This window comes from Microcaecilia unicolor, chromosome 2, assembly GCF_901765095.1.
Source record: "Microcaecilia unicolor chromosome 2, aMicUni1.1, whole genome shotgun sequence".
Taxonomy (NCBI): Eukaryota; Metazoa; Chordata; class Amphibia; order Gymnophiona; family Siphonopidae; genus Microcaecilia; species Microcaecilia unicolor.
Genome location: NC_044032.1, coordinates 459,936,927 through 460,058,822, shown reverse-complemented (window position 1 = coordinate 460,058,822; position 121,896 = coordinate 459,936,927). Strand labels below are relative to the sequence as shown.

General features: G+C 43.5%; 3 protein-coding genes across 4 annotated transcripts; 1 reads left to right on the top strand and 2 right to left on the bottom strand.

The window, feature by feature from the left end:
- Nucleotides 1-5,600: 5,600 nt before the first annotated feature.
- On the bottom strand, nt 5,601-6,437 carry LOC115462137 (protein NYNRIN-like). Its single transcript, XM_030192175.1, has 2 exons — nt 5,781-6,437; nt 5,601-5,715 (listed from the first exon to the last, which is right to left on the bottom strand). The coding sequence occupies exons 1-2, from the start codon at nt 6,435-6,437 to the stop codon at nt 5,677-5,679; spliced, it is 696 nt and encodes a 231-aa protein (XP_030048035.1). The 3' UTR covers nt 5,601-5,676.
- A 7,182-nt stretch (nt 6,438-13,619) lies between these two features.
- On the top strand, nt 13,620-60,207 carry TEX261 (testis expressed 261). The gene is made up of 6 exons (XM_030190975.1): nt 13,620-13,787; nt 29,450-29,529; nt 36,403-36,556; nt 40,009-40,076; nt 54,200-54,302; nt 59,601-60,207. Exons 1-6 carry the CDS (start codon nt 13,718-13,720, stop codon nt 59,714-59,716), a joined length of 591 nt encoding a protein of 196 aa, XP_030046835.1. The 5' UTR covers nt 13,620-13,717; the 3' UTR covers nt 59,717-60,207.
- Nucleotides 60,208-70,352: 10,145 nt separating this feature from the next.
- On the bottom strand, nt 70,353-114,232 carry ANKRD53 (ankyrin repeat domain 53). 2 transcript variants are annotated; one of them, XM_030190971.1, is made up of 6 exons: nt 114,060-114,232; nt 108,571-108,715; nt 100,370-100,569; nt 96,056-96,220; nt 92,842-92,962; nt 70,353-71,837 (listed from the first exon to the last, which is right to left on the bottom strand). In XM_030190971.1, the coding sequence occupies exons 2-6, from the start codon at nt 108,703-108,705 to the stop codon at nt 71,052-71,054; spliced, it is 1,407 nt and encodes a 468-aa protein (XP_030046831.1). In that variant the 5' UTR covers nt 108,706-108,715; nt 114,060-114,232; the 3' UTR covers nt 70,353-71,051. The 2 variants fall into 2 exon arrangements, with proteins under 2 accessions (XP_030046831.1, XP_030046832.1); XM_030190972.1 differs by having other exon boundaries at nt 114,064-114,076.
- Nucleotides 114,233-121,896: the final 7,664 nt, after the last annotated feature.

Below are 121,896 nucleotides of genomic sequence, written 5' to 3'. Positions count from 1 at the left end.
ACGCGAGTCTTGCACCTTCCCCCACTCGCGCCCATCCGCGTCGTCGCTCCTTTTTAAAGCCCTGAGGCGTTCTCCCTCTGAGTCCGACACAGGCGATTCACACAGCCTGCCTTCTGCCAGCGTCGGGGCGGCCTCTCCCTCAGACGCGTCTCACCTCTCTGCAAGACAGGAAGTTGCATTGAGGAGGCGGAATGCGTCTGAGGAGAGGCTCCGATGCTGGCAGAAGGCAGGCTGTGTGAATCGCCAGTGTCGGAGATGGAGGGAGAATGCCTCAGGACTTTAAAAATGACGATCACCGGTAGTGTAGCTAAAAGGTTGCTTGCTTCCGGTGAGGTCACAATCGTTTGAAGTCAGTAGCCCTTGGTCAAGGTAAGGAGGTTGGATTCCTGCTTGCCCTTGATCACCAACTTAAATTAGATTTCTGGTCCTAAGTTTCCAGCAACCTTATGTTTGACTGCCTAGATGTATTGTTCTGTTAATTATTTGCATGGTGGTATTAGCTGGCTTTAAAACAAACACATTAGTAGCACTGATTATGCAGAACCTCTGTGCAAACTCCAGGCAGCTCAGTGCTTCGTCTTCCTCTGATACATTTCACTGCACGGACTTCAGCTTTCTCTTTTGAGTGCCCTGTTGATAGCACATATCACCAAGCATTGGTTTCACAATTAACAAAGTAATTGACAGGATCAGTTCAGCTGCTTTTTCTTTCGACTGCCCAGCTCAGGGTAGGAGCCAGCTTTGTGGGTGTTTGAGCAAAGTCCTCGATTGTCTCCAGGAACAGAAAATTTCCAATCATTTAAAAAAGTTGGCTTCTATATGAAATCTTCCCTGTTTGTCATCTGGTTTCAAAATCAAAGCAGAATGATTGAACATTTGGGGCCTGACAGTAGCAGTTAACTTTCTTTGTACTTTCTGGAGCACCAGCTGTTTAAATGGCACCTCTGAATATACATGTAGGTGATTACTGTGTCAGCATGTACCCTTTATATATTTTTATTTATTTATTGCATTTGTATCCCACATTTTCCCACCATTTTGCAGGCTCAATGTGGCTTACAATACATATATGTGTAAATAGCTACATTTATACATGTATATTGCATACACACTTTTGAATGTCAACAGTATTCATGTACAAGACAGTTAGCTCCTCCCCAGTGCTGCCTTCGATCTTATCTAGGTAATGTGAGAGGTGTGCCACCCTCATACCAGGCAGGCAAGTTACCAAATGATCCTCATGTCCACTAGCCACCCAGCTATATGTGCTCCAATCAGGGCCGGTGTTAGGGATGTGCAAACAGGGCAATTGCCTTGGGCCCCCCACGTCACTGGGGGTCCCAAACCTGCCTAAAATTGAAAGAGGGACAATCTACAAGGTAGCTTTATGTCTCCGCTCCCTAGCATCTGCCCTGGGGCCCCATCTTGTCTAGCACCGGCCCCGGCTCCAGTGGAAGGAACACAGAAACTCAATAAGAATCCAGAAGCTCCTTATAGGTATACAAAAAGCAGCTCACAGTTACAAACAGAAGTTATTCTGGTTGATAAGAAACTTGAAGAATAGCAAAGTGAGCTAAAATGCATATTTTGCATGTAGTTGCCATCTTGGGAAACGACAGTAAAATGAGGGACTTGAGCATGTGGGAATAATGGAAGAAGAGAAGAAGAAACTCTGATAAGAACTTAGAAGCAGAAAAAAAATAGTAGGGACTATACCCAAAGCAGACTGCAAAGTAATTCGAACTGAATGAGTGTAACAGAATCTTCGGCTAAGTAAATCAGGAGACAAGAGGCAAATGGTTCTGAAAACAAGGCAGCCTTATTGCTAGCAATGAACAGTACTGAGTTCAGTCTCAGGATACTGCGTCACGAGCGTCATCTGACACTCGTTCTTATACAGATTACTGGTCATGCGCATAAAACGCATCATACGTCACACATACACATGCGCAATACATTAGTAGTTCTGTAGTTCTCACAGAGAAAAGATACGTCAGATTCATAGCTTTCATAGAAATTGTTACTTTGCAAGAAATGTAACTTATTGCAGTGTTCCAGCACATTTACACAATACAGCCTCTATGCCTGAATCACAAGACTGCGCTGGCAGAGCCAGCTGCCTTCCCTACAATCCTAAATTGCTGACTACTACAACTTGTTATCTAGCTGCTGGTTAACAAATACATACTACTAGTAAAAGTCTAAGCTGCACAGGTTTAGGTCTTAGTCTAGGCTCATTATATGTAAGCTGAGGTTTTGGTACAAGGCAAAGGTGCAAGTGTGAATGCAAAGTCCAAATAGAAAATCCTGTTAGTACAAAAGTCCACAAAAGTCCAGACAAAGTAAACAGTGTGTAATGCTGTTTATCCAATACGTCTGCATCCTGTCTCAATCAGTTATCTATCTAGCTACCAGGAGCTGACAGTTGATGGTTAAGGCACAGTACAAGAAGATGCAAATGTTCAGTAAACACCCAAGTATAAAGTATGCCACAAAGAAGGCAAAGTCCATAAGTTGTGTACAAAGAGCTTGAGGTTGTCCTGCCAGTCTAGTGATGGCTGCAGGCCGTGTACAGTGTTCGCTTGTCCACTCCTACAATTCCCCCCTTTTGATACTTGAACATCCGTTCTGGTGGAGAGTATCACCTTCATGAGCCCTAAAAGGGAAGAGAGAAACAGGGACAGTTAGCAAGAGGAGGCAATAAGAGAGCCCTAAGCCCTTGCGCAGCCGGTGGTTGCTTCGCCGGGGTCGAGACGGAGGGTCCCTAATGGATTCCCCCCCCTTTGTAGCCGGACTTGTGCTGTCACAAGGGTGCCGGCCCATCGATCGATCGCCTCGGGAGAAGAAACTTCAGCTTCATCAACATCGGATTGCGGTATGGGGGAATACATCTGGAGGGCCATGATGTGGGCGGCTGCACGCCGATCGGCAATGGTTTCCATAGTGGAACGGAGACATCTAAAAACAAAGGGAAGAGACAAGGGTATTAATAAACAGGACAACAAAAACAGGCCCCCCATGACAAAGAGGCCCTTGAGGCTCCCAGAGGTAGGTAGCCAATCGGTTAGGGAAGAAGTCCAATCCCAGGCACTGTTCCAGGTTTGGACAGGGACGTGGGCCAGCTTCACCATTCGGTCAGTGATATCCTTGATGACGTGACTCTGGTCATCGATCTGCAGGCAGCAGTTGCTGAGGTTGAATTTGCCACACAGCCCGCCCTCCTGGGCCAACAGGTAATCAAGGGCAAGGCGGTTTTGGTACACCACGGTTATCAGCTTGGTGTTCTGTCGTGCCAAGACGTTGAGCGCCAGGGCTGAGTCATTCGTGAGTATTTCAAGCACCGCCTGCAGGCGGATGATGAGGTTCAGCATATAGATAGGGGTACGGTACCCATACGTGCCATCCTCCGCCCAGGTGGCCGGGCCATAGTAATGAATTATGCGTTCTGGCGGCCACTCGTTGTCCTTCCAATCCCCTATCCGGACTTTGGTGTTGCGGGTGGACCGTCTCCGTCTGTTTCTGGGCCCCTGTTCCATGTAGAGGGGAATACCAAGCGTCTCGCCCACCCGAAGGGGCAGGAGGAAGAAACTGGGTCGGACTGTGCCCAGGAGGCAGGTGCCAAACCAGCGGGCCGGGAGCTGTTCGTAGGCCCTGCGGCCGCATATGTAATAGTAGCCTTCCGGGGCTATCCATTTAAGGGAGGCGTTACCCCCGTGTGTCCACGTCGCGTTCAGAGTGGGTTCAGTCCAAATGGGCATCGATATGGCCAGGTTGTCAGTTTGCCACCAGGTGGTCCGGCTGCCATTATACTGGATGACTCCCGTGCAGGCCGAGTCACCAACGGGGACAGAGTATCGTTTTGAGGGGGCTCGGCTGACACACAGAGTGCCTATAATGTTTGTTCTCAGTGCCCATTCATAAGGGCGCGGACGTTGGGGAAAGGTGATATTAGTGGTGTTCAGGGCATCCCACATATGCTGGTGGACTTCCTTCGCTTCCCAGGGCCATTGCTCACCCATGTCGGTGCCACCGCAGACAAAACAGTTAGTAACCCCAAGGGAGAGGGCAATGTTCTCGGCCAGATTAAGGAACATGTTCTGGGCTTCAGGGGAAACAGGAAACTTAGTAGCTGCTTCCTCTGCGCGAGCGATTTCATCGAATACCTCCTGGAATCCAACGATTGTGGTCTGATAGTGCGTGGGAGGCTTTTTCTTCGAGGCTCTGGCAGATGGTGATATAAGTAAGCGGATCCGTCCCGGCCCCGTCAATGCCAAGACCCCAGGTTTGTTGCCAGGGGGTTCCGGGTCCTCTGAGGGGCCAATCCAGGAGCACAGTGTTGCCGGGACCCCGACGGAATTCACCCAGACCGGCACATCCGGGATATCCGCCTCCCGTGTAGGCGCACACTCGCTCCCATCCCGAGGCCCGGGTGTCTGCCCCACATGGTATCCACGCCCAAGGGGAACCATACCTCCAATCTAAAGTTAGGGGACAAACATACTTGTGGTTGTCGGCATAGGCCTTTCGCCAGCTTTGGCTTCCGCACTTATGAGACCAGGAATGCTTGTCCATGGCAGCACAAACGTCAAAGGTAAGGGTGGCCATAGTTTGTATACCGGCAACAAGGACACGGGTGGAGTTAACGTAGTATAGGATGCCACCTCCCTGGACCCCGGTAGACGACGTGATGATCCGCCCTCAATATGCTTGGCCCGGATACTGAGGAAGACCCACTCTCAGGGTGACATTATAGTATCTGGGGGCTGAGGGAGAATGGCAGACAGTGTGGTTCTTGTTCTCCAGGCATCTGTGGAACTGCTGGGGACCATCCGGGGTAGTAATGACGCATGAAGCAAGGGGATGACAATCCTTCTCCGGGGGCTGAGGCTGGTGAATGAGGGTGGTAACTAGGTTATACCCTTCAGCCGTTAGGTGACGCACCAGGCGCAAACACTCGGTACAGTTCAGACTAAGGACAGCCGGCTCCACCGGGACTGGGCAGAGGTGGAGGATGAAGAGTAGTTTGAACATCATGGTTGATGGATGAGGTATCCGAGCTGTTGCAATAGGAAGATGACGAGGCTTAAGATGACAGCTCCAATAAACAGTGAACCAAAGGCGCAGAAGGTCCAAGGGCTAAGCTGCTGACTAGGCATGGACCTGGTTCACTTCCTCTTCAGGGTTAATCGCAGTGGAGCGTCTGGGTGGCTGTGAGCTGTCCAAGCTGTGGGTGAGCCGTCGGTAGGTGCAGCTGGCTTCAGCCTGGTCCAATGTATCCACACGGGGCTTCCTGCAATTTTAACAGCGGTTGGGGTGGTTAGGAGAACAAGGGAGGGCCCCTTCCATTTGGGCTTCAAGCAGTCAGATTCGTCCCATTCTTTCACCCATACTTCATCTCTCACCCGAAATTGGTGTGTAGGGCTGGTAAGGACTAGGGGACCTACACTCTCAGTGTACTGTTGGATGTCCTGCACTACCTCGCGTAAGGCCCTTAGCTGTTTTACTAGGGAACTCTCACCCTGTATCTGCAAGGAGTTGGGGAAGGAAGGCAGAGGTGGTGGCCTAGCGTACATCATCTCATAAGGGGTAAGACCTGTAGCTTTTGGTGTGCACCTAAGATGCAGCAACGCTAGTGGGAGCAGGTCGGGCCATTTGGCTTTAGCTTCTTGGCATAGTTTAGCAAGCTGGTTCTTCAGGGATCGGTTGGCTCTCTCCACTACCCCGCTGCTCTGGGGTCTCCAGGCACAATGTAGCTTCCAATCGAGGCCCAGTCTAGTACTAAGTTGTTGGGTCACTTCACTGGCAAATGCAGGCCCATTATCAGAGTTGATCTGTTTAGGGAGCCCGTATCGAGGCAAGATGTGGTGAATGAGTAAGGAAGTAACTTCTTTAGCCATCTCTGTCCTAGTGGGTACGGCTTCAATCCATCCGATATACGTACACACCGCTAAGAGGACAGCTTTGTAGCCCCAGGCCGGGGGCATGTGCGTGAAGTCAATCTGGCAGACGTGGAATGGGCTGGTGCCCCGAAGGATGTGACCAGGAGCAGGACCTGGTCCTGTCCGTGGATTGTTCCGGGCACAAGTTGTGCATTGGCTGGAAGCATTCTTGGTCCAGAGGGATAGTTTGTTGACATAGTAGGTCTTCTCGAGCAGGCGTCCCAAGGCGTCTCTGCCCAGGTGGGTGCGGTTGTGGGCTTCCCTGACCACCGTCCAGGCCAGGGCTTCGGGTATCCATATTCGGCCATCCTGTAGTATCCACCATCCATTGCGCGATTCCAGGCCCTCCTGCTGGGCCCACTCTGTTTCTTGTTGGCCATAGATGGGGGCTTCTGTGGGGAGATGGACGAAAAGCACGGGGTCAGAGGAATGAGGGAGCTGACTTGCCCTTTTTGCTGCATCATCCGCCCGCTGATTTCCCCGGGCGACGGGGTCCATCCGGCCTGTGTGAGCCCTGCAATGTATCACAGCTACTTTCTTTGGTTTCCATACAGCCTCGAGTAGTTGGCAGATCTCAGTGGCATTTGTGAGCCCTTTCCCCTCAGCTGTTAAGAAGCCTCTTTCTTTGTACAAGGCCCCGTGTACCTGGAGGGTAAGGAAGGCATACTTGGAGTCAGTGTAAATATTCACAATTTTTCCTTCTGCCCAGAGGAGAGCCCTGATGAGGGCGATCAAATCGGCTTTCTGAGCTGATGTTCCGGGTGGCAGGGCCATAGCCTCGATCACATGATCCTCAGATACGACGGCATATCCAGCTTTCCGGATTCCTTCGATCACTTGGCTACTTCCGTCCGTGAACAAAGTGATTCCCCCCTGCCAGGGCTGATCTTTCAGGTCAGGTCTGCTGGAATGTACAGTGGCCATTACCTCTGCACAGTCATGGAATGGGGGTTCCGGGGCTGGGAGAAGGGTAGCAGGGTTGAGGTTGGTGGTGTCCTGGATTTGCACCTCCGGGTTCTCGCACAGTAGGGCTTGGTACTTGACTAGTTGGGAGTTAGTAATCCATCGGGGCCCATGACTCTCGAGCAGGCCGCGGATGGTATGGGCGTAGTCACAAGGAGCGTCTGGCCAAAGGTGAGCTTGTTGGCCTCGTGTATCAACGAGCATGCAGCCGCAATTCTTCGGAGACACCCCGGCCAACCTCTTGCCACATTGTCCATGCCCTTGGAAAGGTATGCTACAGGGCGTTGCCAGGTGCCAACCATTTGGGTGAGGACCCCAAGTGCCAATCCCTTCTTCTCGTCGACGAACAAGTGGAACGGTTTAGTCACATCTGGCAATCCGAGCGCTGGTGGGGCCACGAGGGCCTCTTTGAGGTCCTGGAGAGCCTTCAGTTTGTGTTTCTCCCACTGGAGGGTCTGGCCCTCGAGTTCAGGTCCCTTCAGCTTGGTGTACAAATCCTGGGTCAAAACAGTGAAGTTAATGATCCAGATCCGGCAGTATCCAGCTGCTCCTAGTAACGCACTCAATTCTTTCTTATTTGCAGGAATGGGTTGGTTGCGAATAGCTTGGGTACGGGGTGTACCGAGCCTTCGGGTTCCTTCTCGGAGGCAAAACCCCAGATACTCGACTTCGATCTCACATATCTGGGCCTTTTTTTGGCTGGCTCGGTACCCTTGAGCTTCCAAGGTTTTCAAGAGGTGTAGGGTAGCTTCTGCACAATCCGTGTATGTTTCCCGGGCTACCAACAGGTCGTCCACGTACTGGACGACCGGCCCATACTCGTCCTGGTAGATCTTCAAGTCTTGGGCAAGTTGGTCACCGAAGAGGGTAGGTGAATTCTTGAATCCCTGGGGGAGCCGGGTCCATGTGAATTGCTGCTTACTCCCAGTCTGTAAGTCTTCCCACGTGAAGGCAAACAACTGCTGGCTATCGGCAGCAAGAGGGATGGAGAAGAAAGCATCCTTCAGATCTATGACACTATACCACTTGGTTTGGGCTGGCACTTGGGCTAGAATGGAGTATGGGTTAGGTACGAGGGCAACTATGTCAGCCACCTGGTTGTTAACCTTCCTCAGGTCCTGGACGGGTCTGTACTCTGATGTTCCTGGCTTCATAACGGGCAGCAGTGGGGTGTTCCAAGCAGATCTGGCCGGTTTAAGGACCCCTTGTTGAAGGAGTTTCTGTAGATGCGTTTGCATACTGTGTCGGGCTGCATAGGGGATGTGGTACTGTCCTTGGTTGACAATCTGGGCATTTGGTTTGAGTTCGACCCAGATGGGGATGGCGTTGATAGCAAGTCCGCCGGGGTTCACTTCTGCCCACACGCCGGGCACCCCAGTCATGAGGGTTCTTCTGTGCCATGAGAAAGGGGTATCCTGGCAATAGCGGCAGTCATCAGGGCCTGCGAATAAGGGGACGTGCAGTCTCCATTCTTCTTGTACAGGACAGATAAGTGTTACTGGTCGGTTTTCAAACTGGGCTTCTACTTCTCCCGTAGCCTTGAATCTTAAGGTGGCCTGGAGCTTGCACAGTAGGTCCCGCCCAATCAGGGGGACTGGACATTCGGGGATATGTATGAACTGATGAGACACCATCGTCCCTCCGATTTGGACATGGCGTTCCTTTAGGAGCGGGGCAGTGAGGGATTTTCCAGAGGCCCCCACAATCGGTATGGTTTCTTTCGTGGGAGGGGCTATGGCAGTGGTGATGACTGATCGTTGGGCCCCAGTGTCTAGTAGGGCCTTCATTAGTTGTGTCCCCACTCGGATTTCCACCAGAGGGTCAGTGGGGACTCTGCCCTCCCGGTCACTTCATGCGGGATAGCCCCGGGCCGCGTCGAGGGCCATTTGCCATTCCTGTTGTTCAATGTGTCCCCGGCCGTGGCCTCGCTGTCCTTGCCTGGGGCCTCGTGGGCGGTCGTCGTCCACCCCCTCTCGATTCTGGTCTCGTGGCTTCTCCGGGCAGTCCGCCCACCAGTGCCCTTCTTGTCGACAGTTGGCACACTGGTTCCTTCCTATGGGGGACCGCGTTCCTCTACCCCTTCGGCCCCTTCCTCTGCCGCGCGGTCTTGATCCCAGGCGCTCTTCCAACACCGCGGCCAGTACATCTGCATTCTCACGCATCCGTCTGCTTGCCTCTTTTCGAGCTTCGGATTTCTCTTCCTGATCGCGGTATCCGAACACGCGATCGGCTATGGCCTTCAGTTGGCTTATACTCATCCCCTCAAATCCTTCAGTCTTCTGGAGTTTCTTTCTTATGTCCGGTGCTGACTGACTGACAAAGCTCATGACCACTGTGGGGACATTTTTTGGATCTTCGGGATTTATTGGGCTGTGTCTCCTAAACGCTTCCATCAGGCGTTCTAGGAAATCCCCTGGACTCTCATGCTTTTGTTGAACCACGTTGTGAATTTTTCCCATATTAGTAATCTTCTGCTTGCCTTTTTTCAGGGCCGCCAGATAGGCCTGCTGGTATTGACGGGTGCGGGTTTGACCATCCTCCGTCCGATAGTCCCAATCAGGACGTGCGGTGAGCACCTCCCTTCTTAAGCGGTCTTCTATCTGCGCGTCGTCCGGGTGGGCTCTCCGGACCGCCTCCTCCATATTCTGTTGTAGCAGGCGGCGTTCCTCAGTAGTCAGGATGTGGGCACTCAACTGCCTGAGATCACCCCAGGTTGGGTTATAGCTGTATATTATGCCCTCCACCAGTTCTACAAGTTGTTCGGGTTTATGGTCGTAGGAAGGCCCATGCACTTTCCAGTTATACAAGTCGGCACTAGAGAATGGGACGTGACTGTAGACTCGATGGGCTGGCCTCCCGGGGTCGGAGTGTATGTTATTGATTGTCGAATCGGAAACAGGTCGGTGACATCCGCCCTCTTGCTTGGGGGGAGGGTGCCTATCGGGCTCGACTGGGGAAATCGGGTTATCGGTTTAGTGACCCTCTGGCTCTTCCTGGAGGTTCCGGGGCCCGTTGATTCGGGAGTACTTGCCCGGGAAGTTTCTTCCGCGTCTGACTCTGGGCCGGAGGCCTCGGCGTTATTCTGGCCCTCTGTCAAGTTCGCGAGATTGGGATATATGGGGCTGTAAGGGGGGGCGCCACCTCCTCCTCGTAGGCCTCTACCGTGCTAAGTATAGGGGCCGTCGGAGGAACCTTTTCGGGATTCTGGGGGCCCTGAACTTTCCCTCGGATTTCTTTCGGAGGTTTTGGTCTTTGAAGGGTACTGGAAGTACTGGTAGTACGGGGCGTGGCCTCCGTGTTGGTAGTACAGGGCGTGGCTTCAGTGATGGGGGTGTTCCCTACGGCCTTCACGACGGCAACAGTTGCCGGGTAGTTGAGAATATTGGGCGTGGTATGGGCTTTCAGCTTGGTCTTGCGACCCTTCCTCTGACTTATCACCATAAGGGCGGTCTTTTCCACCTTGTGCTGGGCCCAGACCAGCGGGTTCCGGACTACATCAAGCCACCCCTCCACATATGGGATATCCTCGGGACAGCCTGGATTTCCCTCAACTATAACCATATTCATGACTGCCGCCACTTTTTCATATTCGAATGACCCTTCCGGTGGCCAATCGACAAATCTCCCTAACCCGGGCCACATAAACTGACATCACTGTATCATCCCAGCTTTACTGCATTGTTCCTGGTCGAACACTTCGCTAAAGTGTTCCGTCATTAAGTCTAACACAGTAGACCCACCCCCGCCCATCCTAACCTGAGTGCCAAAGGATAGGAGACAAACAAAGGGGGAAAGGGATGGTGGAGGAGTAAGGGGTCTCGTTCCACCGGACACAAAAGGGTCAACAGCCGGCCTGACCGGAATGCGGTCGCCCGATCCGAAACTGCAGGCCCACTCACTCAACTTTCATACGCCACAAGAAACCCTCCCGTTCGGTTCCTTCGCAGAGCCTAGTGGGTTTCGGGACCTAGTCCGTATTAGCCACTGGCCAAGAGGGTGATCAAGCCTCTTCTTCGACCCTTTACCGGGCCGGTCACTACCCAGAGTATACTCGCCTGTCCGCCGTCTTCGGATGTGGCCTGTTGGCGCAGTTCCCTCCGGAGTTCAAGAGGAAAGAAAAAAAAAAAAAGAAAAGGTGCCTCGCCGGAACCACATGGCCCCACCGCCAGTCAGCCGGCGTCTATCAGCCCTCCTTTGGGAGATAGACGCTGAAATCAGCGGTGGCCACTTACCACAGTCTCGGAGGGGGGCAGATTACCCGACCCGACCGCAGCGGGGGAGGGGAAAGAATATAATCCGTTTCCCTCTATGTACTCCTGGCTGGCTCGCCAGAAAATGTAACAGAATCTTCGGCTAAGTAAATCAGGAGACAAGAGGCAAATGGTTCCGAAAACGAGGCAGCTTTATTGCTAGCAATGAACAGTACTGAGTTCAGTCTCAGGATACTGCGTCACGAGCGTCATCTGACACTCGTTCTTATACAGATTACTGGTCATGCGCATAAAATGCATCATACGTCACACATACACAAGCGCAGTACAGGCACATGCGCAATACATTAGTAGTTCTGTAGTTCTCACAGAGAAAAGATACGTCAGTTTCATAGCTTTCATAGAAATTGTTACTTTGCAAGAAATGTAACTTATTGCAGTGTTCCAGCACATTTACACAATACAGCCTCTATGCCTGAATCACAAGACTGCGCTGGCAGAGACAGCTGCCTTCCCTACAATCCTAAATTGCTGACTACTACAACTTGTTATCTAGCTGCTGGTTAACAAATACATACTAGTAAAAGTCTAAGCTGCACAGGTTTAGGTCTTAGTCTAGGCTCATTATATGTAAGCTGAGGTTTTGGTACAAGGCAAAGGTGCAAGTGTGAATGCAAAGTCCAAATAGAAAATCCTGTTAGTACAAAAGTCCACAAAAGTCCAGACAAAGTAAACAGTGTGTAATGCTGTTTATCCAATACGTCTGCATCCTGTCTCAATCAGTTATCTATCTAGCTATCAGGAGCTGACAGTTGATGGTTAAGGCACAGTACAAGAAGATGCAAATGTTCAGTAAACACCCAAGTATAAAGTATGCCACAAAGAAGGCAAAGTCCATAAGTTGTGTACAAAGAGCTTGAGGTTGTCCTGCCAGTCTAGTGATGGCTGCAGGCCGTGTACAGTGTTCGCTTGTCCACTCCTACATGAGGATGCCTGCATCTTATCTCTGGCACACTGTGCTGGCTCTCCTCTGACCATCACACTGTGAAATGAAAGCTGATATATTCTAAGCAGAGCAGAATAACTTATTGGGGATGGCTACTTGGGGTTGGGGATCTCTGTGTTGCCTCTCTGGTTTGATGAGTTACAGAGTAATAGGGGAATTTGAAAGTACTGAATCTTTTCTTAATATTTTTCCTTTATTCTCCTTTGTTATGAGAATTGGAACTACTAATTGTAGTGGACTTGAACTGAATAATTTCTGGGGGGGGGATTTGATGATAGCATTGTGCTCATTATTTCAATCAGTTTTTCTGTACGTTTAGCTTCATTTGTCTTTATTTGAAATTTCATAAATAAATTTTCTAAAAATTGAATAATCTTATCAATGGGGTGGAGCTAGGGTGGGGGTGGGGCTAGGATGGGGCCCCACCAACTTGGTCTGCATAGGGCCCCACACTTGCTAAGACCGGCCCTGAAAGGGAGCAGGGAACCAGCAGAGCCGACACCCCCCCCAGCGGCGTGCACCTGGGGAGGACCGCTCCACCGCCCCCCCCCCCCTTCCTACATCACTGATCTGAAGTAGCATTGAAGTGAGAATGATTAGATATTTTGACACCCACCATACAGGACTTAACAAAGATCTGGGTTTTCTAGCCCATTATAAACCATAGTGCTTTGTCACCCTATTATCACCATGTATAGGTATCATCTTTATTTTCCATGTTTTATTTTATTCTAATTCTATTGATTACCTTTAAAAGTGGACTAAAACAGTTACCACATCTCTCTACTCATGTTGGTTCTGTAAATCATCAGTTGGAACCTTAACTCATCTTATCTTTGAATGCCGAAATCTTACTATATTTTGGTGGACATCTGGAAAGAACTTTCACAAATCTTCAAACTTAACGAAGCAATATCTTTAAAACACCTAGTATGGAAATCATCAGCCTTAGTAACTGATCTTACAGATGAAGACAAAGCTTTGACTTTTTTTAAATCCAATTGTACAGTGGTTATCAATCACTGGAAGGACAACACTAATCTTACCGTGTACATTTGGTGAAATTGGGTTATTCTTTTTAAGAAATATGAACAAGCCTATTTGTTTAATATGCGTCCCTCTTCCAAAAAAATTACGAAATTGGAAGTCCTTTAAGTTTGAAGCCAATTTGAAATATTCTGCTTCTTGTACTTAATACTAGTAACACGTGGCTATTTTTTGCACTGTTTACATTACTATGTTTTTACAACTTTATGTTATATTATTGCATATCTTACTTGATGTTTGTTTTAGTACATATTTAAAACAATAAAAATATTAAAAAAAAAAAAGGCCAACAATTTCCCGTAGCCGGGCTTCAAACCTAGCCCAATTAGGCGCAAAAACCCGCCCCCAACGGCAGTACTGCTTTTTTTTGGTGCGTTGGCAACTTCTTCCCTGCCACCGTCGGGCCTGAGGGGGCGCTGTAACCAAAGAGTGGGCAGGCAGGGAAAGAATCAGCGCCCCTCTCTCACGCTCTGTGTGTATTCCCTGACTGGGGCTGGCTGCTTCCTGTGGACGCCGAGCAGCCCCGGCCCGCGGTGCGGCTGGGTGTCAGGATGTGGTTCATTTACCTGCTTAGCTGGCTCTCTCTGCTCATCCAGGTTGCTTTCGTCACCTTGGCGATCGGTGAGTTCGTGAGGTGAAGAGCAAGTTTTGCCGGGTTAGGCCGGAAATTCCGGCAGTGTTGTAGAGCGCGAGTCTGTATACGTACGTGTGCGCACGATTCATGCATACGTTTCCCTTCAGTTTGTATGGAAGCTATTCCACGTCTGTAGGTAGGATTTGCGTGGTCCGCTCATGGTCTCCCCCGCAGCTTTGGGGGAAAAGAAGAGGCGATGGCTGAAAGGCAACTGAAACTAGTGGCTTGGCAGGGCCCGGCTCCTGAGTGTATCTGGACTTTGCTTCTTCTGGGTCTGCATCTTGTTGCGTTGTCGGCGGGTCTTGTGACCTGAGAACCAGGGGAACTGGGCTCGATTCGCACTTCAGCTCTTTGGTGGCTCTGAGCAAGTCACTTAACCCTAGGTATATACTATGTAAACCGCTTTGATTTGAAACCACAGAAAGGCGGTACTTCAAATCCCATCACCTTGGTGTTTCAGCAAAATTTACGTGCTCAAAGGCATTACGAGCAAGTGCTTTTCTTAGCATAGTGTGTGGTCCCCCCCCCCCCCCCCCCCCCGGGTACTTTAAATATGAGAGCGTGTTTTAAAATGCTTTTAAAAGAAAGGTCGAGCTGTTGGAGGCTTCAGCTAGGAAGATCCACTAACTCCTTGAGCTAAAAGCTCTGATGCTTTAGCAGTGCGATGCCTGCTGGTGGTTGTTTCTTTGAGACCAGCAAGGCAGTGCCCTGATTTCCTTGATAGTAGCGGATAAGGAGTCAGTGCCTTCAGAAACTTTAAACTGTATGTTCTCCGAAACGCAAGACAAAAATGGAAGAACTAAATGTTTTTATTTCTACTCCCTGAATCATTTCGGATTGTTTGCTGGTGATGCTGCTGTTCGAACAGGAAATGACAAGGTGTCATACTGTGAGGCGCATTTTCAAAGCACTTAGCCTCCCAAAGTTCCATAGAAACCTATGGAACTTAGCCTCCCAAAGTGCTTTGAAAATATGCCTCACAGTGTGTTAAAGTCCCATGTTAGGTTTGAACTGGAACCTAAAGCCTTGGAAGCATACTGGGCAGTGCGAGACTTCTTTATTTCTACTATACAGATAAACAGCTTTCACCTCCTGATTCTAGTATCATTTTTTGAACCTGTTTTTTTTTATGGTTTCTAGTAACCAAACTTTGATTTATAGTGAATGCTGTCAAATAAGCAAGCAGCATTGCTCAGGGGTTGTCAAATAAGCGAGCAGCATTGCTCAGGGGTTTGCTTGTTTTGAGCACATCACACTATTTGTTTGGATTTAGCCCACACCTTTTCATTGATAGCTAGTGAGTAGCACTTACCTGGAGTAGATATTTGGTATATGGTTTTGGCAGTAGTAGGCACTTCTGAAAATCTAGTGTCCTTTTTATTTATCTGCTGTCTCATTTTTACCCTTAAGGAAAGGTCATTTAGGAGTAGGTCAAAACAGCTCCATCCCTGTTTCCAGCCTAACAAATAAAGTATGCATTGTTCAGACCATATAACCATTCAGCACAGGATAAGATGAATATTAATCTCCCACCCTTTTAGAACAAGTCTGTTGTAAAAATAGAACAGAGTATAGGCTTGGTTCCTAGCCCTGCTTTAAAAAGTTAAAAATGGTTTGGAGGAAAGAGAAGGTTAGTACAGTAAAGTCTTGATTATCCAACATAAATGGGACTGATAGGGAAAACAATGTAACCTCTCAAACATTGCGTAAATAAAGGCTGTGAAAGCAGGGTCCCAGATGACAACGGTGCTGTTTTGCTGTAAAAAGCAAGATTTCTAGTCTGAAACTTCCATCTGTGATATGCCAGAAAATGGAAAGAGACATGATGACATCACCAGGAGGGGGGGGGGGAACTCTATCAGATTACTGAAAGTCGGATAATCGAGACTGCTGTATCTGGGCAAGAGGGTCAGAAGTGAGATGGGCATGAGACTTGCAGAAGGGGAATGGAAGCAACATACGGGTGATGCTGAACTCTATACTAAGAGGTCCTTTTACTAAAGCTTAGCGTGCATTAAACGCTGCACGCCCTATTTTATACCTGTGGGTCACATGGCACTTATCGCACGCTTGTCTGTTAGTTTGTGCTAAGCTTTTAGTAAACAGGCCCCCTAAGAAACGTAAAGATTGAAATATATACTAGAGGAGCAGATACGGTGGGTAAATACGGTAAAGATATTTAAGTATGTCCAACATGCCAATGTGCTAGAAGCAAACCTTTTTACAGTGGAAAGGAAATTATTCAAAGAGGAGGCAGAAGGAGGAGCAACAAAAATGAGTACATTTGTATAGACAGTATGTGGTGGAGCAGTGGTTCAGCCTCCCAGGATTTTCCCTGCTTTTTAACAAGAAAATGTGGGACAAGAATAAGGGATCCTTAGCTATGAAGATAAAACCAAATCAGTTGATAATAGGCAGCTTAGTTGGGCCTTCTGTTCGTTATGTGCTGTCATATTCTATGCTTCTGTTTATGGTATATCTTGCTACATGGCAGTTGGTGATCAGTGCCTGCCCTGTCCTTGGTCTCTTTGTGTTGGAGTTATTTGGTAGTGTGAGCAGGCATCATGGTTCTTAGCATGCAAATGGCAAGCCAAGTAAAAAGGAACCACCAGTAAATAGTCACTGAGAAGAATTTGATCACTTTCTTCTCCAAACACGACTCAGTAACTTAGATATATCAGGGAGTGCCTTAAAATGGTTTTGTTCTTATAGAGCCTGTATAGTCAACTGGTAGAACTTTCTTTCCAAAAGCTATTCATTAACATTTGGAGTCCCACAGGGCTCCATCTTAGCTCCAATCCTGTTCAGTGTATGTTTGGCATCTCACACATTCTCTGGACTTAACTCCCTATGTATATGTTTACCTGCCTAGACCTAACTCCCTAGGTGCATGTTTACCTGCCTAGACCTAACTAACCTATCAGAAATACCAGCCCTCAATATCCAGCTAGATTAAATAGCATCTTGGCTATCTAGCAATAGAATGATTCTGAATCCCACAAAATGAAGGCACTCACGGTTTCGAAATCAGGTTCTTCTACACTTACTGCATCTCTGCTTATTCAAGGCAACCCTATACCTTTGATCTACTACTACTACTTATCACTTCTATAGTGCTACAAGGCATATGCAGCGCTGTACACCATACATGAAAAGACAGTTCCTGCTCAAAGAGCTCACAATCTAAATAGGACAGGCAAACAGGCAGAACAACTAAGAGGTAAGGGAATTAAAGAGGTGGAGATAAAAGGGTACAGGGCAAGTGAGTAGTGGTTAGGAGTCAAAAGCAGCGTTAAAGAGGTGGGCTTTTAGCCCGGATTTGAAACCGGCCAAAGACGGGGCTAGACGTACAGGCTCGGGAAGTCTATTCCAGGCGTGAGGTGCAGCGAGATAAAAGGAGCGGAATCTGGAATTAGCAGTAGAGGAGAAGGGGACAGACGAGAGATTTATCCACAGAACGGGGTACCCGAGGGGGGCATAGGGAGAGACAAGAATGAAGAGGTGCTGGGGAGCCCCACACTAAAAATACTAGCTTCCAGGTACAAATCTCATTGTCGATTCAGTGTTGTTTCTATAAACTAAGACAAATTAGGTCTATGAGATCTCATTTGACATCTTCAGTTGATCGAAAATGTTTCCATTAAATCTATCAGGGGTGCTAGGAAATGCAGTCATAGTAACATAGTAACATAGTAGATGACGGCAGAAAAAGACCTGCACGGTCCATCTAGTCTGCCCACGATAAACTCATATGTGTATACCTTACCCTGATTTGTACCTGTCTTTTCCAGGGCACAGCCGTATAAATCTGTGCAGCAGTATTTCCCATCTCCCAACCACCAGTCCCTCCTCCCATCACCGGCTCCGGCACAGACCCCGTATAAAAAGTCTGCCCTCCCCCATCCTAGCCTCTCAACCACCAACCCCTCTTCCCCCTGCCTCCCAATTTCAGTTAAGCTTCTGTGGATCCATTCCTTCTGCACAGGATTCCTTTATGCCTGTCCCACGCATGCTTGAATTCCGTTACCGTTTTCATCTCCACCACTTCTTCATGAGGCACTTTGGCTACCACTCACACCACATATCCTAATTTTCAAACCTTACACTCTATTCTTCCTCTTTTCCTATCATGTCTGCTACTCCCCTACTCCTCTCAATGAACTATTTCAGATCAAGTCAGCAACACCTACTTAGTATACCTACGTTCAGAAAATAAGATAAATCACATTAGAAAAAAAAATCTTTAGTGTAGTACGCCCTAGCCTCTGGAGTGCGCTCCCCAGTCACATAAGATTGCAAGATTCTTTAATCAAATTTAAAACAGATATAATGACCTTCCTGTTCGAAGATGCATTCTTATTAGCCAGTCATTCCCTTGCTAGGTCAGGAGCCACATCGTAGGTGCGGTGGAACGTCCTGGATAGCATTATTGTAATACTGCTAGGAATTTTTTTTGAAAAGGATAGAAAATAAGACACAGTATTGGTGCGATCACACCTTGAGTATTGTGTGCAATTCTGATTTCTGTATCTTAAAAAAGATATAGCAGAATTAGAAAAGGGTCAAAGAAGAGTGACAAAAATGTTTAAGGGGATGGAATTCCTCTCATATGAGAAAAGGCTTAAGAGGTTAGGATTCTTCAGTTTAGAAAAGAGATGGCTGAGGGGGCATATGATAGAGGTCTACAAAATACTGAGTGCAACAGAACGGGTTAATGTAAATCAATTTTTTACTCTTTCAAAAAAGTACAAAGACTAGGGAACAAAAGGAAGTAGTTACATGGTACTTTTAAAACAAACGGGGAAATAGTTTAAGCTCTGGAACTCATTGCCAGAGAATTACTACTTATTTCTATAGCACTACTAGATGTATGCAGTGCTATACAGTTGAACATGAAGAGACAGTCCTTGCGCGACAGAGCTTACAATCTAATCAGGACAGACAGGACAAATAAGGGAATCAGTAAGGTGGGAAAGAAAACAGACTTGGGTACTGTACAAGTGAATAGGGGTTAAGAGTTAAAAGCAGCATGAAAAAGGTGGGCTTTTAACTAAATTTGAAGACGGCCAGAGATGGAGCTTGACGTACTGGCTCAGGAAGTCTGTTCCAGGCATATGGTGCAGCAAGATAAAAGGAACAGAGTATGGTGTTAGCAGTGGAGGAGAAGGGTACAGATAAGAGAGATTTACCTAATGAACGGAGTTCATGGGGAGGAGTGTAGGGAGAGGTACTGAGGAGCTGCAGAGTGAATGCACTTGTAAGTCGATAAGAGGAGTTTGAACTGCATGTGGAAACGGATAGGGAACCAATGAAGTGACTTGAGGGGGCTAATATGAGCATAGTGACACTGGCGGAATATAAGTTGTGCAGTAGAATTGAAGGGGAGAGAGGTGGCTTAGTGGGAGCCCTGTGAAGGGGAGAGGGCTTAGTGGGAGCCCTGTGAGAAGCAAGTTGCAATAGCCTAAGCGAGAGATAAGAGTGTGAATAAGGGTTTTAATAGTGTGCTCAGAAAGGAAAGGACAAATTTTGGTGGTGAAAGAAACAACAGGTTTTAGTACTCTGTTGAATATGTACAGAGAAAGAGAGAGAAGAGTCAAAGATGACCCCAAGGTTGGTTTAGGGGGAAAGATAAGAAGCTCAGTCTTGGTCATGTGTAGTTTCAGATGGCGGTGGGACATCCAGGCAGCAATGTCAGACAGGCAGGCTGATACTTGGGCCTGGATTTCTGCTGAAATTTTATGGTGTGGAGAGGTAGATCTGGGAGTCATCAGCATAAAGGTGATACTGAAAACCAGAGCATCAAGGGAAGAAGTATAGATGGAGAAAAGAAGAGGTCCCAAGACAGAGCCCTGAGGTACACCAACTGATAGACGTGGAGGAGGATCCACCAGAGTATACACTAAAAGTGTTATGGGAGAGATGAGAAGAAAGCCAGGGAAAAACAGAGCCCTGAAATCTAAGTGTGGGCAGCATATCAAGGAGTAGGCGGTGATCAACAGTGTCAAAAGCAGCAGATAGATCGAGAAGGATAAGGATAGATTAGACACCTTTGGATCTGGCTATGAACAGGTCATTGGAGACTTCAGTAAGCACTGTTTCACTTGTTTGAAGAGGGTGAAAGTCAGATTGAAGTGGATCAAGAATAGTTTGAGATGAAAGAAAGTCAAGACAACGGCGGTGAACAGTACGTTCAAGTGTCTTGGATAAGAAAGGGAGGAGGGAGATGGGGTGATAGTTGGAAGGACAGGTAGGGTCCAGTGAAGGTTGTTTGAGGAGTGGTGTAACTACGGCATGTTCAAAGGCATCAGAAATTGCAATGGAAAGTGAAAGATTGAGGATAATGACAGAAGAGAGAGATTGCTGAGTAGATGGGTGGGAATAGGATCAGAGGAACAGGTAGTTTCGAGGAAGAAAGAAAATGTGTAGTTTCCTCCTCAGTGATTTCAGAAAAGGAGGCAGGGGTTGAAGGAGGGTTAAGAGAATGAACTGAGGGAAGGAGAGGTGGAGGTGACTTAGTCGAGAATTCAAGTTTAAAATTGTGAACCTTATCATGAAAGTACTCAGCCAGAGTGTAGGGAGAAAGTGAATGGGGAGTTGGAGGTGAAGCCACTTTGAGTTCAGTGTGTCAAAAAGATGTTGAGGGTTTGAGCCAAGAGAGTTTGTCATCTGGATGTAGTAGTCCTATTTGGCAAGTGAAAGAACAGACTGGAAGGAGGTCAGCAAGAATTTGAAATGTATGATGCCAGCATGGGATTTCAGCCAAAGGCGTTCAGCAGATCAGGCACAGGAACATAGGTAGCGGATGTGGCATCTGTGTTTAAAAGTGGTTTTGCAAAGTTCCTGGAGGAAAAGTCCATAATCTGCTATTGAGATAGACATGAGGAAAGCCGCTGCATGAATCTTTGCTACTGGTTGGGATTCTTTCAGGTACTTGTGACCTGAATTGGCCACTGCTGGAAGCAGGATACTGGACTAGATGGACTATTTGTCAGACCCAATATGGCTATTCTTATGTTCTAACACTATCACTTTTCTGCCCTAATGGAATTCTTTTCAATGAATCTATATCATAAATTTTATATGTATCCACTCAGACAGACCCCAATGGGTGATGTAACAAATAATAAAGAAACTCAACTTGAAACTTGAAGAATTTCTTGTTAGAATTTCTTATACCTTTCCAGTAGTGGCTCAAGGTGAGTTAGATGCAGTCATATTTCCCTGTCCCCAGAGGGTGTACAGTTTGTATCTGAGGCAGTAGGGGGTTAAATGATTTACCTAAAGTCACATGGAATGGCAGGACAATTTGAACTGTGGCTTCACTATTTCTCAGCCTGCTGCTTTAGCTGCTAGTGGACCTCCTGTACTGACTATTATTTTTTAAGTTCTATGATATGTTGCATTGTTTCATGTGCCCAAGGGCTCTTTGAGAGAGACAAGCTGCTTAGAGCAGATGTGCTAAACAATGTGGAGCAGATGCTGTAGAAGGGAGGGGGAAAAAACAGTTGTGCTTGCCAGCCAGTAACCATCGTGAATATTCAGACTTCCATAAAGTTGTGGATCAGGCTGAGAAATCTTTGGATTATATAGATAAGTTAAATTATGGGACACATTTTCAATGATGGAAAAAAATTGTTAACTTTGTAACAGCAGGAGATAAATGTCTTGTCTATAAAAGAAAGAGACAGAATATGTATATGGCCTTTAACTGCAGTGTACCTGAAATTGTGTACTAACCTTCTCAATAAATTGAGATTCCTTAATATCTATTGAAATGTTTTCTGGTGACATGGTCTCAGTATTTATGTTCAGTACCTTGCAGTCATACTCTTGCACATTTTCACATTCTGTTGTAGAAGAGCATATTGTGTAGATCAATGAAACCAACTCCCGCTTGAATGCATTTTTAAAAATTATTTCCAGTTTTATAATCGCATCATTCAGAAGTGAGAAGAAATAGCAACAATATCTAGGAAATAAGAGATATTGGAAAGAAAAATGTACTGATTCGTCCACAATAAGGGTGGGGCATTACTACTGAAAAATAATCCCAAGGAAATCAAATCATAACACTTCCAAAAAAACTAATTCTGGTGTCATCCTACAGATTTTTTTTTAAGTCATTTATTTATGCATTTTGCAAAATTATACAAAACCAGGTTTAAACTTTGCTTTTCTCCTAAATACAACATTCTAACAAGCATACACAGTCTCATTTTCTGATTCTATAACCATAATATGTCTTCTGGTATTTCACTTAATATCCCCCCTTCCCTTCCCCTAACCGAATATGTGGCATTAGGATTCCACAGAGGTTGCCCTCCAGGCTGTGTAGGATTCCCAGGTCTTTTGGTACTGAGCCATACGTCCTGTCCTCATGGCTGTGAGTTTAGACATTAATTGAATGTACTCCAATTTTTCTAACACGGCTGACATGTCTGGCAATCTCGGCTTCCTCCATGCTGCTGCTAATACTAATTTGCCCACCACAAATGTTTGTGTGGCAAATTGATGTATATGCCGTGATACCTTGGGCGGCCGAAGATGCAGCAAACAGTATTCCATTTTCTGTTGATATTGTATAGCAGTCACTGAGCTGATAAAGTCTATGATGCTTGCCCAGTATCTTTGTGCATATACACATGACCACAAAACATGAGACATATCACCATCATCCCCACAGTCTCGCCAACAGCTTGCCGAGCTTAATTTGAACATTTTAGCCAAGCTGCTGCGTGTATAATACCAGCTATATAATATTTTATGTCCATTCTCCACCATCTTGCTGGACACCGATACCCGGAGCAGGGACTTAAACATCTGTGCCCATTGTGGGGGGTCATATGTTATTCCTATTGCTAGCTCCTTTTTTGTGTATAATGTTCTACTGGACACTCCCTTGCCAACAGAGCTCCATAGATTCTAGTGATGCACCCTCGACCACCCCCTCCCGTCATCCCCTTTTCCAGTTGTGTTTCTGTTAACTCAAGTTCCTCTTCCGCTATTTGTTTAAGAAAGGTTTGCACCCTATGGTAGTGAAAAGCCTGTAGCGGGGAAAGCCCATATTCCTTTTTATTTTATTTTATTTTATTTTATTATTTTCAAATTAAATTGACAAGCAGTTTATTACATTGTCTTGAAACTCAGCATCATAATGTTATATAAAGTAAATGGATACAAATCAAGTAAAAAAAAACCCAAAAGAAAATATTCCCACCTATTTACCGTCAGTATCCACTAAACTATTAGTCCATAGCATTCAAGTAATTTGCTTCCTTAGACCACATGTGATAAGGGGGGGACAGGCAAAAATAATAGAGAAGTTAATTATATTCAATTTTTTAACGAAGAACAGATGCAAATCCCAATCTCATATTTTATCAAGCTTTTTAGAATCTAAGAAGACTCTCAACTGGTCAGCCGTGAAAAAAACATACTTTGTTGAACCTAACCAAACTATACATTTACATGGATAGGCCAGTAGAAAAGATCCTCCCAAGTCCAAAGTTTTTTGTTTCAGTTCCAGAAAAGACTTTCTTCTCTGTTGAGTGGATTTAGTTACATCTTGAAACATCCAAACCTTGGCACCCGCAAATAAAGTAGCAGAGTTCCGAAAGTAGAGACGTAAAATTGCATTAAGATCTTGCTCAAAGGTAAATGAAATTAATAAAGTCCTTCGCTCCGTATTAATATCCAAAGTTTGTTCTAATATTTCAGATATATTCGCCAAATCCAAACTTTTCTCTCCTAGACCACCTGGTTCACTCAAATCCTTTCCTTTCTTTTGGGGTAAATAAAAAATTTTGTTTATAGGGGGAAAACCTTCCTGGGGTAACTTCAATATCTCAAAAGAGTATCTTTTAAACATGTCCAAAGGTGATATCCCTGGGAGTCTTGGGAAATTCAAAACCCTTAAATTTAGGCGCCTGTTGTAATTCTCAAGTTGTTCTAATTTGTTATGGACATACAATTTGTCTTTTACAACAGTTGCCTTAAACTCAATAAGTTGTTCTGATTTTTGCTGCAGATCTTTAACTTTATCTGAGAGTTCAACTTGGATCTTCTCTACTGAATCTTGAAGTTCCCCAACTTTAGTGGTTAAAATTGTAACCTCACCTCGAGACTCCTGTAAAGAAGCCTCCATTTTCTTCAATACCTGCCAGATAGTCTCCAGATTCACCTCCGCTGCTCTTCCTACGTTCCCCCCCAATACTGGGGAGGCTTGTTCCAGGAGCTTCTGTTGCTGCTCGAGGTCCCGCTCAGGGTTCTTGCTTCTCACACTTCCGGTGGAGCTCGAATCTCCCTCTCTTGCTGCAAACGCTGCTGGATGCGGAGGTATTTTCGAAGCTGGGGGAGGGGATAATGATGTTTCATTGGCCCGTAGAGAGTCCTCTTCTCCCGGACTCTCTAGCGCGGGTCCCGTCCCTCTCATTCCGAGTTGGGATCCAACGGTTAGGTAACGCTCGAGAGTCGATTGGAGTGGGGTCGAAGATGAGGCAGGCGGGATTCCCATCCTCGTCGCGCCTTTCCTCTTTGTGTGCGGCATTTGTTTAGCGATAGCAGAAGAAAAAGAAAAAAAGAAGCAAAATGTCCACAAAGAGGCTCCGGAGATCTAAGAGCGTTTCCCCAAACCGCGGGTTGCATTCGCCATCTTAACACGCCCCCCCATATTCCTGACATAACTCCTGGTATGTAGAGGTCGTGTCTTCATTACACATTTGTCCCAATTCACATAACCCCATTTCTTCCCAATCCTTATATATGCTATCGTATCTTCACAGGCCAAATTGGGGGGCAAATCTAAGGTAAGTATGTTGAAAGTAAGTGCGCTCTGGAAAGAACTGCTCCCTGATCTTGCTCCAAACTGCTAAAGGCCATTGTAGGAGAGAGGGGCTTCCTTTAATTAACTCCTTAAGTGTGCGTTTAGGCAACCATGGAATTGCTCTAAGTGGATACGGGCTTAGCCAATGTTGTTCTATGCCAACCCATATCTTCTCTGTGCTCTGGTACCAATTTGCCAATAGTCTGAGGTGTGCCGCGCAGTAATAATCATAAAATGAGGGGACTCCCATACCCCCTTTATCTCGAGGTTGATACATCGTATCGCGCCTTACCCTGGGTGGTCTTTTTCTCCAGATAAAAGAGAAGACTTTGCCTTGTAAGCCCCGAAAGAAGCTATCTGGTATCTCTATTGGTAATGCCATAAACAGAGCAGTTTCGGAAGTATGACCATCTTAATAGCATTAATTCTGCCTACCCATGATAATGTCAATCCCTCCCATCTTTCTATTTCCTGAAATAGTTCTCGCACCTTCCGAGGGAAATTATGTTCAAATAGGTCTTCTACCCGGTGAGGTATATTTATCCCCAGATACCTAATATATTTATTAGCCCATTTATAGGGGAATCGTTTTTTCAAAAGGGTTAAGGTAGAGTTTGGTATGTTTATGTCGAGTGCTTCAGATTTGTCAAAGTTAATTTTAAAGCCCGACAACTCGCCATATTTTTGTATCTCTTCTCCCACCACCGGTAGGGCTACCTGAGGGTCCTTTAAAGTAAGCAAAATGTCATCGGCAAAGAGGAGTATCTTAGTTTCTATGCCCCCTCCCCGAAGGCCCCTAATCTCCCCATTCCCTCGGATTCTAATAGCCAATGGTTCCATCACCAGAGCGAACAGTAAGGGCGACAATGCGCACCCCTGTCTGGTGCCTCTGTGTAAGGGAAACGGGCGCGTCAGCGTCCCGTTGATGCGTACTGCTGCTGATGGGGTCTGGTAGATAAGATGTAACCACTCCGTGAACTTCCCTTCTATGCCCATCTTTTCGAGCACACCAAAAAGAAAAGGCCAGCTGACTCTGTCGAAGGCCTTTTCTGCGTCTAAAGATAGTATACATAGTTGGGAGTTAAGTATGTGGGCCCATTGGATCACCTGTAGTGTTCTCCGGATATTATCGAACGTCTGACGGGTATGGACAAAGCCTGCCTGATCTTCATGTATAAGCTGTGGGAGAATTTTCTGGAGTCGTGTGGCCATGATCTTTGTAAATATTTTATAGTCCACCCCTAATAAAGAAATAGGTCGATATGAACTGCATAGTTGGGGGTCTTTGCCTGGTTTAGGCAAGACCGTAATCGTGGCCATATTCCATGTAGAGGGCAAGCTCGTGTTTTTATCTAGTGAGTTAAACACTTGTAGTAGCCATGGAGCGAGTAGCTTTACGTAAATTTTATAGAATTTGGGAGTGAACCCGTCTGGTCCTGGGGCCTTGTCCGGGGATAATGCTCGAATCGTCTGCTCCACCTCCTCTAATGTGATGGGTATGCCCAAGGTTTGCACGGCCTGTTCCGGTAACTTCAGGAGGTCTATACCCGCCAAGTATTCCCTTATTTCCTCTTCTCCGACTCCCTCCTCTGCCCTATATAAGTTTTGATAGTATCTTCTGAATGCCAATTCTAGGAACTCTGGCTCCGAGTGTACCCCTCCCCCGGCATCTCTAAGTCCCCCTATCATATTCCTATTGGTATGTTGTGCTAATTTGTGGGCCAGTAGCCTGCTTGGTTTGTCGCCAAATTCAAAATGTGTTTGGCGTACTCGCTGTAATTTTTCCACTATTTCGGCTAGTTCAAGCTCCTGCAGCTGAGTACGTAGTTCATATGCCTGTCCCCTTAATTTTAACGGGTTTTGGGCTGTCCCCTCATCCTACAGATTTTTCAGTCTGTTTTCATAGACACTTCACTGTAATCACTACGTACATTTTTATGCTTTCAAGGATTACACTATTTCGTTTACACTATTTTTTGTTTTATCTAAGATGAGGTATTTTCTCCAAGTTACAATGGTCACACATCCTCAGCTGTGACCCCTGAAAAATGCATAACAGCCGAAACATGGACCATGTTGGGTCCAGGTGATTTAGGTGACTTTATAAGGAGAATAAACTTGTTGGAAGATATTTGACTTCTGTTCGTTCTTTGGGACATTCCTGCACCCTGTTTGCTGCTTGTTACATTCAAAGGTTTTATACTTTTCTTTATAAGAGCTATATGGGGGTCAGAAAATTAAATATGATTTACCCTCAAAAAGAACAGAATTACAGGGAAAATTTAACAAAAGGCTCGCACCAAGCGCATTTGTCTTCTGTGTTGCCCTTGATAAGTCAGGAAATACAGGAATTATAGATCCCAAAACTACTGTTGCATATACTTAAAGAATAAACCCAATACAAAGTTACGGTCCATTTCCAATGCAAATGTCTCTACCAAAGTCATTCTCTGGGTTATTTCTTCAATCGAAGACTTCAAAAATTGTTCAAATCCAGTGTCTTAAAATCATCATTCCAGTCTTCCTGATCACCTTTCCCTGGTACAGATATATAATAAGCTCTTACAATAGAAGGCATAGTTAGTTAGTAAATTGTAATACTACTTCCCTCAGATATTTCCTCAACATATCCATCGGTATAAAACTAGTCTTAACCTTGATGGACAATTGATTTAATTGCATGGAATGAGCAGCAATTCCTTGAGTTTTCTCCATTAACTTTATCCACAAGTTATAGTTATTAAAGAATAGTTACCAGCCTGGATGAAATACCACAGAGACGCCAAAGTCACAACTGCACATCTTGCAAATCTCCACAAACCAGGAGGAAGTTTTTCCAGACGTTCACTCACTTCTCCCTCAGAGTGTCCACCAAATGGTACAACCAAAGGTTTAGGAGAGGACTTTGCAGTGGGAGATCCCTGTGACTCAAGTAACAGCACTTCACCCACTCCGGAGGCCGAACTCAGTGCTCCTCCAATGTAGGTTCCACATCCAGGTTGGGGGGGGAGCCATCCTCAACTCAGGGCTGAAAGAAACCACGTTAATGCTAAACTCCCAAGCATCACCGTTGGAAGTAGGATGCATTCTGGAATTAGCAACAGGGGCTCGAAACCCCTCCAAAGGTGTTTGCCACAAAGCAGGGGGACTGTCCAGTTGTAGAGAGATACACCCTGGATTTACCCCTTCTTTCCCCCCTTATTCTCATGAGGTAAGAGTGCGATTTCAGCAGAAAAACTAAGAGGAGTTCAGAGTCTCTGATAAATGCCATCATGGCCACTCCCCCCTCTCACTTAAATGCATTTCGAATTGTATTTTTAGCAGAATGTGTAAAATATACAAAGGTGTGTGGAGACTTTTTCAAGGCAGTGTGGGGGTCGAAGCAGAAAGGCTAGCCTCATTACTGTGGGTTGTGTGTGATTGTTAATGGTCGATCAATGCAGGGAGGGATTGAATGCAGGTGTTAACTTGTGCCAAAGATATGGCCACAAGTTGCATTAAAATATATAGTAATGAGGCCATTAAATATTCCGGGTGATGCACAGAAGGAAATTGGGTGTGTCCTGGGCAGTGTAAAAAGGTTAGCGGAGAAGATTTAATTCCAGTTTTGACATCATCTGCAACCAGGGGGAGTACTTGCAAGTTTAAAAGGCTGATGGGGGTGGTAAAAGGGCTTGTGCACATGTTGGAACAAAAATAAGTGTTGGCACACATTTGCACCTGTTCTGTGCATAAATATCGTCTTTGCAAAATAATTTTATGCAGTACATTTTTGCATGGTTAATGTGCTCAGAAGGACGGATGCTGATGTGTGCTGACACGTTTTTGTTCCAGTGTGCTTACAAGAAACCAATCTTACCTGTAAAACCTTTGCGTGCATGCGTGCAAATCAGGGGGAGCCTGCCAGACGCAATTTCTGTGTGGATAAAAATTTGCATACACTTAGCTTGCTGCATGACATGGTATTATGCTAGCGGTAGAAGCAGACATCTGCATGTGGCTTTCTTTATCGGCGTTTATATAAATACTGAAATCAAGATGTTGCATACTTATATTGCTTTGAGTCATCCTGTGTTTATGTTCCATTCATCTGCCATATAACTTATGGATCAGAAGAAAACGAGATGTGACTTTGGATTAAATATCCACTTTTTTAAATTATTCTGGGCTCTATATGCCAATACTGGTGTCATGCTCAAAATACTTTTAACTTATCACCAGTGTTCATACTTTCCCTACTCTAAAATTAATTATATTTTTAATTGTATGGTGCTCAGTGTAAATAAAGTGCAAGCCACATGAGGTGCAATCAACTTTTACTGAACTAAGTAACGTTGGTGATATTTTCCTCCTGTGCATCTGTGATTAAAAAAAAAAAACCCTCTCTCTACCAACTTGCTTCTCTTATAATATTGCATGTTATTTACACCAAAGTTACTTACCAACAGACACCACCACCCCTATGGACATTTGAGCTAAGTGATTATATAAACATTTTTTCTGGAGTATAAAGGTAGACTAAAGAAGAGTGGTACAAGTTCATCTTAAAATTACTGGTACATAGAAAACATCTGTAAGAAAATCATAGGAATCAAAATTGATACTCTGGCAAGAGATAGGAGGCAGGGGGTTGGTACAATGATGGACTACACAGTGCAGTAAAAGGTGATTGCACCTCTTGTGACATGCACTTTATTTACACTGAGCACCATAAAAATTTAAAAATAAAATTAACTTTAAAGATTAGGGAAAGTATGAACACTGTTGATAGGTTAGTAGTATTTTGGATTAAATATGCCTTTAACCTTTTTTTTTTTTTCCTGTTAGCGGCTGGTTTGTACTACTTGGCAGAATTAATAGAAGAATATACAGTAGCAACCCGAAGGATAATCAAATATATGATAGGGGTAAGTCCTTTTGGTGTCCCTGAAAGACTTTGAAAAGAAGTTTACATATAATGCATGGCATTGCAAATCCTAGGTGTCAGGTTGCCATGATGCCTAGAAACTGGACCCTGGTGCCTAGGATTTTGTGTCCTCTAGCCTTGACTTTTTCCCCCACAGTTCTGTACTGTTCCATTGGGCACTCAGTGAATATGAAGGTGCAGGATGAGTTTGTTGATCTCATGGTTTCAAATATCTTGAGACTTCAGACAGCAAGAGCTCCTGTACTGTACATCTTAGATTTACTGAGAGCTTTGCAGCAGTGTGGTGCAGATGCAGGAACGGTCCTTTTTTTGCCATCACTGCACAATTGGCTTAGGTACAATCCTTTTGGCAGGGATATATCTAGACTGCAGTTGTACATACCCACTTTGGGCCTAATGCACAGAACTGTCATAGCTGTGGAAATAGAGAGGCTTAAATTCTCCTCAAGTAACAGTGGTGTGGGGTAGCAGGCATCCTGAAGCATTTCATTTCACTATTATTTATATTCCATATAATCTTACTAAAGTGTATTATATGACCCATGGCATACATACCTGCTGAAATGAGGATAACCAGAGTACAGATTATATCACAGTGGAGGGTGGTGCAATATGTTAGAGGGAGCATCGAGTCAAACAGAATAAAAGTTCTGCAGGAAACAGTGCACCAGGACATTTTTATGGATAGAAATTCCATATGAGAAGGGAAAGAATAGTGGGGTAAGAGAGCTAAGAAATTTGGCAATAACAGTGGGTGACTTCAGTTATCCCAGTATTGACTGGATGAAATCATCAGTAATACCAAATACCACAGTCAGTAGGAATTGTGACCACGCTTGGTATTTTAATAAAGGCTTACATTTTGTCCTCAGGTTGCATCAGGGTAAAAGTTCATAAACTGGGGGGAAAAAAAGGATTAAAAAAAAACAAAATACAAATATGAAAACAGTCTCAAAAACTCATGACTATCTTGTGAAAATCAAAATGTACAAATAACTGATAACAAAAATCTAAAGAATGCATACACAAAAAGATGATAAACTGAATTGAATGCTTTACAATCATAAAAAGTTATGAATTCCAAAATATACAAATATTTAAAAAGTAATACCATACTCACAAAAGAACAGATCACATGTTTATCAGAAATCTGCTGTTGCTTACAGTGAAAGCTTGCAAAAGTAGTAAAGTGGAACTAAAACATGAGTGGTCTCTAAACATGGGCGGGAGTGGAGCACCCCCTTGGTGGATCTTTAGACATTCATCTCAACAACAAAGTCCCTCAGTTCTGCTCCAGTCTCAGGTCACATGGCAGACTAGTGTCAGATGCCTTTCTCCTGCATTTGGAGGGGAAGGTCTTCTGTATGCGTATTCTCCCATACCTCTCATAGAGAAGACTTTGCTGAAACTTAGGCAAGATCAGAGCACCATGATTCTGATCACTCTTTACTGGCTGTGGAAGATCTGGTTTCCTCTTATATTGGAGTTGTCCTCAGAAGATCTGTGGAGATTGGACTGTTTTCAGATCTTCATCACGTAGAATGAGGGCTCCTTTCTGCATCCCAATCTCCAATCCCTGGCCCTCACAGCTTGGATGTTGAGAGTGTAGAATTTGAACCCCTGGGATTGCCTGAAGGCGTCCCACGTATTTTGCTGGGTTCCAGTAACAATTCCACTGCAAGCATAGTGTTAAGTAGAAGAGGTTTGCCGTCTGGTGTGAGGGCAAGGCTTTGGATCCCTTATCTTGCCCTACACAAAAACTGCTAGTATACTTCCTACACCTCTCTGAGTCTGGATTGAAAACCCTCTGTGAGGGTTCATCTCAGTGCAATTGGTGCTTATCACTGTGTAGGAGACGAGTCCATTTCTGTCCAGCCTTTAGTTATTCGCTTCATATGAGGTTTGTTGTTGACAACTCCCCCCCCCCCCCCCCCCCCCCCCCCACCAACCAAACCTCCCACGGTATCATGGAATGTCTACATAGTCCTCACCCAGCTGATGATAGCTCATTTTGAGCCTCTGGATTCCTGTCATCTGAAGGTTTTGACTTGTAAAGTTGTGTTTCTGGTGTCAGTCACTTCAGCTCATAGTCAGTGAGCACTAGGCCCTGACAGACAAGAAAATGGAGGGCAGACTCAAGAAAAATGTCAGGAAGTATATTTTCATGGAGAGGGTGGTGGATACTTGGAATGCTCTCCCACGGGAGGTGGTGGAGATGAAAACGGTAACGGAATTCAAAAATGAGTGGGATAAACAAAGGAATCCTGTTCAGAAGGAATGGATCCTCAGAAGCTTAGCAGAGATTGGGTGGCAGCGCCAGTGGTTGGGAGGCGGGGCTACTGCTGGCCAGACTTCTACGGTCTGTGCCCTGAAATTAGCAGATACAAATCAAGGTCAGGTATACATATAAAGTAGCAGTTTATCTTGTTGGGCAGACTGGATGGACCGTACAGGTCTTTCTCTGACGTCATCTACTATGTTACTCTCCGTGCACTAGATTTTATCACAACAGAGTAGTCCTCTGCACACATCCTAAATTGCTTTCTAAGGTGGTATTTGAGTTCTATCTTAGTTGTTCTGCCAACATTTTTCCCAAAACCTCATGCCCATCCTGGTGAAAGCATACTGCATACTTTTAAATGAAAACTCTATTAGAACCAGATGATACTGTATTCTGTCCACCTGATTGCATCAGTCACCAATGAACATTAACGCATTACCCCCTTACCTCTTATGCCTGTAATGAACTGTTTATCCGGTCTACTTTATAATTTACTTTAACATTTATGAACTTTAATGTAACGCTACTTTGTATTTCTTATTATGGAAATGGCGATCGCCATTACGGCATAATGTAAGCCACATTGAGCCTGCAAAAAGGTGGGATAATGTGGGATACAAACGCAACAAATAAATAAACTGCAAGCAATCCTTAGCCTTCTATCTGGAGTGGACTCAAGGCCATAGACAGTCCACCCAACGTTTTGTTTCTTTTGACTCCAGCTGGTTGGAGGTGGCCATCAGCAAACACACACTTTCAAATTGGATAGCAGATTGCATTTCCTTTGCTTATGCCCAGGCTGGGCTGACCTTTGAGGGTCATTGTCATGGCTGACAATGTCAGAGCCATGGCTGTGTCGGTAGCCCACGAGATCAGTCTCCATAGAGGAGATTTGCAAAGCTGCAATGTGGTCTTCAGTCCACCCATTTAACTTCCCACTACTGTTTGGATCAGGACACGGTTTGGACAGGCAGTTCTGCAGAATTTGATCAGTGTCTAGAATCCAACTCCACCCTCCTAGGCCCTGTTTTATTCTGTTCCAGGCTGCACCTACACAGCTAATATGTATATAAGGTTGATTGAACTTTGTCTCGATGTTTTAATTATCCTAGCTTTCTTGTTTTCAGTGAGCCTGGTCTGCAGATAAAGCAAAGATGCTTAGCTGTAGCTGGTGTTCTCCGAGGACAGCAGGTCAATTATTCTCATATTATTTATTTATTAGGATTTATTTACTACCTTTTTGAAGGAATTCACTCAAGGCGGTGTACAGTAAGAATAGATCAAACATGAGCAATAGACAATTACTGCAGTAAAAATATTCAAAAAAACAATACAATGTATGGCATGGTATACTATTTACAATGTCAACACAATACGTAATAGAACATTATAATTGATAGTGAAGGGTAAAGCAAAGATGTAACATATAGATAGGAAGAGTTAGAAAGTAAGGTGATTGATTTAAATAAAGTTGCACATGAGGTTAGAGAAATGGTTAAATATTATCTCAGCTAGGGTAGGCGTGGATAAACATGTCCTGCTGCAGTATATGCAGCCTGAGTCACTCCTTGTGTGTGTGAGTGAGACTAACGGGTTAGTTACTTCTTCCATTAAAGGCCTGGTTGAAGAGCCAAGCTTTCACCTGCTTCTTGAAGTAAAGATAGTCTTGTGTTAAGCACAGCCTTTCAGGCAGTGCATTCCAGAGTGTGGGGGCTACTCCGGAGAAGGCTCACTTGCAGGTATCGCATTGTATAATGTCTTTTGGAGAGAGTGTGGTTAGTGAAAATCCTTGGGAGGACCTTAGTGTCCTTGGCGGTGTGTGGAGGATCAGGTACTTGGGGCCATTTCTTTTCAGGGCCTTGAAGATCAGACAGAGTTCTAAATTTAGCCCTGTATTGTACTGGTAGCCAATGAAGTTTTTGCAGAAATGGTGTGATTTGGTCACGTCGCTTGCAATCTTCTATGAGTCTTGCTGCTGCATTCTGAGTCAACTGGAGGTAGTGCAGGCCCTTTGTAGTCAGACCATTGTATAGTGCATTGCAGTAATCCAGTCTTGATGTTATCATGGCATGTACAACTGGGATAAGATTTACCTTCTCAATGTAAGAAGAGAGGCAGCGTAGCTGTTGTAAATAGTATAAACAGCTCTTGAAGGTTGCTTGGATTTGGGGAATAAGTGTCGAACCTAACTGTATTCCAAGGTTCCTGACTTGTGATTTGAGGGGGGGAGTTCATACTTCCCAAAAGGTATGTTGATGTCAGGTATGTATCCACTTGTGTTAGGGACCCAGAGAAGCTCAGTTGTAATTGGGTTCAGGCAAAGTTTGTTGTGTTTAGCCCATTCTTGAATTGATGTTAGACAGGAAATCAGCTTATTCAAGGCTTTAGGTAAGTCAGGTTCAGTGGTTATGACTAGCTGCACATCATCTGCATAGATGTAGAACTGAGTGTCCATTGACCGAATCAGCTCAGCTAGTGGTTTGGGGTAGATATTGAACAGAATTGGTGACATTATCGATCCTTATGGTACCACGCAGGTCAGTGTCCATGGTGGTGATCAGTTGCTGCCAAACATTATGGATTGTTGCCTGTCTGATAGATAGGATCTGAACCAAGCAAGTACTGTTCCATTGATAACCTGTTTCTGTCAGTCGTACTAGCATGATATCATGATCCACGGTGTCTAAAGCTGCTGAGAAGTCAAGCAGTACTAACATCGAGGAGAAACCCTTGTCTTGGTTTCTGTGAAGATCTAGCAGGGATACAAGGACCGTTTCTGTACCATAACCAGGTCTTAATCCAGATTGACATGGATCTAGCCAATTTCTCTTTCTAACCAGTCATTAAGTTGAACACAGACTGTTTGTTCTATGACTTTCCCTAGAAATGGGATGTTGGATACTGGCCTGTAATTTTCAAGTTTGTCGTGGTCAAGGTTGTTTTTCTTCAGCAGAGGGCAGACCACTGCCCTTTTTAATGCTGTTGGTAGCTGCCCGTTAGGAAGAGAGGTGTTCACAATTTTTGTGGCGTCTTCTATGAGGCCCATACTTGCCTGCTGCACTATCTTTGATGGGCAGGGATCGAGGGAGCAGGTAGTTGGTCGAAGGTCTCTTAGGATTTTGTCAAAGCTCTCCTCTGTCATTGGGTTAAAAGTGTCCCATCTGTCTCTTATCAGGAGGGGGCGAGTTTGTGCACCCCTGGTTGACTGGTTTTGGACTGGGTGAAATTGCCTCTGAATCCTGGCGGAGACTTTTAATTTTGTTGGCAAAGTATGCAGCAAAATCATTGCAATTCAGTTTAGACTGGGCAGGCTGGTTCTGTTGTGGGGGTTGCAGTAGGCTGTTTACTATACTGAACAACTGCTTGGTTGAATTGGCAGCCTGTGCAATGCATTGCAAGAAATACTGTTTTTTGGTTGCTGTTAAGGCTTGGTGGTACTTTGCCATGTGCTTCCTATAGTTTAGTCTGTCTTCATCCAGGCGAGATTTGCGCCAGCTCCATTCCAGTTTTTGTCCTTCACATTTAAGGATCCAAAGTTCTGGAGAAAACCAAGGTGAGTGTTTGTGAGTGGGGCATAAGACCTTTTTTAGTGGTGCTGTTATCTCTAAGGTCTTGGCTAAGTGTGTATTCCAGATGTCAACTTGTTCTGACACTGCTGTTGTCTTTTCATCCACATGTGGATAGTCCATATACCCTCCCACCTCCTCTAGGAGTTGTTTAGTTTTAGACTTTTTGCTTTTTCACCTGACTGGAAGACCCACGCCCATCAGGCGGAAAGGCACCAGCGCATGCATGGTGGGATGCTGCTAGAACTTTCTACCTTACTGGCTAGTTAGGCCAGGCCCAGTTGGATGACGTCACCCAGATGTGAGGATAATCTGCCTGCTGTCTTCGGAGGACACCAGTATCTTTGCTATATGCCCAAAGTTATCCATCCAATAAAGGGGTGAGGTTTATAGTGTTGCCACTTAGCTCTATAATTAAGTCTAAATGGGAATATTCAACCACTAAACTTGTATGGTTATGTGGCCTTTATAAATAGATGTTTCAAGTTACTCCTGGTAATTTAGACATTTCAAATTATACGTGGTGCCATCTAAAGTTTCAAGGCATACTGTACATCAGTTATCTATTTACAATTATCTATTTAACTGCCTCAGATTTTTTTTTTAAAGTACACACACAATTATGCAATCAATGCCATTGCTAGCCACAAAGTGCTTTTCAGTATCACCTTCTCTGCACGAAGTTCAGATCAACTTGCTTGATAGTGGAAACTGAAGCTAATCCTGAAAGACAAAAGATTACAGTTTTATTTATTTAAAACATTTATATCCCACATTTTCCCACTGGTTGTAGGCTCAATGTGGCTTACAAAAGCATATCAGGACTACAGTACTAATAGTATAATTAAACAATATATTTTTGTTGACTTTGTTTGCAAGTAGTTTCTGTAAGACTTCTGGTCAAATAATTGACAGTCACTGCGTACGAGTCTTGAAACGGCATAGTGAATTGTCTGTTCTCCTGCCCGCCCTGGCTTTATTAATGTGAATTTGTTTTCTGTTGCAGTTTTCAACAGCAGTCTTAGTAAGCCTCTACTTCTTTGAAAAGTTTCCCAGTGTCATGATTGGAGTGGGTCTGTTTACAAATCTTGTGTATTTTGGACTGCTTCGGACTTTCCCTTTCATCATGTTGACGTCGCCAAATTTTATACTGTCTTGTGGTAAGTATAGCCAAACCCAAACTACCTTGCATTATTGGGGTTCAGAATTGTTCCTTCTGTTGCCATGGAATTTGCATCATTTAACAGTTCTGTGGGGCAGAGGGACCAGTTCCAGGAATTGGGGACATAATGATCAATCTTTGTTCAGTTCACTTGTGCACTTATCGCTTTGAGAGAGTTGTTCACGTTGAATGTTGGCTTCATGGGCATCATTAAAAATCAGTTAATAATAAGCAGAATACCTGTCAGACATGGTTTCATAGGCCACTTTAACCTCTCATTGCATATTGCTGCTTTTTCTTAACAGCTTGTATTACACTGATACTTCTGTTTTGGGCTTCAGTTGAATTTAGTATTCTGAATACAAAATATGCATGCATAGTGTTAAAATTATAAAGAATGATTGTATTTATATGTTATAATTTGGAGAAGAAATTTGGAATACCTCAACCCATAGGTTTAAATATTTCCACATACTTAATGTGGCCTCTGGTGGCATAGTGAGGATCTCCGATGCCCAGGTATAATATGCACTCCCCACCCTCCTAGCTATCAAATCCTAACTGACAGCAGGAGTGTGATGTCTGCATAGTGGGCCCAGAGCGTCTTTGAACATAAGCGTTGCCATACTGGGACAGACAGAACTCCGAAGGCCCATCAAGCCCAGTATCCTGTTTCCAACGGCGGCCAATCCAGGTTACAAGTACCTGGCAAGATCCCAGAACAGTAAAACAGATTTTATGCTGCTTATCCTAGAAATAAGCAGTGGATTTTCCCAAGTCCATCTTAATAATGGCGTATGGACTTTTCTTTTAAACCCCATTAAGCTAACTGCTTTTACCACATTCTCTGGGAAAATAAAGAAGTATTTTCTCTAGTTTGTTTTAAATGTAGCTTCATTGCAGGTCCCTTAGTCCCACTAATTTTGGAAAGGGTAAACAAGTGATTCATGTCTATCCATTCCACTTCACAGTATTTTACAGACCTTTATCATATCTCTCCTCAGCTGTCTCTTTTCCAAGCTGAAGAGCCGTAGCTGCTTTAGCCTTTCCTCATAGGGAAGTCGCCCCATCCCCATATTTGTGTCCCTTCTAATTCCACTATATCTTTGAGATGTGGTGACCAGAATTGCACACAGTATTCAAGGTGTGATCGCACCATGTAGCAATACAAGGGCATTATAATGTTCTCATTTTTGTTTTCCATTCTTTTCCTAATAATTCCTAACATTCTATTTTCCCTCTTAGCCGCCGTTGCACACTGAGCAGAGGGTTTCAGCATATCAAGGGTGACACCTCTATCCTTTTCCTGTGTGTGACTCCTAAAATGGAACTTTGCATCACATAGCTATAATTTGGGTTCCTCTTTCCCACATACATCACTTTTCACTTGCTCACATTAACTTCATCTGCCATTTGAATTCTCAGTCTCCCAGCCTCGTAAGGTCATCTTGCTATTTTTCAGATTTCTCTTGCGATTTTAACAACTTTGAATAATTTTGTGTCGCTATTTATTCCCATCTCTAGATCATTTATAAGTGTTAAAAAGCAGTGGTCCCAGCACAAACCCCTGGGAACCTCACTATCTACCTTTCTCCATTGAGAATTATGACCATTTAACCCTACTCTGTTTTCTATCTTTTAACCAGTTCTTAATCCACAATAGGACATTACCTCCTATCCCATGACTTCTCAGGAGTCATTCATGAGGTAATTGTTAAATGCTTTTGAAAAATCCAGATACACAATATTAACAGGTTCACCAGATCACCTCTGGAACCATTTTTAAAAACTGGTTTTAAATTGACCACTCTCATTCTTATCATGCTTGATTTTAACGATAAATTACATATAACTAATAAATAGCTCTGCAAGTTCCTTTTTAAGTTTTGTCAGTACTCTTGGATGTATACTATCCTGTCTAGTTGATTTGCTACTCTTCAATTCGTTAAATTGTCCTATTATATCTTCTAGGTTACAGAGATTTGTTTGTTTCTTCTGCTTTCTGTGATTTATTTCCTTACCCTATGTGCTAAGTATTCCTGGGGGGAGCCTAAGTGAAGGATCTCATCCAGAGGTTGGTGGGTCTGGCACCTGTTCTGACAGATGGGTGCCAAAATTGTGGGTCTTGTCTTTTTGCACGGATCCGTACTTGACATGTTTCAACGTTGTCTTTTCTCTTTGAACAGTGCTTTCATTCTGCCATAAAGGGTCTTCCATTCCATGTGAATCAGGTAGTTCTCCCAGCTAAGGAAATCAGTCATCTTGGAAGCTTATAGGCTGTATGTCCTTAAGTTTTTTTTTTTTTTTTTTTTTTTTAGTTCGTTAGAGGCCGTGTAAAGAGCAAGTGGCTTCTAAATGCTCGCTAGCACAATGGAAGAAGGCTGCAATTGAGGCAGCATACATTATTTACCAGAACGTTGTTCCATTGAGTCTGAGGATCCATTCCACTAGGGCTCAGGCAACTTCCTGAGGAGAGACCTGGGCTGTTGTGTTGCGTCCTTTGGCAGAGCAATGATTCAGGGTGTGTTGTCTTTCCCTGCCCAGTAAGGTAGTGCTTTTGTACATCCCATTGGTCTGCACGGTCTAGCTAGATAAGGACAATAACATTTATTCATACTTTTAGTTACCTTTCCTTGAGCCCTGATAGACCTGTCCAGGACCTACCCTGGTGGAAGGCTATGGCATAAAGGTTATCATTTGAACATAGCCTGCTCTCTCCCTAGGTTTTTTGTATATAGTTCATTTGCAACTGTGATTTCATGATATATTCTGCAGTGGTTTTCATAGGTTTCTAACCCCCCTGTTTAGTAAGCCACGTTGGTGACTGCTGCACTGCAATGCCGACACAGCCCATTCAAAGTGAAGAAGCTGTGTTGGCATTGGCGCATTTCAGCCGCTGATGCAGCTTAGTAAATGGGGGTAAATTTGGTGTGTGGTGAGGTGGACCTATTTATGCTCTGGCAGTGGCACACAGGAGAATTCCAGGCTGCTCCAGTCCTTATTCCAGTTGATGTCACTGGAATATTTCAATATTTCTACCTTAGTCTGCTGGTAAGTGGACTCGATCCTTTGATCAGGACTTTTCTAGCACAGCTTAAGGAAAGGAAATTAACAAGTATGAATAAATTTCACCATCTTTTATAAGTGATGTCCAACTGTTTCAGTAGCAGAAGCAAAAAAAGCACATACTCCCCCATCATTATCTTGCTTTATTCTTTGCTTTGTGATACAGACCTTTGAGCTATTTTCTGGAAGTAGTAAGGCTAGTTAGTGATGAGTGTTTTTCCCAGTGAAACTTTGATATTAAAATATATGTCACTTTTATTTGCATTTGTCTGCTGGGCAAGTATATAATTGACATGTGTTATCAAACAGTGGATGATAATAATGGTGATTTAAATCCCATTGCAGTCTTTGTATTTACACTTTCTGGTTACTTTTGTTTGACAGCATTGGTAGTAGTGAATCACTACTTAGCGTTCCAGTACTTTGCAGAAGAGTATTACCCATTTTCAGAGGTAAGAAACTGATATGTTGACCTTTTTTCTCCCAGCCCTTGAGAGGATCTTTAGTGCTCACAGTATGGCTTTCAAGGAGAACAGCTGCTAACACAGCCCGTAATCATGTAGACTACAGAAGGCAACAACAGTAGAATGATGCTCTCCAACACATAAACATTTTGCCATTTTTAAGGTTTAATGCAAGCTTTTACCATGCAGTCTAGCTGCTATGCTGTGTTGTTGGGATGTAATGCACCACAGGTCTCTAGCAACATAAGCCTTCTGTGGAGGCAGTGTTAATTACTTTCTTTTTTCTACACTAGGTGCATGCCTGCAGCATATTTACGGCTCAAAGGAGCAACATAAGAAAAGAGGGAAAGCCGAGATAAACTTGCCATTTTCCCTGCTGCCATGATTACCTTCTCAGTTTTGGCACTTGTCCTGGAACCCTTGAATCTAGCTGTATATATGTTGGTTCTGCTGAAGGGTGGAGCCTGGTTTCTATATCTGAATGTACAATGTGTACACATCCTGATGTTAGTGTTTCAAATGTAGAAAACCTGGAGGCCAGCCGCAATTCCCTTAGAGAATTATAAGAATTAGTGCTATGATTAGTTCTAATTCATTTTGCTACATCTATGTTGAGTTAGGAGTTTTTCAGGTTTGTATTTCACAATGTGCCCTTACTGGTGGCTGTTACACAAATGCATGAGAATCAGGATTTGTTTTTCTTTTTTTGGTATGATAACTTTTTATGGAGAAAATGTGAGTTCTGATCTTGGGGGGAGGGAGGGAGTTTTTTGCAGATGCAGAAGTGTTAACATTCGATTCATAAGAACTGCCACACTGTATCAGACCAAAGGTCCGTGAGGGTCATGTATGTGAGCATCGTCCACTAGGTGTGTCCCAACTGAAAACAGGTTGAGCACCACTGCAAGTGATTTGATTGTTTTTATTATTAACCTGATAAGTCTAATAGTACTGCTGATGCATAGAGTTGAAAGCCCAGCCTGTTAAAAGAAACTTTACATACAGTCTGCTGCTGTTAAAGTGAGTGTGATCTGATTATCTGTGAACTAATGGCAGCACAATTCTCAGGCTGAGGATTTAAAATTAAAATCTGCACAGCTGGTGTAAGACTTCCATACATCTTGGTGTCAGGGTGCAGCTGTATGGAAGTCTTACACCAGCTGTGCAGATTTGGAGGGATGGATTTGCCTGACTAGGCAGCCATACCAGGATCAACCCTACTAGTGAGCAAACTGTTTTGCATATCTCCTTGCTTTTTGGCATGATTTTCACCCTCTACTGACTTAATCAAATGAGACCCTGCACTGAGTTCTGCACATGGCTCTATATCCCTCACAGGCCACCCAGATTGAAAGAGAAGTCTAACAATGGGGTTGAAACATCATGTGATGGCAAATGATTGAGGAAGGGGGAGGCGCTAAAAGCGCCAGGAAAGGATGGTGTGGTGTGAGCTGTGTTTGGTCAGAACTGTTGTTTGAGGTGCCGTCTCTGATGGGGAAGCAGTAGGGCAAGGCACGTACCTTTCCCGCTGAGGGTGGTGCCAGAGTGCTCCCCGGTCAGCAGACTCTTAACCAATTTGTGTTTCCCGCTTTGGAGGTTGCTTCAGAGAAGCATGCTGCAGTGGAGAACTTGTGCTTGCTGAAGGTGGAATACTCCTTCAGCCCCAAGGTTCATAGCACCCCTCCGAACCCCGGAAGTGGAGCCATGGCTGGAAGAGTTGAAGTTGAAGCCTTGTTGGATGGCTCTGAGGAGCAGTGGGCTGATATGGCTCCTGATAGTGTGTCTACTGTGCCTCGGATTCCTGATGTTCCCAGAGCAGGGGAGGAATGAAGTCTGATGCGAGTCAACCGCAACCTTGAGTTCCAGGCCTCTAGTGTATTGGCTGACAGGATGAAGGGGGTATTGAGAACCATAGGCAGACTGGAGACGTCTTTGTCTAGTCGTATTGATAGTTTTGTTGAAAAATTTGAATTGCTACAGTCCCAGATGTTGGCATCCAAGAAGGGATTGAGCACTGTTACCAACTCTCTGGGAGATTTTGACAGGAGGGTTGATGAGCTGCAAACTGTACAGTATGCTTTGATTAAAGATAAACTTGTGATACACAATGAGCTGGAGGCAATTGAAAATCTGTTGAGATGGTTAAGTGATATTTTCGCGAAGTTTTGCTAATTTCCCAGGAAACTATGCCTATCACAAGGGCATATTATATAAGCTTTGGAAATCAGCCTGGAGAGGTATCTGTAGATAGTTTGGAACTGACTAATCTACTGGAAAATTCCCAGCAGGAAGTTGTCTCCTGTGCAACATTAATCTACATTTGAACCTGACGGTGACTGGGTTTTGAGATTGTTTTTCCGCTATAGAGATGTGGTGTTTTGGGGTCAATGTATATTATATTCCTGATTTCTCTAGTCTCACACAGGTGGTGGTTCTGGGGGCTGCCTTTTTCCTACAGTTTCCTTTCAAATATGTTAAATTTGAGGGCAGTCATTTGTGTTCTTGGATCCTCAACAAATGAAGAGTTTTAATGGCAAAAAAATCTCTGTCGGAGCTTGTGGTCACTTGTTACACTGTCTGTTTGAAAGTGTTCTAATTAGATGGTCTGCCCCCAAATATTTTTATTCTGTATGACTCTCCTGATGTGATTTATTCTTTTTCTTCCCCTCTCCCCTAATATATCCTCTACATTTCTCTGGTTGTGGAGGGTTTTTCCTATTATTCTCCCGCCATTCCCTTTTTCCTCTTTTTCCTTTTAATAATTGTGTCGTCTTTTTCCTTTTGCATTCTATGTAATATAGACTATCTAAATTATTGTGTACTTAATATTTTATTTTTCAGTTATACTTGATGGTTTTGATTTTGAAAATGATAAATAATTGAAAAAGAAACATCATGTGACGCCAGATACAGTAAGCTCAGGCTGCAGTCAGAGCTTGTTTTTAATTTGCCTCAGCCTCCTTTCCCATTTAATTATTGCCTTATCTCCTTTGTGAAATGGTTTGGCAGTGTAGGCATAAGTCTGTTGATGGCTGTTGAACCACATTACAGACCTACAGTGTTGTAAGCTGTACAGTGTAACTGGTCATCCTTCACATCGGTGGCCAGATTCCATGGCAGAGGCACACGACTGTTCTCCAGGGTTACACGTAGGTTTGGTTTTCAGGATATCTGCAATATTCATCAAGCACGTTTTTCTAGATATGGTATGAGAGATGGCTTAATTTGAATATTTATTTATTTATTAGGATTTATTTACCACCTTTTTGAAAGGAATTCACTTAAGGCGGTGTACAGTAAGAATAGATCAAACATGAGCAATAGGCTTGATTACTCAGGAAACCAGACTTATCTAAATCCTTCCAGGACCAAGGTTTTGCACCTCTGTTTAAAGGAATGCTGCAGATCAGAATGGGTGTACAGGACCATGCTGATGCTCTGTGGCTCTGCTGCCATTCAGAATGCCTGGAGTTAGTTCCTAGCTCTTGTTCTGCTCCCTGAGCTGGCCTTTTTTATGTGAGATCTAACCCCCTGTTTGGATTCCCTTTGTATAGTCCACTTTTGGGGTACATAGTGGATTATCTTACCTGTTAAAAGTTCAGATCGTCTGTTTCCATTAGTAGCTTCCCACTATTCCAGAACCTTTGGGATAGTTGTGTCCATCAACCAGCAGGTGGAGACAGAGAAATGAAAACTGAGCTGAGACATCTCTCTTGGCATCTGGTCCAGCAGATGGATGGACACACTTTTCAGATTCTGGTTCTGAGTGATTTGCTCCTGGTCCAGTTGGTCAATTGGTCCCTAGTTGAGCTTTGTGGGTGGCTTGAGTTTGCAAAATTGTATCTGGAGGTCTTCAGATCCCTGTGTCTGGTGCTCCATGAATTTACTTCTTTCCTCTCTTCACATATATCCCCTGTTTCCTGGGGAACTCTCCTTTTCCAACACAACCTTAAAAAAAAAAAAGAGGTTTTCTGGAGAGTGTGGAACAGAGTATCAGTCTTGAGCCTTTCACATCTGTGGTAAGGCTTGTGGAGATTGTGACCTTGAGGGAGCAGCTGGCAGTGGTAAGTCTGACCTAAAGTTTGACTCGGAACAGCTTGGAGGGCTGCAGGTTCTTCTTGGTGCAGGGGAGAGATCCTGACTCACTACTTGGGACACATTGTGCTGTGCTTGTGACAGTTGGGGTGAATGTTAACTTCCGCGGAGGCAGTTAAGCAGTGTTCCCACTGTGGGACATGCAAGCCAAGAATACCGCAGGATGTGGAGGAAGCGGTCAGCGGCAGCACATCTTTGTATTTGGCGTGGCATCCAAATATGCTGGGGTCGTCAGGGTCTTTGGACTCTCTGGCGGGGCCATGCGCAGTTTGTGACAGAGCGCGCAGGAACAGATGCCATTTTGTTGGGGCTGACTGGCAGTGAGGAGCAGTTTCTAGCAGATCACACGCCAAGCGCAGTCGCAATTTTACAGCCTCAGGGCCCAACAGAGGATTCAACTGCATCAGGATCTTTGTTTTCTTCGGAGTTTATATTACTTTTGCACCAGGCCTATTTACTGAAGCAGGGACAGAGTAGCTGCAAGGTGCTTCAGTTTTCCACCCTGCTGCCCCTCTGGCTCTTAAGAGATCTCGTTTAGACCTTCAGGAGTGAGCCTTTGTCTATTCAGAGGAGCCATCATTGAAGGAGATGTTAGAGAAGGGAGAGGATCCGAAAGTACCGAGGTTGTTTCATAAAGAGGAACTCGGAACATTTATTTCTAAGGCACTGGCGGTGCTCTCCACTGAGGAGCTGTCTGCTTCGGTGTCAGGAATTCCATCTTTGTTGATCATGAGAGGGGCTTAGAAGTCCTTTTAAAGTCTATGCATCCAGATATTCAGGACCTGATTACAGCAGAATGGGTCTCACCAGAGGTTGAGCTGAGAGTGGGAAGAGCCATGGCTTGCCTCTACCTGTTAGTTTTGGAGGAGAAAGATAAATTGCAGCTTCTCAGGGTAATCTCTCTGGTTATGGTGGCGACTAAAAAGTCCACCTTGCCGGTGGAAGAGGGCATTTTCCTAAAAGACCTTCATGATAGGAAGCTAGAAGTCTCGCTGAAACAAGCCTTTGAAGTGCCCTCTTTGGGCAGCTTATTTGTGGCAAGAGCATGCCTGAAGTGGTATCAGTAGTCGGTAACACAAGACGGGCACCCATAATGCCCAGTTATAAGTGGGGTTGGCCTACTTGGAGGATGCTATTTATGATACGGGTTATTGCCCGCATTATGTCTTTGACTATCATGATACGTCAGCAACTCTGGTTTGGCATTGGGCAGCGGATGCATCATCACTCATCTAGTTAAATTGCGGTTTCTGGGCAAGTGGCTTTTTTGGAGAAGATCTCAGTAACTTGGTGAAAGATCTGGGGGAAGCTAAGCCACATTGGTTGCTGGAGGACAAGCCGAAAGCCCTCTGGTCATCTGTCTTCAGGGGGGTTCTTGATTTTAAGACAGCAGATGGTACCAGTCTGGTCAGTAGCAGTATGGTCAGAAGTCTTGCTTTCAGGCACGCCATTCTTTCCTTTTTTGCGGACTGGAAATCCTCCTCTTAGCTAGAGCACCCAATGCCTCCAGAGCTTTGCAATGATACGAGGCTGATCCACTCTTCTCTTCCTCCGGTGGGGGTACATCTTCAGGAGGAGTGAGCCAAACTCATGTCAGACCAGTGTGTTCTGGATATTCTTACAGAAGGTTACAAGTTGGAGTTTTCCTGCCTGGTCACTCCTCTCTTCTTGCAGTCTCCTTGTCAAAAGGGAACTAAGGCGGTTGAGGTTCAGACCACCGTGGATTCCAGGCTTGTGCTGCGGGTCATTGTTCCAGTTCCCCAGGCTAAACAACGACAAGGCAGATACTCCATCTACTTCGTTGTCCCAAAGAAGGAAGGCAACTTTTGTCCAGTCTTAGATCTCAAAGGTCTAAACCGCTGCCTCCAAGTGTTCTGCTTTCACACAGAGACACGAAGAAGAGTCATTGCCTCAGTTCAAGTGGGAGAATTTCTCACCTCCCTCATTCTCAAGGAGGTGTACTTCTATATACCTATATAGCTGCCGCATCACAGGTTTCTATGTTGTACAGTGCTGAGCCGTCGCTTCAATTCAGGGTTTTACCCTTCAGTCTCACCACGGCTCCAAGAACGTGTACCAAGGTTATGGTGTTAGCGGCAGCCTTTCTTCAGCGCCAGGGGATCAGAGTTCACCGGTATCTCAACAATTGACTCATTGTAAGTCATGCTATTCTTACAGTGTGGTGGTGTATTTTGCAATCATTGGGTTGGGTGATCAATTTTGAGAAGAGCAGACTAACTCCATTGCAGATGCTGGAGTATCTAGGGGTTCTATTCGACACAACATGGGGGAGGTTCTTCCTCAAAGAGCGCAGGAGGTTGAAGCTGGTTCATCAGATTTGTCTTCTCAGTCAAGGCAGGCCCAGGGTCTGAAGTCAGTGATGGCGGAAATGGAAGTGTTGCCATGGAAATGAGCTCATAACATAAGAGTAGCCATACTGGGTATGACCAATAGTCCATCTAGCCCAGTATCCTGTTTTCCAAACAGTGGCCAAGCCAGGTCACAAGTACCTGGCAGAAACCCAAATCGTGGCAACACTCCATACTACAAATCCCAGAGCCAGCAGTTGTTTCCCATGTCTATCTCGATAGCAGATTATGGACTTTTCCTCCAGGAATTTTGTCCAAACCTTTTTTTAAACCCAGAAATGCTAACAGCAGTTACCACATCCTCCGGCAAAGAGTTCCAGAGCTTAACTATTCATTGAGTGAAAAAATATTTCCTCCTAGTTGTTTTAAAAGTATTTCCATGTAACTTCCTCGAGTGTCCCCTAGTCTTTGTACTTTTGGAACAAGTAAAAAATGGATTTACTTCAGCTGAATCCATTATACCACAACTTGAAATCGCTTCGGTAAAAATCAATCACCCAAACCTGCAGGAACACCTTAACGTAATCCTACTCTATAGACCTCCAGGCAACTGGCAAGACTCCCAAACACACTTCATGGACTTCATTTCAAAAACTTGTGTCTCCACCTCAAACCTTATCATAATAGGAGATATCAACCTGCACCTTGAAGATCCTGCCTTAACAAGCACCCAAGAATGCAGAGAGTTCCTACAACTATGGGATCTTCACATACCAGATACACAACCAACTCACAACAAAGGACACACACTAGACAAATTCGATCCAGATTCAAACCTTACACTAACAGGTACAAGATGGACACCCGCACCGTAGTCAGACCACTATAAAGCACACATCTCCCTTCAATGGTGAACGAAAAACACAATTATTCAACAAGAACGAAAAACCTACACCACGAGAGAAAAAATAGACCCAGTAATATTCTGGCAACAGATCTACCACAACGGATGGACAACAAGGCAGGCACAAACCAATTCCTCCTAGAATGGGACAATAGATGTAGATCAATATTAGACAACATTGCCCCAATTCAAACCAGAACCTCACACAGGAAGAAATCAACACCATAGTTCAATGAAGAACTGAAAAAACTCAAAAGAAAGACGACCCCACACTTAACACCTGGAAACAACTTCAAAGAAAATATATATACACCATAAGACAAACTAAAAGACTATTTTATAAAACTGAAATCGGACCAAGCTACAAAGACACACATAAACTCTTCCAACTCGTGAATAAACTACTAGGTACCACACCAGTCACAACCAACAGCAGAGGTACACCAGGAGCAGATAATCTTACAAGATACTTCAATGAGAAAATCATACAACTGCGACTTAAAATACTGGTCAGTACCACTGATTACGCCGAACTCCTCGACTGTCTAGACCCAGACCCTGGAGTATACCCAGCAGACAGAACCTGGACCAACTTCGAGATATTATCGGAGGATCTTATCTCCCAAACGCTCAAAAGATTCGCAAAATCTCATTGCAAACTAGACATATGCCCAGACAACCTTATGACATCTGCCCCCCAACAATTTATAATAGACCTCACGAACCACGTGAACTATATGTTACAAATTGGACTCTTCCCGAAGGAGAAAGGAAACATTCTACTTACCCAAAGACGCAAAGAAGAGTGCCAGTGAACTAACCAACTACAGGCCAGTAGCATCCATCCCCTTAATAACCAAACTAATGGAAGGGATGGTAACCAAACAACTCACAAACCATTTAGACAAATTCTCAATACTACACGACTCCCAGTCAGGATTCCGATCTAATCACAGTACGGAAACGGTACTAGTTACTCTCATGATTAAATTTAAACAAACGATTGCAACTGGCAAGAACATACTACTTCTACAATTTGATATGTCTAGCGCCTTCGACATGGTTGACCATGGAATACTACTACACATCCTCGAGTACTTCGGAATTGGAGGCAACGTTCTCAATTGGTTCAAGAGGTTCCTAACCACACGATCATACCAAGTGACAGCTAATTCAACTACATCAGCTACATGGATACCTGAATGCAGAGTTTCACATGGATCCCCCCTCTCACCGACCTTATTAAACTTAATGATGATAACATTGGTGAAACTACTATCAAACCAAAACCATAATCCATACGTATGCGCAGATGACGTAACGATCTACATCCCATTTAAACAAGATTTAAAGGAAATTTCCAATGGTATCTACTACTACTACTACTACTACTTAACACTTCTAAAGCGCTACAAGGGTTACGCAGCGCTGTACAGTTTAACAAAGAAGGACAGTCCCTGCTCAAAGGAGCTTTCAATCTAATGGACAAAATGTACAGTCAAATCGGGGCAGTCTAGATTTCCTGAATAGAGGTATAATGGTTAGGTGCTGAAGGCAACATTGAAGAGGTGGGCTTTGAGCAAGGATTTGAAGATGGGCAGGGAGGGGGCTTGGCGTATGGGCTCAGGAAGTTTAGTCCAAGCATAGGGAGAGGCGAGGCAGAAAGGGCGGACTCTTTTCAGCTAAAACTCAATGCAGAAAAAACCCAATGCCTAATACCTCGCAACATAACACGAACAAATTCAACACCATTAACACACCAAAATTGAATCTTCCAATTTCGGACACCCTAAAAATTCTTGGAGTTACCATTGACCGACATCTAACACTTGAGAATCACGCGAAAAACACAACCAAGAAGATGTTCCATTCAATGTGGAAATTAAAAAGAGTAAAACCTTTCTTCCCAAGGGCCGTCTTCCGCAACCTGGTACAATCAGTGGTACTCAGCCAACTAGATTACTGCAATGCACTCTACGCTGGCTGTAAAGAGCAAATAATCAAGAAACTTCAAACAGCTCAGAACACTGCAGCTAGACTCGTATTCGGTAAAACAAAATATGAAAGTGCTAAACCCCTGCGAGAAAAGCTACACTGGCTCCCACTCAAAGAACGGATCATGTTCAAAATATGCACCCTAGTTCACAAAATCATCCACGGAGACGCCCCAGCATACATGTCAGACCTGATAAACCTACCACCCAGGAATGCTAAAAAGTCATCCCGCACATTCCTTAATCTTCACTTCCCCAATTGTAAAGGTCTAAAACACAAACTAACGCATGCGTCAACCTTCTCCTACTTGAGCACGCAATTCTGGAACGCGATGCCGCGCAACTTAAAAACGATCTATGAACTAACTTCCGCAAACTACTGAAGACACATCTCTTCAACAAGACATACCACAAAGATCAACAAATATGAATTCCTAAACGTATATCCGGAATTGCTTTACAACATTTGCTTGTTAAACTACCATCATGGTTTTAGTTATCATGTTACTCTAGACCCTTCTATAATACTAAATGTATATTTTCTTTCATCTTTCCACTATTCATGATGTATTGTAAGCTACATTGAGCCTGCAAAGAGGTGGGAAAATGTGGGATACAAATGCAATAAATAAATAATAAAATTCTACACCACTTAGGATTTTGTAGACCTCAGTCACAAACAGAAGGCAAATTGCTCCACTTGAAGTTAAAAACACCAACCAGGTAACAGTACAGCAATGGAAAGGAACCTCACGTAGATGGTGTTCAGGAATGTCTTTATTCAAAAGTCTTCTAAAACAATAGAGAGACCCGACACGACTTGTGTTTCAGCCTAACCAGCCTGCATCAGGGGTCTAGGAAATCATAACTCAGTACTTGCTCCTAGATTAGTTGTCAGATGGCACAATCTGCACTCGCTGTTTGCTCTGGCAATCAAATAGAGAATCGGACACAAATACAGCGCATACCTCATATCTCCCCTCATCCGCCTCTTTTTCAAGCTGAAGAGCCCTAACCTCTTTAGCCTTTCCTCATACGAGAGGAGTTCCATCCTCTTTTATCATTTGGTTGCTCTTCTTTGAACCTTTTCTAATTCCGCTATATCTTTTTTGAGATACGGTGATCAGAACTGAACGCATCATGAAGCGATACACAGGCATTATAGTATTTTCAGTCTTACCATCCCTTTCCTAATAATTCCTAGCATCCTATTTGCTTGCCGCCGCACACTGAGCAGAAGATTTCAGCGTATTATCTACAACAACACCTAGATCTTTTTCTTGGATGCTGACTCCTAAAGTGGACCCTAGTATTAGATAACTATGATTCAGATTATTTTTCCCAATATGCATCACTTTGCATTTGTCCACATTAAATTTCATCTGCCATTTGGATGCTCAGTCTTCCAATTTCCTAAGGTCTTCATGCAATATTTCAGTCCGCACGTGTTTTAACAACCTTGAATAGTTTTGTATCATCTTCAAATTTGATCACCTCACTTGCAATTCCAATTTCCATATCATTTATAAATACGTTAACTAGTACTATTCACCCTCCTCAATTGAGAAAAATGGCCTTTTAACCCTACCCTCTGTTTTCTGTCCAGCAACCAATTCTTAATCCACGGAAGTTAATTGCCTCCTATCCCATGACTTTAGTTTTCTCAGGAATGTCTCATGAGGTACTTTGTCAAAAGCTTTCTGAAACTCTAGATACACTACATCAACCAGCTCACCTTTATCGGCATGTTTATTCACACCTTCAAAGAAATGAAGCAAATTAGTGAGGCAAGACCTCCCTTGGCTGAATCCATGCTGTCTCATTAAACAATGTTTGTGTACATGTTCTATAATTTTGTTTGTTATAGTTTTCACTATTTTGCCTGGCACTGAAGACAGGCCTACCAGAAGTTGCAGGAAGATGTTATGATCCACTGTGTCAAAACACTTGACATATCAAACTGCAAAATAATCACCTTATTACCCAATCTCAATTCCAAGATTAGAGTAGCCAGAACAGCCTCAGTACTGTACTTTGCTCTAAAACTAGATATTGACTCGTAGTATATTGTAATTGTCCAAAAACATAATTAATTGTTAGGGTAACCAAGCCATCCATTACCTTATTTAAAAGGGAAATGGAAACTACTGGTCAATAATTAGACTCCTCATTATCTTTCAAATTTAGTTTCTTAGCGTTGACGGTGACTTTTGCATCGGCATGTGGGGTTTAGGACCTTCAGGCTCTGTCAAGATCCCTTTGCTTTTCACAGTGCTATCAGCATTTCATCTTAACCAATCTGTGGAGCTTTCATCCTTTCACTGAGAGGGCGAAGAGGCTCTGTATTCTTCCTTGAAGCTTCTCAATGGTCGCCGCATCTCAAGAAAGATATAGTAGAATTGGAAAAGGTACAGTGAAGGGCGACTAAAATGATAGCGGGGATGGGACAACTTTCCTATGAAGAAAGACTAAGGAGGCTAGGGCTTTTCAGCTTGGAGAAGGGACGGTTGAGGGGAGACATGATAGAGGTATATAAAATGAGTGGAGTGGAGCGTCTGTTCATGCTTTCCAAAAATACTAGAACCAGGGGGCATGCGATGAAACTACAGTGTAGTAAATTTAAAACAAATCGGAGAAAATTTTTCTTCACCCAGCGCATAATTAAACTTTGGAATTCATTGCCGGAGAACGTGGTGAAGGTGGTTAGCTTGGCAGAGTTTAAAAAGGGGTTAGACGGTTTCCTAAAGGACAAGTCCATAAACCACTACTAAATGGACTTAGGAAAAATCCACAATTCCAGGAATAACATGTATAGAATGTTTGTACGTTTGGGAAGCTTGCCAGGTGCCTTGGCCTGGATTGGCCGCTGTCGTGGACAGGATGCTGGGCTCGATGGACCCTTGGTCTTTTCCCAGTGTGGCATTACTTATGTACTTATGTATTAATGTGTGTAGAGTCCTTATTAGATATTTGGAAGTCACAAATGTGTTTCACAAATTGAACACTGTGCTTTTTGGTAAACAGAGGCATGGCCTCATATTTTCCAAGCCCACAATTGCTATCGTGTCTGCTTATGTGCTTTCAGGGAAGCAGGCTTCTCAGACATAGTGGGCTCATTCTGCGAGGCATTCTACAAGACATCCTGGGCGGAGACTACCTTACTGTCTCTGGCAGATACTTTGCAAGGCAGCAGCATGGTCGACACATTCCAGCACTACAGGGTGGACATTGCGGTGCTCTTGGAAGCCAGTTTTGTGGCTTTGATCTAGGGTGGCTGCACCAGGATTCTACCCACTCTAGGGATTGCTTTTGAACATCCCACAGGTTCTGGAATAGTGAGAAGCTATGTAATGGAATGAGAAATTAGGTCTTATCTGATAAATTTTCTTTCCATTTCTCTTTCCGTCTATTCCAGAGGCCCACCTGAAGTTTCTCAGATATTTAGTTGGTGCAAAGTAATGGGTCAAATAACGACTGTCACCTTGCATGGTGCTGTCTGCATACCTCTTGTTCTCTACTAGTTGTCCAGCGATGTGAGAGGTTCACACATTTTTGCTTGTCTGGTTAGTGTTAGGTTACTGAGTTGTTTATGATTGTTGTGTTTATTCTAAGTTTCACGTTATTGCTTGTCTAAGTAAATACTGAGGAGCTGTACTGGATGCCAAGAGAGATGTCTCTCAGCTCAGTTTTCAGTTCTCTACCTCCACCTGCTGGTTGATGGAGACACCTATCCTACAGGTTCTAGAATAATGGGAAGAATCAAGTAAGACCTAATTTCTCCATCTAATGTGTGAAACGTAGCCTGTTTCTTTTGCAGCCTAACCTCTGAGGTTTAAGATTTTACAAATTAAAGCCCAGGGAAGTATATTTAATTCTTTCTTAACAAATAACTAAAATTGGTCTTATTTCTTTAAATTCCCTTCCAATCAGTAGCAAACACTTCTAATTAATTGAGCTTATGATGGGTAGGTCTAAAAAGGAGGATTTGGAAGGTAGAAAAGAGTTGCAGAGGAAACTAAGAACCCAGAAATTCTGGGACTTCAAACAGTTTAAGTTTCTTCTCCCTTTGAAATGGATGTAAAAAAGAAATCTCTAGATGAAGCAATAAGATGAGCTTTGTTAATTAAAAAAAAAGTGAGAAAAATAAAATTGAGCCATTTTTACTAAAGCCAATAAAATTAAAGCCAACAGCTAACTCAGCAAAATAATATTACAAAAAAAAAAAAATTAAAAATATAAATCAAATGGCATTTGATGCAAAAAAAAAAATCCTCAATCTGCAGTGCTCTCCTCTTAGAGAGGTTTGGTTGTGGCTGACGAGCAAATGCAATAGTGCAGAAGTCAGTTCTTCAAAAAGACAGGTTCCACACTTCTGAGAACATAAAAGGCCAAAGTTTAACAGCTTAAGCTTTGTTCTTTCCTGAACCTGGTAGCTAGTGTAAGTAAGAAAGTTATGCAAAAGGCGATGTGGAACGTTGAACTTGCTTTGTGGTCTGTATTTGCAAGTATATTCTCTAACATGGCTTATGATATGCTGGTATAGGGTACTTGCCTAATTTGCACTTTTTAAGGTACTTCTAAAATCAACTTTATCTAAAATTTTGCTAGTGTTAGTGGTGCTAAAAATATCGAAGTGTTCTTGAATTTTAAAGTTAAAGGGATAAAATGTCTCTTGTGTTACTACTATCCATTGGGTTCTTGTATGTTGTTAGTCTGTACACCCTGACATTGACTGTTAGCTCAAATAATTCTTTCTTTCAGTGTTAGCCCTCCATTTGCTGTGTTCTTAACTCGTTTTTTTTCTGACAGGTACTTGCATATTTCACATTCTGCCTGTGGCTTGTTCCATTTGCTTTTTTCGTCTCGCTGTCTGCTGGAGAGAATGTCCTCCCGTCAACAGTACAGCAAGGGGGTAAAGGTTTTTAATATTTAACCATCTATTCATTAAGGAAAGGAAAATATTAACTTGTGAAGAGAGGGAGTCTGAGCTGAGAACATCTTTTGAGGAGAGGGAAAAGGCTATGTTAAATCTGTACAACATTAGTTGGAGACCCTTCCTCAGTCCTTAACCAGCCCTAATGGTTATATATTGTGCTTTGGTGAGAAAGCAATAGGCTTGTTACCTGTGAGATTTATTAGTATCTTGTGGGTTATCTTTTCATATCTAGTGCTATGGGATAGGACAAGGAATTACTCAAGGAAAGGGGTCTCTCTGCTGGGTGGCTAAGCTATGGAGGATTAGTCTTTGTGACAGTGCTGTGCTTACTCATCTTTTAGAAAAAGGGTCTCCTACCATGTTAGAAAACACTTCCAATTTGATTTCTTTTGTCCAAATGAGTTACTTTAGATAACATTACTAGCTTTTCAAATTAATTAAGAGCCTAATTAATAGGTACAAGTTGTGGAGTCAATATGGACCTTCTTTTTTATTTTTTAATTCTTTTCAGAGGTTTGTTTTGGTATGGCATTTTCCTTTGACAACAGCTTTAGGCATCCATCTCAATTGGATCCATCTCTATTGGCAGAAAGATGTCACCTCGCATATAACATCAGGAACCAAAGAGCAGTGAGAGAAGGCAAACCACCAGGAACAGTTTTTCTTATGTGAAATGATTATAAAATTATGGTCATGTTTTCATCAGGGGTAAAGGCAATCCAAAATATTTTTAATGTAAAATATCCTTGCTTTCACCAATTCAAAAGTGTGCTGTGTAAGCTGATGGTCTAAATATGTACTAAAAAGCTGCTTAATTGATTTCTCAGAGCAAGTAAACCACGTTACACCATTTCTATAAACACAAAAAAAAGCATAGAATTCATGCATGTTCCAACTGAAAGACTACATCATGACAGTTCTCCTTCCACACAACACAATTAGCGCTCACTTTCGCGCACTCACCTTCCTACCCAGACTCTACTGCAAAGCTCCTGTTCCTCTCCAGCCCTCATTTCTCTCTCCCCCCCCATCCTAACGTCCCTATCCCCAGGTTTAGTCCCTCACCAGTACTTAGTCCGACTTCAAATTCTCTCCGTGGATCTTTCCCCAAATTAGTTGTCTCAAATTTTTTCCCTGCATTGTCACCCTATCCATTGCTCTGCCCCATTATGTTCTTTCTCTCTCTCCTGGATTCCTCATCATCAATTTTGCTTCTCCCAAGCTGAACTTCTTCAGCTCACTCTCTTCCCCAACCTTAATCCACTTCCCAGCTCCTGTTCTGCCTTCAGCCTGACATAGATTTGGACAGCTAAAGTGCCAACTGCTGCATCTGTTCCTCCTCTTATCCCCTAGCAGCTGTGCAATCACTCTTCCTCTTTGACCACCCCAGTGCCTGGTTTGTGTGACTACCAAGTGTTGTAGTCACACAAACCATCCTCTTCCAGCAAGCCAGTGGAGCCAACTCTTCAAGCAGACCACACAGCCACTTTTGTTTTTCTCTTCCAGCAAGTCTGAGAAGCATGGTTATTCTTCTGTGGAGGGGAAATGTACATTATGCAAAAATACTTCATTGCACAGTTGCCATGGAAGTTCCCCTAGAAGTAAATACTATATTCTGTAAAAGGGATGTTCACCAAGCAAACAACCAGATCTAAATTAATCATAAGAAAAACAAACTGAGATCCATGTTTGTAGATCATTTGTGGGTATATACTGGCACCCTTATCTCCATCTAACCCCTGGGAGATCCAGACTCTCAATGACAAATTTACACAAGTATCCACCTGGCTGAATGACAATAAAATGAAACAACCAAGGCACTACTAATTCTCCAGCACACCCAACCAGCCACTTGCTGCACCAGCTATACTTTGTGGTGTGCTGATCCCCCCTCCTTAAAAACTTGTTGGTATCTTTTTTTTTTTTTATCAACCAGCCCCCCCCCCCCCCCCCCCCCCCAAAAAAAAAAAAAAAATGTGACTACAACTATGACTTACCAGCCTCAGATGTTAATGTCAGGTCTGTTAGAGCTGCACACAGGTCCCTGGAGTAGTGTAGTTGTCGGTGCACTGCACTATGGAGTGGGGGACTCGGCTTCCTATCTCCCTCTACCTATCACACTTGTGGTGGAAACTGTGACCCCTCCCAAAGTCACTGAAACCCTACCTGTCACACTTGTGATGGAAACTGTGACCCCCCTCCAGTCACCGAAACCCTACTGTATCCACATATAGGTGCCCCCTTCACCCATAAGGGCTATTGTAGTGGGGAACAGTGTGTTTTAGAGGGCTCAGGGGGACAAGGTAAGGGAGCAAAGGTGAGATGTGTACCTGGGAGTATTGTTATGAAGTGCTCTCCTGGGAGGTTTGGGGGTCCAGGCTAGTAAAAATGCTGATGCAAACTACATCCCAATGCTATGAATATCTACGTTTTGCACTTACTCATTTTTTTTTTCTTAAAAAATGGACCAAAAAACAAAACGCCCAAAGCACAAAACCTTGTTCGAAACAATATTTTCACAAAAAAAATATTTTTTTTTCTTTTTCAAAAATGACCTTCTTATTCGGAGACGTCATATCGAAAATGCCCCTCTACGTCTACTAGGACTCTAAGATGTTTAGGTAATGAATTCTGTTTCTTAGTGCTTTGATAGGAAAAGCCTGCAGTATGAATAGATTTGTAGATAACTTTCTTACAACGAGGTTAGTGAAGAGATAAGTCCTCTCTAGATTTGGTTAAAGTATTTCATTTAGGCAGGTCAGTGAGGTTTTGCATATATGAAGGAGACATACCATATAAGATCTGGTATACAAATACATATAGTTTAAAGGTAATTCTGGCCTCCAATGGAAGTTCAAGAGAGAAAGCTTTATAAAACTCAGCCAAGAGGCTATCAGAGCTAGGTGCTTTGTTCACAGGAAAGAATTTTATAGCTGTCAAAAGGGGTGACAGCACAGGCGGCAGTCAACACCGAGGCCGCAAGTGGCACCGACGTCAAAGACCTCACTGCAGGCTGATGACCCTAAGAGACAGCAGCAAGAGGCAGGCGCAAGCACCTCAGATGCTGATAGACTTTATAAACCATGCCAAAAGTTCAGGGAGCAAGGCTCAGAGACGCTCATTGAAGGGTGACATCGAGAAAAGCTGGGGCGTCTGTGTAGAAACAGGCTGAACTTGTGGGGTCAAAGTGAGACCCATGCATCAGCACCTCCTGTATGTAGGGGGAGCAGTCCTCCCGGCACCATGTGTCAAGAGCAATCGATGGCCGATGCTTCTTCCCGATGCTCCTAGGTGCTGACGGTCTGGTTCGATGCCAGTAAGTCCCGGGGGGCCTGTATTGCAGCCAACATTGAGGCAGGTGAAGACCCACTCTAAGGATCTCGCAACAATATGGACCAACACACTTGATGCCAATGCCAACTCTGACAGTGATGCTGAGGTTTCAGACCTGGCTTCAAAATGTTTTCCTTTGAAATTCTCTTGCTAACTGTTCTTTTCTTCATACGAACATGCAGAGGACAGAGGGGTTATGCTTAGGCCCCAAACACTGGAGTCACCTAGAATTGGTGTCTTTGGCAGAGATGATCCTATTGCACCGGGTACAGCACTTAAAGCCACTGGGAACCTTCTTTGATGGCATGGAAGGAAAAACAGCTGTGGCTAAATCAAGAAACTCAATGGTGCTCAAAAATGGGCAAAGCACCAGAGAAAAATGAAGGGAAGAACGTGACCAAAGCTGAAGCCTAAATGCGGCCTACTGAGTGTAGTTAATAAAGCAAACCTAAAAAAAAAAAAATAAGGGGGGGGGGGGAGTAAACTAAAACTGTAAGGAAAGTGAGGAAGAATACCCCTGAGGTACAGAATAAAGCAAACAAAGAGAAACTGGGAAGGCACAAAAAGAAGATGCGTTAGAAAACCGAACCAGCACCTGAAAAGAGAGAAATGTGTCCACTCCTTACCGCAGAAAGAAGAAAACTGATGGTCCCGTGCTCTTGCGGCAGGCGGGAAGGCACTCACACTCAAAATAGCTGTGTAAAAGCATGTCACAAGCTCTGAACTGGGCAAAGTGGATCAAGTTACCCACATGTGAGAATCATATGCCTGCTTATCCTCGACAAACAATCTCCCTAGGGTTCTTTTTCATTTGTGCATGTATGAAAGTTCTGTGTAGCTTTTTGCACACACAGTTTTCATACATGCATGAAGCTTCCCCCAGCCCCCAAGAGGAGATGGAGCTGTGATAGAGGGAGAAGGATGAAGGGGACATGAGTGGCAGTGGACACGGGCAAGAGGCATTTTTCCTATGTCCTTCATAACTCTATGGGCTGGAAAGAGAAGATTGGGGGGTTAAAGAGATCAGAGGACACAGCCAAGAGGAAGGTCCTGCAATGGCAGTCAAAGCTGATGAAAGCATTGCCCACAAGCTGGTGTGAAGCAGTGCAGTTTATGACAAAACCCTGCAGGAAAGTCATATTACGACTGCTCCAGACCTCCCTTAAAATTTATCTCGGTAAAGGTAGGCGGGCCTTTCTCTGCATAGCTCATAAATGGCTGTGCATCTCTCAGAATGCATATTTGAATACTGATCAGCTCATTTGAGTAGATTAGCATACTGTTTCTGTTGTCGGCTGGGAATGATAAAAAGCACACAGAGCCCCTTTGTGCATCTCCCACTGAATACTGTGCTCGCTGAACTGGCTGGAACCAGTCAAAAATGCACATTGCTGGCCTGATAAGTTTTGTGTATCGGCCCCTTAAGAGGCAAAACTAGTTCTGTGTTAACTACTTTTACTCCTCCCTTTTTTCCTTACATTTTCTTGGATATTGACCTATAAAACAGAGTTGCGTCTCACACGTTTGTCAGTGTTTGTTTGAAGGGACAGACTTGTCTGTTGCTCAATTTCTGTTTTTAATATGAAAAATTTAGTGAGACACTTAACCATGCATCAGTTCTGAGCTGAAAAATTGCAAAATAAAAGCACAATTCTTTTCTGGAAAATGAACAAAACTATAGCAGAAGGCTTAGATTCTGCTCCATATGATGTGATTCCCCCCCCCCCCCCCCCCCCCCCCCAAAAAAAAAAAAAAAAATAGTCTGCCTTCATATCCTAGAAGGGAAGACAGTTCACAATTGATCTGGGCTATTATGAACATCATGGAAATGTGTCGTCATGCTGTGGGGCAGAATAGATAAAACTTAGGAAGTATGGTAGTTCTCTTTGGTGCAAATAGCCAGTATTCTGTGTCCCCATTAATCTTTTGTTTGTTTCACAGATGATGTAGTATCAAACTACTTTACCAAAGGGAAGAGAGGCAAGCGTTCAGGAATTCTTGTGATCTTCTCTTTCATCAAGGAAGCTATCCTGCCCAGCCGCCAGAAGATGTACTGATCATTCTTAAGGGTGGCACAGTGAGAGACATTGCTTTTTCAACTGTGGTTCATCTCGGGCAAAGAAACTAAGCAAGGGAGCAGGCCGATGGTGAACTTTGGATCACTGTGTAACAGTGTCTTGAAGCCAAAATGGACTTTTCCTGACAGATGTTTAGCCAGTAACATGAAGACCAGTTAAAATCATAACGTGTGTAGGTTTTGGTGGGAACAGGAAATCGTATGTCACTATATATTGCTAAGCAGAAGTACCCACCATTTCCCCCACTCCCACCCCACCCTACTCACTAACTTGATGATCTCTGGGATACTGCTTAGAAGACTGTTCCAAAGTTGTTTCTTGTTCTCTTAAAGGAAAAAAAAATCAAGTTACCCAGGTAAAATGAAGGCTTGATAGGACTTTGTTTGTTCAGCTGCAGGTGAGCATATACTACATGGAGTGTATGATTGTAAGGTGTTACTGGAAATTATAATAAAAAGCTGAAAGCTTTCTGTCTATTTTTTTATCAAGTTGTTGGTTAACAATGCTTTCATGGATAGCAGCAGCAATATATTTTGAGCCTGTGGGTTTCTGAGAAATGAATTTGCATTACTGTTGCCAGACTTAACTGTGGAGGTTGTATGGATCTGTGGTTGCTAAAAACTTAGTTGAATTGTAATACCTTGCACACTATCGGAGAATTTCAGTACATATATTGGAGTAAACTTTGTCCAGGAATGGGTCTTGTACCCTCTTTCATTCAACTCTTTATTTTTTGGCAGAGAAATGATTCAAGGTAGATTTGACTTTTTTATGGTGTTTTGATACAATGAGGTTTTTTTTTTCTGTAATTGTAAACTATGGGTTAAAATATATTTTATTAACCTGCTGGAGGGCAGTTGGGGTTGGTGAACCCGAATTTGTTTAAAAGGTGGCAGTCGGATGCTGGAGAGTAGTGCCAGAAATGAGCCTGGGCTGGAGCGATGGGTGCTCACATGGTGAGGAGGCCATAGTATGTGCTGAATCAGGGACCCAGAAGTTTGCACATAGGCAGGAAAGTGTGAAGGCCCAAAGCCTAAGTCAGGACAGCAGGGCCAGTCAGAACAGAGCTATGCACCATATGATAACATGTATACATAGATCAGAAATGGAGACAGATTGGGTTACTGAAGTGAAGTATGGCATGGTTGGAGGGGAAGGGGAGTGAATAATTCCAGCTCTTGCTCTGCTAGGCTGAATCTGGGCCAGAGTGTTTGATTTCGTGCATACATGAGAGCTGGAATGGAGACATGCCATGAAGGAGACTTGTTCAAATTCCTGGGACTGGCAAGATGAAGGGAAGGCTTCGACTTGGGGGTTGATGTATAGCTGGAGTAGGAATTTGACTAGGACAGTGGGATGAGTTTGAATAAGAGAAGTGTGTAGGCATGTGAGAAGGTGCCGAAGACTTTTAGAGGAAGCAGCAGAGCTGAATGTTGAGGGAGAATTAGTACTGGAAAGACCAGTAAAGTGTATGTGTACGTCACTGAGGTGGAATTGGTTTTAAACAGGACTGGAGGAGGGTGGGGCCCATGAAGGAAAGATTGTACATGCGTAGGTGTAATGGAGGCTGACTAGTCTGATACTTGCGGGGCAACGGAGGCCTGCAGTATAAGTGTCCAGGGTCCTAGCAAGGTGTTGCAGAGGCTCCAAAGATTCAGAATTTTTATTTTTGTGTGTACATATGTGTGTGCATGGTTGAATGAGCATTAGCTGTTAGAACCGGATATCAGGGGGAGTAAAAATGGATAACTTACAGATTATGGCAGAGGTGGAAGAAGAGTGGAAATACGGATTATATTTAGTGTAGTAAGAATGAGTGAGTGGTTGATATGTGTGTATGTGAATTTAAGTATTTTAATGAAGAGTCTGCTGCAGTATTGTAAACAGCATATGGGATGAATGCTTTTGATTGGATGCATATCCTCTGACAAGGGAACGTTATGGTGAGCTGTTTTTCTCCTGCACCACAGTTATATTGAGTCAGTTGGGGAATCAATCTGAAATAAAAGGTAGTGTTGAAACTGAACTCCTGTCGGAAATTTTGAGAAATTAGATGCAGTGTTTTGTGTGTAAAGAAAATGTTGTGCATATATGGAATAAAATAAGAAATCCTGAGAATATTGTTTCAAGTGAAGGCTTTATTGAGCATAGAGTTGTATGTATGGAAACTAGGTTAATGCTGTTAAATTAATAAGCGTGGGCTAAATAAATGACCGTAAATATGGTGTTTTGTAAGAGACTGAAGCCGTAATGCTCAAAGTTAACCGGGCTTGCAACATTTCTTTTAGAGTGGTTTTAGCTAGTTCAACATGCGCGTTATTGTGCACCTAATGCACTAAAGGTTTTGGCACTGCTTTTACCGTTCACAGAAGCAACAACTGATGATTCTGTGCAAACGAGCTCATTAGTATTAAAATGTGATGTAAATGAGGCCATTAATGATTCCCTCCAATGCTCAGAGAAACGGCGTAGAAAATCCCCTGCCCTAACGCCTAAAACCTACCGACGGCTCCGAGCAGGCATTAGGCTGAGTGTGCAGAATTAGAGAAGACTCCCTAGGAGTGGAGGAGGGATGGTGGCAGTTTATCTTTGCTTAATATCAGGGGTCCCGTGCCGATCTCTAGTTCCTGATGCGGGAGGTTGTGAGTACTTTTTTCACTTGTATATTTTTACATTCTTGCTGTCTGGTTTACTTTCTGCCCAGGGTTTCCGCTCCGGAGACCACAGCCAATCTTTCTTGACTGGACATGCGCAAAAAAACTGTGCCTGCTGCACAGCTCTTTTGGGCATCCCTAAGGCATGTCCCACCTCCTTTAACTTCCAATGCTCAACACAAACAGCGTGCATACAATTTGCATGTTTTTTTGTGTTGAGCATTGTGTAGTAACCTTTCTTCGGTGTTCGGGCCGATGCTTTCTGAGCTGTTTTGACTGTGTTTAATTCTTTTTCAGGCCGATACTCAACTTAAAATTAATTCCATCCTTGATTTGACTGAATGTATCTGATAGAAAAGTGAAAGGTAGCTCATTACAAGCAAATAAGCCCTATGAGAAATCTGGTCTGATCTGCTCGAGATCCAATGTTAATGCCAGGAACATTCTCGGTGCTGAAAACTGAAATTAAACAGGCTTACCTGTCAGATAAGTATTGGGCTATGAGCATGAGTGTTATGAATATAGCACCCAGTTGTTATATGTAGTTGTTTATATATAGATGTGCTATGTTGAAGAAAATGCACATTTGCTTGTTAGATGGTTATATTAGGGAACAGGCTAGGAGTGTCAGTGAGTCATAAATACAGCAATGAGAATTTTTTATTCTTTGCTATATTAAAGAAGAGACATCTAGCATTAGATAAGGTAATTTTAATTCTTTTATATCGTATTAGGTAATTATGTTTTTAACATTTCATGCAAGAAAGGGAACTGCAGTTCTCACATTTTTATTTTCTGTTCTTTTTGTAGCATGTTCATGTTTGTATATCTTTTTGCTGATAATAAAAATGTTTGTTATTTCATATTAGGTAGTTAGTCTCACAGTGAAAATAAAGCATAAGAGGAATGTTTTAACTTAGAGCGTTATCAAACAGAATAGGACGGCAGACTCTGAAGGTAAGTAGGTGACCCGGACCGGAGAGCAGCAGAACTACAGTAGCTGTTTTCTAGAAAGGTGCCCCATTGCAACTAAGGTGAAGAAAAGAAAGACGAGATTAAGATAAGTGAAAGACTGATGGGGGGCATAGATACTGAAGCCTATCAATATCTAAACCTTTGATCTCTATTTGGCTTATTGTTTCAAAAAAAAAATGGAGGAAAAGCCTCAAATATACATAAGTAACTCCATTAATAACAGCACAGTGGCTTTCACCTTCATGGAGCACTACTCCCTCTCATCATTGGCATAAAAACCTCAATGTATTGTTTAATCTTGAGAAGAAAGTAATTTTTAATTTTTAAACAATAACTTATCTTTGCAGTTGCACAGTCTCTTTTGTCTCCCCACGGCCAACATGGCCAAGGTTTTGGGTCCTGCTTTAGGGTCTGTGATTCACTCGACTGTCTGCAAACAATAACATAAACATTCTAAATAGAAGTATCCTTCCAGCAACTTACGCTTTTCAAAACGCCAATGTTAGTGCCTCACTTCACTCCTGCAAACTCCTCCTCTGTCCCGTGCTCATCTCAAACATAGCGCTCAAACTTATCCATCAGCTTTAGCTGACTAATAGAAGATCTTAAAAGTTTTTAAAGACCCACTCTTCAGAAAAAATGGCTCCATTCTATCCTGGAATTTAGCCACCCCAGACTTAATGTCTGTAAACGGTGAATCCACTTTTGTTCTTGTTGTACAAGCACCAGTCTTCTGTCACCCCCCAGCTATTTCAGATCCAAGCTCCTTGCAATCTATCAATCATTTACCTCCAAAGTTTAAAAGGCCCGTTTTAATTTTTATTATATTCAAAATATGTTAACAATAATCTCATAGCGACTACTTATCTCTGGTACTTGTGACCTGGATACCACTGTTGGAAGCCGGATTCTGGGCTAGAAGGACCATCGGTCTGACCAAGTATGACTGTTTTTATGTTCTTATCAGCTGGTTGTGACTACAGGTATTTAAGTAAGACTGAAATTCAGCATCATAATTATTCATTGTGAATAATCAAATAGTGCCAGGTTAGATTATAAATCTTGAGGGTTTTTGTTTTCCATTTTTAGTGTGTAATACATGAAATAACTGTAATTGGTAGTCTGATTAAGATTGGAGTATGTGAATTAAACTTTGTACAAGTGGGTTGAAGACAGCCTGGTCAATGAGATACCACCATGTCTTGGTTTTTATTCTCAGTCTTCATTTCTAGTCCTCAAGGACTGCCAATGGTTCAGGTTTTCAGGATATCCCTAATGAATATGCATGAGAGAGATTTACATGCCTAATTCTTCTATGTAACTCTTACACATTAGAGATATTCTGAAACTCTGACCTGTTAGTAGCCTTCAAGGACTTAGAACAGCTTAATATGCTTTGTTTGGATGCCACTGCACTTAGTTAATGTCTTTGTCCACCAATATGATTGGATATTTAGTCATGTTTATGGCCCATTTTCTCATTGTAACAGAAAATGTTATTTACATGTGTGGAAGATAGACTATTTTTTTTCTCTTTTCTTCTATGTCTTAACAGGGTCACCTGTGACCTCAACTTCCTCTTCCGCATTCCTTAGGGCAGAGCTGAGTTCTGGGCAGGTTACAGGAGAACATTCACAGAAAGTAAAAATGACAAAACATTACATTATACAATCTAATGATCGTATCTTATATAAAATGATCATGAACACGTATCTACAAAATATGGAAAAAAAGAATAAATAAAACTAATTTTAAAATGTCACATGGCATATGATGAAAAGAAACCTAATTTCCATTTGTTTCATAGAACAACCATGTTTTAAGTTCTTTTGTTAAATTGTGCAAAAGAGGCTGACTGACGAAAGGGTTATTTATTTTTATTTTTGTTACATTTGTACCCCACGCTTTCCCACTCATGGCAGGTTCAATGCGGCTTACATGGGGCAATGGAGGGTTAAGTGACTTGCCCAGAGTCACAAGGAGCTGCCTGTGCCTGAAGTGGGAATCGAACTCAGTTCCCCAGGTCCAAAGTCCACCACCTTAACCACTAGGCCAGAATTGTAGGCCAGAGCTTTGGTCCTACAATTCTAAACATTGATCTTCTATTACTTTCAAGTTTGACAAGATGAAAAGAAGGGACTTTAAGGCCCTGACTACTGGAACAAAGCGTCCTAACTGGTTGATAAAGATGTAGACTGGACGCAAGTATGGGGGAAATGAACTGATGGAGAGCATTGAAGATGAGACATGCAATTTAAAACTTTATACACTGCTCAAGAGGCAACCAGTGAAAATTTAAGACTGGAGTGATGTGAGTGTACATAGGTACACCTGCTAGGACTCTAGCTGTAGCATTCTGTGCAGATTGCAGTGCTTTTAAAGAATTTATTGAGAGTCGAAGCAGGAGACCTTTCTAATAGGTCAAAGGATATGTTTGAGATTAATGCAATGTTGAATGGCGGTATGTCTTGGTTAGGGAGTGTGTGGGAATGTAGGGGTTGAGAGTATATGGGGTTTTTTTTTTAGGTATGTCCTTTTTAATTTATACATAACACCATTTTGCAAGCTTTTAACCTCTTTAGGATTACAATACAAGATTTATGCAGACAACTTGCAGTTCTTTTTCCCTATTAATACTACAGTTGATGAAGTTTTGAAATGTTTGTCTGTCTTAGAACTCTGGTTCAAAGGTGACTAGCTACAAACAAATTTCAATTAAATTTTGCCAAAACTCAAGTTTTTGTTTTTGTCTAAAATTAAGAACAAAAATTGTCCTAATTTTATTCTTGATGGTTCTAATGTACCAATTCTTTCAGAAATTTGGTATTTGGGTGTTGACTTCTCTCTCTCTCTCTCTCTCTCTCTCTCAAAACTGTTTGATTAGGAGACTGAGGGATTTGTTATCTGCCACTAATTTTCGGATGATGCTTCAGAGTTTTGTGCTACTATATTTTGATTATTGCTGTGCTTTACTGATTGGTCAGCCATTTGCACTTTAAAATCTTTGCAGGTGGCTCAGAACTCTGTAGCTTGTCTAATTACTCAAACCTCAAGGTTTGATCACATTTCTCCAGTTTTGGCTTCTCTTCATTTGTTGCAAATTGATAAAATGATTCATTTAAGATTCTGACTAGTTTTTTAGGCTTTTACAAAAATGAAGCACCTTCAATTTTCTCTACTACTTTAAAAGTATATAAACCTGTTAGGGCTTTAAGGTCTGCTGACAAATTGCTTCTGGAAATTCCTAGTTTTCGTACTGTTAATTTACTTGGCCTTAGGTCCCACTTTATGGAACTCATTGCCTGTTGACTTATGGAAACTTGATTCATATCTTTCCTTATTTCAGAAGGCATTTTCATAAGAGTTGAATAAAGGCTGGGATTAGCTCTCGATTGTTATCTGTGACATGATATGGAGTTTGTTTTGTATGATTTGCAATAAAAAATACTTAATGTGAATTTTTCATTTTGTATTTGGCTATTTTGATTATGTATGCTGTTGTAATCTGCTAGGAGCTCTGGACTAAGCAGAATATAAGTATTTTAAATAAAAATAAATATGGTTAAGGGATGTAATATGTTAGATGGCAGTAGGGTAGTGAGAAGAGCCTGTTTTGTCATCCCAACTGTGTTGCCTTATGATTGTAATGTATTTAGGTTTGGATACATAGCATGGTTTAGGAAAAAAAGTTGCTCTCTTTTTGTGTACAACTGTAAATGAATACTTAGTATGTGATAGCTGGCTTTGCACGTCCCAAATCCTGGTGCTTGTTTAAAGAGGTTAGAGAGTATAAGTTTTGCATGTTGTACTATTAGCATTGGACTCTGGAAAATTTCTGGTGGCATGGAGCCATAATGGAAGACATGGGGGGGGGGGGGAGATGGACGACTGCAAAATACTTAAAGCCATAGCTACATACTGCTGAATATACTTACATTGCTCCTGGGGCAGCAACTATAAGAGCAATTGTTCTCTGCAATTTACAAAAGTAAAATAAAGGAATAATGATACCACGTATATTATTTGCAATCAAATCTGGGAAATGTAATAAGAATTTTTAAAAAGACAAATGTATGATGCAATTTCAGTACAGTGTCTTTTAAAAGCAATGAGAAGTAGATCAAACTAAAGAATTTTGCTCCCCTGCCATCCATGTCCAGCGATTCTCTGCCCTCACCTCCCATCTATGTCCAGCGATTCTCCTATGCCCCTATCCTCCCCTCCCAAACATGTCCAGCGATTTCTCCTCTCTCCCCTGCCCTCCCTTCCATGTCCAGAGATTCTCCTTTGCCCCCTATTGTCCCCTCCCATCCATGTCCAGTGACTCGCCCCAGCCTCCACCTGCCCCCCTTTTCAGCACCCGAGTTCCAGTTCCAACCCCAGCCCCACCTGCCTGCCCTCATCTTCCTGACAGCCCTGCTTTCTGTCCTGCTGCCTGTGTTTAAATCTTTTATTGTTATAACTTGAAACTGATGTCTGATGCTGTGCTGGTGAGTGGGTGAGTAATTAAAAAGACTTTTAATTCTCTCTAATTCCTGTAAATTATTTCTGTTTTATTTTGTGATATTTCATAAGTGTTTTAGCGAGTAGCAAACCAAACGCAGCCTAGAACACTGGGAAAAAGAGCACTGGATGAAACACCAGTAATTGGGAAGCAAATCTAGTGCTGGGTATACTTCTACAGTCTGTGCCCTGATCATGCCTGAACAGATTCAGCTTCCGTAACTGGAGAGCAAGGTCAGTGCCAGGCAGACCTCTACAGTCTGTGCCCTGAAAATGGCAAGGACAAATCAGAATCAAGTATATGTATCATACCTTATACTATGAGTTTATCTTGTTCAGCAGACTGGATGGACCTTACAGGTCTTTATCTGCCATCATCTACTATGTTACCATGGGGCTCATTTTCGAAAGAGAAAAACATCTGAAAAAGTGACATAAAGTAGTATTTGGACATTTTTCAACCATTTTTCTATGCTGTTTGTCTGTAGTGCATCCAAATCTCAAGGGGGTGTGTTAAGGGCAGGATTTGGGTGTTCGTAAGACTTAGATGTTTTTCAGCAACAATGGAACAAAACTAAGGTGTTTTGAGCTAGACCTGTTTTTATAACGAATAAGGTACAAAAAGGTGCCCTAAATGACCAGATGACCACTGGAGGGAATCAGGGATGACCCCCCCCCCCCCCAATACACCCCCAGTGGTCACTGACCCCCTCCAACCCTCCAAAAATGTGAATAAAAACTTGACTTACCAGCCTCTATGCAGCCTCAGATGTTGAAGGCAGGTCTATTAGAGCAGCATGCAGTAGTGTAGTGGTCGGTACAGTGCACTATGGAGTGGGGGACTCAGGTCCCTATCTCCCTCTACCTGTCACACTTGTGGTGGAAACTGTGACCCCTCCCAAAGTCTCCAAAACCCTACTGTGTACCCATATATAGGTGCCCCCTTCACCCATAAGGGCTATTGTAATGGTGCACAGTGGGGGGAGGGGAGTAGGTTTTGGGCGAGTTTTGGAGAGCTCAGGGGACAAGATAAGGGCGCAAAGGTGAGATGTCTACCTGGGAGCATTTTTATGACGTGCACAGAAGTGCCCCCTAGGGTGCCCCATTGCTGTCCTGGGATGTCTGGAGGACCTGTCTGCTAGAAATGCTGGCCCCTGCTACATCCCAATGGATTGATTTTCTCTGTTTTGCACTTATTCATTTTTTTAAATTGAAAATGGACCAAAAAAACAAAACGTCCAAAGTGCAAAACCTAAACAGTATTTTCGAAAAAAAAAAAAAAAAAAAGACTTCTTTTTCAAAAATTACCTTCCTTCCTATTTGGATTTTGGATGTTTTGTGCAAAACGTCCAAAGTTGGACTTAGATGTCATATAGAAAATGCCCTTCCATCCATATCAAGGAAGAAAAGGGGGAGGGGAGGGGGAGATTCTGGATATGGATGGAGGAGGAAGGGAAGAGATGAAAAACTAGATATATGCAGTAAGAAGAGGGAGCTTGAACACTGGATGGTGAGGAGGAGGGGTAAAATCTGAGTGACTTCTAAGACTGTTCAAGTATGATTTTCATATACTTCAACACTACTGATCCATACACAAAAAGAAGATTCCACAACAAAAAAATTTAATGAAGCATATATTTTTGTAAGAAGGTGGTTTCCCTATAGAGTATCATTGAACAGTTACAGGTCCAAGTATCATTTTAACTGTCTCTTATGTGCACATGAAACATGTCAAGCATCTAATTGTACTGAAAGCAACAGTGGGTTGGACTTTAAGAACCATAAGTTAATGAGAGTGATCTAAAACTAGGAAGGTCACTAAGTATCATGTGTGTAGTGTATCATGAATAGCCAATGGAACAAATTCATGTTGGTACATTCTTAGCAGGGCCGATGCTAGACATGATGGGGCCCATGGCAGACACTAGGGAGGGGGCCCCAAAGTTTGTTTGGAGATTGACCCTTTTTCAACTTTAGGCAGGTTTGGAGACCCCAGTGATATGGAGGCCCAGGGAAATTGCCCTGTTTGCTCACCCCTAACGCCAGTCCTGACTCTTAGAAGGCAATTCTGCAACTGGGTACTTCCATTTATGTGCCCTGAGGATGTGTAGTGGTAGCCTATTCAATAACAGCCCAGATTTTGTTATAGAATACTAGTGTAAACCAGAATCAATGTGCCTTACATTCGCATGCCCACAGTTACAGCAGCCACAGACATGGCATAACATTGGCTATATATATGTAACAGGGGTGCATGTAACCTAATGCGTGAGAGCCTTGTCCATATATACATCCTCTTGGATTATGTGCTATGCCACTTGCACACACCTGTTGTAGAATAACACGTACCCTGCTGGCACTTTTGTGGGTAAGCATGTACTAATGTGCATAAGTGCTATTATTCTATACATTTTCACATGCAAGGGACACATAAATGCAGGAATCTAGGTATTTAATCATTAATATAAAGTATATGAGTTTTTCCTATATAGAAGGAGGAATCATATGAAATTAAAGTGACTATTGTCAAAGAACATACCCAAATGTCTATATCATGGGTAGTAATATTCAGACTAGTGTCACAATATGTAATCATTTACCCCCACAGGCTTTTGAGAAAAAATAAAAAGCCACTTTTTTCCCCCACTGGTAAAAAGTCACATAACTTAGAAATCACCAGAGATATTGCCCTATTTTTTTTCTCCAAATGTCTGTGGGAGTAAATGATTAGATACTGTCAAAATGTCTACATCACAGATAGTAAGTCCTTTGTTAACGATCACTATAATTTCGTATCATACCTCCTTATATAAATGGGAAGAATCATAGACTTTATGTCAATGATTAATTATTAAGAGTATACCAAGAACATGATTTTTTTTGTTCTGTGGCTTATTCATGAATTCCTAATGAGAGAAATTAATATAGAGTACTACTGAATACTGGGTTGTGATAGTAATATAACTGCATTATAAATGTGTCAGACACATTGAGTAAATGGAGTAAAATGTGCTCTGTCTGCTAACTTGAATGCATGAAATGATGAATGTTTGCTAGGCAGTGTTCATAATTAAGTGGTAATACATGCTGCAGGCTTTAGCACTCCAATCGTTATTTGTTAGTGATTGCAGAGCCCAAATAAGCAAGGGAAAGTACGTGATCTCCTTTGTTGCTCAAACATTTTATCTGATATTCCTGGTTTCAGTTGGTAAGTCTTCATTGTAGGTTTCCTTCATGTATTTTGGGTCTAAGGTTTCACGCAGATGAAAAGCTATTTCAGACTCAGGCCACTGAGCTTCCGTGGGAGACCGTTTCTTCTCTATATCAAAGACATAGGTGGCTTTAAATTCCTGTGGTATGTGGATTCGAGGTGGTACACTGTCTGGAAAAAGGTTTTTCTTTAAGATATCATAGGATAAATTGGGGACAGGGACGATATCATTACCAGTAGCTGCTGTGATCTTGGGTTTACCTTGCTTGTCCCTTGAGAGAAATATGTAGGACCCCAAGTCATGCACCTTAGTCTCCTCTGGGGCAGTACTCAATCTGATTTCTGTGGGTCGGAAGATGTTTATTACAGGACGAGTGCTGGCTTTAGTGCTGTAATTCCACATCTGCTTTTCTTTCCAGTTCTCGCTTTGCAAACATTTTTGATTGTCATCAGAAATAGGTATTTCATCTGAGTTGTCCGTTGATTGATATGTGTGGCCTGGCTTCTGCTCCTGGCCTTTTACTGTTTCAGGTACAGCTGGTTTGTGAATCTCTTCCTCTGGGTGAGAGTGCTTGCCTTTTTTGCCTTTCTTCATTTTTTTCTGAGTAAAGACTGTGCTCATAACTTTCCCTGCTGGTGCTTTTGACAGGGAAGGATGCCCTTTTTCATACGCCGGTACCATTTTAAGATATTCTGGTAAATGTTTTTTTTCAATCCAGTTATTAAAAGCCACCTGACGCTGGTAATCATGCTCTTTCTGTAATAAATGTATAAACCCAAAAGAAGTAAGTTTAATGGTTTTCTGGGAAACTGGAAGTAGGTATAACAATCCTTACAGTTCAAGAGGGTAATTTTATATACCACTTTTGTACACTAAATAGCTGTTATAAAATTGCCATACCTACAAGTACACGTACAAACTGGTACACATTTGTACAGTCAATATACATGGGATAGAGTTATGATTTGCATGTATACAGTGACAATCCACAATTCCGGGAATAACATGTATAGAATGTTTGTACGTTTGGGAAGCTTTCCAGGTGCCCTTGGCCTGGATTGGCCGCTGTCGTGGACAGGATGCTGGGCTCGATGGACCCTTGGTCTTTTCCCAGTGTGGCATTACGTATGTACTTATGTACTTATAATACTCTTGAGCAGATAATGCTTGTGCCTTCAAGCTAGGTGCTATTGCTGCTGGATTTGCACTAGTATTTTATAAAGTCGCATAGACACTATTGTGTTTTTATAAAATAGTGCCAAAATGGGAACTTTCCTACTGACTTAACCTAGGCGCTGTGTTAAAAAAATTACCTTCCAAAGGCTCTATCAGATTTTTAAGGAGAAAAAAAAAACAACTGAAAAGACGCTGCATGTAAGGGATGAATTTTTAAAATATTTTAGAGGGTTAGTTAAGTGGTAAAACTTCTGCTTTCACTACAGCCTATAGTAAACTGAGGTTTGTTGTTGCAGCAGTGAGCATACTGTGTTCTGGCAACGCAAAAATAGTGGGCTCAGAATTGGGCCTACTATCTTTTAAAGGTTCAAGTGGTGTAGAAATCAACCATCCTAACCCCAATCTCTGCTGCAAATACACGCCTGGCTAATTTCCCTCCTTCCCACGCCTACCCCTACTCTGGCACCTATTTCGTATTTCCTTGGTGGTTAATGGGGGAGGCACCTGTTGGGTATTTCCCTGGTTGCTTCCCTATTGGCATCTGGTTTCAAAATTGCACCCAAATCCCTGTAGCAGTAGACTTGATTACTACTATTATTTTATTTTTATTATATTTTTGTTATATTTGTACCCCACGCTTTCCCACTCATGGCAGGCTCAATGCAGCTTACATGGGGCAATGGAGGGTTGAGTGACTTGCCCAGAGTCACAAGGAGCTGCCTGTGCCTGAAGTGGGAATTGAACTCAGTTCCCCAGGACCAAAGTCCACCACCCTAACCACTAGGCCACGCCTCCACGGATTTGGTTGCCATTTTGAATCTCGGCACAAATGGAGCAGGAGTGTCTAGGCATCACTCTTGCCTACTACCCTCTACTAACAATCAGGGAAACCAGAATAGGAACCAGACTGTGAGGGGTAGGGGAGTGTACTTATTTAAAAGGGCTTTTATTCAATAAAACATTTGTTTAATGAGAAGATACTGCACACCTTGCTTCATGCATTGTTTGTTTCAAAATTGGATTACTGCAATGTTAATATATTCAGGGATATCCAATGCTAATATTAGATGTCTTCAGACGTTGCAAAATACAGCACTCAAACTATTGGGTAATATTAGGAAATCTGATTATATAATGCCTCTTTATTTAAAATATCATTGGTTACCATTTTCTTATAGAGTGAGATTTAAGATATTGACCTTGACTCATAAGGCATATTATTCTCTACAGCCAAGGTATTTAAATTCATTAACAATTCCATATACATCTTTGAGGTCTTTGAGCTTCTTACAAGACCATAAATTAATAGTCACCCCGTTATGAAGAGCTAGATTAAATTTGACTAGGACACAAGCCTTTCTTTAGTTAGCATCTTTTCTATGGAATCAACTCCCTAACTATGCTTGGAGAGAAATTTTAAGAAGTTTAAAATTTTGTTGAAGACACTGTTTAAGGAAGCTTTTAATATGGACTGTGGTAATAGTGAACGTGTATACTTATGTCTCAGTGAAGTATAAAGCTCCTGCATTTTGATGATTGTTGTAAATGATCTCTGTATGAATGTGTATAGTTCTTTCCTATCAACATTATGGAATTCTTAGGATTTATTTATTTTTAATGTTGTCCTTTTTGTGTTTTTATTGTATAAAATTAACAGCACTTTGGTCTACTCAATTTAAGCGGTATATTCAATTTTAAATAAACATAAACATAAATTTCTTGCTGGTGAGCATATTGAGGTTGGGTAGTTTTTATATCACCAGTTCATTTAAGATGGCATCATCGTTACATGAATAACACAGCTTGCGAGGTTAAACTCAAGCTGTATTATTCAGTTTGCATAATAATGAGCTGGCATGCATGCATTTGCATCCTTGGTATCTCATTAAAGCTTAACCAGTGCTGCACTAGAAAATATATTATGGATAAATAAAGAATGGTTTGGGCCATTTAGGACTGAATTCTATAAATGGTGCAGAGTTAAACATGTGCTAAAGCGTTATTCTATAAATGGCACTCAAACCCCCCTGTTTACTAAGCCAACAATACTCACTGGAAGCTATTACAAAATTAATCAAATTCATTCTAACTCACAACTATTTCCGCTTTAACAATCATATCTATCTGCAAATCATGGGTACTGTTATGGGCACCAAGATTGCACCACAATATGCAAACCATGGCAGATCTGGAACAGACATTCTGAATACATATCAGACCAAACCCCTAAAATACTACCAGTATATTGATGACATTTTTATGATTTAGACTGAGGGAGAACAGACTCTCAAACAATTGTACAATTCTTTCAGTAATACCATCCTATAACCATATTGAAAATCGACTATTCCTCAGAAAAGGTAATTTACTAGACACCTATCCATCAGCAAAGCCTATATACAGGAAACATAAGACAGATGCAGCTGTCTCCACAACTCCAGCTTCCACCTGTCACATATATAAAAAAAAAAAAATCTATTGTACACAGCCAAGCCACACAATACTATCATATCTGCTCTGACCCAAGAGACAGAGATAAACACCTCAAAATCCTAATTGAATGCTTCAAATGAAAAGGCTACAACCCCCAAGTAATCTCCAAAAATACTGCCTCTTCATCTAACAAACCTAGAGAAACCTTGTTGCAATACAAAGAAAAGAAAACCAGAGAAGTCCCCCTTGTAGTGATATACAATCCAGAGCTGAAAAAACAGAGAGGAATCGTTAAAGGTCATAACAACATATGAGTAGCCATCTAGCCCTTCCTACAACCACTACTCCAGGAGAATGAATTACTGAAAGAGAGATTCCCAGCTTCACCAATGCTGGCCTACCAACAACCACCTAATATGAAACAAACATTAGTGAAAAGCAAGCTTCCAATAGATGCTCAAAAAGAAGAAAATGGCACATGTCCCCTGCAGTATACCAAGCTGGAAGCTGTGCCAACACATTTCTCAGGATCCAACATGGGAAAAACATTTAGCATAAGGGGATCATACACATGCGCATCTTCAAATGTGGTATATATCATTCAATGCAAAAAGTATGAAGAAGGGTGTTATATTGGAGAGACAAGCTAGATGCCAAGAATCAATTTAGACAGACATCATATTTAAACATCACAATGCCAACCAGGATGTCACCTCTGTGGGACAGTACTTTACAAAGCTAGAACACTGTATCAATGAATTTATAGTGAGAATACTAAAAGGAATTTTTAAAGACAATGCAGGAACATAAAACCATTGAAGTCAAAATAAGGAAATGTTTTGACACATACCAGACAGGACTTAACAAAGATCTAGGTTTTCTATCATATAGAATATATAAACCATAACATATATACAGCTTTGTCACTCTCTTATCAGCCATCCATCTAACCCTGTTTCTTACTTTACTCACCCCTACCCTCTTCCTGTGAGACACCGGAATACTTTTATGTTTCACTTATATATATTCTGATATTTGTCAACATTGCTCATTTCTGATCTGAAGAACAAGGCATTGCCTTTGAAAGCTAATCAAAAGTATTGTTAGTCCAATAAAAAGATGCCTTATTTTCTTTCTATGTTTTGTTTTATTTCTATTTATTACCTTTAAAGGTCTAGAAAAAGGGCTAACAATCCTAAGGGAAAGATTATTCCAGAGCATAAGGGCAATAACACTGAAACAAGTATGTCTAAAGACATCAAGCCTAATATGGTGATAGAAAAGAAAAAAAGACATTGGTTAGAAGAACGTAAAGTTCAAGAAGGTGTAGGTAATCAATAGATTAAATAAAATTATGGGCAGACCAGCATGAAGGACCTGATGAACTATAGCCAGATATTTCAATGGAATATAATATGAAACAAGTAACCAGTATTCAGAGATAAATAGAGGTGAAAGATGGTCAAATTTCCTTTTACCACATAATAATTTAATGACAGTGTTTTGAATGAGCTGCAGTCTCCTAATCTGAGTGACTGGAAACCATGGTATAAGTATTTGCAATAATCTAATTTGGAGATGACAACAGTGAGATGGAGAATCCAAAGAGAGGTAATTTTTAAGCCTATGGATGATAGAACATATATGTCTAAAGTGAAAAAACACTTCTGAACCACATTAGAAATGTTTTTATAGAAGGAAAGTGCATGGTCAAGGATCACTCCCAGTATTTTAACTGAGTCCTTGATGGGAATGTTCATACCATGGATCTATGGTGAAAGAGATAGTGGAGAAGGTGAGCCTACAGAAAAAATAATAGCATCTGAGTTTAGAGGGATAAATGGGTCCTTTTATTAAGGTGCACTAACATTTAGCACATGCTAATGGATTTAGCAGCAGATCCTGTTGTATACCTATAGGTTGCATGGCACTTAATGCACACTAATTCGTTAGTATGCCCTAAATCCATTAGCACACCTTAGCAAAAGGACCCATAAGTTTCATGTGGTTGGTAGAAAACCAATCGGTAACGCTATCCAACTTTGAGGAAACAGCAGTCATAGAATGAGCAGAGTGGGCATCAAGAGCTGAGATAATCTGTATGTCATCAGAACAAACTAAAAAAAAAAGAAAGTTCATGAGATCGAATTAACAAGGTTAGTGTGGAGAGAAATATATTGATCCAAGAATGGAGCCTTGCACTACTCCTGAAAGGAGCAGTTTAGAGACTGATAATGAAGTAGAGCAGTGGACAGGGAAGGATCTGTTGGACAAGTATGAATGGAACAATAAGAGCAGTACTGCACATGTGAAGAACTGTGAGGTGCTGAAGTAGATAAGAGTGATTAACCAAATCAAAAGCAACTGAGAGATCAAGACAAATAACAGCATCCCTGCCACTGTTCAGAATTAGTGAGAAAAAAAGAAGAATATTCAGTGGAATAATGAGAGCAGAGGACTGTTTGTTGTGGATGGAGGGTGTTGGTTTTGTTGAGAAAATCCATGGGGCCAGATGAGATACACCCAAGGATATTAAAGAGCGTCAAGAGTTTCTGGTGGGCCCTCATAAAGATTTGTATAATAGATCCTTGGAGACAGGAGATTCCACAGGATTGGAGAAGTGTATGAGGTCCCTCTCCACAAAAATGGTGACAGAGAAGAAGTGGAAAGTTACAGGCCAGTAAGCCTCACTTTGATGGTTGGAAAAATAATGGAGGTGCTGCTGAAGGAAAGGATAGTAAAATTCCTGGAATCCAATAGTTTACAAGATCTGAGACAACATGGTTTCACCAAAGGAAAATTGTGTCAAATTTGATTGATTTCTTTAAATGGATGACTAAAGAATTGGATCGAGGATACATGTTAGATGTTGCCTATTTGGATTTCAGCAAAGCCTTTAACACTGTTTCTCCTAGAAGAAGGCTCATGAACAAATTGCATGGACTAAAGTTAGAACTCAAAGAGGTGAACTAGATAAGAAACTGGTTGACTAACAGATGACAGAAGGGCAGTGGTGAATGGAATTCACTCAGATGAAAGAAATGTAAGTAATGGACTGCCTCAAGGATCAGTATTAGGGCTGATTCTATTCAATATATTTGCAAGCAACATTGTCAAAGGGTTAGAAGGAAAAGTTTGCCTTTTTTGTGGACAACATGAAGATTTGCAACAGAGTAGACATGCCGAAGGGAGTGGACAACATGAGCAGACGGCTGAGGGGAGACATGATAGAGGCATATAAAATAATGAGTGGAGTGGAACAGGTGGATGTGAAGCGTCTGTTTATGCTTTCCAAAAATACTAGGACTAGGGGGCATGCAATGAAACTACAGTGTAGTAAATTTAAAACAAATCGGAGAAACCTTTTCTTCACCCAATGCATAGTTAAACTCTGGAATTCGTTGCCGGAGAACGTGGTGAAGGCGGTTAGCTTGGCAGAGTTTAAAAAGGGGTTAGATGGTTTCCTAAAAGACAAGTCCATAAACCACTACTAAATGGACTTGGGAAAAATCCACAATTCCAGGAATAACATGTATAGAATGTTTGTACGTTTGGGAAGCTTGCCAGGTACCCTTGGCCTGGATTGGCCGCTGTCGTGGACAGGATGCTGGGCTCGATGGACCCTTGGTCTTTTCCCAGTGTGGCATTACTTATGTACAAAAATTAGAAGAATGCTTTAATGTTTGGCAATCATAATTTATTGTGAAGAAGTGCAGAGTGATACATATAGGATGTAGAAATCCAAAAGAGCTGTATTTGCTAAGAGGTGAGAGGCTCATAAGCACAGAACAAGAGGGATCTTGAAGTGATAGTGTTGGATGAAATTAAGGCAACAAAACAAGGCGACAAGGTGGTGGCCATAGCCAGGAGGATGCTAGGCTGCACAGAGAGAAGCATATTTCCTAGAACAGTGTTTCCCAGGTCCAGTCCTGGACTACTCGTTGCCAGTCAGGTTTTCAGGATATCCACAATAAATATGCATGAAAGAGATTTGCACAGAAATGGGGACAGTGTATGTAAATCAAGTTCATGCATATTCATTGTGGATAGAAAATATATAAAGCAGATCATTGAGAGAGAGAAATAATTTTTATTAATAAACTAAAATATGCATACAATAGCCCGACACAGGCCGTGTTTCGCCCTGCTGGGCTGCTTCAGGGGCTACTCAATGGTTCTCCACTATCAAGGTAGGAGTAAGATGACAAAAGCAACTGGAGTATTGTGTTAAATTTTGGAGGCTGTATCTCACTAAGGATGTCAAAAGACTTGAAGCGAGTTAGAGGAAGGTGACAAAAATGATATGAGGCTTGTGCCAAAAGATGAATGAAAAGAGACTTCAAGACTTGAACATCTATACCTTAGAGGAAAGGAGAGATTAAAGGGGATATTGATAGATGTTTAAATACTTAAAAGGTATTAATATGCAAACTAATCTTTTACAGAGATGGGGAAGTGGTATGTATAACTAGAGGTCATGGGTTAGGTTGCAGGGTGATAGACTTAGGAGCAACATCAGGAAATACTTTTCACAGAAAGGGCAGTAGATGCCTGGAATTCCCTTCTGGGGAAGGTTGTGAAGACAAAAACAACTGTGATGGAATTCAAGAATATGTGGAATTAAACTCGGAGGATCCCTGGAGTGGAGGATTAAGCTAATGGTTAATGCAATGACCCTGAGAATCAGGGGAACTGAGTTTGATTTCTACTGCATCTCCTTATGACCCTAGGCAAGTCACTTAACCCTCCATTGTCCCAGATACAAAAAGCTTAAATTGTGAGCCTGCTAGGGACAGAAAAGGTATTTGTATATAATATATGTGAACTCTTTTGATTGTACCACAGAAAGATGGTATATCAAATCCCTTCCCCTTTTCTTTCCTGTTATAGAAAAAGGATGGAATCAAATTAAAACACAAATGACTTCACAGCTGGAGTGAGGCTTGACAGTAGCTCCAGAGGATGGCAAGTCAGACCAATGCTTGGCTTCAATGGCAACTCCAGTAGTACATAGTCTGTGCCCCAAAATTGGTAGGGAGAGCTAGGCATTAAGTATCATATCACATTCAAAGCATATGCTATGATTGCAAGTGTTGTGTATCTCTATGGGGGGAGGAGAAGAATTATAAAGTGAATTGATGATGCTAGGCAGTGGTGGGGTCATAAGATGTAGATTATCCAAGATAGTATGGGGTATAACACTTATTGGGTTGCTACAGCGATTGTAAAACTGGTCTTTAAGAAGATCTTTAAAAAGACCTGATAGTAGTGATGCGCCGATGGCAAACTGCAATATAAACAATATACCGAATTCTGTCTGGCTCTGTCCTTATGTTCCGACTACTTGAGTTGTCATCAAAGCCCACTCTAGCCTATCCAAATCCACCTTGTGATTTGCAGGACCCAGACCATAATAGTCTGCTTAGCATTGTCGTCAGTACTGGCTACTGAAGTTGCAGTTGAAGCCCTTTCCAGCCCATCCTAAACTGATTGCCATATACAGAACACAGACCTACAAAGTCTGCCCGGCACCAGCCTTAGATCTTGACAGCCAGAGTCAACATCTAAGTATCACTCACATCCACACACAAGCAGCCATCTAAATTTTTTTTTTTAATTACCATCCATTTTCTAAATAGAGATCCTCTGTGTTCATCCCATGCCTTTTTGAATTCCTTCACTGTTTTTGTCCCTACCACCTCCCTCGGGAGGGTATTCCAGCATTGATCACCCTCTCCTTGAAAAAGAATTTCCTGACATACTCCTATGTCTACCACCCTGCAATCTCAGCCCATGTCCTCTAGTTTTACCGTTTCCCCTTCTCTGGAAAAGATTTGTTTCTGTATTAGTAACTTTCAAGTATTTAAATGTCCCTTCTTTCCTCTAGGCTATATATATTCAGGTCTTCTAGTCTCTTCTCATATGTCTTAAGGTCAGTAGTGTGCTGGAGCAGGCTCTCACAGGCTCGCAAGAGCCGGTTGTTAAGTTTTTAAGAATTTTGGGAGCCAGTTGTTAAAGTAGGGCCCTCCATGGCTACTTTAACAACTGGCTTCCAAAATGTGGGCTTGGGCCCCATGCTGAATTCTCTTTTACTTTGCTGGTGGGGATGATGAGCCCTGCCAGTCAAGTAAATGGACTGCTGCTGCTCCCTGCTCCTTGTTTCCAGCTCTGAGCAGCAGGCTGGGACTTCTCCAGCATGTGTGAGAAGTTTCAGCATGCTGCTCAGAGCAAGACGTTGGGAGTGGTGGCAGTCCATTTATTGGCTGCCAGCAAAGATATGCCTAGCATGCCCACACGAAGGGAGGGAGGAGAGAGAGTCAAGTGTTGCTCCCCCTTCCCCCCCCTCCCCCCAGCCACCCCTGGCCCTTCCAACTGCAGAGCTGGCTATGTCCGGAGAAAGAGCCTGTTAAATATTTACCAGCACACCCCTGCTTAAGGTACAAGCCCCATATCATTTTTGTCACCTTCTTCTGGACCGCTTTTAGTCTTTTTACATCCTTAGCAAGATATGGCCTCCAAAACTGAACATAATACTCCAGGTGGAGCCTCACCAGTGACTTGTACAGGGGCATCAACACCTCCTTTCTTCTGCTGGTTATGCCTTTCTCAATGCAGTCTACCATCCTTCTGGCTATGGCCACCACCTTGTCACACTGTTTTGTTGTTTTAAGATCCTCGGACACCATCACCCCAAGGTCCCTCTCCCTGTCTGTGCATATCAGCCTCTCATCTCCTAGGATATACGACTCTCTTGGATTTCTATTTCTCATGCATCACTTTGCACTTCTTTGCATTAAATTTTAATTGCCAAACATTACACCAGTCTTCTAACTTTTTAAGATCCTTTTTCATGTTTTCCACTCCTTCCGGGATGTCCACTCTATTACAAATCTCGGTATCATCCACAAAAAGGCAAACCTTACCTTTTATCACTTTGACAATACCACTCACAAATATATTGAACAGAATTGGCCCCAGCACCAATCCCTGAGACACTCCGCCACTCATCTTTCCTTCCTCTGATTGGATCTCAAAAAAGATATAGAGGCATATTTTCAAAGCACTTAGCCTTCCAAAGTAGTGAAATTAGAAAAGGTACGGAGAAGATCGACGAAAAAGATAAAGGGGACGGGAAGACTTTCCTATGAGGAAAGACTGAATTGGATAGGGCTCTTCAGCTTGGAGAAAAGATAGCTGAAGGGAGATATGATAGAGGTATATGAGTGGAGTGGAACAGGTAGACATGAACTGCTTGTTTACTGTTTCTAAAAAATACTAGGACTAGGGGGCACGCAATGAAGCTACAAACTAGTAAATTTAAAACAAATCAGAGAAACTATTTCTTCATTCAATGTGTAATTAAACTGTGTAATTCATTACCAGAGAATGTGGTAAAAGCAGTTAGCAGGGTTTAAAAAAGGTTTGAATATCTTCCTAAAAGAAAAGTCCATAAGCCATTAAGATGGACTTGGGAAAATCCACTCATTTCTAGAATAAGCAGCATTTATTTATTTATTTATTTGTAGCATTTATACCCCGCTCGATAGCAGGTTCAGTGCGGCTTACAATGTATGGGTACAATATATCACAGAGATAACACAATGTTTGGGTACAAAGTATCCCAGAGATAACACAATGTATGAGTACAAAGTATCCCATAGATAGCACAATTGTATACAGAAGGATGAGAGGGAGAGATGTGGGGGAGGAATGGATATGGTTAATGTAGGTGATGTGGATTAGGTTCGCGAGTTAAGTTGGGTCGTTTGGGTAGGCTTGTTTGAAGAGGTATGTTTTCAGCAGCTTTCGGAAGGGTAGATGTTCGTTAGTTGTTCGGATGTGTCTTGGTATGGCATTCCAGAGTTGGCTGCCTATAACGGAGAAGTTGGATGCGTAGTAGGTTTTGTATTTGAGACCCTTGCAATTGGGGAGGTGAAGATTGAGATAAGTTCGAGAAGATTTGGACCCGTTCCTGGCTGGAAGTTCAATTAGATTGGTCAAGTAACTTGGAGATTTTCCGTGTAGGATCTTGTGGATCAATGTGTGGACTAAAATGTACTGTAATATTTTGGGATCTTGCCAGGTACTTGTGACCTAAATTGGCCACTGTTGGATATTGGGCCTGATGGACCTTCGGTCTGTCCCAGTATGGCAACATGTATATGCTTATGTTTTTAATTCCATTGATCACCACCCTCTGTGTCTGTCTGTCAAACCAGTTTCTAATCCAGTTCACCACTCTGGGTCCTAAGTTTAGCCTATCAAGATTATTTAAGAGCTTCCTGTGAGGAACTGTGTCAAAGACCTTGGTGAAATCCAAGTAGACCTCATCTAACATATATCCTCGAGCCAATTCTCTGGTTACCCAGTCAAAGAATTCAAATTCGTTTGGCATGATTTACCTTTGGTAAAACCATGTTGCCTTGGATCTTGTAACTCATTGGATTCCAGGAAATTCACTATCTAGCATCGCTTGCATTACTTTTCCAATAACCAAAGTGAGGCTTACCAGCCTGTAGTTTCCCAGTTCTCTATCACCACTTTTGTGAAGAGGGACCACATCCACTCTTCTCCAATCCAGTGGAACCTCTCCTGTCTCCAAGGATTTATTAAACAAATCTTTAAGTGGACCTGCCAGAACCTCTCTAAGCTCCCTCAATTATCCTGAGATGGATCACATCTGGTCCCATGGCTTTGTCCACCTTCAGTTTTTCAAGTTGTTCATAAACACCTTCTTCCATGAACGGTGCAATATCCGTGAATGGTGCGATATAAACTGTGACATTACATATCGATGCATCTTCAATTATAATGAGGTTTAATTACACACCAATGATGTGCTTCTACACATTTGGTTTGATTATTAATAATGCCTGATGTTCATTTTGTTGTAACAAGTAATTCAGTAACGTGTTTTTTGTTAATGCCCTTTTCTTTATACATTAAATAGAAACATAGAAAAATGTAGGCAAAGACAATATGACCTATCCAATCTGCCCATCCATGCCATCTACTCTCCCTATCACACACTTAGAGATTCTATGTACTTGTCCCAAGCTGTCTTGAATGTAGATACTGTTTTCATTTCCACCACTTCCACCTGGAGGCCATTCCATGAATTCACCACCCTTTCCATGAAGAAGTATTCCCTCAGGTTTCTTCTATCCCCTTTCACCTTCATCCTATGCCCTCTCATTCCAGAGCTTCCTTTCAATTGAAAGAGACTTGCCTCCTGTGCATTTATGTTGCATAGGTATTTAAATATCTCAATCTTATCGCCACTCCTGCTTTTCTTCCAAAGTATACATATTGAGATCTTTGTCCTCATACACTTTATGATGAAGACCACTGACCATTTGAATAGATGCCCTCTAGACCTATTCCATCCTGTTTATATATTTTTGAAAGTGCAGTCTACAGAATTGTATACAATACTCGAAATGAAGTCTCACTAGAGTCTTATACGGAAGCCTCATCACCTCTTTCCTGCTGGCCATTCCTCCTCTCTCTATGCACCCAAGCATCCTTCTAGCTTTCACTGTCACCTTTTCTACCTGTTTGGTCACCATAAAATCATCACATACAATCACACCCAAGACCCTTTCCTCTTTCGTGCACAAAAGTTCTTCACCCCTTAAACTGTACCATTCCCTTGGGTTTTTGTAGCCCAAATGCATGATCCTGCATTTTTTAGCATTAAACCTTAGCTGCAAAATTCCAGACCATTCCTCTAGTTTCACTAAGTGCTTCCTTATGTTATTCACAACGTCAGGGATTTCTACCCTATTGCAGATTTTGGTATCGTCCGCAAGGAGGCAAACTTTACTAGAGAACTCTTCAGTAATATCGCTTAGGGTTGTTAATTAAAGTTTGCATCTTCTTTAATGAAAATGTTCTTATGTAAGTATGGAAAGTTTTGGGCAGTTATTATCTAAAGCTAGGTAATATAGCTCTCATTATTTTATTTTAATTTATTTAAATTTCAAGCTTATAATAACACATCAGCATGCAAGTGTTCCTTTTGCACACCACGCCATCATTGGCAAAATCAGAATAGATGTTCTAAATTTCATTACTAAAAAGTAAGAAATCTTAATTGTTGGGGGAAGAGATGTAGCAGGCTACCAGTTTGCTCTTTCTAATGTGGTAGCAGAAATAATACAATACTCTGGGCCTCTGTTCCAGAAAAGTGTCAATCAAATCTGAGTAGCAGGAAATCTATTCTGAGAAAGTGGCCCAATAGGATTGAAGTTTGAGCTTTTGGAGGGTAATATAAAACCCTTAGTTAAGGGAGGAGCTTTGTCCCTTCCTCCCTGGAGATGGTCCAGTATGGACATGTAGAGCATTATAGGTAGGTTACTCCAGTGGTCCTTGGCACACCCATTCAGTCAGGTCAGGATTTCAGGATATCCACAATGAATATGCATGAGATTTTGCATGCAATGCTTCCTTGATATGGTCTAGCATATTCATGTACATATCCTGAAAACCTGACTGGCTGAGTGTGCCCCTAGGACTGGATTTGAGAAGCACTGGGTTACTCCACCTACTGGCCCATCTGTGCCCTGGCTCCCTTCTCTAGGGCTTAAACAGTGGTTTCAATACAAATAATATAGAGCTACTGGAATTGATAGAAAATCAATATATATAAAAAAATAGAAGCAAATATTTAAAATACATCTTCCATACTCCAGAAATACTTAAAAAAAAAACCTTCAGTAGGGAGGGAAAACACCTCGGAACCCAACTGGAGCTCTAACAATGCTCTTGGATTTAGCAGGAGTTACCTTATTGGCTAACCTCCCCCCCCCCGCTTTATGGCAAATCTTCTTTTAAAATTTGAGGAGTACATAATGGTATATTTATTTATATATAAAACACAAAAGAGTGGAAATATTAAATATATAAATATAAAATACTCAAATATGTATATATAAGAAATAGGAGTTTACTGTTTGGTGAGGGTCCTCTAGATGTCAGTATACTGAAGTTTCTGTTCCTATAGCTGGGCAGGATTAGATTTAGATGATGATACCCACGGCCGTTCTAAATTGTGAGAACAAGTCAACGGCCATGTTTTGTGTGCTTGTTCAGCTAGCTAACTACATTGTTTTCAAATGAGTTCCCATACTTTAGAGTTTGATTGTATTTAGTACCTGTATCTGTTTTCAAGAAGTTATGTATTGTTTTTATAGAAATATGGTCCTGAAAATCCTGAGGCAGCTCCTTTGCAAAACACTGGCCACTGTTGGTGGGGCCATATTACCAGCAAGAAGAAGTCTATATAGATAAGTGTTGACCTGAGTTTGAAGCAGTGTAAGTTTTTAAAGGACTTCATTAAATATTGAATGGACACTATAGAAGTTTAATATTATGAGTTCAAGCATTGAGGGGTCCTTAAGCCATGGTAAAAAAAAGTGGCTTGCGGTTGTGTGGGTGCGTCTTTTGCACAAACGCTGGGCCACCTTTTACCACGGCTGGGAAAAAGGCCATTTTGTAATGGGATGGAAAATGGGTGTGCACAAAAATTAAAACTAGCATGCGCCTATTTATGGTCTGAGCCCTTACTGCCAGCCATTGACTTAGCGGTAAGGGCTCACGCGCTACCCGCATAGTAACCATGCAGCGCGCTGCTGATTACTGCCGGGAACGCCCCCGTGGTAGAAAATAGAAAATATTTTCTACCGTGTGATTTGGTGCGTGCCAAATTCAGAATTACCGCTGTGTGCATGTTCCAATTTGGCGCAACCTAACCATGCGATAACCCTCCCGCAGCTTTGTAAAAGGGCCACACAATATTTGGCACTACAATTTAAGTTTGTTTGCTATAAGGGGAGGTTTTTTTTAAAGCCAATGAGGTAACTGAACCCACAAAATCCGAGAGCATTGTTGGAGCTCCAGTTGGGTTCTGAGGCTGTTACCTCCCTATTTATATATAAGTATTTCTAGAGTATGGGAGAAGCATTTTAAATGATATTTGTTCTGAAGATTGGAATTTTTTTTAATATATATTGATGCTAAAGCAGTGGTTCCCAAACCTGGTTTTGGAGACACCCCAGTCAGTCAGGTTTTCAGGATATCCACAATGAATATTCATGTGAGAGATTTGCATGCAGTGAAGGGTTGTCAGTGTGATTAACAGCTGTCCTCTGAGGCACAGAGTCCACTTCATCTGCCTGTGAGGGAGGCCTGTATATCACACCAATGTAAAATACAGTCAATTTTCCATTCCCTCTTTCCATAGACCTGTTTTATTCTTTTTGCAACTATCCTGCTTATTTTCAAAAGAGAAGGGCGCCCATCTTCCGACACAAATCGAGAGATGGGCGGCCTTCTCTCAGGGCCAGCCAAATCGGCATAATGGAAAGCCGATTTTGGCCTGCCTCAACTGCTTCCCGTCGCAGGGCCGGCCAAAGTTCAAGGGGGCGTGTCGGCAGTGTACCGAAGGCGGGACGGGGGCGTGGTTAAGAGATGGCCGTCCTCGGCCGATAATGCAAAAAAGAAGGCCAGCCCTGGCAAGCATTTGGCTGACTTTACTTGGTCCCTTTTGTTTCACGACCAAGCCTCAAAAAGGTGCCCAAACTGACCAGATGACCACCGAAGGGAATCAGGGACGACCTCCCCTTACTTCCCCAGTGGTCACCAACCCCCTCCCACCCTAAAAAAAAAAAATTTAAAAACATTTTTTGCTAGCCTCTATGCCAGCCTCAAATGTCATACCCAGCTCCATCTCAGCAGTATGCAGGTCCCTGGAGCAGTTTTTAGTGTGTACAGTGCACTTCAGGCAGGTGGACCCAGGCCTATCCCCCCTACCTGTTTCACCTGTGCTGGTAAATGTGAGCCCTCCAAAACCCACCCGAAACCCACTGTACCCACATGTAGGTGCCTCCCTTCATTCCTAAGGGCTATGGTAGTGGCGTAGAGTTGTGGGGAGTGGGTTTTGGGGGGCTCAGCACACAAGGTAAGGGAGCTATGCACCTGGGAGCAATTTGTGATGTCCACTGCAGTGCCCCCTAGGGTGCCTGGTTGGTGTCCTGGCATGTGAGGGGGACCAGTGCACTAGGAATGCTGGCTCCTCCCACGACCAAATGCCTTGGATTTGGCCGTTTTTGAGATGGCCGGCCTCGGTTTCCATTATCAGCAAAAACCGGGGCTGGCCATCTCTACAGCCAGCGATCTCAACATTTAGGTTGACCTAAATGTTGAGATTTGGCCAGCCCCGACCGTATTATCGAAACAAAAGATGGCCGCCCATCTTTTTCGATAATACAGGATGCCCTGCCCCTTCGTGGCGCCGTCCTCAGAGATGGCCGCCCTTATAGATGGGCGGCCCCGTTCGATTATGCCCCTCTATGTTACCTTATTTTTATGGACTATTGTCTTTTGGTTTCATAACCCTTCTTTTAGTTTATATAAAGTGCATTCTCGTTATTTGCTCGATCAGTATTCGTTATTTTGCACATCGGCCCAAGGTGTGAATAGAGGCCACAATTTGCCATTCACACTGCTTTGTTCGTTTATTCATTGATATGCAGCCTTCTTTTGCTTTCACTTTCACTTTTTGTTTTTTTGACATTTGCTTCTGGAAGTGGCCATCAAGAGTCCAGGAGGTGAGTTGCAAGTCACCAATCCTAAGAGAAAGAAACGTGCTTAAGTGCTCCCACGAAGGAACCTAACCCTGTGTTTCCCATAGGAATAATTATTCGCTTTCTGTGATTTTGTGGAAATATAAGTATAGCTGGAACCTAACCCCTTTTCCGCCTTAGGGACATTGTTTCGGTATTTGTGAATTCATGGTTGGTGATATTTTTTTATGAACTATACCGTCATGAATAGCAAGAATGCACTGTACTCACATATTAGTGAAATGCCCATTAAAATGGAGTTTTTATATTAAAGCTATAATGGTCTTCAGTCTTTTTCTGCCTTTTTTTCTCATTTACTTTGTTTGATTACTATTGGACTTGCGCCTATGTTTACTAAGCAGTGCTATGAGAGCGTTAGCATTTTAAATGTGCATAAATGGTTTATTCACGTTAAATGCTAATGCGCCCATAGAAATGTATAGGCGTGTTAGCGTTTAACGCTCCTTAAATTTACAGACGCATTAAAAATACTAACGCACCTTAGTAAACATACCGCCTAGTATACCACGCACACTAACAGGGAATCCTTTACTCATCTGTGTTCCATGAGGCAGAAAGGAGTTTGGAAATATGTTTTTGGCCATAAACAACACTGCCTTTGGGGTAACCCTCAACCCCGGTATATGAGAGGTCTGTTACACTTGTATCTCTTTATGTACACCAATAGCATTGTTCAAAATTTGAATACACCTACAATAAATTAAAAGGGAAGCTGAATCACTGAAACTGTCAAATGGTTCATTTCATACTCCCTGAGGCAGTGGTATAATACCATGAAGGAAAGACCGAAGGGCATTATTAAAAATAGCTAAGTTCCTTGTGCTAAATATAAAATGATACAATCCATTAACAGAAACTGTATAATAACGGAAATTAGCTACAGACATGTTATGGATAGCACTACAAAGTTTAAAGTGGTGCTCATGTACGCTCTGAGGCTTTCATTCCTTTATTTAGAACATTTCTGCTTGTAATATTTTGCCTGAAGAAGATAGAACCTTTATAAGAACATAAGCATTGCCATACTGGGACAGACCAAAGGTCCCTCGAGCCCAGTATCCTCTTTCCAACAGTGGCCAATCCAGGTCACAAGTCCCTAGCAAGATCCCAGAACAGTAAAACAGATATTATGCTGCCTGTCCTGGAAGTAAGCAGTGGATTTTCAAGCATCCATCTTAATGGCTTATGAACTTTTTAAAAAGGAAATTATCCAAACCTATTTTAAACCCTGCTAAACTGAATGCTTTTACCATATTCTCTGGCAATGAATTCCAGAGTTGAATTACATGTTGAGTGAAGAAATATTTTCTCCATTTTTTAAAAATGTACTACTTAGAAGCTTCATTGCATGCCCCCAAGTCCTAGTATTGTTGGAAAGAGTAAACAAGTGATTCACCTCTACCCATTCCACTCCACTCAGTATTGTATAGACCTCAATCATATCTCCCCTCAGTCATCTCTTCTTCAAACTGAAGAGCCCTAGCCACCTTAGCCTTTCCTCATAGGGAAGTCATCCCACCCCCTTTTTCATTTTCGTCACACTTCTCTGTACCTTTTCTAATGCCACTATATCTTTTTTAAGATATGGTGACCAGAACAGCACACAGTATTCAAGGTGCGGTCGCACCATGGAGCAATACAAAGACATTATAACATTCTCAGTTTTGTTTTCCATTCATTTCCTAATTATTGGATTCAGGAAGAACAGGATAACCCTCTACACACCTCCAAGGACACTAACGTCCTCCCAACCACTAACCACACCCTCTCCAAAAGACATTACATGATGTGATACCCACAAGTGAGCCTTCTCCGGAATAGCTCCCACACTCTGGAATGAACTTCCCGAAAGGCTCCGCTTAAAACAAGACAATCTCTACTTCAGGAAGCAGGTGAAAGCTTGGCTCTTCAACCAGGCCTTTAATGGAAGAAGTAACTTACTTGTTAGTCTCCCTCACACACACAAGGAGTGACACTGGCTACACATACTGCAGCAGGACATGTTTATCCACTCCTACTCTAGCTGAAATAATATTTAACCATCTCTCTGACCTCATGTGCACCTTTCCTTAAATTAGTCAACTTATTTTCTAACTCTACTCTTTTACGTATCTATATGTTCCATCTTTGCTTATACCCTATGCTGTCTGTCAAAATGTTCTATTATGTATTGTGTTGACATTGTAAGTAGTATACTATGCCATACTTTGTATTGCTATTTGAATATTTTTAGTGCTGTAATTGTCTATTGCTTATGTTTCATTCCAAACATTCTATTTGCTTTCTTAGCCACTGCTGCACATTAAACAGAGGGTTTCAACGTATCATTAATGAAGACACATTGATCCTTTTCCTGGGTGCTGACTCCTAATGTGGAACCTTGCATCACATACCTATAGTTTGGGTTCCTCTTTCCCACATGCATCACTTTAAACTTGCTCACAATATACTTCATCTGCCATTTGGATGACCAGTCTCATAAGGTCCAGATTGCAATTTTTCACAATCCTCTTGTGATTTAACAACTTTTAATAACTTTGTTTCATCGGCAAATTTAATTACCTCACTAGTTATTCTCATCTCTAGATCATTTATAAATATGTTAAAAAGCAGCTGTTACAATGCAGACCCATGAAGAACCCCATTATCTACTCTTCTCCATTGAGAATACTGACCATTTAACCCTACTCTCTGTTTTCTATTTCTTAACCAGTTTTTAATCTACAATAGGACATTATCTCCTATCCCATGACTTTAAAATTTCCTCTGGAGTCTTTCATGAGGTACTTTGTCAAATGCCTTTTGAAAATCCAGATACACAATATCGACTGACTCGCCTTTATCTGCATGTTTATTCATCCCTTCACTACTATTAGATTGTAAGCTCTTTGAGCAGGGACTGTCTTTCTTCTATGTTTGTGCAGCGCTGCGTATGCTTTGTAGCGCTATAGAAATGCTAAATAGTAGTAGTAGTAGTAGATCACCACTGGAACCCTTTTCAAAAATTGGCGTAACATTAGCCACCCTCCAATCTTCTGGTGTCATGCTTAATTTTGAAGAAAAATTACATATTACAAACAATAGCTCCATTTTTTTATTTATTGGAGGTTTATTCAATTTTTAAAGAGTAATTTGTCCTCCAGTCCTCTTTTGATATAGGATGTACACCAATAACATTATACAAATAATAAGTATTTTTATGCTGTAAATCGGGGCCAGCCCAAATGTGTCTGACACTCTAGGTGAACCTTCAGCCATGCCCCCTCACCACCACCGCTACCACCAGATGGCTTGCAGCTCAAGGCCCTCCCCCACAGTGTCCAGCATTTCTCTCTTTCCCTACTTTCCTCTCCCAATAGGCTCCAGCATCTCTCTCCTCCACCCCTCAACCCCGGGATATCCAGCATCTCATTACTTCCTTCCCTCCCTTTACCTCCCCCCAAGGTGTTCAGGGCTTACTTCCCTTCCTCTGGCAAAGCAACATTGCAGTTGGCAGCTATGAAAGATGTATCATGGCCAGCGTGGGGCCTTGATTATCTGCACATGCTCAAGCACTGCTGGTTCCCACCCCCCTCCAAAACAGGAAGTTCAAAGGGGGTGGTAACTGGCAGGGTTTGAGCATGCGTGGATATTCAAAGCCTTGCTCTGGCCACCATGCATTTTTTATAGCTGCCAATTGCTGCATTGCCACCAGAGAGGAAGGGAGGTAAGACCTGAACACCTCACTGGGCGGGGGGGAAGGTGGAGGGAAGGAAGCAAGAAGAGGCAACTTCGGTATCAAGTGTCACTGTTCCCTCTAAGCTAAGCGGGAGTCCTTCAACAGGTTCCCTGGAGTCCTGCAGAGCTTGCCTATGTGATAATGAAACAGCACCCCCCACTGGCAGGACTGTAGGTGGAGGACTTCTGCTCATCTTAGAGGGAACAGTACAAAGTGTCAATGTAATGCCACCTAGTGGATGTTCTGGCATTGCTTTCAATACTGACACACCTGCACCAGTACTAAGAATATTGTTAGTCCATAGGGATTTATATAGGCAAAATAACTTTGCTCTTTTTTAGGAATTTAGATGTTTTTGCTTCATTTCATCCATTGTGTAATAAACATTTTTAACCTGCATTACCACTTTTTAATGCATGCAAATCACTTGTACATACAGAAGTAGGTTAATGCACATTGAATTGATTTTTCAGGTGCTAATTGTTTTAAGGTGCACCAGTAAACTGAATGTGAGCTAGCCGTTCACATCCTTATTAATCCACAATGATCACAGCAAAAATCTAATAATTACTATTTCATATTTCAGCATGGCATTATCCTTTATTACGGTGACCTTCAATAGTTTGCAAGTGAGGAACACCTTGGTAAAGAAAACAGACCTTTATGTGAGCGCCTAGACCAATGCTGCACAAAGCAGCTACCTTACTGGGCAAAGATAGGGTGGGGGGGGGGGTACTCTGATGATGCAGCTGAGGGTCAATGAAGACAGACTTCATATATGGATTACCTTATATAATTTATGCGTTGCTTGTTCAGCTTCCTGTAGGCTGCTTTTTAATTTATTCAGTCTCTGCATTTCATGAGCAATATTTTCTTTATCCTTCTTCCACATACAGTTACTGATATATCTAGAGAAATAGTATATAAAAGGTAAACCAGTGATATATAAAGGAGAAATAGTATGCTCTCAGGAAAGAATGACTGAGGAACACTATACAATACAGTATATTTTACATCACTCAAGTATTACTGAGAATCACTGTCTATATTAATGGAGCATTGCTAAGGTCTCTGGATGATTGGAATAGAGAATATATACCCAGCATCAATGTTCTCAGTTACAGTGGGTATTGCAAATGTGAATAAAGACTGCATAAATAATGTACTGTGAAATGACAGACCACACAGGCAGTGTAGTATACCACATGCTGCATGAGGAATAGTATAGATGATTTACTTAAGTAACAAAAACAGATTAGCTGAATTACCTATTTTTCACATGCATTTGTGTATTGTGTGTGTTTGTTTGGGTGTTCTGTGTGTTGTCTTTACATGTACATATGTTTTGCATTTTGTTTGAATGTGTTGTATTAAGAGTGTATGTGTGTTTGTCTGTGCACATTGTGTACATTCAAACACACATACACTCTTAACACATTATCCTGCTTATTTTCGAAGGAGATCGCCGGCCATCTTCCGACACAAATCGGGAGATGGCCGGCCATCTCCTGAACCCGGCCAAATCGGTATAATCGAAAGATGATTTTGGCCGGCTCCAACTGCTTTCCATCGCAGAGCTGGCCAAAGTTCAAGGGGGCGTTTCCGCAGGGTATGGAAGGCGGGACGGGGGCGTGGTTATGAGATGGCCGGCTTTGGCCGATAATGGAAAAAAGAAGGCCGGCTCTGACGAGCACTTCGCCGGCTTCATTTGGTCCATTTATTTTTAGGGCCAAGACTCAAAAAAGTGCCCCACCTGAGCAGATGACCACCGGAGGGAATCGGGGATCACCTCCCCTTACTCCCCCAGTGGTCAACAACCCCCTCCCACCCAAAAAAAAAAAATTAAAAATCATTTTTTTGCCAGTCTGTATGCCAGCCTGAAATGTCATAACCAGCTCCATCACAGCAGTATGCAGGTCCCTGGAGCAGTTTTTAGTGGGTGCAGTGCACTTTAGGCTGGTGGACCCAGGCCCATCCCCCCCCTACCTGTTACACTTGTGGTGGTAAATGGGAGCCCTCCAACCCCCCCCCCCCAAACCCACTGTACCCACATATAGGTGCCCCCTTCACCCCTTAGGGCTATGGTAGTGTTGTACAGTTGTGGGTAGTGGGTTTTGGGAGGGATTTGGGGGGCTCAGCACACAAGGTAAGGGAGGTATGCACCTGGGAGCAATTTTTGAAGTCCACTGCAGTGCCCCCTAGGGTGCGCGGTTGGTGTCCTGGTATGTGAGGGGGACCAGTGCACTACAAATGCTGGCTACTCCCACGACCAAATGCCTTGGATTTGGCCGGGTTTGAGATGGCCGGCATCGGTTTCCATTATCGGTGAAAACCGATGCCGGTCATCTCTGACATTTGGCCGGCCCCAACCGTATTATCGAAACGAAAGATGGCCGGTCATCTTTTTCGATAATATGGTTCGGGACACCTCTTTACGGCGCCGGCCATATAGATGGCCGCCCATATAGTTGGCCGGTGTCGTATGATTATGCCCCTCCATATACACACAATGAAATAAAGAGGCTGTGGTGTTTATTTTAGAAGCCATATTCATGTTTTGGACTTCTAAAAATTGGCATTTAGACGTCCATATTGCATGGAAGTCAAAATGCCAATTATCTAGTACCCTACTGGTTAGTGCAGTGGGCTGAGAACCAGGGGAACTGGGTTCAGTTCCCAGTGCAGCTCTTTGTGACTCTGGGCAAGTCACTTAACCTTCCATTGCTCCAGGTACAATACTTAGATTGCGAGCCCATTAGGGACAGAGAAAGTACCTGCATATAATACATGCAAACTGCTTTCATTGTTTGAATATTTTGCTCACACCTTTTTCAGTAGTAGCTCAATGTGAGTTGCATTCAGGTACACTGGGTATTTTGCTGTCCCTGGAGAGCTCACAATCTAATTTTGTACCTGAGGCAATGGAGGGTTAAGTGATTTGCCCAAGATCACAAGGAGCAGCAGTGGGATTTGAACCGACCACCTCTGGATATCAAGGCTGGTGCTTTAATCACTAGGCTGCTCCTGCACTCCTGTAACACAGAAAGGTGTTATATCAAATCCCATTACCTGTAACCCTTTATCTAAAGTCAGCATATGGACATCTGAAACTGCTGTATGTCTCATGTGGTAAAGGGGCATATTTGGGGCAGGACGTGGGCAGCTTTATGGATATGGACAGGGATGTTCCTTCTCCCATTGTCTAGAAATGTGGATGTCTGGATTTAGACCTGCCACTTTGAACATCCAAGTACCCTTGTTGGAAGGATCAGTATCTGCTTGCATTTATTCTGTGTTCTGTTTTACAGATAACACAAAGTAAGTGCAAAGGGTGGCATCTCTGCCATCTAACAGTGCTGGAAGGCAGAGGCGCCATCTTTCATCCTGGTGACTTCCTGGACAGCAGCACAGGAGGACTGCTGTGGCCCAGGACCACTGGGATCCCCGACCTACAGTAGGGCCTGGGTGGATGAGGGTATGATTTGGGGGTGCTGCACTGTTTTTTCTGGGGTTGGGATTGGGAAATCAGGATTCAGTTGGGAGGGGGTGTGGGCCAGGTGACAGATTGGGGCATTATGTGCATCTATATTGTTATTTCACAACACAGACTTTCATATGCTGTGAAAGGAATATCTGTTTGCCTATGTTTTGGCTGTCTATGTTTTGGATGCCTTTTTTCTTAAACGGATGGTCATGCTGTACCTAGCTGGCCATAGACATCCATTTCACACTGAATTTTAGAACATGTTCTACATCAGCACAGCAGATCCTGCTCCAAAATACTACTGGAATTTCAGACATCGTGACTTAGAAGTCTGACTTCATACTTAAACATCCTTTCTAAAATTCCACTCCCTGTGTCTGATTACCACCACAAGCACATCCTGATGTTAGGCCTCCATGATCCTTGTCTGATGTTGCCTTTACTCGTGCATGTAGATACAAACTTGCCTCTATAAACCATGTGAATCCTGCTCTTCATTTTTTAGGAACTCACCCACCTGGCACAGGTTCTGTGGCACCAGATTTTGCATATATCGAGGGGTTTATGACCTTCAGAGTTTCTGGCATTAACATCAGCTCCAGCTTGAATCAAGGCAAGAACACATTCATCAAGTCCTTCCCTCGCTGCCTGATGGAGGGGAGTCACATTTCCTTCTCCATATCTGAAAGTGAGAGAAAGTGAGTTTTGGTTTCATTAATGGTGTAGGTCTGATAGAAGATGTTACATAATTGCACCTGAATTTTCTCCTAAAAAAATGAGTAGGAGTGGGGGGGGGGGGGGGGGGCTTTCTGTCAGCTCTCACCATTCTGCCTACTTGTAGAAACTGATGACCTATAATTTCTCCATTATATGAGCAGTAACATTATCACATCCATGTGTCACTTATGAGGCAGAAAGTCAAAATAAGTCAAAATCACAATTGTCAGATGTGTGTGACATCTGAAAAGTTTTGAATTTCCACTGGACCAGTTTGACAGATGGAGCAACTGTGGTTGAGGAAACCAAGCTGCTTTATTACATAAGTTACAATCAACTCACCCACCCACCCCTAGGTCAAACTGATGCTATGAACACAGGACTGCTTTAACCGCCTAGGGGGCCCTAGGAAAGCTTCTTTGGATGGGCCTGCCCCCATTCTACTACTAATAATCATTTCTGCAGCGCTACTAGACATATGCAGTGCTGTACACATTATATGCAGGTACTTTCTCTGTCCCTAGAGTGCTCACAATCTAAGTTTTTGTACCTGGGGCAATGGAGGGTTAAGTGACTTGCCCTAGGTCAGAAGGAGCTGCAGTGGGAATCGACCCAGGTCGCCAGGAATCAGGATCAAAGCCCGCTGCACCCTTCTCCCCAACCCACTCCCCGTCGAGCAGCACAACTTCTTTAGCCCACTGCCAATGAAGCTGCTATCCACTATACAAAAAAAATGTGGCATAAAGGCACTGTCTAGAACATGCTGCGTCTGCCCCTTAGAAACAGGAAGTCCACATCAGAAAGGAGAAAGGGAAATGGGACTTGATATACCGCCTTTCTGAGGTTTTTGCAACTACATTCAAAGCAGTTTACATATATTCAGGTACTTATTTTGTACCAGGGGCAATGGAGGGTTAAGTGACTTGCCCAGAGTCACAAGGAGCTGCAGTGGGAATTGAACTCAGTTCCCCTGGATCAAAATCCACTGCACTAACCAGTAGGCCTCTGGGATCAGCAGAGCCATCAACTGTGCAGCTTAGACAGCAGCTCCACAAATGCCATTTTTGTTTGTTTTGCTGGAAGCAATGGGGCTGGCATATGGGGGATGGGGTTAAGGAGGAGAGGGAAGGAAAATGCTGGACTAGCTCCCACATTTATACAGCATCCATGATCAGAGAGCGTCGGGCATGAGCACACAGCATACCGCAAAGCTCATTTAAATTATATTTAGATGGGCTCTCTGGTATTCCACCCATATGATCAGAGCACTGCACTTTGATCATATGGGCTGAATAGCGCCTTAACCCTATGCCAACTTGGTGCTGATGTTATGGTTAAGGCTCTTCCTCCCCCCCCCCCCCCCCCCCCCCCACGCTAGGCAGCCCGGGCTGCCATCATCAGTCCTGGGGGTCCAGAGGACCCACAGACCCCACAACGGCTGAGGCCCTGGTGGTCTAGTGCCCCAAAAGCGCCCTCACCCCCCACAGACAGCAACATGGGGGGGCTGGAGGTCCACTGGGCCTCCACCCTCCTCAAGCCCCCAATTTACATTTTGAAACACTACCTCTTGAGGGGATTTTATGGAAACAATGCAACTGTATTTAGATGTGTATATGGTTTAGTGTTGGTAAATGCTTGAAATAATTGAGTTTAAAATATGTAACATGCCATGAGAGCCAGCAGCCCTTCCATACACCTTAGTCCCTTCACAAACATATCAAATTTATATACCAACTGCACCTTAAGAAAAACCTTACTGATTGGCCTTCAATCTCATTCTTTAGGATGGACCACTCTTGACGTCTCTGCACTCTGGTCCTGATGATCAATTCCCCGCACTGTTCTGAAACAGCGCCCTAAAAATAGCGCAGGAACAGAGTGGGGAATTAATTCCCCAAGATCAATGCTAATAAAATGCAAATTTAGGTGTATTATTAATAATCATCAGATAAAAAGTGTGGGAGGATTGTGCCTGGTCATGTGTTCAGGCCCAGTCCTTCCGCACTTGTTTGACAGGTCCAGGCTGCCAAAAGCCAAGACCTTTCAAACACAGGTCTGAGGGACCTGCATGACCCCCCCCCCCAAATCAAGACCCCGGGGACTAGTGCCCCCCAAGCCCCCATACCCCCTGGACAGTGACATGGGGGGCTGGATGTCCAGCGAATCTCCAGCCTCCCCTGACACAAAAAAAAATCCTTGGTGGCCCAGTGGGCTATAAACCCCACCTGCCCTGGTGGCCTAGCAGCCCCCTTCCCCGTATCTCCTTGTGTGACAGAGGAGGGAGTAGCACTCCGTCCTCTTCCAGCCCTGCCTCCAAAATGGCGAATATGGCGCCCAATGCATCCCAGGATGCAATGGGCAGGGTGCCACCATTTTGGTCCCAGTCTCTGGTTTCTGCTTCCCTCTGTCTTCTCTGAACTCACTTACCAGGGTCTCCTGTCTATTTGACATGTCTGGTATCTCCCCTCTGTGTCCATATAGCTTCCTCTCCAGTGTCCAGTATTGTATCTCTATTGCATATCCCCCTTCCCCCAACCCCTTGTCAGGCATTTCCTCTCTGTGCCCATATGCCATCCCCATACAGCATTTCACATTTGTGTCCCTGTCCCCATGTTCCCACCTAATACCCATCATCTCCCTTCTGTATTTGTACATCTCCCTATGTCCCCTTTCTCCTTCCTCCACACAAATGTGTTCCTTTCCTCTCTGACCCCACCCCAACCAGCTTCTCTTCCTCTCGCTTCCCTTCCCCTTATGCATCTAGCTGTTTCTCCCACTGTAGGTTCAGCATTTGACCCCCTCTTTCTTTATCCCCTTGTCCAGCATCTCTCTCCCTTCCCTCTAACCCCTCCCACTCCTATAGGTCCAGCACCTTTCTCCCTTCGGTCCAGACCTCCTTGAAGGTCCACATCTCTCTCCCTTCCCTTCAGCCATCCCCTGTAATCCATCACCCTTCCCTCCAGCCCCCCAAGGTAAGTCGAAGTCCTAGTCCGAGAGGACTAGGGAGCCAACAAACCCCTGATGTTCTTCACCAGGATCAACCGCCGTTCCCTAGGAGTTGAGCCCCCAGGTGCGGGCAGCCAGCTGGACTATTCACCACCAGGGAGGAAGACTGGATAAAGGAGCTGGAACAGGCAAACCAGGAGGCCGAACAGACTGGCCAGGTGAAGGCACGGGACTCACAAAGAGGCACTCAGGTTACTGGCAGAAGAAGCAGTCAAGGAGTACTGTCACAAGCAGGACTCATAGTAAACACCTTGGTCACACAAGCAGAATCCAGAGAGCAGCAGCTCGTAGCTGAAACACTCTGGTTACACAGACAAGATCCGAGAAGCAGGGAATCACAGCGGAAACACTTTGGTCATACAGGCAGGAACCAGAGAGCAGGAACTCACAGCTGAAACACTTGAAGAGGCGTATTTTCAAAGCATTTAGACTTACAAAGTTGCATAGTAACCTATGGAACTTTGTAAGTCTAAATGCTTTGAAGATGAGCCGCTCACATAGGCAAGAACCGGAGAGCTTCGGAGAAACCTTAAAAATGCCAGCACAAGTCCAAGAGGAACTTGGAAGCCAGAGCGCAGTGCATTGCCGAAGCCCAGAGTGCCCTGAGATTTAAAGGGACCCAAAGGGCGCAGTAAGAAGACACTCCCGATGTCAGACACGGTGTGGAAAACGTGCCAATGTCAGCGTGTGTGAAGACCCATATTCCTACCCAGGCCCCATACCGGGGGAACATCGCCTCGCAGTCCCACTAAATGCGAGGACATCGGGCTTCCTGCTCCTGATGGCCTTCCTGTTAAGGCGCCTCCCATAGTGCTACCAGGTGAGGAACATGACACTTTTGTATTAAAAAGCTGTTTGCTGATTGGCTAAACCTCAGGGGAGGGCTATGATTCAGTGCTACATCTCTAAAACATAATCCAAAGGACTTCAGTAACAACACATTAGAATATTTGTTAGCAAAGCAAGATAATGACCTTTACCTAATAAATGTATTGATATTCTTTCATCAGTTTATTTCCAGCAGGCTAGTGCAGTACTTCTACATTTGTAGGATGTCAGCACAAACCACACCCACAATATCCCAAACATTTTCTAAGGCATTACTCACACGTTGAGTTTTGCCCCGTTATCAATGAGATAGCGTAGAGTGCTCAAAGCCTGGGTTCTGTACTTATTGTTCAAAGCAAGATGAATAGGCTTCCAACCAGCTTTGCTGGATGAGTTCACATTAGCATGGTACTTCTCAACAAGCACTTGTAGACACTCAAGCTTGCCGTGATAAGCTGCAAAATGAATGGGTCTGAACCCCTATCAAATAAAAGAGAAAATTCTATAAGTAAAATATATTTATGTATTTGCAACATATTACACTGTATGTATTGCACTGTATTTACAATCCTCCAAATAGAAAAAATGGTGGTGGTGGTGGAAACAAAATTTCCTAACGAATACCAACAACAGAGCCTCCCACAACATATAACAAGGAAAGTTCAAAATCAAATATACTAAAGTAAATGGGAGGAAAAAGCCTCAAGGTGCTCTTGATCAACAGATCTACAGAGCTACTATTGATCCTATAGACCTATTTCATGGTCTTAAAAGGATCCGTTCCTCATCATGGGCAAAAAACTTTCCCAATACCTTAAATGTTTGAATAATGGAAAATAATGGGAAAACTCCCTTTTAGTCCATGTCAAACCAAAACAATATCCTTAATGTCAAAATCCTGGTGCTGGTTGCTGCTAAGTGTTGCTAGTGTCTTCACCATGAGGCTCAAAAATAAGTAAGAATGAAAATATCACTTAGCTCTCATGCGGTTGCTCATCTGTGCAGTCTTTGCACTCCTGCTTAAAAGTCTTCCAACTCCCCAACCGATGGTGGCCAGCGTTTCGCTAATGCTGCTGCAAGCTTTTGCTGCTTCAGGGTCCACTTGGGAAACAGCTGTGAGGTCTCTGCAAATCCGGGTGTCTGATGTCACGGATACAAAAGATTTAAACCGCCATTTTCAGGTATTCAGTGTTGCCAGACAGCCAGGCTGGAAAAGCCATTGTTTAAGTAAGGAAAAGTGACAGTTGAAGTTTTGCTGGAGTTAGCTTTATAGTTACTTCAAGTATCATCTCTCTTCTCTTTTTTTCACAGCCGCTTCCCAAGTGGACCCTGAAGCAGCAAAAGCTTGCAGCAGCATTTGCAAAACGCTGGCCACCGTCGGTCGGGGAGTTGGAAGGCTTTTAAGCAGGAGTGCAAAGACTGCACAGATAAGCGACCGCATGAGAGCTAAGTGATATTTTCATTCTTACTTATTTTTGTGCCTCATGGTGAAGACACTAGCAATACTTAGCAGCAACCAGCACCAGGATTTTGACATTAAGGATATTGTTTTGGTTTGACATGGACTAAAAGGGAGTTTTCCCATTATTTTCCATTATTCAAACATTTAAGGTATTGGGAAAGTTTTTTGCCCATGATGAGGAACGGATCCTTTTAAGACCATGAAATAGGTCTATAGGATCAATAGTAGCTCTGTAGATCTGTTGATCAAGAGCACCTTGAGGCTTTTTCCTCCCATTTACCTTAGTATATTTGATTTTGAACTTTCCTTGTTATATGTTGTGGGAGGCTCTGTTGTTGATACTGTATTTACAATGTCAGCTAATTATTATTACCTTATTATTATATATCCACCCCCTAACTCAAGTACTGAGACAGGGAAGGTATAGATCTCATTTAAAGGCCCTGGTAAACGCTGAAATGGATCTTCAGTGGCAGAAAATACAGAGTATATGTACAAGGGCACCCCACACAGCAGGCTTTCACTTACTAGTGAAGTAGAATAATTGCAAGAAAAGAAATTACAAAACTCTTGTTGAATAAACATCCCTTCTGTCTCAGCAACTACAAATTGAGGTATTGGCCTCCTACTGAAAGTTCCAAATTGCGCCTTTAAGATCACAAGGGAAGTGTTTTTACTTGAAACAGAGAAGACGCCATCTGTTCCCTAGCCCACATATATAGATTCAGAAGTATATTCCTGCCCAGCCAAAACTATGAGGGTGTTTCCCTTGTCTCACAAGGGCATATATATCCCTCTGTTACTGGTCACATTCCAGTGAATCATCTCCTCCTTCCACTTTCTCTGACAACTCATCATGTTCTTTTCCTTCCTCCTCCACCAGAAGGGATCCCATTGGTATTTTGGCTGCCTGCTGCTTGGGATATTTTGACTGCAGGGCAGACAGAAGAGGGAGATAGGTGGAGGTGAAAATTGAGTCATGGTTTGCATTCGTTGCAAGGTTAAGACCACCAAAGAGGATGAACAGCAATAAAATGCTTGAAGGCTAAGTCAGGCTGGCCAAATATAAGACAGAAAACAGAAGATGATCCTATTATAGAGCCTGGGAAGCTTTAGAAGCCTGTCTATATTCCCACCCCACAGGAGAGACTACAGTACACATAATGGGGGGGGGGGGGGGGGGGGTATGAGAAGAGAATGGGGAGACAGTGCCTCAGGGACAATTAATGTATAACTGGGAGTCAACCTCTTTCTAGATGGTGAGTACAGAAAATCTGGTTATATTGTAGGCTGGCATAAAGTTGTAAGAAAAAAGGGCTATTTACCTAGGCTTACAATAGCAATGCTTGAAGGGAGGGGGCACCAAGAGTTGGCATAAGCCACATAATGAGGGGGCAAGTAACACTTCCCTAGAGGGAGGAAGGAGGACTTTCCTTGATTTCTGTGATCCCTATCCTGGCCCAATATAGGACTACTAGTTTGGATCTTTATGGGTGAAATCCAGGAAAAATAGATCCAGGCAGATATTTTGGCTGCCAACCTACACTGTGCATGAAGGCTCGCTCCAGGATCATAACTTTATAGTTCCGCACATAGTAATCACTCATGATGATACTGATGTTGGACAACATGGGCAGCAGCCCTTCCTCTCCTCCCCAATGACTTGCGTAGACATTGAAAAAGGTCAGTAGTCAAGAGACATTCTGTGAAGATGCATTACATGACATGGCATGCCAAGCCTTTCCTTAGGCCTTGTCATATAGGTAATATCACACATTTCCATGTCACTCAGGTGGCAATAAGGGAGCCTCAGTGTGAGCAGCTCACCTTGTTATTCAGGTATCTCTACTCTCACCTGCTGCATCCGGTGGGCTTGGGTCCTCTAGAGGACCCAGAACTTGGTCTTGAGGTCCTCCAGGTCCCTCTCTATCTAGGCACGTAGAGGACAAGTAAACTGCTTAAATCCAATGATACCGTGATGAATACCCCAATCCTATAGGGTCACTATAGCAGTAGATGTGTGTCTGCAGCAAAGGCAACATACAGGAGAGGAGGTGGTATAGTGCTACAAGAGTGGTTCCCAATCCTGTCCTGGAGGCTCCCCAGCCAGTCAGGTTTTCAGGATATCTACAATGAATACTCATGAGAGAGAGCTGCATGCAGTACAGGCAGTGTATGCAAATCTCTCTCATGAATATTCATTGTGGATATCCTGAAAACCTGACAGGCTGGAAAGCCTCCAGGACAGGTTTGGGATCCACTGAGCTGCGGTATGAGTATGTTGGAAATCCTGAGTTCTATTCCTTTTTCCTGACAAAATGGTATCCCTGGGTCCTAGGGCAAATGACTATATCTCTCATAGAGTTGAGTGCTTTTTCTTTTTTTGGTCAGCTCTTAGGCTCAGGACCCTATTCTCCCTAAATATTGATCAGCTCAATACAGCAATGCATGCATACATTAATGCTGAATCTCAGGAAACATAGTAACATAGTAAATGATGACAGATAAAGATCTGTACAGTCCATCCAGTCTGCCCAACAAGATAAACTCATTTACATGGTATGTGATACTTATATGTCCTGGGGGCTCTGCAGCCAGATGGGTTCTTAGGATATCCACAATGAATATTCATGAGAGAGATTTGCATGCAATGGAGGCAGTGCAACCAAATCTTACTGCTTTTCATGATTACATAAGGTCAGCATTAGACCAATATTCTGCCATTGTCATTTCTTTAGATTTGTCCTCCACCTTTGACTTGGTCAACCATTCTTTTCTTCAGCACCTGCAGTCTTTTGGTATGTAAGAACAGAAAAGAAGAACAGAATCGTTGTCATAATGGGACAGACCCAAGGTCCATCAAACCCAGTATCCTGTTTCCAACAGTGGCCAATCCAGGTCACAAGTACCTGGCACGATCCCAGAACAGTAAAACAGATTTTAAGCTGTGTTTCCTAGAAATAAGAAGTAGATTTTCCAAAGCCCATCTTAATAATAGCTTAAGGACTTTTCTTTTAGGAAAGTATCCAAACCTTTTTTAAACCCTGCTAAGCTAACTGCTTTTACCAGATTCTCTGGCAATGAATTCCAGAGTTTAATTACTCATTGAGTGAAGAAATAGTTTCTCTGATTTGTTTTAAATTTACTACTTTGTGGTTTCTTTGTGTACCCCTAGTCCTAGTATTTTTGGAAAGGGTAAACAAGCGATTCACATCTATTTGTTCCATTCCACTCAGTATTTTATAAACCTCTATCATGTCTCCCCTCACATTGTCATGTCTCAGCTGTCTTTTCAGCACAGAATAGAAAAAAGATGTGAATCACCAATGGCAATGTTGAGAAAAATAATTTATTCACATTATTTAAAATAGGCCCGACACGGCCGCGTTTCGCCCTCCTAAAAGCCTGCATCCGGGGTTAGCTTATAACAACTGTAAAAAAACATATACATATGTCTATAAATAAATCAAATGAGAACAACATACTAAAAGATAAAACATATCATAAAACATAAATAAAATAGTTTATAAATAAACAAATAAATCACACAAATATATAAATACCCAGTGGTGCAGTAAAACCAATTCCACCTACTGGACTAAAACAACAAAAAACAATGGCTTAGTGTATGAAATGATGGAGAACCAAAGCAGCACAACAGCATATGGTACAGCGTGTAAATGAGCAGCATCAGCATCTAACAATGTATGCTAAAAACAGCAAGAAAAAGAACAGCAGAAAACTAAAATTGCTTAGATGATAACCATATTTTATGATATGTTGTATCTTTTAGTATGTTCTGATTTGATTTATTTTTTCTTTTGATTTATTTATACACATATGTATACGTTTTTTTACAGTTGTTATATGCTAGCCCCTGATGCAGCCCTTTAGGAGGGCAAAAGGCAGCCGTGTCGGGCCTATTTTAAATAATGTGATGAATAAATTATTTTTCTCAACATTGCCATTGGCGATTCACATCTTTTTTCTATTACGTGCTGGATCTTGAGAATCGCCTGCCTATTTGTTTTCTCAGCCATCTTTTCTCCAAGCTGAATAGCCCTAGCCGTTTCAGCCTTTCCTCATAGTGAAGTCATCCCATCTCCTTTATCATTTTCGTTGCCCTTCACTGTACCTTTTCTAATTCCACTATATCTTTTTTGACATGCAGTGACCAGAATTGCACACAGTCTTTCAGGTTTAATCACACCATGGAGCAATATAAAGGCATTATAACATCCTCATTTTTATTTTCCAGTCCTTTTCTAATAATACCCAACGTTCTATTTGTTTTCATTGCCGCTGCAGTTCACCGAGCAGAGGGTTTAAAAGTATCGTCAACGATGACTCCTAGATCCTTTTCCTGGTCGATGACTCCTAATGCAGAACCTTGTAACACGTAGCTATAGTTTGGGTTCCTCTTTCGTACACACATCACTTTGCACTTGCTCACATTAAACATCATCTGCCATTTGGATGCCGAGTCTCATAAGGTCGTCTTGCAATTTTTCACAATCCTCTTGCGATTTATCAACTTTGAATAACTTTGTATCATCGGCAAATTTAATTAACTTACTAGTTATTCCCATATCTAGATCATTTATAAATATGTTAAAAAGCAGCGGTCCCAACAGAGATCCCTGCGGAACCCACTACCCTTCTCCATTGAGAATTCTGACCATTTAACCCTACTCTCTATTTTCTATCCTTTAACCAGTTTTTAATCCACAATAGAATACTATCGCCTATCACATGATTTTCCAGTTTCCTCTGGAGTCTTTCATGAGGTACTTTGTCAAATGCCTTTTGAAAATCCAGATACACAATATCGACCGTCTCACCTTTATCCACATGTTTGTTCACCTCTTCAAAGAAATGTAATAGATTGGTGAGACAAGATTTCCCTTCACTAAATCCATGTTGGCTTTGCCTTATTAATCCATGCTTTTGAATAATGCTCTGTAATTTTGTTCTTTATTTAATAGTCTGTACCATTTTGCCCAGCACTGACATCAGGTTCACTGGTCTGTAATTTCCCGGATCACTTTGGAAACCCTTTAAAAAAATTAGTGTTACATTGGCCACCCTCTAATCTTCCAGTACCATGCTTGATTTTAAAGATAAATTACATATTGCTTATAAATTACATACTAGTAACAATAGTTCTGCAGGGGACCTCCCCTTACTCCCCCAGTGGTCACTAACCCCCTCCCACCCTAAAAAAAAACTTTTTAAATATTTTTTCCAGCCTCAAATATCATACCCAGCTCCATGACAGCAGTATGCAGGTCCCTGGAGCAGTTTTAGTGGGTACTGCAGTGCACTTCAGGCAGGCGGACCCAGGCCCATCCCCCCCAACCTGTTATACTTGTGGTGGTAAATGTGAGCCCTCCAAAACCCACCACAAACCCACGGTACCCACATCTAGGTGCCCCCCTTCATCCCTAAGAGCTATGGTAGTGGTGTACAGTTGTGGGGAGTGGGTTTGGGGAGGGGGGTTGGGGGGCTCAAAACACAAGGTAAGGGAGCTATGCACCTGGGAGCTTTTTCTGAAGTCCACTGCAGTGCCCCCTAGCGTGCCCGGTTGGTGTCCTGGCATGTCAGGGGGGACCAGTGCACTATGAATGCTGGCTCCTTCCCACAACCAAATGGCTTGGATTTGGTCATTTCTGAGATGGGCGTCCACGGTTTCCATTATCGGCGAAAACCGTGGACGACCATCTCTAAGGTCGACCTAAATGTTGAGATTTGGGCGTCCCTTGACCATATTATCGAAATGAAAGATGGCCGCCCATCTTGTTTCAATAATACGGGTTTCCCCGCCCCTTCGCGGGGACGTCCTGCGAGGACGTCCTCAGGAAAACTAGGGACGCCCCGTTCGATTATGCCCCTCATGGTCTCCTTTTTGAAAGTTAAATGCTAATGTGTTGAATTTCCTGTGTATACTTACGCCAGAGCTTATATCAAATCTGATCATGTTATGATCACTGTTATCAAGAGGCCCCAGAACCATTACCTCCTGTACTAGATCATTCGCTCCACTAAGGACTAGGTCTAGAATTGTTCCTCTTCTTGTTGGCTCCTGAACTAGCTGCTCCATAAAGCAGTCATTGATTTCATCAAGGAATTTCACCTCTCTAACATGCACTGATGTTACGTTTATCCAGTCAATATCAGGGTAATTGAAATCACCTATTATTATCATGTTCCCCGGTTTGTGAGCCTCCCTAATTTCTGATAACATTTCTACATCTGTCTCTTTATCCTGGCCAGGTGGACAATAGTACACTCCTATCACCATCCTTTTCCCCTTTACACATGGAATTTCAATTCATAGAGATTCCAAGATGTGTCTGTGTCCTGTAGAATTTTTAATCTATTTGATTCATTATTGTTGAATATTCAGTTATGTTTGTTAGATTTCTGGGGAATAAATGACCTTTTTGGCTTTGATATAGAAATACAGTCAGCTGAAGGGCTGCACAGGATACTTATAGTGTGATGTCATTAGTTCAATGGTTCTCAGTCTCCATCTGCTGGTAGGCAAAGGCAAGCCCATGCATCTGGACTGGTCTGGAGACACTCAAGGAAAGAAAATTAGCAGTTAAGATCTCATTTCACTTTATGCATGTCTACAACATGAATATCACTTCTAAAGTCGGCATCTATACTCCTAAACATATGTTTAGACGGTTCTGTGGCAGACTTTGGGTGGTGCACAGTTGCATGGTACACATATTCTGATTCAAACAGCATGCAGTCATGCAATCATACACATTTTTAGTCTAGCTGTGATTTCTGCTGTGTTAGTCCACATATTTTATAAAGACATGTAGGTACCTAGGTGTCTTTATAAAATAGATTGAAAACAGGTGCCTATTCTAACTTCCCACAAAGGTGATCTGTTATAACATTATCCCCACTGGAAACTGTGCACAGTGTCTCCCTGGTATTAACCAGAGGAACAGAGTACAACAAAGCTTTGTGCAAGGCATAAAGACCTAAAATATGGGTGTTACCTGCATGTCAGCTCTGTTCACTTCATTTTGATTCTTCAGTATGTACTCTAGCCAGCCTTTGTTACCAGTGGCTGCTGCCATCAGCAGATCAAATTCCATATATTCCATCTGCAGAGCTACCTTATTTAGTGGCATTCTGCTAAACCTATAGAAAGAGTAAAGTAATAGTCACTCTTTCCCTTGTGATAGTAATAAACAGGAATACAAACTCAGCCTTTGCACTTATTCAAAATGAGTTCAGAAAAGAAAGTTAGAATTAAGTATAAGAAAATGGAACCACTGGCTTTCTCCCAGTTTGTGGTGTGTTTAGAGCAGCTCTTTATAGCTCAGTGTTTATCCATAGTGCAGACATGGTTTGTGCAACAAATGGGTAATTCTATAACTGGGTGCCTGCATTTGCATGCCAGTTAAATGCATGAATATATTGCTTACCAGCACTTTTACGGGTAAAAGGATGCTTACACGTGTAAGTGGCAGCAGATCGATTGAGTGCTAATCTGTTTGGGGTATGTGTTAAGTGGCATGAGTGCATAAATGCAAGGGGGCATTCACATGGGCACAGCATGGGAGGCTCATGGGTGAGGCTGCCACATACACATGCAGCTTTACAGAATACTGAAAGTTACGTGAGTCCTTGCTGCGTTTAGATCAGTGGCGTAGCCAGACTGCCAATTTTGGGTGGGCCTGAACCCAAAGTGGGTGGGCACAAAATTTTCTCTGTACCCCCCCCCCCCCCCCCCCCAGCAAAATTTAGTCACACTCAGATGCATTTGTCACACAGGGTAAAGTGCTGCTTTTCAGTGCATCCGATTTCAGACAATTTACTAATCCTTTTCAGTGAGCTTTCAGAGGCCAAAACCTCCTGCCTCAGGTCAGTATAATGCTGTTACGGTATCCTCTCCTGACCTAAGGAAGGAAGTATTGGTCTCTGAAACTTTATTAACACCATATTACTTTATCCTAAATTAAAAATAAAATTATTTTCTTTACCTTTGTGGTATGGCCATTTACTTTGTCTCATTGTGTCTCTAGATTCTGCTTTCTTTCGTTTAACTCTTCTGCCAGGGTTTCCTGGCCATTTCTCATTTTTCTCTCCTTTTTCTTTGCTTTCTTCAATATTTTTCTGCCTCTCTCTGTGTCCAGATTTAATTCATTCTTACTATCCATTCTTTAATTTCCTTCATCTACTTATGGCTTTTCATCTTTTTCTCACCCTTGTTCTCCCCATGCCTCTTCCTCTTATTCTCCAATCTTTCACTACTCCCCCTTTCCATGCAGCAGCTCTCCTCTTTCTCTCCCCATCCTTCCAGTGTCTCCCCTCTCTCTCCCCATCCTCCAATAGTCTCCCCTCTTTCTTTCTGCATCCTTCCATCCAGTGTCACCTCTTTTTCCCTACCCTTCCATCCAGTGTCTTCCCTCTTTCTCTCCCCATCCTTCTACCCATCTACTCTCTCTCCTGATCCTTCCATCTAATGTCTCTCTCCCTCCTTCTAACCAGTGTCTATCTCTCTACCCTTTTCTGTTCAGTGTCCCTTCTCTCTCCACATCCTTCCAGTCTCTCCCCTTTCTCTCTGCATCCTTCCATCCAGTGTCTCTCTCCCCACCCATCCGTTTTCCCTCTTTCTCTGCCATCCTTCCATCTTCTTCCATCTCTGTACCTCTATCTTCCTCCATGTTTAGTATCTCCTTTTCTCTGTGTCCCTATATTACTCTGTCCATCTTCTCCCCTCTCTTTGTCCCCAGTGCCAATATATTTCTACTCTCTCTGACCCTACCCCATCCAGCTTCTCTCCTTCTCACTCCCTCCTCTTTCCAGCATCTGGTTTGGTTGCTTGATTTCCTGCCTCCCTCCCTCAAGCTGTAGGTTTAATATTCCCTTTTCCTTCATCTCCTTGGTCTGGTATCTCTGTTTCCCTTCCCTCTCTCCTTGTGCTGTACCAGCAGTTCTCTCCCTTCCCTCCAGTTCTCCTCCCATGTCCAGCAGCTCTCTCCCTTCCATCCAGATCCCCTCCTCCTCTTCCTCCCACATCTAACAGCTCTCTCCCTTCCACCCAGATCCCCTCCTCCTCTTCCTTCAGCAGCTCTCTCCCTTCCATCGTCCCCTCCTTCTCTTCCTCCCATGTCCAGCAGCTCTCTCCCTTCCCTCCAGTCCCTTCCTCCTCTTCCTAGCTTGTCCAGCAGCTCTCCAGCCCCTTCCTCCTCTCCCTCCCATGTCCAGCAGCTCTCTCCCTTCCATTCAGTCCCCTCCTCCCCTTCCTTCAGCAGCTCTCTCCCTTCCATCGTCCCCTCCTCCTCTTCCTCCCATGTCCAGGAGCTCTCCCCCTTTCCACCAGTCCCTTCTTCCTCTTCCTAGCTTGTCCAGCAGCTCTCCAGCCCCTTCCTCCTCTCCCTCCCATGTCCAGCAGCTCTCTCCCTTCCATTCAGTCCCCTCCTCCCCTTCCTTCAGCAGCTCTCTCCCTTCCATCGTCCCCTCCTTCTCTTCCTCCCATGTCCAGCAGCTCTCTCCCTTCCCTCCAGTCCCTTCCTCCTCTTCCTCCCTTGTCCAGCAGCTCTCCAACCCCTTCCTCTTCTCCCTCCCATGTCTAGCAGCTCTCTCCCTTCCCTCCCTCTTCCAGAAGCTCTCCAGCCCCTTCCACCTCCAGCAGCTCTCTTCCTTCCCAGTTCCCTCTAATCCCCTTCCTCCTACAAGTCTGACTGTTGGCAAAAGTATCCCTTCCCCCCCAACCAACAAACCACAAATCCAGCACTTGCCCTCCAGGCCCACCCATCCAAATCCTTCATCGCTGTCGCTGCCTTTTCTCCCGCGGCTTCCGGGAGGCAGCGATCAGCGTTACCTGTAGTGCCTGCCCTGAAATTATGCTTCTTTTCTCCCCAGGCTTCGCCCCGCTCGCTTCTTCGCTCGTCGGCAGCGCTACGCTGTGCTGCTATTTAAACAGGCAGCTCCGCTCCTCTCTGCCGCGTCCATCCGGCCCTCTGATGCACTTCCTGTTTAGTAGGGCCGGATGGACGCGGCAGAGAGGAGCGGAGCTGCCTGTTTGAATAGCAGCGCAGCGTAGCGCTGCCGACGAGCGAAGAAACGAGCGGGGCGAAGCCTGGGGAGAAAAGAAGCATAATTTCAGGGCAGGCACTACAGGTAACGCTGATCGCTGCCTCCCGGAAGCCGCGGGAGAAAAGGCAGCGACAGCGATGAAGGATTTGGATGGGTGGGCCTGGAGGGCAAGTGGGTGGGCCTGGGCCCGTCCAGGCCCACCCGTGGCTACGCCCCTGGTAGATGCCCGCAGTTAGATCAGGTCTACGGCTGGTGCAATTGCAGGTGTGTAAATGTACGGTGTGCTGATGCTGGGTTACTCTAGTATTCTATAATGGAATCTGGGCACCCAGATGTTGTTTTAGAACAGGCTTTTACCGTGCAGCATTTGGGTGCCTAAAGGGGACACCCAGTTATAGAATTACCACCCCCTCCCCAACTGCTTTCGTCTTTAACATAGCATCTATAGTCATTATTAGATGATAAGATTTCTGTGGGGGCTCATTTTCAAAACAGAAAAATGTCCAAAAAGCGGCATTAGAATGTGTTTTCTGTGCAATCTGTTTGATAATTTTAGCATTCCTTTTACCAAACTGCGGGAAAAAGGGCCCTGCGCAGGCACACATGGCCATACGGTAAGACAACCCTTACCACACGGCCATGTGACGGGGAGCCCTTACCGCCACCCACTGTGGTGGTGATAAGGGCTCCCACGCTAATCCGGCAGTAACTGGGCAGCATACGGTGATGCCCGATTACCAGCGGGTTATCACGGCGCAAGCCATTTCTAAGGGTTTTCTTTTTCCCCAGAAATTGCGCATATTTGGGGCAGGACTACCGCTGGCGGCCGCATTGGGCCGGTAGTAGTCCAGAAAGAGTGAGCTGTAAGCCTGCGTTGGGCTTACTGCTGCTCTGTAAAAGGGGACCTTTTTTATGTAATCACTAGTAAAAAAGGCCCGTTTCTAACACAAATGAAACAGGCGCTAGCAAGGTTTTCCTCGGAGTGTGTATGTTTGAGAGAGTGTATGTGAGAGTGACTGTGTGAGAGAGAGAGTGAGTCTGGGTGCGAATGTGTCTGTGAGAGAGAGAGTGTGTGTGTGAGAATGAGAGTGTGTGCAAGTGCGTATGTGAGACAGTGTGAGAGAGAGAGTGTGTTTCACACAGATACAGTGTGTGCGAGATAGAAAGAGGCAGCGGCAGGAGGAAGCGGACCTCGGCTGGCGGGGGTGGGGTCCCCCATCAGCAAAGGTAGGTGACGGCGGCAGGGGGGGGGCGGTGATGGCGTGGGGGGGGGGGCTATAATGTGCCCCCTCACTCTGGCTCTGGCCCCCCCTACCGCCGCAGTTCAGATACGCCTCTGCATTGAATGGTTTGATATATTGTTACAATTTGTTTTATTTTTTATTTTCTTTGCAATCCAAATTAATGTTTGCATACTGCTCCATTCAAACTGTCCAATCACTCTCCCCTCCCCTCTCCAAGTTAGAGATGCACAGAGATAATAGCAGTGTGTTTTTTCTAGCAAAAAAGGTGCCGGTACTCAAATGATAGGCCACCCTTCAGGGGTGGGGTGATCACTGAGGGACCCACCCTTACAATGGCCAGGCCCCCTGCAACCAGTCACAGAATCTATGACAAGGCAGAATTGGTGTGTAGAGCCTGAGCTCTTTCATTAAAACCTGGGGTCCATAGGTCAATTTTAGCAGACAATGGAAAAGGTGCCGGTACTCAGTACCCCCTCAAAAAAAGCCCTGGATAATAGATACACTTTTTATACAAAATCACATCTGATCTTCATATTGAAATTCAGCCAGTCAGAGGTTAAAGACCACTGAGACCTAATCTAAAATTCAATTTTGCCAATGAACAATTTACAGACTGTCTAAGCTGCCACCATACAATGCTCTCCTGCTAGGGAGCAGGAAATTCCAATGAGGTGGCAGAAAGCTAAGTGGCAGCACAGCTATTAATGAAGAGTAAATATATTTATGCATTTATTAACTTTTATTTATCCCACCATTTTGAAGAAATTCACCCAAGGTGGTAACGAGATGTAAACAATTATAGTGACAGAATGATCATATTAAAATACACACATATCAGCATAGTATACAATGTATTTGACTGGCAAGTATATAATACAGCACAAAGTCTAGCAGAACAATGACAAAATCCCCAGTCAGTGGCTAGAACTGGGAGCACAGACATGGTGCTCAAACATTTTTACAGGATGACAAACAAAGCTCGGGAAAACACTGCCAAATATCTTCTCATGAATATGAAAGTATGTTTCAGCTGTTGGACACCTATTCATTTTCTCCACCCCTCTAAATTTGTACAGCGCTGCGTAACCCTAGTAGCGCTCTAGAAATGTTAAGTAGTAGTAAAATTTAGAGATATCGGATAACAAGTTACCCCAATATGTACACAAGTAACATGCAATAAAATGTTAAAGTTATACCTACACAAGCCTGCGCTGCTCTGCTCCTGTAAGGCAGTATAAAAAGTTAATCCTTATCCAAGTTAGCTAGATGTGTACATAAGAACTGCAGCCCCTAGATCAATCTGGATTTATTTACTATTCCTCCATATGCGTTGTTTTATAGAATAATGCTTCTCTTCTGCTCTTCAGCAACCTCCTGCTAAAAGTTAGAGAGATCCTTTCCTTACAAAAGGAACAGAAAATCCAGGAATTTTGTGACTGCAGGGGAAAAAAAAAAAAAAAAAGCAAAAGTTAAGATGGAGAAACTAGTAAGAGGTGGCCAGTCTAAGAAGCTGCTTGGTTGCTAAGCAACCAACTGTAAACATTCCACAGTCACTGAGGTAAAGGGTGACCTACCAAGCATAAAAGATGAGCATCCTGGAGGGCAGTCTGTCAAACCAGAGAAAGCAGCAGAGCACATAGCAATATCCTGCCCTGTAATATTGGAAAACAGCACAGGAGACCACAGCAGAGGGAGCTACTGCCTGACAGGAAGAGAAAAGAAACAGTCTAGAAAGAGGAAACAGGTATCCTGTGTGACACAACACATCACCTTGCAAAAAGCATACTTGGCATCTAGATAGCAAACCCTACCATTCCAAAACAGCACTAAATTCAAGCACGCAACGCTGCCGATATTGTAACCTTCTCTAGAGAAGTGCGGATCAGAAAACAAAATAAGCTGGACTGCTACAGATCCTTACTGTGAAGCTACATGCTAGCACTATCTCACTTCAATGATACACACAGCACATAGAGAAACTGTCACAGTGGTGGCCTGAGGGGACTGCAGAGGGATACAGGCCACTGATGCTAAGATTCAGTAAATGGCCCCAGTGGTTAGAGCACCAGCGAGGACATCCAGAGATGCCTGGTTTGAATCCCACTGCTGCTCTTTGTGATCTTGGGTAAATCATTTAGGTGCGCTTTTCCTAAGCCACGTGGAGGGGCATAATCGAACGGGGCCGGCCTTTTATATGGGCGGCCATCTCCAAGGCCGGTCCTTGAAAGCGGCATTCCCGACCGTATTATCGAAACAAGATGGCCGGCCATCTTTCGTTTCGATAATACGGTCGGGGCCGGCCAAATCTCAACATTTGGGCCAGCATTAGAGATGGCCGGCATTAGAGATCGCCGCCATTGGTTTCCTGCCGATAATGGAAACTAATGGCGGCCATCTCAAACCCGGCCAAATCCAAGGCATTTGGTCGTGGGATGAGCCAGCATTTATAGTGCAGTGGTCCCCCTCACGTGCCAGGACACCAACCGGGCACCCTAGGGGGCACTGCAGTGGACTTCATAAATTGCTCCCAAATCCATAGCTCCCTTACCTTGTGTGCTGAGCCCCCCAAAAAACCCCAAACCCACTCCCCAGAAATGTACACCACTACCATAGCCCTTATGGGTGAAGGGGGCACCTACATGTGGGTATACTGGGTTTTGGAGGGCTCACATTTATCACCACAAGTGTAACAAGTAGGGGGGGGGTGGGCCTGGGTCCGCCTGCCTGAAGTCCACTGCAGCACCCACTAAAACTGCTCCAGGGACCTGCATACTGCTGTCATGGAGCTGGGTATGATATTTGATGCTGACATAGAAACTGGCACAAAAATGTTTAAACATTTTTTTGGGTGGGAGGGGGTTGGTGACCACTGGAGAAATAAGGAGAGGTGATCCCCAATTCCCTCCAGTGGTCATCTGGTCAGTTAGGGCACTTTTTTGAAGCTTGGTCCTAAAAGTAAATGGACCAAGTGAAGCCGGCCAAGTGCTCGTTAGAGCCGGCCTTCTTTTTTCCATTATCGGCCGAAGCCGGCCATCTTGTAACCACGCCCCCATCCCGCCTTCCGTACCCTGCTGAAACGCCCCCTTTAACTTTGGCCAGCCCTGCAACGGAAAGCAGTTGAAGGCGGCCAAAATCGGCTTTCGATTATACCGATTTGGCCGGGTTTATGAGATGACCGGCCATCTCCCGATTTGTGTCGGAAGATGGCCGGCCTTGTTCAAAAATAAGAAGGTTAGGCACCAACACATTCCAGTTCGGAACTACTGGGTGATAATTTTATTTTTTACATGCGTCCACTATGGGCGCTGGAACATATATTTTATTTTCCAGCGTGTGATGCTAACCGGGTGGTAATCAGCAATGTACACATGTTGACGATTATCGCCCGGTTAATGCGTGAGACTTTACCGCTAAGTGAATGGGTGGCGGTGAGGTCTCAGGTCCAAAATGGATGCACACCCATTTTCATTTTGCCGCATGTCCATTTTCAGCTAAAAAAGCACCTTTTTTACAGGCATGCTGAAAAATGGATCTGCGTACATCCAAAACATGCACCTACACTAGCACAGGCCAATTTTCAGCACACCATAGTAAAAGGACCCTTTAACCCTCCATTGCCTCAGATACAAAATTAGATTGTGAGCCTCACAGGGAAAGACCCAGCATACCTGAATGCAATTTATCTTCAGCTACTACTGAAAAACTGTGAGCAACATCTAAATAAATATTAATGTTGTAGGGCAAGATGCAGAGTTGTTCTGATGATCGTGGTCTACTGCAAATGAAGGCTGCCCTGCATTATGCCATGAAAAGACACTTTCCAGCTTACAATCGAAAAAGAAAAACGCCTATATTTCGACCCAAATCGGGAGATGGGCGTTTTTCTCGCATAGGCGCCCAAATCGGTATAATCGAAAGCCGATTTTGGGCGTTTCCAACTGCACTCCGTTGCGGAAACGAATAAAGTTGATGGGGGCGTGTCGGAGGCGTGGTGGAGGCGGGACTGGGGCGTGGTTATCAGCTCAGGAGAGATGGGCGTCTTTAGCTGATAATCGAGGAAAAAAAAGGCGTTTTGACCGCGATTTTGGGTCACTTTTTTGGACCCTTTTTTCTCACGAACAAGTCCCAAAAAAGTGCCCCAATTGCCCAGATGACCACTGGAGGGAATCGGGGATGACCTCCCCAGACTCCCCCAGTGGTCACTAACCCCCTCCCACCAAAAAAAACCCACTTTACAAACTTTTTTTCCAGCCTGTATGCCAGCCTCAAATGCCGTACCCACCTCCATGACAGCAGAATGTGTTCGATCCTCTCACAGCCTTTCCCTGGGTCAGATGTGGCTCTCGGGTGCAGTACAGGGTCACATCAGCATTGCATTGAGGTGGGTGTAGGGTATTGGGCTCTATTTTTATTTGTAACACTTGTACCCCGCGCTTTCCCACTTATTAGCAGGTTCAATGCGGCTTACATAATATTACAAGATAACATAGAATGGATAACAGCAATAATGTAGTGTATAAAGAGGTGGACAATTAGATGTGGGTAAGTAAGATGGGTAAGGGAGGAGGGTGGTAGAGGTAATAAATGTTTATAACCAGAACATGTGGCTTAGGAAAAGCGCCGCTAAATGATTTACCCAAGATCACAAGGAGTTGCAGTGGGATTCAAACCAGGCATCTCTGGATGTCAACGCTGGTGCTCTAACCACTGGGGCCATTTACTGAATCTTAGCATCAGTGGCCTGTATCCCTCTGCAGTCCCCTCAAGCCACCACTGTGACAGTTTCTCTATGTGCTGTGTGTATCATTAGCTTGTGTTACAGTCTCACGATGTTGGTAGTTGGTAGGCTCTTCTCCCATGGTGCTTTTCCCCCTGCCTACTGGGTCAGAGTGTGCCCTGTTGTAGTCCATGCAGTAGTGGCCATTTTTGTAAGCCAGTTTTAGTTCCCTTTCCTGTGTTAGCCACGTTACAGAACTTAGTTCATACCTTGAATGTGGCTGAAAGAGGGCATTGTACAGCATTCTGCCAGCTCTGACCTACTGCTAATCTCAGTACCAGGGAGACTCGTTGCCAGTGGGGCACAACCTCTGATCTGCAGTTAACTGTGAGTAAACGCGGTTCTCCAAAGACAAGCAGGCTGATATTCTCACAAGTGGGTGACGCCACGTCGGCCCCGGAGGATTTTAAAGCAAAATCTCAAAATCTCTTTACGGCGTTCCGTCGCGCGAGCGATCGTACTGCGCATGTGCGCACACCTATTCCCGCTCGCCGAGCGGACACGCCCCTCAGTTTTTCTTTTTCCGCGTCTGAGGAGACACGGAGTTCGTTAGGGCTTCGTGTTTTCTTCAGGTCTTCGGAGTAAATCTCTTTTTTATTTTTTCATTTTTTATGGCAGGCTCTTTGTGGCTTATATATACAGGTATTTTTTGTACCTGAGGCAAGAAAAAATTTAAGTAATTGCCAGAGTCACAAGGGGCTGTGCCTCAACGAAGCATATAAGCTTCTCTTTTTCTTTTTTCTTGAAAGTGCTGGTATATGTTATCTGTGGGCTAGCCAGCAAATAAAACAAGCCCACATTTTTTGATCCATTTATTAAAACTTAAACAAATTGCTCTCGAGAGCTGTGAGAGCTTTGAGCCTCAAAAGTGGTGAAGGTGTATGTCACAGGAAAAACCAGGAACCTAAGCAGGTGCATCCCTGGTCAGCCACTGAATGGGCAGCCTGGTGACACAATATCAGTGGTGTAACCTTTGAAGTGAGTCTCCACCCGTCTCGGCGTCTCCTGCTCTGCAGGTCATTCGGACGCATCGGCGGAAGTGTCTTGGGCCGGATCATCTCCCTGTGAAGCGCAAGTAGTGTCTCAAAGTACCGAGACGTATTCTACTCTGCCAGGGATGCCCAAAGGACCGGATCATCTCCCTGTGAAGCGCAAGTAGTGTCTCAAAGACGAGACTTATGCTACTTGTCAGGGATGCCCAAAGGAGTTTCTGGAGTCCGACAGAGACCGATGCACGCTGGGTATAGTTATGCATCGAGTAGGTCTCCACCTGCCTCGGCGCCTCCTGCTTGGCAGGTCATTCGGGCGCATCAGCGGGTGTCGGTACCATCGGTGCCCAGAGCTTTGCTCCCTCTATTATGGAGGTATTCGGGCTTCAGACATCAGTCGGTGCCGAGAGCGTTGCTCCCTCTATTATGGAGGTATCCTGGCATTGGACGTCGATACACCGCACATGGGTACCGTCGGTACCGAGTATCATCGGTACCGGGTGTCATGGGTACCGTCGGTACCGAGTATCATCGGTACCGGGTGTCATGGGTACCGTCGGTGCCGAGTATCATCGGTACCGGGTGTCATGGGTACCGTCGGTACCGAGTATCATCGGTACCATGGGTGCCGTCGGTACCGAGTATCATCGGTACCATGGGTGCCGTCGGTGCCGAATGTCATCGGTACCGGGTGTCATGGGTACCGTCGGTACCGAGTATCATCGGTACCATGGGTGCCGTCGGTACCGAGTATCATCGGTACCATGGGTGCCGTCGGTGCCGGATGTCACCGGTGCGTCGGTACCGAGGAGTATCGGTACCGGGAACATTGGTACCATGGTCGGTGCCATGGGTCCCGTCGGTACCGGTACCATCGGTACCATGGATTCCGTCGGCACCGGGTATCATCGGTACCATGGGTACCATCGGTGCCGAGTGTCTTCGGTGCATGGGCACCGTCGGCACCAGGTATCACCATCGGCATCAGATATCATGGGCACCATCGATCACAGGTATCATCGCCCATCGGTACCGAGTATCACGAGTACCATCGGTATCGGGTATCGTCGGTACCATGGATAGGTATCATGGATACCGTCGGTACATGAGTACCGTCGATACCAAATATCATGACCAGGTACCATCGGTACCATGGGTGCCATTGGTACCAGGTGTCTTGAGCACCGTCGATACCATGTGTACCATAGGTACCGTCGGTGCTGTTGGTGCCGAATATCATGGGTACCATCGGTACCACATGTCATGGGTCCCTTCGGTACTAGGGTATCATGGGTACCATCGATACCAGATATCATGACTATCATCGGTACCAAGTACCATGGGTTCCATTGGTACCGGGGGTCATCGGTACCATGTGTATCATCGGCACCGTCGGTGCCATGAGTACTATCAGTACCATCGGTCACATCTCTGTTATGGAAGTCATCTGGCAGTCTGGTTTCGATTCCCTTGCATTGCCAGATGTTGTCCTTGGCTTCGAGACCATGGGTACCATTGGATGTCATGGATGCTACCGCCTCCCGCGGCATCTAGCTTTTCAACTGGTCTCCTTCACCGATGCTGCCTCTGGTATGGGTGTTCGCTCGTAGAACTTACCGCGCCTCCATACCTTGGCTTCCAGGCCCAGAAATGCATGTTAAGAACAGCCATTTTGCTACAGGAGAACATATTTTTCCATAGCTGTTCTGTAGAATTGTATGTATGACAGTTGTTCTATACTGGTCAATGTTTGCATCTGAGCTGCTCTGTTTGAGTAGTTGGCTCAGTTCAATGATGGTTCATCTGATGAACATGAAGGTCATGGGGTTTTCTCTGCTGAGAATCCTCTAGATCCTCTATTTGTCTTGACACATTACAATGGAGATTGTCAATCAGCCCAATGCCAGATGCTCGAGGTCCTGGACTACCATCTTCAACTCAGAACTGATAGCAGTTCTAAGAACTTGCTTCGGCGCCCCCGAGGCCAGAGCATACATTCTTAGCCTCCTTTGGAAAATGGCGTACCAGGCTGGCATGATCGCGTCCAAGACCAAGTCCTGCCAGATCTTTATGAACATTCCCACCGGAGTAGGCTACATCTTTTTTCCAAGTGTCGCAAGTTCCTGTCCAATGGCGTTTTCATCACTTGTATTGTAACACCTAGATTTCTGCTCTAGGTATGGTGATGCGCAGACTCTCATGACTGTGTGCCTCTCACCTGGAGGAGGAGACTCAGCAGAAAATTGTTGATATGCTGTGCATACACTTCCTCATCTCGGAACTTCTTTAAAGAGATCAGCACGCTCGTTCTAGTCAGCGGCGTGCACCTAATCAGGCTCCTGCAGCTATTCCGCAGGAACCAGAGAGGGGTTTTGGAGTGGCTCCAATTCAGCATAGCCACTATATATAAAAAAAAAAAAAAAAAAAAAAAAAAAAACAAATGTCCGTACCGGCCAATCTGCCTGTCGGGGGGAAGTTCAAATATTCTCCACCACAGGTGACTTCTATATCCTCCAACCGGGGGGTTTTTTCAAATAGTCCGGTTAGGATACATTCTCAATCTGGAATCAAACCCTCCACATTGTTCATTGGAAGTTTAATCCTTTAGCTTCCATCAACAGTGAGTACTTGCAGAGGAACTCTCTGCCTTTCTCAGTACCAATGCAGTCGAGCCTGTTCCACAAGGGTAAGAAGGATTGAGTTTCTATCCCAGGTCCTTCCTTGTGGGTTCCGTCCCATCATAGACATAAGGGGCCTCAACAGATTTCGTTCAGGATGATTTCCCTGGGCATCCTTCTTCCCATACTTCAGGAAAACGAATGGTTATGCTCTCTGGGCTTACAAGATACTTCTACTCACTTTGCGTCCAGAGTATGTTTTTCCTAGTGCCTAGCTGTTGTTGCAGCGTATCTTCATGGACTGGGAGTGCAAGTGTTCCCTTAACACGTTGATTGCCCGTCTCAACAGATTACAGCACAGTAATATTGAGACTTCTAGACACATGGCTTCCACAGTTCACGTCACTCCCTTGACACTTTTGCACATCTAGAGGATGTAACCCAACTGTTCGCCAGTCTTCGGAATTCCCCTCAGAGGTGGTTAATTCTCTCCATTTTGATTCTGAGGTGTCCAGTCCACCTTACTCAGTCAAAAGCTGCTGACGAAGGTTGCATCCCTCCTGGCTATCCAACCTAATTATTTTAATCAACCACACAATCGGGTTGTGATGTACTCGATAACAAAGGAGTACTGGATCTTGTCCTCTGA

Bases quoted from the DNA above. Each gene is read 5' to 3' on its own strand.
- TEX261 (XM_030190975.1), top strand. From the start codon at position 13,718: ATGTGGTTCATTTACCTGCTTAGCTGGCTCTCTCTGCTCATCCAGGTT. The intron at 29,530-36,402 runs GTAAGTCCTTTT...TTTCTGTTGCAG, and splicing joins TAATCAAATATATGATAGGG to TTTTCAACAGCAGTCTTAGT. The intron at 40,077-54,199 runs GTAAGAAACTGA...TTTTTCTGACAG, and splicing joins AGTATTACCCATTTTCAGAG to GTACTTGCATATTTCACATT.
- LOC115462137 (XM_030192175.1), bottom strand. From the start codon at position 6,437: ATGGACCCCGTCGCCCGGGGAAATCAGCGGGCGGATGATGCAGCAAAA. The intron at 5,716-5,780 runs AGTACTAGACTG...CAGCGGGGTAGT, and splicing joins GTGAAGTGACCCAACAACTT to GGAGAGAGCCAACCGATCCC.
- ANKRD53 (XM_030190971.1), bottom strand. From the start codon at position 108,705: ATGCCACTAAATAAGGTAGCTCTGCAGATGGAATATATGGAATTTGAT. The intron at 100,570-108,570 runs GTAACACCCATA...TTTATTTGATAG, and splicing joins TGAACAGAGCTGACATGCAG to GGGTTCAGACCCATTCATTT. The intron at 71,838-92,841 runs GTAATCCATATA...CATTTATTACAG, and splicing joins CAACGCATAAATTATATAAG to AAAGAGCATGATTACCAGCG.